Here is a 144,179-nt window from a genome sequence, read left to right as displayed (position 1 = left end):
AAATTAATTGGTGACCATGTTATTTATCTGGTCTTATATGTGGATGATATGTTGCTGGTTGGAAATGAGAAATAAATTATCCTTGATTTGAAGACCCAATTGTCATCCAAATTCGACATGAAAGATCTTGGTGCTGCAAACTATATTTTGGGCATGGAAATTAAAAGAGATCGGGAAAAGAGGAAGCTTTGGTTAAACCAGAGGAAGTATGTTGATACAATACTACAGAGGTTTAATATGTATGATAGTAAACCGGTGAAGGTTCCTATTCATGTAAGTGTGAAGTTATCTGTTGAATAATGTCCCAAGACACAAGAAGAGGAAGAGGACATGTCCTGTGTTCCATATGCAAGTGCAGTCGGAAGCCTGATGTATGCGATGGTATGTACTAGACCAGACATTGCACATGCAGTGGGAGTATTGAGCAGGTTTATGTCAAAACAAGAGAAGTAGCACTGGACAGCAGTGAAGCGAGTTTTCAGGTATTTGCATGGCACTAGTGATTATGGTTTGTGCTACCAAGGAAGGCCAGGATTGGACAGAGTGTTGGATATTCATGGCTTTGTTGATGCAGACTGGGCTGGAGATCTGGATCAGAGAATATCTACAAGTGGGTATGTGTTTAACCTATTTGGAGGTGTAGTTAGTTAGATTAGTAAGAAACAATTTATAGTGGCACTATCAACTACAGAGGTAGAAGGACAAAGTTTTTGGGTTAACTCTCTCTCTCTCTCTCTTGCATGAACATAAGGCTATGGTTTTGCAGCTACAAGGTTAAAATTATCAAGTTGCAAAAAGAAGGTCAAAATTGGTGGAAGAAAGGACTTTTAGGTCACCTACTAGTTGTAGAAACCCAAGCGAAGGAGAAATGAATCCTTGGAAGCCTTAATTTACCTCACACATGTGGAAGAAAAAATTGTTGTAATGGCCGAAAATTCCAAACCTGTAGTGGAGGTCGGAATTTTGTATTTGGGGGTCAAAATTATGCAACTGGAAGAGATTTGATTGGGTTTAACTTGGATAGAAGAAGCACATCATCAAGAAGGTTTGGCTTGGTCTTGGAAGGGTATTGGTCTTGATCTATAGGTCTTGGAATTCTTCATTTGAAGAATCTATAAGAAGAGAAGATATTTGTGGGTTTTCCTCTCAAAAGGAGAGGTTTTGGTCTTGGCTTGCATCCTACATCCTGTGTTCTTGTGTACTATTGATCTTCATGTTTTTTATAATTGTTTGATGGTAAGAAAAACATAAAAATAATTGAAGAAGTTATTAATCAATAAAAAGTAAAAGTGCATCACAAGAAATTATCAAGTATAAGAGAAATCATCCTAATTATAGCCCTATTGATTTCTCAACAACTCACACACAAATAAGTTGAGCTCTATCACTACTAGTCTTGATGGTCTATGGGGGAAGCGATAGAATATTGGATTGGTGTAATAGGAAGGGTAATCCTCCCCATGCTCGACTATCTGTAGATTCAAACCCAAAACCATAAGTCCCAAAATCTCTATTAACTTCCTGATATTGCACAAATACACAAGGTTGCATAGTGGCAACGGGGGAGAGAGAGAGAGAGAGAATGATTTATCATAATAGAATTTGGATAGTCCTTGTCAACACAACCCAATAATTCATTCAATTTATAGCGAGCTATATAGCCTTCAGATCATGAATCTAATAGTAACCTACACAATTGAACCATCCATTTCAATCATTGACAGTTATTAGCCATAGTAACTAATTGAATATGCATAAATACATAGTTGATCAATGGTTCATGAGTTGTTTTTCATCAACTCAATCTCATTATTTTTTCATTCCATAGCATACTAAATAGCTTTAGGTCATATTCATGATAGGGGACTTCATAATGCAAGCATTCATTAAACCAAAAACATATGATATATTTTATAAATCTTGAGCATAACAGTGAGTCCCAGGTAGTCTTTCATGAGCATACATGACCATGCATTATTCTTAAGTGAAATAAGTAATATCATAGCCCATATTCCAATATACATGAGTAGTTATACTTATATGTGTAAGTTTAAATAGTTGGAAACTGAAGGTGAGACTTCAACCCTCCACCCAACCTTAGGCCAGCTACATTGTAATATTTCTTGCAATTAACCACCCTCGAGTTGGATCGAAAATATGAGGGGGTGTTTATTCAAGGAAACCAAACCAAAGGATTGGTCACACATTCAAGAGATGGAGTCCATTGTCTAGGTGACCTATCAACTATCCCTCAATCTAGGAGGTTGAATCTAATGGTATTCTCATTGTCTACTTGATCTTAGACACCACACAATTCAATTTCTAATTTAACTCCAGCACCTCCTTACTCTTTCCATACAAAGCTTCTCCCATCCCTTTCCTCTGCACCTCTACGATGTTGGGTTGTGTTATATTCTTTCCACGACTAGCTCCCCTAGTGAACCGGTGGGTTGGAAGGGGGGCGGAGCCCCCCCTTCGTTGCACTGATTACACAGCGGGGGGGTCACAAGGGGGGCGGCATCCCCCCCTGTATAGGGGGTTTGAGGGGGGAAATTAGTCCACCTCTATGAGGTTCGGGGCAACGTCTTGAGGAAAAAGAAATTGGACCCTATATTAGGTGGGCGGACCTACCTATGGTTTTGTGCATGGTTTTCGCACATGGTTTTGGGAGCGATGTTTTTTGGTCCATGGTATTGGATGCTTCGACATGTATATAAATGTATTATAACATTGAAATGAACATAATGAAAAATCAAGCTGGTAGTCCAGGTTTTGGGATCCAGGGGAAAATCTATGTGTATATGTGTTTTATGTGTTATGCTCTCGCATTGTTTATTTTATGTTCTTAGAATTCGTATGCAGGTAATTTTTGTATGGGGTTAAAACTTTCATTTGGTATCAGAGTTATTTTGGCTTCAAGGGGACACCTTTGTTGCTGAGGCGTTTCACTCGAGCCTATGGTAGACCCTGTTCAATGGGAGATCTACGAGATCGATTCTAGTAGTGAAAGAAGATGGCAAGCAGTGGAAAGATAGAGATCGATAAATTTAATGGTCAAAGTTTTGAGTTGTGGAAACTCAATATGGAGGATCTGTTGGTGGATAAATATCATTGGATCGCGGTAGATCCGGGTACTAAACAAACGGGAGTGTCCGATGAAGAATGGAAGAAGTTGGATCAGAAGGCAAAGAGCACAATACGATTGTGTGTCTTAGATTCAGTATTTTTGAATGTATCAGGGGAATCTACGGTGAAGGCTTTGTGGGACAAGTTAGGGACTTTGTACCAATCTAAGTCTCTGGTGAATAAATTGTTCCTATGGAAAAATTTGTATAACCTGAGGATGAAAGATGGAGACTCGGTGACAGAGCATCTGAATGCATTTAATACTGTGGTAAGTCAGTTATTATTTGTTGATATTAAAATTTCAGATGAAGATAAGTGCATCAGTTTGTTGTGTTCTCTACCAGATTTGTGGGATATTCTGGTTATTGCAATAGGTAGCAATGCAACTGCCTTACAGTTTGATGAAATAGTCTCATCCTTACTAACGGAGGAGATGAGATGGAAAAAAATGGAGAGCCAGAATGGTGATGCCTTGTTTGTATGAGGACAGTCCCAGAACAAAAACAAAAATAAGTCTTCGAGTGGGAGATCTAAATCTCCAGGAAAACATGTAAAGGTGTGTTGGAAATGCGGAAAGGAAAGGCACTTCAAAAGGGACTGTAAATCTAAAGCTCCTAACAAAGGAAAGCCGGATCTGATGATGCTCCTTCTGCAGAGGTGAAAACCACCTCAGATGAAGGTGGGGATGTGTACTTGGCTTCTTCAAGTACACATGTAGATCATGAGGCATGGTTGATTGACTCAGGTGCATCCTTTCACTTCACTCCCCATAGAGAGTGCTTTTGCGAGTATGAGAAATATGATGGTGGTGATGTCTTCTTGGGGGATGACAGGAAGGTTAGAATTGTTGGTTACGGAAAATTTAAGTTGAAGTTGCAAGGTGGAAGGATTAGAACACTTCCAGGTGTTCTACATATTCCTACATTGGCCAGAAATCTAATTTATGAAAGTAAGCTTGATGATGCAAGTGTAAAAACAGTGTTCGAGAAGGATGACTGCAATATGGTTTGGGGAGCACTGGTATTGATGTGGGGAGTTCCGATTGGAACTATGTACAAGTTGCAAGGTAGCACTTTTGTTGATGGATGCAACAATTTTGTGGTTCCTGAAAGTGGAGAAGAAAATCTAGTGGTCTCTGGAGAAAATACCATGCTATGGCATCAAAGGCTTGGAAATATTGGAGATAAGGGCCTTTGAATACTTCATGGTAAAGGTATGGTAGAAGGTATGACTAATAGCTTTATGGATTTTGATTTATGTGAAAATTGTGTATATGGGAAGCAGAATCAGGTGAGTTTCCCCTCTGGTGGTAAGAGGGCGAAACAGATATTAGAGCTTGTGCACAGTGATGTGTTTGGACCTGTGAAGGTTCCATCACTAGGTAAGTCTATGTACTATGTATCGTTTATAGATGACTTCTCAAGGAATACATGGATATATTTCCTTAAAAAGAAATCTGAAGTCTTTGACAGGTTTAAAGAATTTAAGGCTCTGGTGGAAAACTAGACAGAGAAGAAGATAAAGGTGCTGAGGATAGATAATGGTGGAGAGTTTTGCAAGAAGGAATTTGAAGAATTATGTAAGAAGCGTGGTATAGCATGGTAGAAGACTAATCCATACACACCTGAGCAAAATGGATTTGCAAAAAGAATGAACAAGATGTAGATGGAAAGGGCAAGAAGCATGCTCAGTGGTGTCGGGTTAGAACAGGAATTATGGGCAGAGGTGGTGGAGACTACATGTTACCTGGTCAACAGATCACCTTCACCAGTGTTGTAGGATAAGACTCCACAAGAGGTATGGACTGGTAAGAAACCCTCTCTTTCACATCTGAGGGTATTTGGATGTGATGCATATGTACATGTTCCAAAGGAGAAAAGAACAAAGTTGGATAGTAAATCTGAAAAGTGCTTCTTTATTGGATATAAGGATGGTTTAAAGGGTTATAAACTTTGGAACCCTGTAACAAGGAAGGTTGTGTACAGCCGAGATGTGGTGTTCAGAGAGGTGAAAGATGTTATTAAACATGAAGTCTAACCAAAGGAACATGAGAGGATAGAGTTTGAGCTAAAGGTGGAAGAATCAGACTCTACAATAGAAGAGGAATCAGAAGATGAAGAGCCACAAACTCTGGTTGTGAGAATATCAGTTCAAGAAACAAGGCAGCCAGAAAGGTATAGTCCATCTTCTTTCTGTTGAAATTTTGCTTTATCTATTATTGATGATGATCCCAGAACTGTGAAGGAAGCAGTAGATTCATAGGATGGAAAACTCTGGAAAGAGGCCATGGTTGATGAAATGGCATCTTTGCACAAAAATGAGGCTTGCGATCTCATGGAGTTGTCGGCTGGAAGGAAACCCATTGACAGAAAATGGGTGTTCAAGAAGAAGACAAATGCAGAAGGAAGGTGGAGAAATACAAAGCTCGGTTGGTAGCAAAAGGTTATTCCCAGGTGTCGGGAATTGATTTTGGTGATATTTTTTCTCCTGTTGCCAATGTAGCTTCTATTAGATTACTTTTATCTGTTGCTGCTGCTTTTGATTTTGAGGTAGAACAGATGGATGTGAAGACAACATTTCTTCATGGGGATCTGGAAGAGGAGATCTACATGAAGCAACCTGAAGGCTTTGCGGTGAAGGGTAAGAAAGAACTGATATGCAAGTTAAAAAAGTCTCTGTATGGGTTAAAACAGTCACGAAGGATGTGGTATCAAAAACTTGATACATTTATACGAGGACTTGGCTTCACAAGAAGCAAAGCAGATCACTATGTGTATTTTAAATTAATTGGTGACCATGTTATTTATCTGGTCTTATATGTGGATGATATGTTGGTGGTTGGAAATGAGAAAGAAATTATCCTGGATTTGAAGACCCAATTGTCATCCAAATTCGACATGAAATATCTTGGTGTTGTAAAGTATATTTTGGGCATGGAAATTAAAAGAGATCTGGAAAAGAGGAAGCTTTGGTTAAACCCGAGGAAGTATGTCGAGACAATACTACAGAGGTTTAATATGTAGGATAGTAAACTGGTGAAGGTTCCTATTCATTTAAGTGTGAAGTTATCTGTTGAACAATGTCCCAAGACACAAGAAGAGGAAGAGGACATGTCCTGTGTTCCATATGCAAGTGCAGTCGGAAGCCTGATGTATATGATTGTATGTACTAGACCAGACATTGCACATGCAGTGGGAGTATTGAGCAGGTTTATGTCAAAACCAGGGAAGGAGCACTGGACAGCAGTGAAACGAGTTTTCAGGTATTTGCATGGCACTAGTGATTATGGTTTGTGCTACCAAGGAAGACCAGGATTGGACAGAGTGTGGGATATTCATGGCTTTGTTGATGCAGACTGGGCTGGAGATCTGGATCAGAGAAGATATACAAGTGGGTATGTGTTTAACCTATTTGGAGGTGTAGTTAGTTAGATGAGTAAGAAACAATTTGTAGTGGCACTATCAACTACAGAAGCAAAATACATGGTAGCCACTCATGCAAGAAAGGAAGCAGTTTGGTTGCAGAGATTGTGTTCAAGCATGGGGTTAGTACAAGGAGCTATAAGAATAGACTGTGATAGCCAAAGTGAAATTTTCTTGGCAAAGAACCATGCTTACCATTCAAAGACAAAGCACATTGATGTTCAGTATGACTTTGTGAGGGATATGATAGAAGACAAAAAGGTGTTGCTGGTAAAGGTGGACACTTTGAAGAATACTACAGATGCATTGACAAAATCTATGAGCTCTGAGAAGTTTTCTTGGTGTAGAGAAACAATGGGCGTTGTAGGGCCGGATAAATGACTAAGTTCTCATGTGGCCCCCTTTGGAAAGAAAACAACAAGTGGGAGAATGTTGGGTTATGTTATATTCTTTCCACAACTAACTCCCCTAGTGAACGGGGGGGTTAGAGGGGGGCTGGAGCCCCCCTTCATTGCATTGATTGCGCGGGGGGGGGGGGGTGGGTGCGCCGGTCACAGGGGGGGCAGCAACCCCCCCTCTACAGGGGATTTGAGGGGGGAAGTTAGCCCCCCTATACGCAATCCTGGGCAGCGGCCCAAGGAGAAAAAATTTGGACCCTATATTAGGTGGGTGGACCTACCTATGGCTTTGTGCATGGTTTTCGCACATCGTTTTGGGCACGATGGTTTTCGGTCCATAGTATTGGGTGCTTTGGCATGTATATATATGTATTGTAACATTGAAAGGAGCATAATGAAAAATCAAGCTAGTAGTCCCGGTTTTGGGATCCAAGGGAAAACCTCTGTGTATAAGTGTTTTATGTGTTATGCTCTCAGATTGTTTATTTTATGTTCTTAGAATTCGTATGCAGGTAATTTATGTACGGGGTTAAAACCTACATACGACCACTTTGAATCTCCATAGACTACCTAGGAAAGTTGTTTTTCATCCCCCTTGCATCAACACAAAAAATTTTCCTCCCTCATTAATGGCTCGACACCCCTTTTTCTATCATTACTACTATCCTTGTGTTTTTAAAATATGTCACGCTTCCCCTTTTGTGATGTTGCATAATTCAACAAAATATAGGTTTTCCCCTTGTCCACTCACATTTTTTTTTCTATGTTACGTGATGGCTCCACCTGTTATGCCATCTCCACTATATTGAGGATGAGGATTCCATCCTCACTTCTCCACTCTCCCACTTCTCAACGTTCCCTCTTCAATGGTTTTCAATGTTGGTTAGTCACTAGTAAGGACGAATTTAAGAAAATCAAATGCATTTAGGTATGGGCCTTCTCACGACACCCAACATACATGAAACAAGTGTTACCATAGGTAGCCAATAGGAACATGACATGAAACCCCCTCAGAAAATTGGATTTGTGTGTCCCTTTGTTCATGCCAGCCAATTTATATTTAAATTGCATTATCTTTACAACATAATGTCTCAACCAGCCATGGCATCCATGTTGGCATTACATAGTCACAATTTTAACACTCAAAAATAGGCATAAAGTGAGGCATGCTACAAACATCCACAAGGATTATTTTATTTGTGGCTCAAACGGTGGCAACTTTAAACCATGAGTTTATTAATTCATTCAAAAAAATAAAGAAAGAATGTATCCAAAATTATTTTAAACAATGCTCAAAACCATGTGTGTGTGTGTGTGTGTTACTCTTCATCCAAAATATTAATATTTCAAAACGGACCGCTCTACACATTCTATAAAGAACCATATTTTTTCCATGTGACTTGAACTATGGCCACTCTACATTATGGGTTTGTCAACAAATAATTTTTCCTCCCAGAATCTTCATCAAACAATAACCCTCAAGCTAAATAACTCAAAAGAAGGGAGGTTTGAGACAAGAATATTTAATCTGGTCTATTGGTAGTAACCCTTCTTAAACCAATAATAAAACCAATGAAATAGAATTTGACTGTAGGGAAGAGATATTCATGGAATACGTAAGAATGGAGAGTGAAACAGTGAAAACCACAACGACCAAAAAACCATTCTTTACTAATGTTCTTTGATAACCAAAACCATAGAGAGAGCAAAGAATAGAGTTTGAAATCATACGTTATTTGAGGCCATTTTAATCTTTAACAATATAGTGAGTAAATACAATCGATTGAAGTCAATATTATCCTTTTGTAACTGTGTAGACAAAATTTTATACCTTTAAGTGGTTGAGTGTCTGAAGCCAAGAACAGTTCCAAAAACCAAAGCTGATCTAACTATCGACCAATAATTTACAAAATGAACTACAAACTTGGGCTTGTGGGGATAACCACTTCCTAAGGCTAGCCCACTACAAAGCTAGCGCATAAAGAAACATTCCAATCTCATTAATGCATGGGAAATGTAGTGGTCATGTCAAACCCCAAACATTAAATTTGAATCATTGATTTGAAACACAACGAATGTCAACCATTGTATAAAAAAAATGTTAGTCATCTCAAATTTCAATATGATAAATGCATAAAAGGTGGCAAGAAATAGTCTCATATTCTTCTTCACTTTCAAATACCATAGCATATTAATGCAAAAATCATATAACATGTCAATGATAAAACTTCATGTATGTCAACCAAAAATGTGTGTCGTATATACCATATCTTGTTTACATTCTATGTTGTATGCATGTTAAAAATTAAACCATGGTTATGATATCATATAAACAAAAAAAAAATCATGCTTGTTAAAAATTAAACCATGGTTATAATCATAAGTGCCCAGATATATAAACCCCCTTATAAACCAATATGATATTGTACGACTAAAAAGGAAAAATTGAACCATGGTTATAATTATAAGTACCAAGATATATAAACCAGTATGATTTTATATGACCCCAAAAACAATTGAACCATGGTTATTATCATAAGTGCCAAGATATATAAACCCCCTTTCATATATTTTTTCCTTAACCAATTCGATTTGATGCCATATATAAACCAATATGGTAATGTATGACAAAAATATGAAACTAATATTCACCTATATAACTATAGGTGAAGATGGACATCAATCAAGTATTCATCTTCATTTCTTTGTTTGATGCTTTACTATAAATGGACACATAATATCAAAACTCAATCATGAATAGTAACATATAAGTAAAGGGCAAGTAACCATAACTTGACTAAACTTTAGCCCCCTTATAAACCAATATGATATTGCATGACAAAAACAAATTGAACCGCGGTTATAATCATAAGTGCCCAGAAATATAAACCTCATTTTTATATATATTTTTTCTTAACAATTTCATTTAATACCATATATAAACCAATATGATAATGTATGACAAAAATACAAAACTAATAATAATGTATATGAACTATGGGTGAAGATGGATATCAATCAAATATTCATTCTTGTTTCTTCGTTTGACACCTTACTATAAATATACACATAATACCAAAACTCAATCATGAATAGTGACATATAAGTGAGAGGGGAGCAATCATAACATGACTAATATTGAGTTGGTTTTCTTTTCTAGAGGACCCCACCTACTTACGTTAATTATTACATTTACACAATTATAATGGAATCAATTTGCAATACTTTGGAAGATAAAATAAAAATCACAAAGGTGTAGTGTCAACAGGTTTTAAACCAATCATTTAGTCCAACAAAATATACTCTCTTCTACAAGGGCGAAGTATCAAGGGATTGTCAATGTTTATCAAGAAATTTTTTTGGACTCGACAAATGCTCACAAATTTGAATCAAGGGATTGTCAATGTTTATCAATAAAAAATTTTGGACTCGACAAATGCTCACAAAATTTGAATTTTCCTAGGTTCAACCTACAACTGTAGGTGCAATAGTGAAAAGGCCACCCACATTGCATGTAAACTGATTAAGCATCAATTCACCATACACCTTGAGATCTATATGCATTTTATAGAAGATCTCACTAATGAACTTTCAACTTTATCATTAGAAATTAGGCAATGGATATTTTCTCCAAGCTCCTTCATCTCCCATCCTTACTTTCAATTAAGGGGACATTGGTTTATAATTAAGTTCACGTGATTTAATTATATACACAATGAAAAACGTTGTAATTATTCATAAACATGGGACATATCAAGATCAAGTTTATATCAATTTATAGTTATTAGTGCACATTTAATGAATAATTATACACAATGAAAAACGTTGTAATTATTCATAAACATGGGACATATCAACATAAGTTTATATTAATTTATCATTGTATAGATGGATCACAAGTTTCAATGAGTGTAATTGGGAGAATCTTTATCTGTCATGACAATGAGTTGAATAATGGAATAATGAATTAATAAATGGATTTTATTCAATTTATTATATCGTAATTTTGTTTTTATCATATGAAAATTATATTAAAAAAATAATAATGATGATTCATATTAATAATTATAATATTTCATAATTTTATGTTTAAATTTAATTAATAAACGTATAATTAGAAATAAAGATATTTTCATATAGAGATGTGATATATATATTAAAAAATAATAAAAACTAATGAAAATAATAAGTCTATTCAATTCAATTTATTATATTGTAATTTTGTTTTAATTAAAAAAAAAAATACTTATGAAACCCCAAAGTTTAGTATAGTTGGTCCAGTTATTATTGTTAAAGCACCTCTACTATTGAGAAGTCACTAGTGGTCAAATACTAGAAACAATTTCTTTATTAAAAATTAAGATCCATTTCACTATATAACCATAATGATGATTCATATGTAGAAATTCCCACTGTAGATCAACAGATTGTGCAATATACTAAAGCAAAATACAAGATCTACTTCTACAACAAACTTTGTGGAAGCTTAATCAAATATGAGCAAGATCAATGAAAACACATATAACTGAGAATGAGAAATCAATCACACATAACACAGAAGAAATAACTCGGGGAAAGCCTCAGCCTAAAACCCCAATCTTTGTATTATCATACAAGTGGAAATATGTTCAAGTTACAAAAAGAATCAGCTCTCAAGCTATCCTGCTCTCTCTGCAATCAAACAATACAGCTCACAAACTGAGTAGACAAGAGATATGCCTTTCCTCAGCCCTCCAAGCCTCTTATTTCCTTGCGCAGTTTTTCTTGGGGTCCAGTGATGCCACATGTGTGAATTGGTCTCATCACACTCACAAAAATTGAAGAAGTAACTGCGCAATATCTAAGGAAAGAATTCCTTTGGCATGCAAGAGAAATTCACAATGGAATATTCCTGCAACTGATAGTACACTATCCCTCCATCTGATCTCAACTGGGTCTCTGTCTGAACTGACATGCATGAGTTATTTATGAGAGAATATTCAATTATCTGAAGTGCAGCAGTTACATGCATGCATGCATTAACTAACTGAACTCACAATTAATTCAACAAACTATTTGAATTAATCTAACTGGACTTGACTCAGTTAACTGAGCTAACTAATTACAACTCATCCTTATCTCTTTAACTGATGGATAAATTCCTCAATCAATGGAGAAACTGTTGCATGTCCCCACATAGACTTCATGTTTGATTTTCTACAACTAATTAACTCATGGTGAATAAATAATTATTTTACAAATAGTTGCTAAGATCAAATTCGAATTTTCACTTCTCTATTTTAGTTCAGGGACTAACTAAAATAGGAATGTATCTCGAAATACTATTTATAGCAGTACTAAATTTAGCACTTCTATATTTAACATTTCTTGTTGTTATTTTCAACACTCCCTCTCAACAAGAAAGGGATTATCAGTAACCCCAATCTTGTCTCTGCGGAAATCAAACTTTCATTTTGACAATGCCTTCGTCAAAATATCTGCATCATGTTCCTCGATCGAAACATACAACAACAACATGATCCTCTTGACCACACAGTCTCGAAGATGATGATACCAAATATCAATGTGCTTGGACTTGTCATGAAAAAACTGGATTCTCGGAGAGTTTGATACAACTCTAATTATCGCAGTAGATCATAGTTGGATCCATCCTCTAACCAAACAATCCCACTAGAATCTTCCGCATCCAAATGGCCTCACATGTAGCCTGACTAGCATCCATGTATTCAGCCTCTGCTGAGCTAAGTGCAACTGATCTCTGTTTCCTGTTGTACCAGGAAACTGCAGTTGAACCAAGGTTGAAGATTCCTCCAAAAGTGCTCTTCCGGTCTGATGGACTCCCTACCCAATCCGCATCTGTGAAGCCCTGAAGCTTCACTCCCTCTGTCTGTCTGTACCACAATCCGAACTGAGATGTGCCTCTGAGGTATCTCAACACATGCTTCGTTGCCTTCCAAAACAGCTTGGTAGGCTAAACCATAGCTTGACTCAGCTGGTTCACCACAAAGCATAAGTTTGGTCGTGTGTTCACTAGATACATAAGTGAACCCACTAGCTGCTGATAAACAATAGCAGCTACTACCTCACCTGAAGTAGCATCCTCCTTCCTCCAGTTCCCAGCTAGAGGAGTCTACATGGGCTTGCACTTCTCCATGTGAAAGCGCCTGAGTATCTCATTGGCATACTTGCCTTGAGACACAAATACTTCACCATATTTCTGCCACACCTCCATGCCTAGAAAGTAGTGCATAAGACCCATGTCTTTCATTTCGAACTCTCTTGCAAGGTCCTCCTTGCAAGACTGTATCAGCTGATCATCACCTGTCAAAATCAGATCATCGACATAAAGAAAAATGATCAATGGTTTACCTTCTACCATGATGTGGTAAAGGTTCGCATCTGCTTCACTCTTGGTGAATCCCAACCCGGTGAAATAGTTTTCGATCCTGGTGTACCAAGCACGGGGTTCTTGCTTCAACCCATACAAATCCCTCTTGAGTTGGCACACATGTGACTCACGATTGAAGGTCTCAAAACCCTCTGGCTGCTCAATATACACCTCCTCCTCAATCTTCGCATTGAGGAATTTTGTCTTCACATCCATCTAATGGATCTTCCAACCCATATGAGCTGATAGTGCCAACATCGATCTGATAGATGAGTACCTTGCTACAGGAGCAAAGGTCTCATCGTAGTCGACCCCCTCAACCTGTGAGAAACCTCAGGCAACAAACCTTGCCTTATGTTTCTCAACACTATCATTAGCTGCCTGCTTTACCTTGTAAAGCCATCTGGAACTCACCACTGACTTACCCTAAGGTCTTGGGACAACATCCCACACACTGTTCTGAATGACAGAGTCGTACTCCTCTACCATTGCATCAACCTAGACTAGTTGCTTCACTGCCTCCTCGAATGAAGAAGGTTCGGTATCTACACACTCCCCAACCAAGGACATGTACCCAGTGTACCGCTCAAGCGACCTCCTCTGTCTGCGCTGAGAAGATGGTTGTCCCACATTCTCCCGCACATCCAGCATCAACCTGTCAGCTTCCCTTGAGCATTTTCGCCCATCTCTGGAAGTCTCAACATGAGTGGATGTCTCCACTCCCGGATCCTCTGCATGTGGCTGCTCCGCATCAATCTGAGGCTCCTCCTCCTTAAGAACTGAAATTTCCTCCTCTGCATGCAACTTGAGCTCCCTCTCATCACATGGCTTTCTGCTTATCGAACTTCAAATCCTTGCTTACCACTGTCCTCTGACTAGTAGGCAGGTACACCCGATAATTGTGGGGTGTATCCGTGTACCCCACAAGTATTCCCAACTCAGTTGTTGGATCCAGCTTCTTCCAGGAATCTTTGGTCACATGACAGTAAACTGATGATCCAAAGATTCGGAAGTGACTCACATCTGGTCGCTTCCTGGAAAAAGCCTCCATAGGTGTCTTCATTCCCAATATACGGTGCAGGCTTCTGTTCTGCAAGTATACTGTTGTATTGCATGCCTCAACCCACAAATGCAGTGGTAGGCTTTGGTCATGCAACATCGCTCGAGTTGCTCCCACAATCGATCTGTTCTTCCTTTTGACCACCCCATTCTGCTATGGGTTATGGGGTGTCGTCAATTCTCATTTAATTCCTTCTACAGCACAGAAGTCTTTAAACTATTGGGAGACATACTCTCCACCATTGTCGCTACGCAAGGCTTTTATTTTCTTTCCAGATTCTTTCTCTGCCAAGGCTTTAAACTCACAAAACCTCAAGAAGGTCTAATCCTTATTTTGCATAAAGTAGATCCAACATATACTGTTAAACACACATGGACAGCAAGAGAGATATGAAAGATAATCAGGAGAGTACGATTTTTATTAACAATTGATTTACATTTATAGTACAATATCTGACCGTTGGGTTCCACATCCCAAGGTCTCTTGGACTACTTAATCTATTCATCTTCCACACTAACCCATTAAGATTAGGTGTCCAACATTCCCCCCCTTAATCTGAAGGGATATGTATGAGTCCAAGAAGAGAGTTGTAATACAAAATGTGCAAATATGCATGGCAGCACTAGGCTGAATGTGCTCTATGAAATGTTGGTATAAAGGGCGGTGGTTTAAGGATGACCACCAACACTGGAACACTTAGTGCAGTTCCCGGAACTCTTCCAAAACTGGCAAGAAACTGAAGTTTTCTGCTAGAGGAAGTGATCCTATTCTTTTAAAGAGGGAAACCTTCAACCATAAAAGGGAGGTCTCACCCCGCATAAAAGGTAAAACTTCAACCTGAAAAGGGAAGTCTCAACCTGTGATGGTTAAGGATGACCAACAACTCTGGAATGCTTAATGCAATTCCTGGAGCTCTTCCAAAACTGGCAAGGAGCTAGAGTCTTCTGCTAGAGGAAGTGTTCTCAATTGTGTTCCTGGAATTCTTCCAAAACTGGCAAGAAGCTGAAGTCTTCTGCTAGAGGAAGTGTCCCAGATTTCCAACTGAAGGCATGTTCACGGGCATCTTTGTCTCTGGCTACAACTCTGAAACTGGTGTGGCAGGTTGTGGCTCAGGCTCGCTTGATGTGACTTTGAAGCTTGTAGATGACCATCATTCCCCCCCCCTGTCAGATACAAGGTGAAATGATGGAGGAAACTCAACTGCAAGACTGTTCAATATTCTGGAACAAGTTCTGACATGTATTTGGAATATCTTCTTGGTTGTTGATGCCCATTGCCAAGAAGCGATCCATCCAAGATGAATCTTTGTTCTTGTAGGACGTTTGTTTCTGAAGCATCTGTGTGAAGAATGGTTGGTTTTATGACAGTGCTCACATGGATGAAGATCAAAACAGTGATCTTTCAGATGGCCAACTCGGTCACAGTGTTGGCATTTCACGATCTGTTGTTGTTGTTGTTGTTTTTGTTGCTGTGGAAGAGGGGCAGAGTCTGGAACAGCTGAAGCTGAACTGTCAGGAAGAGCAGGTGAACTGTCATGAATGAATCCAGCACTCTGAAACTGAATGGGCTTGGTGTAGTCTGGAATATGAAAGGACAAGTCCTTGTCATATCCAAGACCAGTTCTGTGCTTGTTGTGGACAAGTTGTTCCCAAGGTCTGATGATGGGCTTGGGAAGTGCAGACTGAGTTTCTGCATCTGCATGTACAATTGTTGCTTTGTTGGGTACTGGATCTGAATGAACTTGAACAATATTGACTTGCTGTTTATGGGAGTCGGCTTCATTGTTCTGAATAGAAATAGGTTCAGAATGATGTCTATTTTGATGTAGCTCTTCTTGTTGTAGCTGTGATTCAAGCTGCAAAAAATAAATCTTTTCCTGTGCATTTTGTAGACATGTCTGAATTTCTGAGAGAAAATCCTTGCTGATTTTCACTGTATTATCCATAGTAGAGAGTATTAGATTTTCCACTAACTCTAATATTGCACCAATTGGAGCCATTTTTAACCTCAAAAAATAGTAAAACAATGAGGAAAAGATGGACACCAATTGCTTCTTTTATATAAACTTATGGCAACAACTTCAAATCAATCAGCTTGCAATAGATTCAACACACAAAGAATGGTGATATCCAGAAAACAGACTCCTTATTCAAAAATGAATTTTCTTCAATTCACCTGAGAATTTAACTTCCAACAAAGCTACAAGCAATTTAGGCCTCAAAAAGATATTTTCCTGTACCAGCCTTGAATGCAAGGGAACTTGTCCTGGCAACAACTTCAATCTAGTTCAATAACAATCTCTGATATGAACAACCTTTGAGAAAATACACCAATTCGATCTACAAAGGATAGTCTTGGCTTGAAACAATTTCCATTGAACTCCTAAATAATGCCAAATTGACCAACACTTCTTCAGATATATCCAAGTCAGGAGACAAACGAACTGCTGAAGATTCACACACCTTCCAAGAATTGAAGGGCAGAGGAGACAAAGGTAAGGGCAAACTGGATTCTTCTGCGGCAAGATCTAACCAGGGGGGTTTACCGTCCAATCTTCGTTTTTCACATCAAAATTTCCGCTGCGGCCACGTTCGTTGTTCGATTCTAGCGCAAAATTCGAATTCTTCTGCAGATTAACCCCGGAACAAGACTTTATTTGTCAGAATAGCCAAATATAATTGTGATTCGTCCCAATTTGGACAATTTTAGTGTTTTTTTTTTATCACTCTGGCTCGGAAATCGATTATCCGTCCGAAATAATACCGAATTTCTGGAAAGAAGCGGTCGCATATGGTCTTTGGAAAAGAGAAAGTGTTTGGATATCATGCAGTAAGGCCTCGTATTTCTGTGTTCTATGATCAACGGTACTTGAAAATTGCTCTTCACCTCCACAGAAGCAATGGAAAACCTGGTCTTAGATCAACCCCCGCAGACATATATATCGAATAGCGATTACAGGAGCGTAATGTCATCTTATGCTGAAACACATTCATTAACTCCTTCAGAAGACCCCTTGCAGTCGTCCTTTAAAGATTCACACCATAAGAGCTTCAAAGATGACTTCCCAGATGATTCTTTTGTGGAGCCTCCTTCATATGCAGATGTTGTGTTTACTCCCTTTGGGGAAGAATCCATTGTTGGAAATGGTAACGGCACGGTAAGGGAGACGGGGAACTCATTTTCGTCGCAATCGGTCTCATCAAGTTCAGAATATTTGAATATTGCAGTAGTCCAACCTCAGAAGGAGCAAGAAATTGCAAACTCTCTTGTTCCAGGGGGAAACTCATATGTGACATATCTTATTGTTACTCATACAAACATTCCTGAGTTTGGCGGTTCAGAGTTCGGTGTGAGGCGAAGATTTCGAGATGTGGTAACTTTGGCTGATAGGCTTGCAGAATCTTATCGGGGATTCTTTATTCCTCCCCGCCCGGACAAAAGTGTTGTTGAAAGCCAGGTTATGCATAAACAGGAGTTCATTGAGCAGTGAAGAATAACACTGGAGAAATATCTTGGTTAGCAGAAGCGATTCTTTCGATGGCAGGGTCTGCAACCCTCATACAAAAGAATTTTTTTTTTTATATTCAAGATCCACATGAACGACCCTACCTTGATGACTTCACAAACGAATGTGCAATTCCAGCGGATAGTTCCAGTTATGCGACTCAGAATCTGAGAAATAACCGTCACTCTGCTCACTAACAGGTTATAATGAGGTGCAGAGACGGGTGACAGATCCGAATATGAGGGAGAACGCCCATTTTTTTTTAATATTTCGGGAGGATGGGCAGAGATGCAGGACTCGCATTCATACCAAAACACATTCAACGCTATTCAATGCATCAATGCATCAGCCTTCAACGCACCAACAAAGGGCAGAGGAATATGGCAGAGAATGCATGAGTTACTGGGTAAAAAATGTTAAACGCATACCAATTCACTGAAAAAACGCAGAGGACAGAGGGACAGCACTCAGTGGATTAGTTAAGAAAGACAGAGGACAGCGCTGGCAGAGGCAGGTTATCTCAGGTCTGAGGGGAATAAGGCAGAGTCAAAGGTCAGGTAACGCAGAACTGACACATATATAGAGACCACAAAACAAGTGGCTCAAATTGGAGCAGGACCAGCAATCGCCCGCTCTGATACCATGTTAAACACACATGGACAGCAAGAGAGATATGAAAGATAATCATGAGAGTACGATTTTTATTAACAATTGATTTACATTTATAGTACAATATATGACCGTTGGGTTCCACATCCCAAGGTCTCTTAGACTACTTATTCTATTCAGCTTCCACACTAACCCATTAAGATTAGGTGTCCAACATATACGAGAAAAAACATCAATAAAAATAACATAGTACCTTTGTTTAGCTGTGGAGGCTGTAGAGAAAGGTCCACAAAAATCTGAGTGAACTCGCTTCAGGATTGTTCCAACTCTACTATCTCGATCCGGAAAGGAATATTTCGCATACTTACCCAAGGTACAACCTTTGCATGTATTCGTCTACTCCAATTTTCCCTTGGGTAGTCCGATAGAAATCTGTTGCATGATTTTCAGGGCTCCATGGTGCAAGTGGCCCAGTCTTCTATGCCATAGCTCGCCAACATCTTGGCTCTGCACCATCTCAGATTTGGAACTCAATGCAGCACAGTGGTCTACCTCCAGCTTGTAGAGATTCTTTACTCGAATCCCAATTCGCTTGGTCTTTCCAGTGCCAATATGCCTCAGGAATACCTTTCCTTTACTAAAGACTACTTCATAGCATTTATCTTTTAGCATAGCAATAGACACAAGATTCTTCTTCAAACCTAGTACATACTTTACATCAGTCAGGGTGAGGGGAGCTCCATGCTCCCTCTAAAACAAAACCGTACTTTCACCTAAAACACAGTACTTTCCATCATCGCCCATCTTGATCCGCTTCTAGAGATCCTTCTCCTCCAAGGTACTGAAAAGATTCTTGTCACCTAACATGTGGAATGAAGCTCCACTGTCCAGGTACCACACACATCCCACCATGGATGAAACCATGCATGCGATAAGCGAGAAATCCAACTCAAACTGTGAGGCCAGTGCCTCACCATCAGATCCCTTCGAGGATCCCTTCTTGGATTTCTTCTGTGGACAATTCGTAGCATAATGGCCCACTTCATGGCAATGAAAGCATCGCACTTTTGATTTGTCAAACTTCTTCCCACCATGGGAAGAACTAGATTTGGGATGGGACACCTTCCCTTTCCCTTTCCTCGCCTTACTTGCTAAGGCTAGATTTTCCTCATCATCTTGCTTCGATGAGGATCCATCTCTGGTGCTTCTTCTTATCTCCTCCTGCATCAGATCCGACCAAAGTTGTTCCCAATCTGGCAGTTTTTCTCTTCCATTAACTGAGTCTTGGTAGCTATGCCAGCTCTTAGGAAGATCGAGGAGTGCAAGACTCACCATGTCATCATCAGCGGTCGTGATCCCTACACTTCCAAGCTCATCCCTGCAGGTGGTGAGCTTGTTCAGATATGTAGAGATCATGTCGCCCTTTTCACACTTGATTTTGCAAAGCTTGTCTTTCAACACCAGCTTCCTTTGATCGTTGATGTTCTGATATAGATCTTTCAATGTTTTCCACATTGAAAATGGTGTCTCCTTCCCATGGAGGCTCGAGACAATGTGGTCTCGAACTCCCTCCAGGAGGATTCTCCTTGCGCTAGCCACACACTTCTTCCATTCCGCCACTTCAGTAGCATCAGTCGGCTTGGGGACTTCTTGATCAATGAATTCCTTTAGACCGGTATCCTCTAATATTACTTCCATGCGATCCTTCCAGGCTATATAATTCGAGCTGCCATCAAGGGCATACTCGAGTCTTAAACGTTGAACGCCATTGGTGAAATTGAGATGTAATAAGAACTCAATTTCTATATTCAGGAACTTGAAACTTCGAACTTCTCCATTCTTGTATACTATTCTTCGCTTTGATCACCTTTGCTCTGATACCATGTAGAAATTCCCACTGTAGATCAACAGATTATGCAATATACTAAAGCAAAATACAAGATCTACCTCTACAACAAACTTTGCAAAAGCTTAATCGAATATGAGCAAGATCAATGAGAACACATATAATTGAGAATGAGAAATCAATCACACATAACACAGAAAAGATAACACGGGGAAAGCCTCAGCCTAAAACCCCAATCTCTATTTTATCATACAAGTGGAAATATGTTCAAGTTACAAAAAGAATCAACTCTCAAGCTATCCTACTCTCTCTGCGATCAAACAATACAGCTCACAGACTGAGTAGACAAGAGATATGCCTTTCCTCATCCCTCCAAGCCTCTTATTTCCTTGTGCAGTTTTTCTTTGGGTCTAGTGATGCCACATGTGTGAATTGGCCTCATCACACTCACAAAAACTGAAGAAGTAACTACGCAATCTCTAAGGAAAGAATTCCTTCTGCATGCAAGAGATATTCACAATGGAATATTCCTGCAACTAATAGTACATTGTCCCTCCATCTGATCTCAACTGGGTCTCTGTCTGAACTAACATGCATGAGTTATTTATGAGAGAATATTCAGTTATCTGAAGTGCAGCAGTTACATGCATGCATGCATTAACTAACTGAACTCACAATTAATTCAACAAACTGTTTGAATTAATCTAACTGGACTTGACTCAGTTAACTGAGCCAACTAATTACAACTCATCCTTATCTCTTTAATTGATGGATAAATTCCTCAAGCAATGGAAGAACTGTTGCATGTCCCCACATAGACTTCATGTTTGATTTTCTACAACTAATTAACTCATGGTGAATTAATTAATTATTTTACAAACCGCTGCTAAGATAAACTTCAAATTTTTACTTCTCTATTTTAGTTCAAGGACTAACTAAAATAGAAAGGTATCCCGAAATGCTATTTATATTAGTAATAAATTTAGCACTTCTATATTTAGCATTTCTTGTTGCTATTTTCAACATCATATTCATAACTGTGATATTTTATAACTTTATATTTAATAAAAAGTAAAAGTAATAAAATTAATTCCATTCAATTTAATTTATTATATTTTAATTTTGTTTTTATTAATAAAATTAGAGCAATTTCTTTAGGGGAAAAAATAAGATCCATTTTACCATATAAATTACAATAGTGATAATCCATATTCATAACCATGATATGTCATAACTTCATATTTAAATTTAATTAATAAACAAATAAATTAAGATAAATTATTCATATTCATAACCTTGATATTTCATAAGTTTGTGTTTAAATTTAATTAATAAAAAAATATATTATTTAATATAATTTATAAAAATAATAAGTCCATTAAATTTATTTTCTTATAATATAATTTTATTTTTATGTTTGGAAGAAAATTTATTTTACAATATAAATTACAATAATCATGATTAGTGTTCCTCATATTTCATTTCATATTTAAATTAAATTAATAAACATATAAAATAAAATTAATTAATTACAAATAGATAATTAAATTGAATTAATAAAAATAATAAATCCATTCAATCCAATTTAATATCTCATAATTTACTCTTTTAATAAAATTATAAACAATTTCTTTTTAAGATCCATTTTTCTATATAAATTATAATAATGATAGTTCATATCCATAACCCTGATATTTTAGAATTTCGTATTTAAATTTAATTAATAAAGGTATAAAATAAAATAAATTATAAACATGTAATTTAATTTAATTAGTAAAGGTATAAATTAAAATAAATTATAAACATATAATTTAATTTAATTAGTAAAAAGTAATGATAAATCTATTAAATTCAATTTATTCTATGTAATTTTGGTTTTATTAATAAAATTGGAAACTATTTTTTGGGGAAAAAATTGAAGATCCCTTTTACTATATAAACTACAATAATGATTATTCTCCCTAATGGGGTGTCTTTAATGTTCTACATCAGTGTCAGTGAAAATGATGAGCATGTGAGAGCAAATAGTGGCAAAGGGGAATGTGCCTACGAAGATTTGTGTCCACGTCAACATTTGTCTAGATGCTACCCACACATAGCGGTTATACCGTCTATACGTTCAACCACACCCCATTTTTTCAAATCACTTTAAATATGGGCATGTGGTGGGAGAAGGGCCTTTGTCTGACATTCTCCTGGTTCATAGTTGGTAGCTCTTGAAACTAATCATGGATGCATTGCGTGTGAGTTTGGTGTTTAATGTGGGTATTGACATGTTTGTCAGCACGCACACTTGTCCCTCCTTCGCTTTTGATTTTTCAGGCAGTCTCTTCTACCTTTTTGGTCCTCATGGCATAAGCTCTCCTGATAAACATAGGAGCTCATCCCAGGGTGGCAGATTTTCTACAATGTCATCAAGTATGTAGACCTTTTCCTACCCATACTCCATTATGGCTCCCCATTGTTAGTGCTCTGCGAACTAGGTGAATGTTCGTTGTTATATTTGCATCCTTGTGCTCTAGTGTTCATATTCATTTTGTTGTTTCTTGTGTCACTAGAGGAAATTTCAGCCTAAAAGTGCCCATAAAATTTTCACATATAAAATATGTAAACCATTCAAAATCCTTTAAATTTAAAAAGAGGTACATATAAATATTTTAAAGGGAAAATAAAATTTAAAAAAAAAAAAAAACCCTATTTTTTTAATTGTATTTTTTGCTTATCTTCCTATAGCTTTACTCAAATCTCAATTGTAGACACTCGTTGGATGCAGAATTAAATTCCACTCAACACGCTTTTTTAATGTATCTTCATTTTTTATCAATGTGGGTCTTCTCAGAAGTATGCATAATGGGTACTCGTTGGATGTGGAATTTAATTCCACATCCAATGAGTGTCTACACTTGAAATTTGAGTAAACCTATAAGGAGATAAGCAAAATATATATATATATATATATAGATATTTTCCTTCCTTTCCCTCCAAAATTTATAACTCTTATTCTATTATTTTCCTATTACCTTATTATTTTTCCTTAGGATGTCACTTTTAGGTTGAAATTTCCTCTAATGATCATTTGGGTTTGGTAGTCTAGATGACTTTTGCAGGTGCCCATGTTTTTCGTCCTATTTTTACATGACATAGAGACATACCCTTCATTCAAGCTAGTTGTGTTACCTTCAGCGCTCTCCCAAATTGTTGAATTCGCAAGTGCCTCATTCAATTGTCTGGTCCTTCTATGTGGTGTCTGGTACTCGGGCACATTTTCTATTTGGTTTTGAACAAATAATGGGTCTAATTTACCTAACGGTGCCTTGCACAATTTCTATATTCCTTCCCTACCCACAGCATCAGTGTCTACAGGAGGAATACCTACAATAATATCTAAGGTCACTCACCCTTTTCGTGGTTGACAACACCTTTCTAACGTGGCCTATTCAGTCGAACTCCAATCCTTATCTACCCATATTTTCACCTCACCATTGTTATAAACCACAAGTTCCATTGCGGGTCACACCAATTGTGTCTGGTCATACCCTAGTTTGGTTAGGTCTAGTTACTATAAGTGTTTTCATAGCTCCCAAGTTGTGTCAAGCTAGTCGTCAAGGTGGTGTGGCATGAGCATCCACTTCTCGATGACGGCGTTTGTTTGGTTGGAACTCTGTAGCATATCATTTTGACTCTGTTCCGCCTAAAGTAAGGAACAAGATCCTTCAACTAGAAGCAAGGGAATTTGGTGACATGCCATATTTCTCTGATACTAAAATCAGTGGCAACACCTTCAGGTGGACTCCTAATCTTGGAAAATTTCGCAAACGAAGATTTCACTTTCTCCATTCATTGGATCTGCGCCGTCAACTCGAAACCTTGCTCCACATGGTCATAAGGGACAAGTAGGTTGACCACTACCAGTTATTTGAAGCACAAGAGGAGATCAAATGGATCCTTCATGACATTAGATACAATTTGGATGACATTGTAGCCAGATTAACATGGGTGGAACGCTTTGTGGTCTCTAATTCCAACTCTAGCTTCAACTCGCAGCCTCACACACTAGTTTTTATCAATGCACCAGCAGAGGATTTCTACCAAGGCAACTCCAATGCTTGTTCTCCAGTCATTATATTAGACTAATAGTCTATTGTGCCACTCAGTTACTCATTTTTGTATATGCTATGTTTAGTTCCCTATGTTCTATGGCGAAACATGTCTCGCAATGTTATATGTGAACACTATTTTGTTAGAAATCCCACCAGGCATCAATGCAAGTAATTGTCAATCGGCTACATAGTTAGACAGTTTCTATGTATTTTCTGATGTCTTTCTTGGCTAAAACTGGGATATGACAGGAGTAATAGTTGTCCAGTCTAGTTGTTTATGGGATCCCATGGAGTTTTGGGCAATTAAAAGTTATTGATATAACATAAGTCCTTTCGTAATATAAATATCTTTATATAGCTTACAAAAAAAATACAATAATGATTATTCATATTCATAACCATGATATTTCAAAACTTCATATTTAAATTTAATTAATAAACATAGAAATTAAAATAAATTATAAACATAATTTAATTTAATTAATAAAATGTAAAAGGTAATAAAAGTAATCATAAAAATAAAAAGTCATTTTAATTCATGCCTGCGTGTCGTGACTAAGGTGCAAAAAGGGGGGGAGTGTGTTGTCACCAACCCACTAGCCCACGAGACAGCGGGACATGGAAACACCCCCTCAAAGAACATTAAGAAATGTATAACAAGATAATTGTCATTGTAAGGCACCACAAAATGGGTCTATTCTGCATTCATTGCTACAGTTGGTCACCCATGATAACCAGCACTTCAGGAGATATACCAATGCAAGTAATGGGTGACAATACCATTCTCACGCATAGGTCATCCCACTGCAATCCCATCAATTCCTTTGCATTCAATGATGAGCCATCTATGGATGCCTCATTGGGATTCTACATGCTACGTGAGCTTTTATTCAGTAAATTTAGAGACAAAGCTCCTTATATTAGGGTGGTCTCCAAAATTCCTTTCCTTATCAAGACCTCCCTTGTGCTTCAATGGTAGCAGCCAGACAATGATGTTATTATCCATGCCAAGCATACTAGATTTTTTCATTATACCACTTTGTGCCCAACTTAGAGTCTCGGACGAAAAAGAAGGCACAACCTTCTTGTTTCCTCTTCACAGACCAAGGAAGGTCACATCCTGCATGGCATATTAATCTAACTTGACTTCACTCCATGATTCAATTTCATCATGTTTCAATGCAACAAGAGATTTTTGTTGGCAGAGCAGAAACGCCCTCCCGATGTGCCCCCTCTGAAGCCAAGCGATCAACATAATTTTCAGTATGTGTGGTTTTTTTAAGTTTATAGTCTAAACAATAACCTTTTGTTCAGTTTTATTCATTTCATTGCATATTGTTGTGCTCGCACTCATGTTCAATTCCTAGGGGACTTAGTCAGTCATTCAAGGCGCAGTCTAGCCACAGTCACTCTAGCTAGCCCTGGGTTGACACCTCTCCCTCTCTCGTTTCACTCGCTCAAATCCATGCCTAGGAAACAAGCAAGGGTTAGATACAGTGCTACTTACTATCACAAGCCAACACGCTCCAAATCCCAAACTTGGGTTGAGAGTTCGGCAACACGCTACAAGGAATTGAACCCCCAACCAATACAAGAAGAGATCGACCATGTTGAGTGTGAGCTCTATAGCTAGAGGCACACTCTCACAAAAACTAAGGCTCTTGTTGAGGTAGTCAATTGGGTAACTGATGTTGGACATATAGGGGGTAGACAAAATTAGTACATGTATACAATGAATATCTATTGGGATAGCAAATTCCTCTCGAGCAGATTCTTGGTAGAATACAATGAGATCAGGAACAATAATGAACCCATACAGGGGAGGATAGTTTTAGATAGAGGAGGAATGACAGGTCATTCCTCCTCTATCAAGAACAATGTTATTTTGTCTCTAAATCAGATGCAATGTTTCCTAAAGGGGGTGGACCATAGGCTCACAAGAATTGAATGACAATTGGGACCTCCCCTTGATCCCAGTTGCTCTCCTGGTAGCAACAAGGATCCCACACATGTCGAGGCCATGGACTCCAAAAAATAGATATGCATGTGCAACTACTTTTTACTTTTCATTTTCATTTATGTTCTCTTGTCTTAGCACCAAGATGAAGAAAGATTGCAATGGCCATCTAGACTATCCAAATATTTTGTATTTTATAGTCAAACTTTCTTCTACCTTTTGCAATTTTCAAACAATTAAGGTTATGTCTAAGGTCTGGTTTCCCTACTAGTAGGCCAATACAAACTTCTTATGTCTAGGATTTAAATATCTTATATCAAGCTATACAAATATTTACTTCACAAAAAAAGAATAAGTACATTCAATTCAATTTATTATTGTAATTTTATATTTATTAATAAATTTAGAAACAATTTTTTTGGGAAATAAAATTAAGATCCAGTTTACCATATAAAATACAAAAATGATTATTCATATTCACAACCCTAATATTTCAGAACTTCATATTTAAATTTAATTAATAAACATATAACTAAATTTAAATAATAAACATATATATTATTTTATCATAGCCCCAAGGGTTAGCTCAATTGGTTGAGTTCCTGCCGTTAAAGCACCTTTGATATTGAAAGGTCAGAGGTTTAATTCTCTCAACACTTTGGGGTCAGGGTCTATGGTTAAGCCAACAAGAAGTGATCCCTTCGAATGGATCTGTCTACTACAAATATTTAGTGCATGTAACAGTCACTGATCTTCGAGATCTGTGAACCACATAGAATATATATATATATATATATATATATATATATATATATATATATATATATATATATATATAATTTAGTCAATCGGGGTTATCTCGGGTGGTTGAGAAGAATGGTTATTATCTTCCCCACCTAGGCTCAAATCCTCACTAGTGACATGATGAGTTATAATGTCTTAATGAATATTGTTGTAATGGCTTCGAGCCTTGTGAACCCTTAAGTGAGTATAATTGTGGGTTGGCCTAGTACCAACAACCTCACTCTAGCCCTAGGGCTTAGAGTGAGGCAGATTTCTCTTCTATGAAATATATATATATATAAGAGAGGAGAGTAAGAGGGAGCAGGCCTCTAGATCCATTTGATTCAAATTATTATATTGTAATTTGTTTTTATTGATAAAATTAACAACAATTTTTTGGCGAAAAAATTAATATCCATTTTACCATATAAATTACAATAATGATGATGCATATTCATAACTATGATATTTTAATAATTCATATTTAATAAAGTAATAACAAAAATAATATGTCTATCCAATTCAATTCATTATATTGTAAGTTTTTTATTAATAAATTACAAATAACTTTCAAGGAAAAAAAACATATCCATTTTACTTTATGAATTACAATAATAATGAATCATATTCATATATAAATTACAATAATGATTAATCATATTCATAACCATAAACATAACCATGATATTACATAACTTATATTTAAATTTAATTAATATACATAAAAACTTAATACTTGTAATAAACTCCTTTTCATATATATATATATATATATATATATATATATATATATATATATAATTAAAAAAAAATATATTAATTGTGCATTCTACAACCCATTTTGAAATAGATTTGTAATTCATTTGCCATTCAATTTGGATTCGACACATGTTTCTTTTAAAATTAAAATTAAATATCATTAAATAATAAAACAATGTCAACTATAATACTAAAAATTCAAAACATTATTGATATTAAAGCCGTGTGACATGTGATTTTAATATATATACAACACACACACAAAATCACTCTATTTTAATGTATAGGTTTAGTAATATAATTTTAGGCTGCATAACATAAGTTGTTTCCAGGATAGCGAATTCCGGACGGGAGAAGGCACGCGAGGGTTTGGGTTAGGGTTTCAGGATCCCTCTGCAGTTTACTGAGACCGCGTCGGACCTCCTTTCACCCGCACATCTGCCGTTTACCATCAACCGCCTGTCGCCTCCCCATCGTTTTCGAGCTGGTTGACCTTTTGGGAGAATGAAGGGTTTTTGTGCTGCATCTCTCGGTTGACAACCCGCAAACGGTTTCACTTACCTGCCCAGCTCGGTCCGTTTCCTGAGAACTGTCATTCTCTCCTGTTTTTTCTACTATCTGAGGTGTCCGCCGTTCCAAGAAGCAGCTGGCGTCATGGAGGACCTCGAAGCTGTTGATTACTCTGAAGACCCACTGGAGGGGGTATCCATCTGGCGCTCCTCCTTCTCCACATCAGAAGGTATGTATAGTTCTGGCCTCACCAAGAACTACACTTCATATACTCTTGGGGAACAGTCGCGGTCATATCCTGTGGTCCTCCCAGATGTACCTCCTACCTGGCCTTCGCTTTCTACCCCCCCCACTCTCTGGCAACCCTTGGTTTCGTTTCCGGCTGTTTGAACCCTAACCCTAGACTAGATACCTCGGTGTCTGGTACCATTTCCCGGCCGTTTTTACCCCCTTTGTTGCCCATTGTCTCGACCGGTTTTACCAAGTCTCACGACCCTCCATCAGGCAGCTTCACCATTGTTCCTCCGCTCACAGGTTCCCCCCCTATTACTGGGGGCAACGCTAACCCATCCTCCTCGTACCCTAACCCTACCCCCCCGGTTGCTACTGCCCCTCCCCCGGGCCGGCCACATAACCTACCTCCCCCACTGGGCCCTAAAAGAAGTACAGGTGTTTCAAATCAAAGGCGGACGACATCTTTCTCAAGCTAGAGGATGACATACAGTGGGGTGAGACAATGGAATTTTCAGATAGGGTACTGGTTGGGCGCATCAGAGGTTGGAACTACTCGACAGCACGTTTGAAGACCTGGGCAACTGATGTTTGGGGTCAACATCTGGTGGACATCCCCTTCGTGCAAACTTTCGTGAGGGGATGGTTCGCGTTGAGTTCGCTCGTGCTGATCATACCAATTGGGTCTTGTCCTCTCACTGGCATTTTGAACATGCCCCGGTGCTCCTTAAGCGTTGGACTCCCTTATTTGACCCCGAGACAGAGCAGATTGGCATTGGGCCTGTTTGGGTTCGACTCCCAGCCCTACCACTACATTACTGGTCAGAAGATATCTTCAGGCAGATTGGCAATGTGATTGGCTCCTACATGGACTATGATAAATCCTACCAGCACACAGGCATGATGGCTTACGCTCGGATTCTTATCAATCTGAATACCAGGGGAGGACTACAAGATTTCATCACCATTCAATGGAGGGACATGGCTCGCAAACAGATAATTGACTATGAAGGTATCCCGTATCGTTGCCGTAGATGTCACAAAGTGGGACATCTATACAGGGATTGTCCACTCCTCTGGAAAAGCAGGGAAAATGTTCAGGAAGGGGAGTCCGAGCATCCCTTGGACCATCCCCCTCGGCAGAATACGGAGAAGAGTCAAGAGGAGCACGCAAAAGTCGCTGGAGAACCCCAAGGTCCACCTGATAATGCCGAAGCTGCAAAAGAAAGCTCAGTTTCTCTCCCACCTTCGCCAACTCCAGTACACTCAGCGACTGAATAGGAGGACATCGCGACGACGAGTATGTTGTTTTCATCCCCCTCTCCCTTGCCTCCTGTATCTTGCATATCTGATGGCATTGCATCTCATCACATCATTTGCGCGTCTTCTCTATCGGCACTTTTGACCTCTGTGGTTTTGCATAGATCCCAGGGTCACACCCCTCCATCCTGCCTCATTTGCTCCCTCTCGCTCCCTTCTCCCGCTACATCCCCTTGCCTGCCATCACTGATATCATCCTCTCTCGCATCTCTCCCCATCCCCTCCCCCCCTGTATCTCCTCGGTACTCTCTTCAATCCCGATCGAAGGATAGAGGGTTTGATGCCATTGGTCTGGACTCTGAAGCCGCCCTTGTCACTCATAAGAATTCTCGCGGCCGACCCTCTCGCATCACTAAAGCTAGACACACTGTTGACGAAGAAGTCGCCCTTGGGCGACATCAAAACATTTTCAGGGCCCTTAGAGCGAAGAATGGCCCCCTCTTTCACCCTTCATGAAGATCATATCCTTTAACTACAGAGGGTTTGCTAATTTGGCCAAAAAACTAGCACTCAGGAGACTACTCATCTCGTCACAGTCGGACATTATATTTCTTCAAGAAACCCTCTGTTCAGCGGAACCTCTAATCCATACTCTCAACTCCTGGCTGCCCAATTGGACCTTTCATGCATTGGATGTGTCCGGGAGATCAGGAGGTTCAGCTATTGGGATAAATAACAAAGCAATGGAGATCAGGAATATTTGGGGAGGCAGAGGCTTCATTGGGTTGGACATTTTTGCACACTCCATTGAGATGGACATTCGCATCATCAATGTCTATGGCCCTTGTGCAGACAGGGCTAACTATTGGAGATCCTTACTTGAATCTGACCTTCTACAGGCAGATAACATTATTCTTGGAGGCGACTTAAACTTTTCAATGGGTTTTTGTGAATCTTGGGGACACTCGGCGCAGGTAGACTCCTTATCAGACACTATTTCCAATCTACTCGAGGAACATCAGTGGGTGGACATTCCTTCAGCCAGGTTACAGTATACTTGGACAAACAACCGCAGTGGAGATCAAAGCTTGGCCAGAAGACTTGACAGGTTCCTCATCAAGGAGTTTCTACTCAACAGACTTCCCTGCATTCGTCAATGGGTTGGAACTGGTGGCATATCTGACCATCGACCAATTTTCTTGGAAATGGCCGACATAAATCATAAGATCAGGAGCCCCTTCAAATTTAATTCCTCTTGGTTAAAGGACCCATCATACATACAGTTGGTATCTAACTATTGGCAGACCAACCCTATTATGGAAGGTGAGGGTCATACTGAAGGCTTCATTAGGAAATTATCTGAACTTAAGAGGATCTCTAAAATCTGGGCACATCAAAAGCGTATCCGTGATGACAATACTCTGAGGGAGGCTGAAAGGGTCATCGCTTCGCATGAGGACACATCAAATGGCACCTTCCCCACTCCTGAGAGCAAAGAACATTACTCCTCCCTCATCATGAAGCGCTCACATATTCTGAAGGAAAGAGAAGAAAGTTGGAGGCTTAGGAGCAGGGCAATATGGCTCACCGAGGGAGATGATAACACGAAGTTTTATCATAAATTTGCCAATGGGCGCAAAACCATTAATACCATTTGGGAATTGCGGGATGAGCGGGGACAGACAGTTTCATCTCAGAAGAATCTGGCCAGGCTAGCAACAGAGCACTTTAGAGGTATATACAAAGCCCCTAGAGATGTAAACATCATGGAGATCATGCGGGTGGCTGAACATTTTCCCAGGTTTGTACTACAAGAAGACTCGGAAGATCTACTGAAGGAAGTAACCATGGAAGAACTGGAGGCAACTATAAAATGGTTTAAAAAAGATAAAAGCCCAGGTCCAGATGGGTGGACCATTGAGTTTTACATTGCTTTTTTTGAAATCCTGGGGAATGACCTTCTCAAGATCGTGGAGAACTGCAGAAGGAGTGGCAGAATATCCTCAGCCATCAAATCCACATTCATAGCACTTATCCCTAAATCGAACAATCCTGTCTCTTTCAATGATTTCCGCCCCATATCCCTCTGTAATTGCCTATACAAGATCATTGCTAAGATCATAGCCAATCGTCTGAAGCCTATTCTTTCTCGTCATATATCTCCAGAGCAATTTGCCTTCCTTCATCACAGACAGATTCATGAAGCTATTGCTACAGCACAAGAACTCATGCATACAATGCAGCTCAAAAATCAAAAAGGAATGATTCTAAAGGTGGATCTATCCAAGGCGTTCGATAGAACAAACTGGCTCTACATCAGACTACTGTTGACTCATCTTGGCTTTCCCTATGAATATATCAAATGGATAATGAGCTGTATAACTGATGTATCTTACAGTGTGCTTCTCAATGGCGAAGCTACATCCTTTTTCAATTCGGAGAGAGGCCTCAGACAGGGATGCCCTCTCTCGCCCTTGCTATTCTTACTTATTATGGAAGGATTAAGTAGGACTATTACATCTGCTCGAGATAGAAATCAGCTGACAGGCATTAAAATCGCTGAAAATTTTTATCTCACTCATCTATTATTTGTTGATGATATTCTGATATTCTTAAATGGCAGTATCGGGGACACCACGACCCTTCAGAACTTATTCATTCTTTTTCAACAAGCCACAGGGATGGTGATAAATGACAGTAAATCCACGATTACTACTGTCGGTTGCACACAACATGAGATCACATACGCAACACAGCGCTTCCCGTTCACCTCTTTGAACTTGGCAGAAGGTATAAAATACCTGGGATTTAGACTAAAGCCTCTCGGTTACAGGATTGCGGACTGGACTTGGCTCATTGCGAAAGTGGAAAAAAGACTACAGGTATGGTATCATAAATATCTCTCTCGGGCAGGCAGATTGATTCTCATTAAAGCAGTAATTGAAGCCACTCCAGTCTACTGGATGACCTTGGCCTGGATACCTAAAGGTATTTTGAGTAGATTACAAAGTATATGCTGTAGATTTCTATGGAAGGGACACCAACCGGGGAAGCTATTTGCCTGGGTTAAATGGGACACCATTGCAAAACCCAAAAGTTGGGGAGGGTGGGGCATCAAGAGGCTTGATCTATTTTCCAGAGCATTAGCGGCCAAGCTCGGTTGGCAACTCCTCACCACTAACAGTCTCTGGTCCCGAGTTGCTCAAGTGAAATACATCAGGCCAATGAATCTAATGGACTGGTTCCGTCAGCAGCATGAATCAAGACATAACATATCTAATATCTGGAAAGCGGTTATCGGCTCACTTCCACTTCTGTGTGAAGGCATTACATGGCGTATCAAGGAAGGCAATGCTGTTCGAATCGGTTTGGACCCGTGGGTAGGCTGTGGCAATGCCCATAGACTATCTGCAGGCCTATTAAGATACCTACACAGCAGAGGAGTAACACACATCAAGCACATCGGTGACAACGACAATTCTTCCTTTCTTCAGCAGGCATGGGTATCAGCATGAGATTTGGAGATACCAGTCCAGTGGCAGCATGAATGGCAGGATTACACAGATGCCCTTACCCAGGCACATATCAGACTCACTGATGGACCGGATGAGATAATCTGGGCCTTTGCAAAACATGGAGTATACACCCCGAGGCAAGGTTATATAAGGCTTATGGAATCTTACAAGCCACAGGACATCCTTCCAACCTGGAAAACACTCTGGAAGCTCAAGGCAGCTCCTCGCACACACTTATTGATGTGGAACATCCTCTTCGACAAGATCCCTACCGGGACCAACCTAATGAAGAGATCATTTTATGGTCCCTTCTGGTGCCACTTGTGCCGCAAGGAAGAAGAAAGTACAGAGCATCTTTTTCTAAATGCACTACAGCTAAGGAATTTTGGCAATCCATCATCACTCACTATCCCACCTTAAAAAACTGGCAGGGGCACAATCTCATGGATGCATGGAACATTTGGTGTCAAAATCACTCAGGAAAATACATTAATATGCCACTGCTTGTATGTTGGGCATTATGGATAGCGCGTAACCAGACCATCTTCAACCTAAAGACCCCCCATTGGCCTGTCATATTACACCACACGATCGCTGATTTTGACTTGCTACCAGATGTGGAAACCAGTGCCCTGCCCCGCACCATCAGACCTGAAATCATAGACAAATCTAAGCCCTGGGCATATTTTGATGGCTCTGCTCAGGAAGCAGGCTGTGGGGGTGGAGCCATCCTTTACCTCAATGAAACGCATTGCTACAAGATCCAAATTAACTTAGGCAAAGGCACCAATAACTTTGCTGAACTGTGCACAGCAAAACATATTATACACTTTGCATTGCAAAAACAGTGCAGACACCTGCAACTTTATGGAGATTCTAAAATCGTTTGCAACTGGTTGAATGATGCATCACATTGATATGCATTTTCATTGAGGCATATATTAGATGAAGCTAAAAGACTGATTACATCATTTGACTCCTTTGTCTATCGACACATTTACAGGGAACAAAACATAGAAGCAGATCAACTATCCAAAGAGGCAACGCACAGACAAGGAAATGACTGGTTGATACAGGAGGAGATAGACGGAACTTTCTACCAGCATTATCATAGACCTTTTGATGATCCTATAGAAAATGGGCTATAAGGCCCACATATAAACAGTACAGCTTTTGTATTATCGTAATATATATCCAATACTTGGACATGAGTAACAACTCTTTTTTTTGGTAACGTACAGTTTTTTTGTTGCTCTCTGCATAGAGCAGGACTTAATTTTTGATCTACTTTTTCAGTTACATCTAGTACAGACTTTGTGGACTCCCTGCGTGGAGATATTACGGACAATCCTTACGATCTATAGATTGTGAACTCGTCGGGCTTCTTAGCCTCCATATGAATATGCACTTGGCATCTACAAAATGTAATTTCTTTATATCAATAGAAATTATGACTTTTTTCCATGGGAAAAAATATAATTTTATATAAAGAGATAAAGTAATTGAAAGTTTTGAAAAAAAAAATGTAATTTTCGCTTATGATCATATATAATTCTTTTATTTTTAAATTTATTTTAATACCAGCATTAAATGAAATATTTGAATATACATATTAAAAATACATATTTCAATATCAATTTTTTATATATATTTATATATAATAATTAATAGTTAAAATTTTCAATTTATTAATAAGAGAGATGAATTATTAATTCAATTTTTAATAGCTAGGAAGCACATGTTTAAAAAATATTCAATGTACTACATAAATAAAATATTTCAATATAAGCATTAAGTAAAATAATTCAATATTAATTTTATAGATAGATAAAACAAACAAAATATGTATATAAGGGAGAAGGGAGACATGTATTTAAAAATATGAACAATGTAGATCAAAAATGAAATATTTCAATACTTATGTTGAATTAAATATTTCATTGTCAAATATGTATAACTTATATAAAGCAATTAAAAATAATAATAATAATGTCTTATAGTTAAAACATTTATTAATGTTGCTCAAAATGAAATAGATGTGTAGTTTGACATCTTTTAGATCCATCACATAGAAATTTAAATTTAAATTGTCAACGTGTCGAAACACCAAATGTGGTTCATCTATTCAGGGCATAGAAATTTAAAATTTAAATTGTCGACATTTTGAACCATTCTATTAGTCCTGAATAGATGAACCACATTGGTTGGTTTGAAACGTCGACAATTTAAATTTCTATGTGATGGATCCAAAAGATGTATCTCAAATTAACTCTACTCACATAAGCCTCCATACAGAGATGTGTAATTTATTCCCATGCTCAACATGGAGTTGATACATGGTACATACACACACATACATAGAACCAACATAAATCCATCTAAACGCGGGATCAAATCTATCGAGTTGCAAATCTTCCTTCAAGTTTTGTGCTATAAAATAGGTTTGCATTTTGAAAGACTTGATCCATATCCATTCAAAAAAAAAATCATATTGAAATTTTGATCCATCTTGGAACTTAGTAAACACAAATTTAAGATGAATCTTTATTAATTTACATTCCTTGAGTTTTACATTCAAAAAAGGAATTTCATATTGAAAATTTTGATCCATCTTGAAACTTAGTAAACACAAATTTAAGATGAACCTTTATTAATTTACACTATCATCAATTATATAACAAATACAAGATTATAAATACAAGATAAAAAATAACATTATAATGACTTTGACTTTGTAGGATTATAACATAATTATAAAATATATAATTTTTTCCCTATTTCTATTATTTAAACGTTTATATAAATACAAAACAAGATATATAAACTTTTTCTCACTTCCATTATTTAAATGTTTAAGTAAATACACACATACACACTTTGTTGTAACATTAATACTTTTAATTTTCCTATCAAGATTATTTTTACTATTCAAATATATCTAAATATGTTGTGAACATTCACTTTATTATGATGATATTTTTTACATCTTGGTGTGGTGTTGGTGATATTTCAACACACTCGCATGAGAATAAATTTTAAATTTCAATTAAGCTGAAATTTCCAATTTTCTAAGATTTCTATTTTTGTGTTATATTAACCCATTACAACATGTTACTAAATTTGAATAAACACATTTATTTGGGAATTTGAACTCTTACCAAATATTTCCATCGTGTCTTGCTTTTATGATATTAATCTAAACATAGATAAAGAGAATGGCACACTTACATGTTGAAAGGCCAATAATATAATATATAAAACAGAGAACTCAAAAAGGATTAAATTTAGAGAACAATGAATGATAACTAATGGCACTAAGTCATGTTTCCAACGCCATCTTACCACCACTAAGTTAAAGGAGCAATTTTCCACCCAACCATAGAAATCAACCATGGATTCCACCCACAGCTCAAATCATGATACCACCAAGGCAAAGGAATCACCTATGGAACTCTTAAAATCACTCAACCCAAAGCCATTACTCTCAAGACAAGCCAAATTCCTATTACAAAGCTCTCGTCCTCTTCCAACACTTGACCAACAATGGAAAACTCTCCCATTGACCTACACAACACAAGGAAGACACACTCCTATATTCTATAGTCCCTCAAATTGCTCTTCCCTTCCACTGCACTTCAGTTTGCACAAAGAAAATCCACTTTGGCGTTTGCTTTTGAGTAAAATCCTAGAGTAGAAAACATTTGACCTCTAATAATCAATGAGCAGGAATAATAGGGTTGCAAGTCTAATGATATTGCCTCGGCTCCTCGCCACCCATCCCATTTGCCTCCACACTTCAACAAATCCCCCAACTTCTATGGGCTCTTACCAATGACAAGGGCATAAAACACTTATGTTATTTACAACCATAACAATGATCAAAACAACCTCAAAAACAAGGAGAAACATCTCCATCACATAGGAGCATGTCTCATCTCCATGCCCCATTAATGGTAACACAATTTCCCAATATGGTAAAATCCTCATAGAATGCAAGGGAAATTTTTAGGGGAGAAATTTTGCTAATTGGCTAATTTTTGGACATTTCCCGAAAAAAATTATTGTCTATTTGGTCATAAAAACTACTTTTTATGTAGATATGATTAAATTGGTATATTTGCCAAACTTTTACAAATTTTAATAGTAAATTACATAATTTTTAATTGAATAATTGCCTACATTCTATATGTATGATATTTCAAACTAGAATAGTCCCCTAGAAAGATAAATAAACATAATATTTGAATCCTTAAAAAATACCCTGCAACACATGGAAAAGACGATGGAAAGCATTTTGTTGCATGAGAGCAACCTCTCATCCTGAGGATTAGATATATAGGACACTTGCACTTAGACCACACCCACAAGTCCAAGGTTGATGGGAAGAATAAGAAAACATGGGGAAGAAGAGGTAGCGTATAAATATGTATAAATTATATAAAGAAATTAAAAATAATAATAATAATGTCTTATAGTTAAAACATTTATTAATGTTGCTCAAAATGAAATAGATGTGTAGTTTGACATCTTTTAGATTCATCACATAGAAATTTAAATTTAAATTGTCAACGTGTCGAAACACCAAATGTGGTTCATCTATTCAGGGCATAGAAATTTAAAATTTAAATTGTTGACATTTTGAACCAACCAATGTGGTTCATCTATTCGTCCTGAATAGATGAACCACATTGGTTGGTTTGAAACGTCGACAATTTAAATTTCTATGTGATGGATCCAAAAGATGTATCTCAAATTAACTCTACTCACATAAGCCTCCATACATAGATGTGTAATTTATTCCCATGCTCAACATGGAGTTGATACATGGTACATACACACACACACATAGAACCAACATAAATCCATCTAAACGCGGGATCAAATCTATCGAGTTGCAAATCTTCCTTCAAGTTTTGTGCTATAAAATAGGTTTGCATTTTGAAAGATTTGATCCATATCCATTCAAAAAAAAAATCATATTGAAATTTTGATCCATCTTGGAACTTAGTAAACACAAATTTAAGATGAATCTTTATTAATTTACATTCCTTGAGTTTTACATTCAAAAAAGGAATTTCATATTGAAAATTTTGATCCATCTTGAAACTTAGTAAACACAAATTTAAGATGAACCTTTATTAATTTACACTATCATCAATTATATAACAAATACAAGATTATAAATACAAGATAAAAAATAACATTATAATGACTTTGACTTTGTAGGATTATAACATAATTATAAAATATATAATTTTTTCCCTATTTCTATTATTTAAACGTTTATATAAATACAAAACAAGATATATAAACTTTTTCTCACTTCCATTATTTAAATGTTTAAGTAAATACACACATACACACTTTGTTATAACATTAATACTTTTAATTTTCCTATCAAGATTATTTTTACTATTCAAATATATCTAAATATGTTGTGAACATTCACTTTATTATGATGATATTTTTTACATCTTGGTGTGGTGTTGGTGATATTTCAACACACTCGCATGAGAATAAATTTTAAATTTCAATTAAGCTGAAATTTCCAATTTTCTGAGATTTCTATTTTTGTGTTATATTAACCCATTACAACATGTTACTAAATTTGAATAAACACATTTATTTGGGAATTTGAACTCTTACCAAATATTTCCATCGTGTCTTGCTTTTATGATATTAATCTAACATAGATAAAGAGAATGGCACACTTACATGTTGAAAGGCCAATAATATAATATATAAAACAAGAGAACTCAAAAAGGATTAAATTTAGAGAACAATGAATGATAACTAATGGCACTAAGTCATGTTTCCAACGCCATCTTACCACCACTAAGTTAAAGGAGCAATTTTCCACCCAACCATAGAAATCAACCATGGATTCCACCCACAACTCAAATCATGATACCACCAAGGCAAAGGAATCACCTATGGAACTCTTAAAATCACTCAACCCAAAGCCATTACTCTCAAGACAAGCCAAATTCCTATTACAAAGCTCTCGTCCTCTTCCAACACTTGACCAACAATGGAAAACTCTCCCATTGACCTACACAACACAAGGAAGACACACTCCTATATTCTATAGTCCCTCAAATTGCTCTTCCCTTCCACTGCACTTCAGTTTGCACAAAGAAAATCCACTTTGGCGTTTGCTTTTGAGTAAAATCCTAGAGTAGAAAACATTTGACCTCTAATAATCAATGAGCAGGAATAATAGGGTTGCAAGTCTAATGATATTGCCTCGGCTCCTCGCCACCCATCCCATTTGCCTCCACACTTCAACAAATCCCCCAACTTCTATGGGCTCTTACCAATGACAAGGGCATAAAACACTTATGTTATTTACAACCATAACAATGATCAAAACAACCTCAAAAACAAGGAGAAACATCTCCATCACATAGGAGCATGTCTCATCTCCATGCCCCATGAATGGTAACACAATTTCCCAATATGGTAAAATCCTCATAGAATGCAAGGGAAATTTTTAGGGGAGAAATTTTGCTAATTGGCTAATTTTTGGACATTTCCCGAAAAAAATTATTGTCTATTTGGTCATAAAAACTACTTTTTATGTAGATATGATTAAATTGGTATATTTGCCAAACTTTTACAAATTTTAATAGTAAATTACATAATTTTTAATTGAATAATTGCCTACATTCTATATGTATGATATTTCAAACTAGAATAGTCCCCTAGAAAGATAAATAAACATAATATTTGAATCCTTAAAAAATACCCTGCAACACATGGAAAAGACGATGGAAAGCATTTTGTTGCATGAGAGCAACCTCTCATCCTGAGGATTAGATATATAGGACACTTGCACTTAGACCACACCCACAAGTCCAAGGTTGATGGGAAGAATAAGAAAACATGGGGAAGAAGAGGTAGCGTATAAATATGTATAAATTATATAAAGAAATTAAAAATAATAATAATAATGTCTTATAGTTAAAACATTTATTAATGTTGCTCAAAATGAAATAGATGTGTAGTTTGACATCTTTTAGATTCATCACATAGAAATTTAAATTTAAATTGTCAACGTGTCGAAACACCAAATGTGGTTCATCTATTCAGGGCATAGAAATTTAAAATTTAAATTGTTGACATTTTGAACCAACCAATGTGGTTCATCTATTCGTCCTGAATAGATGAACCACATTGGTTGGTTTGAAACGTCGACAATTTAAATTTCTATGTGATGGATCCAAAAGATGTATCTCAAATTAACTCTACTCACATAAGCCTCCATACATAGATGTGTAATTTATTCCCATGCTCAACATGGAGTTGATACATGGTACATACACACACACACATAGAACCAACATAAATCCATCTAAACGCGGGATCAAATCTATCGAGTTGCAAATCTTCCTTCAAGTTTTGTGCTATAAAATAGGTTTGCATTTTGAAAGATTTGATCCATATCCATTCAAAAAAAAAATCATATTGAAATTTTGATCCATCTTGGAACTTAGTAAACACAAATTTAAGATGAATCTTTATTAATTTACATTCCTTGAGTTTTACATTCAAAAAAGGAATTTCATATTGAAAATTTTGATCCATCTTGAAACTTAGTAAACACAAATTTAAGATGAACCTTTATTAATTTACACTATCATCAATTATATAACAAATACAAGATTATAAATACAAGATAAAAAATAACATTATAATGACTTTGACTTTGTAGGATTATAACATAATTATAAAATATATAATTTTTTCCCTATTTCTATTATTTAAACGTTTATATAAATACAAAACAAGATATATAAACTTTTTCTCACTTCCATTATTTAAATGTTTAAGTAAATACACACATACACACTTTGTTATAACATTAATACTTTTAATTTTCCTATCAAGATTATTTTTACTATTCAAATATATCTAAATATGTTGTGAACATTCACTTTATTATGATGATATTTTTTACATCTTGGTGTGGTGTTGGTGATATTTCAACACACTCGCATGAGAATAAATTTTAAATTTCAATTAAGCTGAAATTTCCAATTTTCTGAGATTTCTATTTTTGTGTTATATTAACCCATTACAACATGTTACTAAATTTGAATAAACACATTTATTTGGGAATTTGAACTCTTACCAAATATTTCCATCGTGTCTTGCTTTTATGATATTAATCTAACATAGATAAAGAGAATGGCACACTTACATGTTGAAAGGCCAATAATATAATATATAAAACAAGAGAACTCAAAAAGGATTAAATTTAGAGAACAATGAATGATAACTAATGGCACTAAGTCATGTTTCCAACGCCATCTTACCACCACTAAGTTAAAGGAGCAATTTTCCACCCAACCATAGAAATCAACCATGGATTCCACCCACAACTCAAATCATGATACCACCAAGGCAAAGGAATCACCTATGGAACTCTTAAAATCACTCAACCCAAAGCCATTACTCTCAAGACAAGCCAAATTCCTATTACAAAGCTCTCGTCCTCTTCCAACACTTGACCAACAATGGAAAACTCTCCCATTGACCTACACAACACAAGGAAGACACACTCCTATATTCTATAGTCCCTCAAATTGCTCTTCCCTTCCACTGCACTTCAGTTTGCACAAAGAAAATCCACTTTGGCGTTTGCTTTTGAGTAAAATCCTAGAGTAGAAAACATTTGACCTCTAATAATCAATGAGCAGGAATAATAGGGTTGCAAGTCTAATGATATTGCCTCGGCTCCTCGCCACCCATCCCATTTGCCTCCACACTTCAACAAATCCCCCAACTTCTATGGGCTCTTACCAATGACAAGGGCATAAAACACTTATGTTATTTACAACCATAACAATGATCAAAACAACCTCAAAAACAAGGAGAAACATCTCCATCACATAGGAGCATGTCTCATCTCCATGCCCCATGAATGGTAACACAATTTCCCAATATGGTAAAATCCTCATAGAATGCAAGGGAAATTTTTAGGGGAGAAATTTTGCTAATTGGCTAATTTTTGGACATTTCCCGAAAAAAATTATTGTCTATTTGGTCATAAAAACTACTTTTTATGTAGATATGATTAAATTGGTATATTTGCCAAACTTTTACAAATTTTAATAGTAAATTACATAATTTTTAATTGAATAATTGCCTACATTCTATATGTATGATATTTCAAACTAGAATAGTCCCCTAGAAAGATAAATAAACATAATATTTGAATCCTTAAAAAATACCCTGCAACACATGGAAAAGACGATGGAAAGCATTTTGTTGCATGAGAGCAACCTCTCATCCTGAGGATTAGATATATAGGACACTTGCACTTAGACCACACCCACAAGTCCAAGGTTGATGGGAAGAATAAGAAAACATGGGGAAGAAGAGGTAGCGTATAAATATGTATAAATTATATAAAGAAATTAAAAATAATAATAATAATGTCTTATAGTTAAAACATTTATTAATGTTGCTCAAAATGAAATAGATGTGTAGTTCGACATCTTTTAGATTCATCACATAGAAATTTAAATTTAAATTGTCAACGTGTCGAAACACCAAATGTGGTTCATCTATTCAGGGCATAGAAATTTAAAATTTAAATTGTTGACATTTTGAACCAACCAATGTGGTTCATCTATTCGTCCTGAATAGATGAACCACATTGGTTGGTTTGAAACGTCGACAATTTAAATTTCTATGTGATGGATCCAAAAGATGTATCTCAAATTAACTCTACTCACATAAGCCTCCATACATAGATGTGTAATTTATTCCCATGCTCAACATGGAGTTGATACATGGTACATACACACACACACATAGAACCAACATAAATCCATCTAAACGCGGGATCAAATCTATCGAGTTGCAAATCTTCCTTCAAGTTTTGTGCTATAAAATAGGTTTGCATTTTGAAAGATTTGATCCATATCCATTCAAAAAAAAAATCATATTGAAATTTTGATCCATCTTGGAACTTAGTAAACACAAATTTAAGATGAATCTTTATTAATTTACATTCCTTGAGTTTTACATTCAAAAAAGGAATTTCATATTGAAAATTTTGATCCATCTTGAAACTTAGTAAACACAAATTTAAGATGAACCTTTATTAATTTACACTATCATCAATTATATAACAAATACAAGATTATAAATACAAGATAAAAAATAACATTATAATGACTTTGACTTTGTAGGATTATAACATAATTATAAAATATATAATTTTTTCCCTATTTCTATTATTTAAACGTTTATATAAATACAAAACAAGATATATAAACTTTTTCTCACTTCCATTATTTAAATGTTTAAGTAAATACACACATACACACTTTGTTATAACATTAATACTTTTAATTTTCCTATCAAGATTATTTTTACTATTCAAATATATCTAAATATGTTGTGAACATTCACTTTATTATGATGATATTTTTTACATCTTGGTGTGGTGTTGGTGATATTTCAACACACTCGCATGAGAATAAATTTTAAATTTCAATTAAGCTGAAATTTCCAATTTTCTGAGATTTCTATTTTTGTGTTATATTAACCCATTACAACATGTTACTAAATTTGAATAAACACATTTATTTGGGAATTTGAACTCTTACCAAATATTTCCATCGTGTCTTGCTTTTATGATATTAATCTAACATAGATAAAGAGAATGGCACACTTACATGTTGAAAGGCCAATAATATAATATATAAAACAAGAGAACTCAAAAAGGATTAAATTTAGAGAACAATGAATGATAACTAATGGCACTAAGTCATGTTTCCAACGCCATCTTACCACCACTAAGTTAAAGGAGCAATTTTCCACCCAACCATAGAAATCAACCATGGATTCCACCCACAACTCAAATCATGATACCACCAAGGCAAAGGAATCACCTATGGAACTCTTAAAATCACTCAACCCAAAGCCATTACTCTCAAGACAAGCCAAATTCCTATTACAAAGCTCTCGTCCTCTTCCAACACTTGACCAACAATGGAAAACTCTCCCATTGACCTACACAACACAAGGAAGACACACTCCTATATTCTATAGTCCCTCAAATTGCTCTTCCCTTCCACTGCACTTCAGTTTGCACAAAGAAAATCCACTTTGGCGTTTGCTTTTGAGTAAAATCCTAGAGTAGAAAACATTTGACCTCTAATAATCAATGAGCAGGAATAATAGGGTTGCAAGTCTAATGATATTGCCTCGGCTCCTCGCCACCCATCCCATTTGCCTCCACACTTCAACAAATCCCCCAACTTCTATGGGCTCTTACCAATGACAAGGGCATAAAACACTTATGTTATTTACAACCATAACAATGATCAAAACAACCTCAAAAACAAGGAGAAACATCTCCATCACATAGGAGCATGTCTCATCTCCATGCCCCATGAATGGTAACACAATTTCCCAATATGGTAAAATCCGCATAGAATGCAAGGGAAATTTTTAGGGGAGAAATTTTGCTAATTGGCTAATTTTTGGACATTTCCCGAAAAAAATTGTCTATTTGGTCATAAAAACTACTTTTTACGTAGATATGATTAAATTGGTATATTTGCCAAAATTTTACCAATTTTAATAGTAAATTACATAATTTTTAATTGAATAATTGCCTACATTCTATATGTATGATATTTCAAACTAGAATAGTCCCCTAGAAAGATAAATAAACATAATATTTGAATCCTTAAAAAATACCCTGCAACACATGGAAAAGACGATGGAAAGCATTTTGTTGCATGAGAGCAACCTCTCATCCTGAGGATTAGATATATAGGACACTTGCACTTAGACCACACCCACAAGTCCAAGGTTGATGGGAAGAATAAGAAAACATGGGGAAGAAGAGGTAGCGTCAAAGGGTAATAACTGTTAAATAAGCCAGCAATGCCCTTTCCTTTTCCACTTACTTTATTATGGTACCATGGTTCTTGTTGCTTCCTCAAGCAACCATTTTGGTGGATATTATATTATTGTGCTTTTTTTTCATGTTTCTACATAACTATGAGCCTCTCATGGGAAACATACCCACAACATTCTAAACCTCCCCCCAACTTGGACATATGTGCATTCAGTAGTCAGGCCAATGGCATTGAGTTAGGAATATTTACAATGCATCATGGGGTCAATACAACTCGGCCTTCATGGCTTGATTCCCGTTCCATAAACCACAACATATAAATAATAAATGATTTATTATATTCTAATTTAGCGGTCAAAACTGGGGTATTACACTGTAAAAATACAAACAGGCACACTGGGGAAGGGAGGTATTAACAGTCGCAAGCAAAAATATATCCTGAATTTCTAGCATGCCCCTGGAACGAGCCTCCAATGATAGGGCTGAATTACTACCCTTGAACTTTTACCTCAAACTCCATTTTACTCTAGAAAGATCAAAACAAAGAAGAAATCCATGCTCACCAGCAATCCACTAAGGGGAAGATGACTCATGGTGCTAATGATTGGGGATTTCATTGAGGAAACGAAGTATCTTGCTTCCAATATGATCAAATAGCATTGATTCATGAAGGATAAGCCGAAAAAAGTTGGCTCACCCTAAATCAGCAAGTGGTTTTGGTATGGTTTTTAGAACAAAACAACTCCAAACTAAACAGATATGGACGAGTGAAAAAAAAAAAAAAAATATTAAAATACGCATGGGAACAAAAGAAATTTAGTTAAACTGCGATTGAACATCGTGTGATCAAGTTGGAGGTGAGAATTTCAGCAATACCATTTTGCAGCCATACAATCTCATCGTTTAGACCAGTCACGGGAGGAGAGAAACCAAATGTGAATCATACTTGATGGAAGGATTTCAATCTGATGGGCATATTAGTGCATCATGAGAAGTAAAAGCTCGAAAAGTATGGATGATATAAATGGGGGGATCTTTTAACCCGCGATTGTTATGTAATCGAATCTCTGGTAGAACAATGGCACGGTTTAGATTTGGAAATGGAAATTGAGAACCAAGGCATATTATGAAAAAGCATATTATGAAAAATGAGGTACATGTTTGCTCATGCTATGGAAGTGGAAAATGACATCCACAAATTCTGGGGTGGTTCTGGGGAAAATATTACAAAGCCCTATATGTGGGCATCGTAGACTTTCTGAGGAGCATATTAGGGATGAGAGATCTCAAGGTGGCCCTGAACTTAGAGGGAAGGGATGACTCACTCAACATGAAGGTAGTTATCACAAAAGTGAAAGGAGTTGCAGATCATATACAGACAGGTAGAGGAAATGTATGCTACTATTACCAGGGGGCAGAAGAGCATTAAACAGGAGCAGATGGGGCTAAAGTATGAATTCGATGGATTCACCCAGTCAATAATTCAAGGATAAAGATTTCCTAATAATGTCAATAATCCGAGATAAAGATTTCCAGATAATCCTCCCCTTAACAGTTTTCAATTTATATCTGTTTTAGATTGGTACTCTTCACCATCGTAGAATTTTGTATTTGTCATGGAGTTGAGTAATGAAAATTACTTCATACTTGATTCCTTTTCAGGACAATATGTAATATTTTTTAAATGTGTTTTAGTAGAAAAAGATGATTAAAAATGGCTGGTTAACTATGACTAAAATTTTATACATTATTGGAGTGACGAGTCATGTAAAACATATTTTCTAACCAAAAAGGGAAAACAATAAAAAGCATGCACACTAAACCTCTCTACTGACAAAGTCACTGAACAAGAAAGGAAAACAATGACAAGATTATTATGCAGACAACCATGCCAGTAAACACAAAATCATTATTGCTTTACACTTAGATTTACCATTGATTCAAGGCAGTTGATTTAGTTAGAAGTGCATTCACAAATACATGCTTACAAGATGCATTATTAATAGATAAAAAATCCCTCGATACTTTTAACCCCAGGTCAAGGACGAGACATTAAAAACAATGAATTCTTAGACTAATTTCCAAAACAGCAACACTAGAGAATACAAATGCACTAATGCACAAGCTACCAACATGAAGCTGGTCATCATAATTCAATGGACTACTTTCAATTTACACTACATATGTTTACATAAAACTGCCTCAGCTGATGCCTCCGAAGTAGCGCTCTAAACTATCAGAACCCAACACATTAGAAGCAATGTATCCCGACCCAACAGGCGAAATATGAAGTTGATAGCGAATAAATCTCTGCAAACAAATAAGGAAACAGTATAAAGAAAAAGGAACTTAGATTTAAAATTTGGAAGAACTTCCGAAAATACAAATAAACAAGATCGAAATACAAATCAACTTACAGCTAACTGAGAAATTATCTCAGCACTAGTGTCGATATGCCAATCTGGTTCCAGCTGCCGCACAAAGGATGCTCTCCCAGTCTCTGTACTGCAAAAGAGAACCTGCATAATGATTCATGAACCAGATTGTCAGATGTGCAAGCAAAAGAAAAATACAGGTATAGCAGAATATTATACTAATATGTTTTTTTCAATCCTGCCATTAGTTACACATTCACATCTATCATTATCGATATCAATGTAATTATGATCTGGAAATCTTTCAGTGAGCTTAAAGATTACTATATCATCATCCATTTGGCAATTTCTTATAAACCACGAGAAATCAATCCCACACTAGACCTCCTCTCTTAAATTGCTAATTTTTTAGCCACATATGAAAACTTAACCACCCGGCCAAAATCTTCCCTCTCAGTGGTCTGTTTGTCTGTTGCCATTAAGCCTCTTTATTTTTTAATTTAGATGTCTAAATTACAACCTTTGGGGATGAAAGTCATCCAGAGCTTCTCCTCGTAACTCCTAATACATCAGTTCTAACTTCTAATTGTTTTAAAATGTACTAGTAATAGGTGAGAAGAAACCAGATCATTCATATTCAACCCTCACCATGCAAATCTAATCCCTTAATACGAATGCACCAGATAAAACCTTGCCAAAGAGATGAACAATAGATATCGTTTTCAGATTTATGCCATAAATATAATTCTTGCATAGTTTGGTACTAGTCATTACTTTAAACCCACACTATTTCTTATATTGTAAAGAGGAGATTCATCACACGCACTAGGTTTTAATATGAGATATTATTTGGTCTCTTTAATAACATGTTTGGCTATCTTCCCATTTCAAAATATTGGGCTTTACCTTCAAGTCATGATAATACAGCATAAAATTCTGTGAAAACGAGGAAGCACCACCAAGTCAAGTTCTTGCAGCTATAGAAAGGCTTCTTCCTATAAAGATTTGGAATAGCAATGAACTGCTATCTTGATTTTTATGTACATATATTGCAACATGCCAAACTTCACTGTATAAGTCTAGTTCTGATCTGCTCAGCTCTTCTCAGAGATCTAGGATGAGAAAGTATAGAACCATGACAAGAATGCACATGATCTCATGATTACAATAATATTTGTTACAAGACCAAATGAAATTAGCATGCCTAAAGCAAAGAATGGATTCTTTACATAAAGCAAAAGGTCAAATTTAGACTCGCAAAAAATTGAAACATATAAACAAATAAGCCTAGTTATTACTCCCATGGCAGATGCAACATCCATTTTTACAGTGAACAAATCCTCCAGAGTAGCCAAGTTATAGGCATACTTGTAGGTGGCATTGATACCTGCCACCTACAAGTACTTAAAGCTTATACCATAGTTACCAGGATCCCGAGTCAAACTTGCAATTCGCCAATTTTGATTCGGATCAGACCCTAAAAAAAAATTTCAGTATCTTCACAAGTCAAACTCAGTTGGAGTAAGTTTGACTTGGTCAACAAATTTTACTCACATTAAATGCAACTCAAACTGGGTATAATCGTGTTAGACTCACTGTAGAGTGCTTCCCAATTTACTCTTGATCTCAATTCAAACTCTTGGCCCTTTTGCCCCACTGAGTTTTGCTAATTCCAAGTCTGGTGACTTTGGTTTATGCATACAGCTTTTCTTAACAACCACTTCACATCCTTCTAAGCAATGTTGATAATATCGGTATCAGCAAAATATCGGTGAGGGTCCAGAAAACATCTTATCGGCAATATTGGCAAAATATCGGCAAATATCAGCAAGCATAAAAAATCAATTTTTTCAGATTTTTAAACATAGCCGATATTTTCAAAATATGGCAATATTTTGCTGATATTTTCAAAATATTGCGATATTTTGCCGATATTTTGAAAATATCGCAATATTTTCAAAATGGAAAATATCGTGACATTTACTCGGCGATATATCGTTTTGCCGAAAATATCGCCGATATTATCAAAACTGCTTCTAAGAATATAAAAGGAGCCTTAAATTATATTATTATTCAACTTCAAACTAATTCATTCTTCTATGATAATATAATTGTTTGTTAAGTCTATCATTAAATCATTATTCCCTTAATGTTTACTGAAGTTAAATAAATAACTAAATCCTTCTAACATTCTAACGTTAAGAAAATGGGTCAACTTCAATAAAAGGAAAATTATGTAAGGAATAGGATATACCTAGGAACACGAGGAATCCTTATCATTTTTCTCCTTTGTCTAGGTCTTCATAAAACAAATGTTATTGGGGTTTGTCGACCCTAGTTAATTGCACTATAACTAGGAGTCAACCACCAGCCCACACCATCAGGCTGGATGACCCAGACACAGAGAGTAGACCAATCAAGTTACCATCATAGTCATTCGCAGACTCGTGCAGTGATTTTTCTTAGTACAGGACCCGAGACACAACACAGGAGATTTTTTCAGTTTGGAGGAGATCAAGCAGCTGCATGGCATAGGCATTGATACGAGCATCTTCATCACTTTAGGATTCCAGTGATATACTTGCATGCAACATGCGAGCACTTTCAGTTTCAATTGAGTTTTCACACATGCATTGTGTTGCATGGTGATTCTGACACCATATTCGGATTCCTCTCGGAATCCTGGATCCAATGGTGGTCTTGCAGGCAATATGCATGGACTTTCTATTTTTAGCAGTTTCCAATATGGCTCCATATGGCTCGCATGTGACATGTAACAAGTTCCAATAGTTTTGAGACACATGCATGAGTCTGAAATAATGCATGCATATTCTGACAACACCAGTGGACTCCAGTGTTATTGGAATCAAATCTAATCCGGTGGAACCAGCCGGTCCAACCAGTTTGGGGACCAAACCGGCCCGGTTCGAGGTTTGGAACCAGAAATGGCCAGTTCGGTACCGAACTGGCCTTTTTTCACCAAACCGGCCAGTTTTGTACCGAACAAGCCGGTTCCATACAATTCCACCAAAGATGTTCCAAACACAATTTTTTTAAGAAAAAACAAGAATTTGTGAGTAGGAAAACCTAATATTCAAGACTATGGCCATGTTATTTCTATCCAATTCATGGTAATGTTAAATTCTTGAAGTAACATTTTACTTAAATTTTTAACATTACCATGAAATGACTCAGGATGTTTGAGTGTGGTTCCGACCTCATTGGATTTCATATGGAGAAAACAGAATTTTAGATTTCACTCAAAATCCAGCAAACTTAACAGTGTTCAAAATTTCAGAATTGGGGGAATTGCAAAGTTTCCATCGTATTTTTTCATGTGCGAGGGTATGGAACTAGTATTTAATCAAGAGCACCAAACCCTCTATGTACCTTGTTGTTAGTGGCATTAGTTGTCGAAGTCCTCTATCATGGCCCTACTAAAAATGTACCCATCAGTCAAACAAAATCTTGACTTGACATGCTACGTTTTTCTATCTTATTTTAATGCTTAGAGGGAGATATTGATGACAAAGATCCCAATATAGGCAATGATTTTGATGATAGGTAGGTATTTGTTGTAGCATGATTTTTTTGGATGTTAGAGGCCATCTAGAGCTTGTTTGTTGATGTATTTTCAGTTCAGAGATGGATTGCAATCGATGCTATTTTGGTCATGTGCACCCTTACATGCTATATAAATGAGAACTTTTGCTTATTTGCTCAATCACTAGATCCGTGGGTCTGGGTAGTTGGATTCGTGGATCCCTGGATCAGATATGGATTCGGATCCGGATCCGCCAGGATCCGCTCAGTTCACTTTAAGAGTAGCTTTTGAAGAGTCCCATTAAAAAATGTGTGTCAGAACATTTCAAATATTATTGAAAATTCCATTGTTGAATCCCACGATTATTTAGTGGCTTGTGTGGACATTTGAAATATTATTGAAAAATCGATTGCTGAATCCCACGATTATTTGGTGGCCGGCCAGGTCTGACATTACCTTATTATGCTGCCAATTTTAAATTGCCAGCTCTCATGCGTTTAGTCTTGGATGGTTTATAATAAATTCCTATTAAATTAATAAATCCAATTCACTTTATAATCCAATCTAAATAGTTTGTGTCCCTTTAATTTAATTTATGTTTATAATTTTATAATAGTTGTTGTTATGTTTTACATTAATTGTAAACTAATTAATTTGGATGAATACTTAATGTTTAAATCTTATAAATAATATATTAATTTAAATTTATTAATAAAATATATTAATTGTTTTATATAAGTATTACATTTTACAAATACATATAAATTTTTTTTTTCCAAGGAAAAAAGCGAACTTTTTTATAAGGAGTAAAAAAGTTACAAGCAGATGAGTTAACATTCTGAAATGGTCTGCCTAATAAAAGGCCATCCTCCTCTAATGAGGGTCATCAGTACCCCTATACCGTGCTGCTCAAAAAAGAGCACTTGCTCTCGGCCTATACAGCTGTACCCAGAAGGAAAAACATGATCAGAAGTCCGAAATCCAGCTGGGCCTCCTTTCAAGAGGAAAACGACCCAGCTGATCCCATACCGATACAAATACATATAAATTATAAAATATAAAAATTATAATTTTTATTTTTAAAAATATAAAAAATATATTTAAATTATTTGTACTTATCGTTTCCTTGGCATATCCAGATCCTTGCTTTTCAAAACACTGGTGGATCTGTATCTGGATCCGAATCCATATCCATATCCAGATCTGGATCCTGGTAACTTGGCTTATTTGTGCAAAATTGGTTTGTATCCATATGGATGCACATGAATATATATGTTTTTCTTAAAATTTGAATATTTTATGTGTTTTTAGTCTACCGGTTTTTGGGTCTAGTTTTTTCTACTGGTTCCCAGTTCAGAGGGTTTTCTAGTTCAGTTCTAATAACATTGGTGGAATCCCCATGAAATTCTAAGTCCAATGAGTATAATGTTGTATACATGCATGACAGTTCGAGATTGCATGCATGAGTGACACAAGGCACCACGCATGTGTGACATATGGCAGTCCACATGGTTGACACATGGCACAATGAGAGGCTTCCAAATGGCACCTCATGCATAAGAAATGGATGCATAAAACAAAAATTAAAATAAAAAAGAGAGCACCCACTTTAACTCAACTAAACTCCCACATGCATGGCACCCACTCCACCTCACTCCACATGCATGTCACTCCCAATCCACTTCACTCAACTCTCTCATGCACCTCACTCGCCTCCTAACTCCCTCTCCGAACCACATCTCACTCACTCTACCGTCTATTCGCTCCACTTAACTCAACCATCATGCATGAAGAAGGGGGCGCTCCCTTCGGCTCCAAAAAACTATAAATAAGAGCTCTCTCTTCCCCATTCATCATCAGAAATTCTTTGGCATTATTCTATCATTCTACATTCTTCTTGTCTCTGCTATTGTATGAAAAGATGATCTCCGTTACCAGTTTGTAATTGGCTACCATGGCTGACTAGCCTTTTGGAAAGTTATGACTAAAGATTGGATTTGCTCTCGGCCTACTACGCTCCCCTATCTTGTTGGTAACATTGTGTTGAATTTCGAGCATCGTAGAGACTAAATGTTTGCCTTGAATTTCTCTTTCATTCAAACACATCACATTTAATATTTGAATGTCTTTCGAACTTCTACTCACAAAATCAAAATTTCAATCAAACTAGGATCTTAGTTTTCGTGTTAGTTTTCTTTCGGCTTAGAACTTTGCAGTTCCAAGTGTAAATGACTTTATTTTCGCAAATAAAAAATGAAAATGCTAACTGTTGTAGCTAGTTTTCTTTTGATTTTTGGGAATAAAATACTTTGCTGCAGCATTGTTTCACACCAGGTTAAAGGTGAGAGAAGCAAAGTCGATTTTTCCAACCATCTCTGAGGACAGTTACAGCCATATTCGTGTACATTTCATCCCTCTAGAACATCTAATTGCAGCCCTATTTGAACTTCCACCAAGTGTTCAAATTTGTTCCTTCTATAGCTCTTTTAGAGAAAAATAGAAGTTCTGATTTTAAGGCTTTATTTGCAGCTATATTCCCACTGTTTTCTGACCCCTCTTATCACCTGTCTATCAGTCCCAGAACTGTTTGTTTCTGCAGATAGGAAAATCTGTGCTGACTGTGCAATTTTCAGAGTACTAAATGTCACTTACAGCAGAATATAAGACATTGTACCAGCTGCATTAAATCTGTGTTTCATCCAAGCCTACATGCTTGCTGATCCTACTTCTGAATAGGGAATCCTCCCTTGACTTCTAAGAGTCTAAATAGATAAGGGGCTTATCAAGTGACCATTGGAGGAGCCTCTTATATGTTTCACGTTTATCATACTTTATTTTCCGAACTCGTTTTTGCAGGGTGCAGGAAAGCGTGATAACAAGGTCACACTGTCTTCATAAAATAAATGTTATTGAGGTCACACTGGAACATTGGATGCTAATAAGTTGAGCATATATTTGAACCAAAAGCCGTCAACACAAAATCAAAATCTGAGATGTTTCCTCTTTTTTTTAATGTATGCTTCTACTTTTATAATAAGAAAACATTATGTATAAAACATACTACAAAAAAAAGGAAAATTTAGGCTAATCATCCTTAATAAAGACTTACATCAAACCAAATCAACCAAGGCCATTCAACAGTCCAAGTCATGACGACCAAAAATCAAGGCCCTCAAGGGCAAACCAGAACAATAAAGTGACGATAAAAAAAAATGGGCAACTCATCATTTTTCCTTCCAAATGCCACCCAACATCTTTGCGATGCTCATCTATAATCAGGGCCCATCATGCTTCTGCATCTACTTCCAGGTCACTTTAGCCTTTTGTCACTTTCCAAAAAAAAGAGAAGAAGATGCCTTATGGTTCCCCCTTCCACAAAAAGCATAGAGGAGATGGAAAACACACAGGTGGGCCAAGCTTCAACTGATGTACAAGCCACCATGGATTACAGACCAAGTGAAAGAATACTTTCTTCTGCTCCAGGAGGGCTTCCCAGACAGTTCTGCCACTAAATGCAACGAGTTGTTGTCAAGTTATATTTGCAAAACCTTTATTGCCTCGCCTTCAATAAAACCTTGGCATTGGCCTCCTTGCAAATTTATTTCATGGCCATACTAAATTCAAGATCGATTCACTTCTAACTTGTTTACGTACAGTGCTAATGGCAGATCAAAACAACTTGTCAACGGCAATACTAAAGACTGGCTTAAATATTAGCAATATGTGGATTCCCATTCTTAATAACCAAGGTGATACACCAATTGTTGTATAATGAGCAATCACTAGAACTTGCTTGGTTTACTTGTGGATCCCTCTCTGACTCTTGTTTGGTTAAGTTGAAGCTATGGTCCTTCATTTTTCAGTTTGCATTGTCACCTTCCTTACCTTTATTTTAGTTCTTCAAGTCCTTTTTATTTACACACTTTCCTTCTCTTGGTTTTTGTTGATATCCTTTTCCCCTCTATTTTTCCCCTTGGTACACCAAAAGTCCTTTCCTTAATCTAGTTTCATAAGTGGAATGTATACATCTTTTGCAATATCCTCAATGTTAAGTTGCAAACACCTTACAATTTCTCCATGTTCAGTTGGTTTCATGCTAGTTTGTAAAGTCGTTGTAATAACTTCATAATTTCAATGAAATGTACTTATTCCAAGGTTAAGACTGTGGGTACAAGATGTCATTTTTTTTTGCAATGCTACAAGGATGAATTAACTCATATAAACACATATATAACATATTATTTAATGCTTCAAGGCCCAAGGGTTAGCTCAACCAGTTGAACCATCTACCTAAGGCAGCATGTCAACAGGGAAGCCATAGGTCACAAATTTAAATCTAAACAAGTCCATCAGGGTTACCAATGGCTATTGTGGTTAGTGATTGAAAACCCTCCATCCAAATACTTCCAAGAAGAGAAGAGAATTGCACAAGGTCTTCCCAATTGACATATATACATACATATATATATATATATATATATATATATAACTTTCAGGGTCACTTTGAAAGTGTTTACACCATGCTTGGGAGTGTTTCATGTGATGTGGGGTGCATTGTGTATAGATGACCCTTGGTTGTGTCGTGATGGACACACACATTGGAGCTGTCTTGCTCATTGATTGCTAGACCATGTATGGATGCTTGTGTGCCATTCTTCCTTAGAGCACTAAAGACCTAGACAGAATGATGGCATTCTTCATAATGCGCACATGGAGTGTGGATGGCTTGCTTTGGAAGGGAGTTGAGAATTCTAAAAAGGGCATTGAACCTTAGATGGCATGGGCACACTTGGTTGCTTGCATGGATTTGAGAAGAGTTGGGTTGAAGAGTGGTAATTTAGGTGGGTTGGACCTGAAGGAGCACATGGCTTAGAAGGAGCACTGGAACTTGGAGCTTTGGAGGCTTATGGAGGTGGAGCATTGGACACATCTCATCGAGCATTCAAGCTTATGGAGATGGAGCATTGGACACATCTCATCGAGCATTCATGCCTTAAAGCTTGACATGTGCCACCTAAAGGCTTCACATGTCACCTATCTTCATGTATTTAGGTTGCTTGTAGTGGATAAGGTCCACTTTGTATTGTTGGCCTCCCTCATCTCTCATATAAAGAGAGGAAGGAGGGACTCTTTTCATTCAATTCATTCATCATACACTAGTATTAGATATGTGAGGAGTCTATCACACTAGTTTTTCACTCTCTCAATCACACTACTCTCTTTCTCTCATACTCTTCATTGTAGTCTCTCTGTCTTGGAGCATTAGGGTTCTTGGAGGAAATTTTAAGGTTAGGGTTTTAACCTAAGGAGGCAATCTTGTTGGGTGATAAACCCTAGATAAGCAAAGATATAATTTTACTTTGTAGTTGTCATTATGGAAATTTGAAGTCTAAAAGGGCCAAATCAGGAAAATAATAAAATAATAGAATAATAAAAGGGCTATGAATTTTCAAAGGGAGAGAGAGAAAACTATTTTTTCATCATATTTTTGACTTATATCCTTAAAGGTTTACTCAAATTTCAAGTGTAGACATTTTATGGATGTGAAATTAAATTAAGCATCCAATGAGTGCCTACACTTGAAATTTGAGTAAATCTATAATTATATAAGTCAAAATATGATTTAAAAAAGTAATTTTCTTCCTTCCCCTCCCAAAATATTTACCCTCCTATTGGTTCTTTTAAAGTTGATTTAGATAATACACTTTATTTTAAGCCCATTTTGTATGGTTTACCTCAAAATTCCCCTAATGTGTGAGAGAAGAAGAGTGGGGTTTTGTGGCATTTGGAAACCCCAGTGCTACTTGTTATGCTTGTTGAGGAAGAGACATCTTGCACGTGCCAAGGAGGACTTGTCAGTGTTGATGCTAGCTTGTTGAGAATCTTTCGTGGAGTGACCAGATTTGATTAGAAGTGATTACTAGCTAGGAGTTGATGGCTACGGTGTTCATGGTTCCCAGAGCTCAGGATTTGACAGATTATATATATATAGGTTTCTAGCTGTCCAGCTAATGTGTACTTGCAGATTGGATTTTTAATTTATGTTATCCTCGTGATTGAGTAGATTCCAGTACTTCTTGTTCATGGTGTTCAGACATATCATAGCTGATTTGACATGACACATCACTGAATTAGTTAAGTGATTTAACACATCTTGATGATAAATGAACAGATTTGCAGTTGTTATAATGTGTTACACTAAGACATTTCAGATCTGTTATATGCCTAGAAATATGTGCCCTAAGGGCTGTAGCATTGTGATAAGATCTGTTATATGCCTAGAAATCTGTGCCCTAAGGGTTGTAGCACTGTGGTATTGAAGTACACTTGGATGATATTTATTCTCTTGGGCTGCCAGGTGAAATTGGATTAAGGAAGTCAAATATTACTACTGTAATTTACTATTTCAGATTGGCCCTAAGGCTGAAAGATAACATGGATTAGATCCGCAAAATCTCAATATTGAGGTGAAATTTTTTAATTTGCACTAATTTTCCTACATCAGAAATTCCACACTTATAGCCCTAAGAATTAGGTCCATCATTTCAACCATCCACCCAAGACATTTTACTGAGGTCACAGTTTCAAATTCAGTCTAGACCCTTGGGGCACCTTGGGGTTACCAACCACTATTGTGGTTGGCAGTTGAGCTGCCCTCATAGTGGTTGGCGGTTGAGCTGCCCTCACCTAGGTAAAGAGGGGCCAATAGCATGAGGATTTTCCTGTAAAAAAAAATATAAATATCACTACTATATATCGAACTTAAATTCTATAACTACAATATAACTAAGTTATACCTAGCCTAGGGCATTAGCTCAATTAGTTGTCACGAATATTTTGGGGCATTTGGCTAGTTGTCTACCAGCACATGACTGGATCGAATCCCCCTAGATTAAGTCCACCAGTCTACAATGAAAGATTTACTAGAAATGCCATCCATGAATGTGGGGAAGCATCCCTTGGGTTCTTCGCAAGGATGCCCTTGGTAAAATAAATATAACATAAGTTACCCGGACTAACATATAATTTTCACAAATGACTAACAACTAAAACAAGTATAATAACAGACCTTACTAGTGGTGGCAAGTGAAAAGGGGGCCATTTATAATCCCAAAGGAAGCAAAGTTTCTTATGGATGGGGTATAGGCATAGCAAAATCATCGGGGTATAATGAGGCAAAATCACTAGCACTCTTTCAAGGCCTTCACTTACTAACTCTAAGAATCACTAGGGAGGTCACAATGGTGGGGGGACTCCTCTTTCATCATAAATGCACTAGGAAGTACCAAAGGCATCTCCTCCCCAAACATTGCCAAAATCATGATCAAGCCGCCAAAATCCTCTTTCAGAGATTTATGCACATCCATTTCTTCCAAATTGTCAAAACCAAGAATTCAAAGGCTAAGAAAATAGCAAACATAGGCACCTCATTAGAGGAAGGGAAGCTTCTCACACAAGAAATGGAGGAGGCTAGAGCAATCACCCAATTATGACCAATATTCCTTCCTTGCAACTTAAAAGCCCCAAGGCTAGGTCTATCTAAATCAAAAAAATATCAAAAGGGGTTTCCCTTCTCCCTCCATTACCACATCAAAGGAATTTCAATGGGATAGAGATATAACTTGATAGAATCATGGGTGCAATCATCACATATAGCCACAACATAATCGCATTTATCATTAATGGATTTGTAATCATGGCTAAGGCTATCCTTTTATCATTTATTAACATTTATTTTAACACTAAGGAGTCTTTAAGGTCGACCTAGCCAAGTTTATACATAAAGGCCCATGAACCCCTCTTGGTGGGTAGTGCCCAACTTAAGTCGTGTACAAATACACCTAACTCTTATTTACACATCATCATCTTGTGAACTTCTTTATCTCCCTTAAAAGTGTTTTATGCCTAATGGCATCTATATCTTTGGCATTATCATGTGATTGGCATTTCTTTTTTTATGAGCACTTATGCATCTCTTGTGTGGCACATTTGTGCTTGGGACTCTCTCTCTCACACACGCACGCACTAGAGTTATCTCTCTCTTATACACGTGTGACTACATTATTGTAGAATTTGGGTTTGTCTTTGGTTCTAAACGATTCTCTTGCTTTTGCTTGTAAATATCAACATGGTATTCAAATGTGTGTGAACATTACACCCTCAATTCTAAAGCTAATCTGAAAACTATTGGCAAACTTTCTTGGATCATCTCCTTTTTGGGTTTTTCCAAGGGTTTCTAGAAGTAAAGCTAATGCCTCTCTTCTAAAGCCCTCTCTAAAGCTAATGCCTCTCTTCTAGGGTTTCTCTGGGTATTCCTTGATGAAATTTGGTAGCATCAAGAGGTACTCTCATGTACCCTTGGTGTTGGGTATGTGAGAGGAAAGCACTCATAGAAGTGATTTTATGAGTGTATGGGCTAAGTGATGGGGCTTTGCACCCTTAAACCCATGGTATTCTAATGACCCATGCTATAGACCCATGGCATTGCACCTTTGAAAAGGTATAAATTAGAAGCTAATGGAGAGGTTTGAGATCAACCATGGAGAGGAGAATAATGGACATTTCTTCTTAATTGGAGAATTGATTTCTCAGGGAAACTGCAGCTAGGTCGAGGGCTGGCAAGTGGCCAATTGAGTGATATACACAAAATGTTGCAAACAAGGAAGGTCGCAGAGCCTTTGTACGAGGGTTTAGGGCCCAAAGGAAAGGGTCAGGTCTACACAACAACAAGGACAGGATTGTGAGCCTAGTTCTAGCAGATGACAGAGAAAAGGGGGCATGTAGGTGCATCTGCAGGTAAGCAGCAAGGGTTGGACCTATGGCAAGAACAACCCATAGAAAAAACAAAAGGAAGAGTTGAGGGTTGTTGTTTGGAGGCTTGGCTGCAGCAAAAAAGGAAGGTCGCGGCCCTGTTGAATGTTTATCCACAGCCAAAAAAGTGCAAACCAAGGGGCCTATGTGAGGGTCGTGGGCTACAAGAAACATAGTAATCAAAACCGAAACCGGTTACCAAATCGGTCTACCTATCAAACCGATTTTTGAACCAGAACCAAAACACCGAACTGGTCAAATCTCAATGAACTGGTCTTTAAAAAAATGCATGAAATAATTTATTTTTAATGAAAAAAAAAATAAGATTTAAAACCATGATTCCAAACCAATAGAGACAAAATATGCAAAATTTGCTCATCTATATACCATGTAAAGGTGAATATATCAAAATGGCACTGAGTGCAATACATATCAGCAACAAAATACATAATCATTGAGGCTCTAAATGGCCTCTAGATTCCAAAAACAATGATACAAGCTATGGGGACAATGTCCTACCACAAGTCTACATATCAATGATCAACATGATCACTTCTCATCATGCTCAAACACATCACCACTACTAGTCATGGGATCATCACTATGAGCTACATAAACATCATTTGGCTCAGAGTCTGAAGACTCCTCAAACTCCCCTGCAACCTCAATATTAGTAGTAGTAGCAAAACTAGACATCAAAACTACAAATCATTGATCAACATGATCACTCATGAAATTCATCATTGATTCAATACTACTAGAAGTGGGATCATCAACAAGAGCTACATAAACATCATCTAGCTCAATGTCTTCAGACTTGGATTGCTCAACCTCATAATATGGTAGAAATTGAAAAGGTTTAATATGCCTAACCAATGAATTTGGTTTCAGTGAGCAGTTCATCTCCTCAACCTTATAATATGGTAGAAAAATCTTAGCATGCCTAACCAATTATTTTCCTTTGAGTGAAAGGTACATTTTTGTTAAGGCCATGGTAGAGGAGTTCAACAATCAATACGACTTGGCACCAACACCAACAAAGTTCAACAATCAATGCCACCAACATCAAGGTACATAAAGAGCTTCATACTCTTGATCAAATGCCAATCTCATACCCTCACGCATGACAGAATCAAATGGAAACAATGCAATCCCCCAAATCCTGAAATGCTAAAAACCATTAACTCTGTTGGATTTTGAGTGAGATCTAAAATTCTAATTTCTCCATATGAAATCCAATGAGGTTGAAACCACTCTCAAACATTCGGAGTCATTTCATGGTAATGTTGAAACAACTCCTAGTTTCCCTCAAAACCGCTCACGTACGCCAAAAACCATTTACCATGGGGTTCGCAGCCGAGCTAATAATGAACCAACCCATTTATGAGGGAGGCAACCTATTTATGTGGAACCGGCCAGTTTATGGAAAAATCGGTCGTTTCCTTCATAAATCGATCGGTTTGTGGTTGGTTTGAAGGAAACCCTAGTAATCCAAGACAGCTAAATAGGTTTAATGATTGGTTTAACCATGCCAATTAATGAACCTGCTGGTTTGACCAATTACCAATTCAACCTAATCGGTTTTGAATACTATGATAGGAAGTAGTCACAGCAGGACAAACATGTAAAGAGGGAATATGGCAGGTGAACAGAGTGTTTGAGGGATGGGAAGCCCTAAGTTGCTACCACAAGGTGGCTGTGTGGACAATCCATTGAAGGAGAAGTCAGACTAAGTGATTTTGGGCAATTGAGGGTTGAAAGAACTTAGCCTCAACCCAGGAAAACACAAGTGTGTTTGTTCTTATATTTTTGGTATTGTAGAGGGATTGTAAAGGGCCACTTTCCCTAGTAGGGAACCCTTGTATTTCTTGTTAAAGGAATAAAGAGAAATCAATTTTAGGCATTAAATTATGTATACTATGCATGATCTAATTGTTGGTGCGTTTTCTGTTGTGTAAAAGTTTTGAAGTTCGGCATTTTAGTGTGTTTATGGTTTTTGTTTTGTGAAACTACCAAAACATATACTAGAACTAGGGTGCATGGAATTCTAACATCCCTAAGGTCTTTTCAATCTTCTTCAAGGTGAAAGCTAAGGTTACCTATGGGTTTTACCCTTTGGTCCTATAAAGGAGAATTGTTAAAGACTTATTTCATAAGAGGGTTATTCTCGTTGTTGCTAAGCCTAACGGATTCAAAGTGGATGTTTTCCTAATTGAATAGGTAAATCTATCATACCTTGGCAGATCAAATGACTACCCTTCCTCAAGGAAAATATTTATGGATCTATTTGGTGAAAGGGGCCCTATTGCCAATGACAACAGTTATGACCTCATATGCTTGAGGAAGGACAAAGATCTTAGGCTCATCATCTATATGTCAAGCCAAATCTAATCCATCATACCAAGACAACAAAGGGGCAAATGAAATATGGGACACCTTCAAGAATCTCTTTGGAAAAAATAAATGTCACTCAAGTCAACTAATTAGAAACCAAATTCTGAAATCTCAAGATGGGTGACTTCAACATTGTTGAGGAGTACATTGTAAGGTTTGAAAACCTAAAGGATGAAATCATAACATTAGGAGGACAACTAGAATTAGATTCAAATATGCAAGCATTTTTTTGAATAATCTATCTTCAACATTCAAGACTTTTTCTATTATATTTTATAGTACCCCTTGATTTGTCCAAGGTGCTACAACCCCTCTTGAGGAGGTTTTAACTTTTCTCTAACCTTACCCAACCCTAAAGAATATAAGATCAAGCCCATTGAAAGGCTATCTCGATCCCTTCTAAATTAAATATGATTAGGGTAAAAGGAAACGCTCAAAATCCTCTATGAAGGGACTCATATGCAACTATTTGTCATAAGGAAGGTCATCTCTTCAAGGCGTGCCTTGCTTGTCATTGGAGAATCAAAGAGCTTGCAAGATTAAAATAGGTGTCAGGAAGCTTTTTGGCAAAAAAGTTGGGTCTTCTCATAATGCACATCTAGAAAATGCACACTACATATTAGTACTCCTCTTTTCAGCAAGTGTGGATTGTTGATTCTATAACTAACTAACATATGATCAAACATAAACATATCGTTGGAAATTCAGCCTTATGTGTTGTAGGTTGTGGTGATTTTATCATTGATACAGCGATGTTTAGAAATATTCTTCATGTTCAAAGTGTTGGACCAAACCTTCTTACTATCTACCACATTACACACACCAATAAAAAGGTGGAATTATAGCTAGATCAATGTGTTGTAAAGGACATGAGTGATGGTTTCAAGGTGGTTGCCTCAAGATATTGTGACAAATTTGATTATATGTGCACACTAGGGAAGACTCCTTCCTCAAAGAGAAACAGCTCTATTGCCATGGTATCCAATGTCAATGACACCAACATGCTATGGCATCGACGTCTCAATCCCATGATTGGGGTACATTGCACTTAATAGTTTATCGGAACCTCATCAAAACCTACACACTAGCCATCATTAGACCCTCTTCCATACATTATTAGGGGCACATATGACCACTTTTCATTTACTACTAGGCATTTCCTATCATTTGGCACATTTTCTATTTTAAGGTTTTCCATTTTTAGCATGTCTATTTTTAGCAGGGGTGCCACTGAGGATGACATGAGGCATTGACTAGGCATTGTTTGGAGGATGACATGGATAATTCCACTCAATGAATTTTCCAGCTCCTCGAAAATCGGGCTAGTAGTGTTGGAATGCATGTTGCTCTCACAGGCTTGACCCCCTTTCTCATGTGGTCCACCTCATTTAATAAACTCCCTAGTCACTTTAACGCTTTGTACCTTGTACCTTTTTCTCCACATAAAATTAACTTAAAAATAGAAAGTGACTTTAATATTAAAACGTACTTTAGTACATTTTCTCATAAAGTCACCTTAAGACATAAAGTGACATTAACATAAAGTAATTAGTATATGTACCACATAAAGTGACTTTTTCACCATGACTTTAATATAACTCATAACACGTGCCAAAAAGGTAATTGAAGTGTCTTCCTAGGTAAAAAGGCTAGAGTCTATATATTGTATTCATGTTCAACAATAACATATCATCAATTTGAATTGTCTCCTTGGTTCATTAGTTGATTTCTCAACAACTTTATTCTCTCTTCTTTCTTGTTTTGCAAATAGCTAGTATCAGATCATAAGTGAGAGTTTCTGAAAAATATTGACATCTCATTGCAAATTTGACAAGATTAGAACAGCCCAAAAAGAATGAACCATCTCACAGTGATCCTCACTCCTTTAAATTATTTTGACTGAAAGCCAAAGATCCTTCTATTGTTGTGCAATAAGGGACTTTATAGGATTACAATGGGTACTGAAATTGAACCTACATCAGCCATTGAGAAATTGGAATACTTCAACAAGATGGATGAAGCCTATGGAATTCTTTGTTTGTTCATCTCCCCTAATTTACTCTTTCATGTTGAGTCATGCTTTATTGAGAAATCAAGGGCAGCTAGATTAGGGTGATTTCTCTTACTTTGATAATTTCTTGTGATGTTCTTTTACTTAACTTGATGTACTTGTAATTAGCTTCTTCTTTCACTTGATTATTATTATGTTCTTATCATCAAACCGCTACCAAACTATGAAGAATAATGAGACAAGAGGACACAAAATATAGGCTGCTAGCCATGGCAAAAACCTCTCCAATTGAGAGGAAAACACACATGAATTCTTCTCTTCTTATAGAATCTCCAAATGACGAATTTCAAGACCTGAGACCCTTGACAAAGACCCCTCCAAGACCAAGTCAACCTTTCCTCGGATGAACTTTCTTCTTCAAAGTCAACCCAAGTCAGCCTACTTCAGAGTTGCTTCAATTTCAGAACTTCGAATTTGCAATTCCTTGATTGCAATTTTGGCCGAACTACAGAAACCCTAGCTCGCACGTGTGGGTAGAATATGGTGAAATAGGTTTCCTTTCTCCTTCACTTGAGGCTCTCCTTTCTCCTTAGTAACTCGACCTTCAATCCTAAACCTTATGACATTAAACTTCAACTTCTGCAATTCAGTCTTTGCTGCAATAAATGTTGCCCTAATTCCTTTGCACGTGTGCAGATTTTAGCCCTAAAATAGTCCTCAAAACTTCTATTTTCCTTTTCCTTTTGTTCTCCTTTCCTTCGTTGCTTATTAGTCTTCTTTTCACCTTCTTGTCCTTGTGATCGAACTTGCTTAAGTGACTTCTTCAAATGAAGTCGAGTTCCATTCTACATATAGGCTTTCATGAGGTTTGAACAACCATAATGAGGCCAACTTGTCTCCTTGCAAGCTGACTTGCCCTTGGAGGGACTTTATGACTCAAATTTGACTTACATAAATTCTTTTAACTTGATACAAAATGCCCAATAGGGTCTTTTACATGTTACAATGACTCTTTGACTTCTTTGACTCTATGACAAAGCCCTAAAAGCACACAATGGGTGCTTGACCTATAAATAAAATGACCTAGAGCATGGAACCCATGCTTAGATAATAATAATAAATTTTATTTTTCTATTTTACATCAAATACAAAAATCAAGATTACATAAGACATTATGAAGACCATACCTAGTTACATTTTCCAACACTCCCTCTAAACTAGGGAGATATTCATAATACATACACGGTACATGGACATTCTCATACAGAAGAATTCTCGTAAGAAGAGTTGAATTGGTAAGCCATCTCATAAGCTATCTTTTCAACTTATATTTGTGCATCTCATCATATCAACCAGCATTGTCATATAGCAAGGCCTTGACTAACAGCTCTATCTCTCCACTAGATTAGAGCACAATGTTGGGGAGACAAATGATTTATAGACACCTTCATCATTGTCTCTCAAGGCACATACCCCATCCGGATGTTCACAAGGTATGTCCTTCTAGGACCATTCCTGTCTTGGATTACCACATCCTCAAGGAATTTCCTCTTCGACTACTCTTACCTATTGGATGCCCTACCTCATCCTCAAAGAGTATCGGTATCATTCTCATATGCTTACCCAATCCTCCATTCTTTCTTCATAATGAAGACAAGAATGATGTGTCTATCTCTCCCTCTCAACTAGGGAGGATATACTCATTCCTATAAAAGGAATATACCCAAGCTCCCTCTTAACTAGGGACTTGCCCAAGTTCCCTCTTAACTAGGGACTTGTTTACAACAGCAACTATTTGCTCTTTGGTGGAGATCATGGTACTATCAGTTGCTTGTAGAGCTCCTCCTTTTTGCATCATCATGTCATGGATGAACTTCAACGTCTTCATCATGGAGCCATCATCTTTCATAACTTCTTCATAGGGCATCAGCCATCTTCTCCATCACTTTCCTTCAACGAAACATAGTGTTGAACCAATAGTCATGTCATCCTTTTCTTCATCGGAAAGTGATCTTCTAGTCATCATCTGGCTATCCAAGCTACCTCTTCCAAGTCATGTTTCTTTCAGGATCTTCCATCCAATCTTACTAGTTGTAGATGAAATTCTACAACCCTTTTTCGGTAACCTTGTTTCAATCCAACCAGATGCTTTCTTTCAAAAATCAAAAAAGAACATCAAATCAACATTACCTTTTTATGATGGCCCTTTGTCATAACATCTGCTTCTTGCAACATCAACATCCTTTTGCATACTGTATGAATCCATCTCCAAGACATTTATTATCAAGGTTCTCCTTTTCCAGCATACATATCAACATCTTCATACCTTCTCCATGGAAATGTCATACTTAATCCTTCTAAATGTTCACAAATGTTGATTACTTATCTTACATGACTAGAGATACATCTTTCACAAATTCTTCTTTCATATTCTTCACATATTGCTTCCTCGAGATCCTCTACACATAGTTCGTTCATCATAGGAACCATGGTTGCCAACCACCTCATTTTCTTTATGAGGTCATATAATGTTGATTTCATCTTGTCAATATGTAGAAGAGTTCAAGGCACATTGTATTCATACCTTCATGTATCATTCATAAGGAAGAGTCCCTTCTTCTTCAATCATGCTCATGAGATAGAGCATTCAACCATTCTATCTACAAGTATATGATGACGTGACTTTATCCATCTATCAATGTTAACAAATATATGCATACCTTTTCCTTCATGTGTTCATCTAGGCTTCCTTCAGCAGCTTCCTTTCCTTGCTTGAAGATGAAATGCTTCAACCAATTTCTCATGCTGCACTTCTTTGTCACCATACCTTCATCCTTCTAACCAGTAGATTCCATACTAGGTAGACTTATCTATGAGACATTTGCTTCTTCTAAGTAGAGGTGAACCTTTTAACAAAGATTCCAATGGCGGATCTTAATGATCCTCATTCAACAAATGCTTCTTTCTAATGATGATGAGGTGTGACAAAATTTTATCTTCTTATCTTGCTAGATGACTTGCTTCAATCATTCAAACTGCTACTTCGATTATCCTTCTATGCTTCTAATGATGATGCCATGAGACATTATCTATGAGAAATTTGTTTCTTCTAAGTAGAGGTGAACCTTTTAACAAAGATTCCAATGGAGGATCTCAATGATCCTCATTCAGCGAATGCTTCTTTCTAATGATGATGAGGTGTGACAAAATTTTATCTTCTCATCTTGCTAGATGACTTGCTTCAATAATTCAAACTGCTACTTCGATTATCCTTCTATGCTTCTAATGATGTTGCCATGAGTTGCTTCCTTTTTATCATGATGACTGCTTCAACCATATAAATTTTTATTTCTAATCTCCTTTCATGCTTCTAATATGATGCCATCTCAATTACTCCTACAATACATCCTATCATAAATGTGAAGCTTTCCATCATGATTGTTATCTTCTACAAACTAAAAAGAACTAAGTATATGGTGTTATCTCGGTCATAGTAAAGGTATTTCACGTCTTCCTTCTTTGACTTCTTTTCAGGTTCTTTTACTTCTTCGGTGACATCAGCGTCATTTCGTTCATTTTTCTTCTTGTTGTCCTTATTGAGTTTAGGACAATTCCTTTTGAAATGCCCATATTCATTACATTCATAGCATTGAATCTTAGACATGTCAATTTTAATTTGAATTTTTTTTCGAGACTTTCCTTTCTTCCTTGCCATAGTTGTATATTCTTGAGTTTGTTCACTTGATCCAACATCATTCTTTGCCTTTAATCCGGTTTCTTCAATTTTGCATAACGACCATAGATCATTGAATGGGATAGTTTCCTTCTTTCCTTAGATACTAGATACAAAGTCGCCCCATTCATCTGGTAGTGCATTGAGCACAATGGTGGTCATTTGTCGATCAGACATTATTTCTCCTAGCTCTTGTAGTTGATCTCTTATTTGAGATACCCTCAAAGGAATGAGGCTACCCCTTCTTCTTTTAATACCTTCATCTTGTATAGTTCGGTTCGTAACGATATAATTGCTCCTACAGTACTTACAGAGAACAATTCCACCAATTTTTCATAGATCTCTTTTGATGTCTTCAACTTTGCTACATAGGGAATGAGGGAATCCTTGATTGACTCAATAAGGATTCTTTGAGCTCTTACTTCTCATTTCATATACTTTGATAGTGCTTGAGATTTCCCTTGAGGAGCATTGGTGATTGAGCCCGTGACATATTCACTAAATTCATTTTCTAAGAGGAACAAATCTATTCTCTTCTTCCATGCAAGGTAATTCGATGTCCCAACAAGTTTGTTATTCTCCTTCCAGAAAGAAGTCATTGTAGATTGTGACATAAAATATAGAATACTTACTTGTCAAGTGAAGGTGTGTAAAGTTTTGTAGATGTTCTATGCTAAGAGCAATTTCACTTTTCTCACAACAATCATACAAGTAGATAAGCAAAATGCAGATAGAACATATAAGCAGATCTTACAGAAGACAAATCAGAAACAAGAAAAATGTATGTGTTTGTTTCGGCGGTCAACAGGATGCTTCAACCAGCAAAGTCTCCTTTGGTCAGCCAGCCCAGCATGTGTCACAACAACCCTCCAACCAGTAGATGAGTCAACCCAAGTCAGTTCTACAAAAGTCAACGCTGTCCTGAAAAGTCAACGCAGGGGCAGCAAGCTAAAAGTCAACGCAGCAGCAAAACGGTCAACCCTTTGACCTCGATTTTTGTGCCAGGTAGTATGGCCTTCAAAAATCGAACCTCCCACAAGTTTTCAGCTTGTTTGGACCAAGCGTTGACCAAAGTCAACGCTGGTCAAACTTCTGCGAAACCCTAGCAGCAGAAAAATCTTCTTCGTCCTTCCCACGTGTGGCTGAAATTCGTCCTCCAGGTAGCTCGTACTTTTTAGGATGAGAGAGGAAGATGTGAGTTGTTTTTGTGATCAAATTCTCTCCAACTTTTCCTGTATATATATATCCATCAATGAGGGTGTGTGACACATCTGTTGGGCATGTGAGCCTACATTACAAAACTGGCTGACCTTTGCACATATAATTTATTAAGAATAATAAATTCAAAATATAAGTTCTGCTCATCGGATTAAGACTATTTTTATATGGATTTTACACCTCTCAGAAAGAGGAATCCAACAAAAATATTAGCCTCTTAATCTGAGCATCAGAACATGGAGTTTGGACCTAGTTGTCCAAATTTAACACTCCCTCTCAACTAGGGAGAACTCCATCTATTAGTGCAATTAACATCGTGAGTCATCCCGCCGAAACCTGCTTTGTTGGCTTCTTTATTTCAGAACAGAAGTGGGTCAGTCACAAAGACATCATTCCCCGACTGACATAATCAGTCCAAAGGTCCCAGACCTCACAAATCTTGATCCCAGATCAAGTGGTTGGACCATGCCATCCTAGATAGAGAGTACGGCAATCTCTGATGCGTCCATCAGTCTTTGCTAATAGTCTCTAGCTTTTCCACACCTCATTGGCCAAATGAGAGGTACTTCCCATGAGCCCTGAACTCAATGGGTAAGATGCATACGAGGCACAGATTAAATGAGTGGCGAACCAGCTCAATAATCACAAGGGTGGGGCAGAAGCATTATGAGTGCTTATAGCTCCGAGAAGCTATCCCCAAAGCCCCCCAGAGCTCCCAGAGCTCATTGTCCAACAGGACCCACATCATAGGGTCTTTCCACGACACCAAGACTCTCACGGAAGGTTAGGAACTTGACCTTCCCCAGGGGCTTAGTGAGAATATCCGCGACCTGCTCATCAGTTCCTATATGATCGAGCCTTACGGCGCCTCGCTGTACCATATCCCGGATAAAGTGGTACCTGATATCAATATGCTTGGATCGGTCGTGGAACACAGGATTCTCAGTCATACGAATCCCACTCTGATTATCACAGAGTATTACAGTGGTATCTAGCACATGTTGGAACAGCTCACTAAAGAGCTTCCTCAACCAAACTGCTTCACAACAGGCCATACTAGCAGCAATGTATTCGGCCTCCGCGGTGCTCAAAGCCACCGACTTCTGCTTCCTGCTCATCCATGAGATCGAAGCAGAACCAAGATTGAAACAGCATCCAGATGTGCTCTTACGATCCACCACACTGCCAGCCCAATCGGCATCAGTATATCCCCGGAGTATCACACTCCCGGCAGTGTATCTCAGCCCATGGTTTATCGTGCCCCGAAGATATCTCAAAAGATTCTTGGCACCAACCCAGTGAAAATGATGAGGCTCAACCATCTGTTGACTCAAAGTATTCACTGCAAAACATATGTCCGGACGGGTGTTCACTAAGAACATCAAAGCTCCTATGAGTTGACGATACTCAGTAGGATTGGCCAAGATAGGCCCTGCAGCGCTGCCACTCAACTTCTTAAAGTTGAGTTCCATTGGTGTCGACACGGACTTACAGTCCACCATCCCAAATCTTTCCAGAAGCTTCACAATATACTTTCCTTGAGAAAGGAAAATCTCTCCAGGTCTCTGCCAGACCTCCAGGCCTAGGAAATAGTGCATCAGTCCTAGGTCTTTCATCTCGAACTCAGCAGCAAGCTCCCTCTTACATTGATGAATGAGAGGGTCATCACCTGTCAGGAAGAGGTCGTCCACATACAGCACTAGAATGAGAGGCTTTCCTTCCTCAACCTTAAAGTAAAGGTTTGGATCAGCATTGCTTCGAGTGAAGCCCAGCTTCATCAAGTAACTATCCATCCTCTCATACCAAGCTCTGGGTGCTTGCTTTAACCCATAGAGGGCTTTCTTCAACCTGCAAACATAAGTGTCTCGATCTTGAACTTCAAATCCCAGAGGTTGTTCTACATACACCTCTTCCTTTATTGCACCATGCAGAAAAGCAGTCTTGACATCCATCTGATGAAGACTCCATCCTTGCGTAGCAGCAAGGGCTATGATGGATCGAATGGTGGTATATCGAGCCACAGGTGCAAATATATCGTCATAGTCAATTCCTTCCTTTTGAGAGAAGCCACGGGCAACAAATCTTGCCTTAAACTTTTCAGCACTCCCATCAGATCCATGTTTAATCTTGTAGAGCCATTTAGCGGTGACAACAGATTTGTCCTTCGGTCTCGGGACCACATCCCAGACATCATTCTTCATAATAGCCTCATATTCTTCATGCATAGCATCCTTCCAGACTTGATGCTTGATGGCTTCTTCAAAAGATCCAGGTTCAGATTGTATATTAGTACTCATGGCAGCTAGATACCCTTGGTATCTACACGGCTTCTTGCTTTCTCGGAATGTTCCCCTTGGGGCAGCATGACCCTCAGCATCTTCGAGGGTGTCCCTGAGCCATGATGGCCTCTTTCCTAGAGAAGGGGAAGGATCAATAGGGTCCATTGGCTCTTCAACATCAGGCATAGTCTCATCCTGGGGTTCTTCCAGATTTCCAGGTCTTTCTTCATGGTTTTCTTCAGATCTAGGAAGATCTACTACTTTCTTCAGGGAAGCATCTTCGTCAAAAGTGACATCATGGCTTATCTCTACTTCCCTTTGACCAGGTACATAGACTCTATATGCCTTAGAAGTCTCACTGTAGCCCACAAACATTCCTTTCTTCCCAGTAGCGTCCAGCTTACTTCTCTTTTCTTTCGGCACATGAAAATAGACAGGACATCCAAAAATTCTAAAATGTGAGACATCAGGTTTCTTACCAGAGAAAACCTCTTCGGGAGTTTTGGAGTCCAAAGCGGAATGAGGGCATCGGTTTTGAATGTACACAGCAGTATTTGCAGCTTCTCCCCACATAAACTTTGGAAGACCCTGGTCACATAGCATGGCACGGGCAGCTTCCACAATAGCCCTATTCTTGCGTTCAGCAACACCATTCTGCTCAGGAGTATATGCAGTGGTAGTCTCCCTCTTAATGCCAGCTTCTCTGCAAAAGTCTTTGAACTCATTTGACTCATATTCAGTGCCATTGTCAGTCCTCAAAATCTTGATCTTCTTTCCGGTCATATTTTCCACCAAGGCTTTGAAGGTACGGAACCACATGAAAGCCTCATCCTTCTTCTTCAAGAAGTATATCCAGGTTTTGCGAGAGAAGTCATCAGTAAATGTCATATAGTAAGAACATTCCCCCAGGGATGTTACAGGCAACATACCGGAAAGATCAGAATGGACCAGTTGCAATATCTCAGATGTCTTTGTGACACTTGAGGGGAAAGGTCCCCTTGTATGTTTTCCTTCAGCACAGCCCTTACATACACCTTTATGATTATTTCCAAAATCAGGCATCCCTGTCACCACCTTCCTTGCTTCTGGAAGAGCCTTGTAATGAAGGTGTCCAAATCTTCGGTGCCATAGTTCGGTTTGACGGATAGTATCACAAGTCATAGCTCCCAACGGACTCCCTCCAACCTGGTAGAGTGTACCAACTCTAAAACCAATTGAGATAGCTTCCTTGAAGCTCTTCTTCCACATGAGTACCTTTCCATCAGAGAAAGTTACATTGAATCCTTTGTCTTCCATGGCAGATACAGACACAAGGTTCTTCTTCAATTTGGGTACATAGAGTACATCTTGTAGATGGATGACTTGTCCTTGAGACAAGTGGAGGGTCACAGTCCCGGTCCCTTTCACAGGATAAGTGGCATTATCCCCAAGGGTAATTTCTAGATTAGTATCCCTTTCAACCATGTCAGAAAGTGCTTCCTTGAATCCGGTGATGTGTCTTGAGGCACCACTATCGATTAGCCAGACATCCATAGTGTCGAGCGGAGATGCAGCTGAGAGAGCAGATATTAGAATATACTCATTTCTTTTATCAACAACATTAGACTCCTCATACCTGGTATTTCTGGTCCTTTTAGAAGGTGGATGGTTTCCTTCAAAGTGAGCCTTCCTCTTTCCTTTGGATTTGTCATTTCTTTGATTCCCATTCCTTCGGTTGTTGTTGTTGTCGTCACTATCGGGAGAATTCTTCTGGAAGGGGCATTCTCTAGCATAGTGTCCAGTCCTATGGCAGGTGAAACATTTACCCTTCTTCTTTTGAGTCTTAGTCCTTCCTTTGTCCTTGGAACCACCAGAGTTCTTCTTTCGGGAATGAGCAACATAGGCAGCATTTCTTTCATTATCAAATTCCTTCATCCTTGTTTCTTCTTGCATACATCTAGACAGAAGCTCATCAAAGTTAGGGATGGTATTATTGTTGAGAATGGTAGTTGTGAATACTTGCCATTCATATGGAAGTCCTCCAAGTGCGGTGAGAACCATCTCACGATCAGCTATTGTCTCCCCAATAGCTAGCAGATTGTTCCTGGTTTCGGTCAACTTCATAAAGAAAGTTTGAATAGACTCGTCTCGGCCCTTCTTCATATTCTTCAACTTGTTCTTGAGGAATAGCACTTGGTTCACATTGTTTACTCGGAACATAAGTATCAGTTTGTCATACATCTCCTTGGATGTGCCTAGTTCAGATATGTAGGCAACCAGACTCTTATTTATGGATTCCCTGATCAGCAGTTTTGCTCTAATTTCTCCCTTCTTATACTTGTGTTTAACAGCAGCAGAGGCATTTGATGGAGGTTCTTGAATCTTCCCTGTCACATGATCTAGGAGATCATGATCTTCTAATTTGAGATCTAATAACATCTTCCAGGCATGGAAGTCATCACTTCCAGTCAGCTTGTCATTCTCCCTGAATTCAAGCTTAGAGGAATCCATTTCCTTCGATGATGATTGCTATAGATAGAGTTTGTCTTCACCTCAGCTCTGATACCATGTAAAGTTTTGTAGATGTTCTATGCTAAGAGCAATTTCACTTTTCTCACAGCAATCATACAAGTAGATAAGCAAAATGCAGATAGAACATATAAGCAGATCTTACAGAAGACAAATCAGAAACAAGAAAAATGTATGTGTTTGTTTCGGCGGTCAACAGGATGCTTCAACCAGCAAAGTCTCCTTTGGTCAGCCAGCCCAGCATGTGTCACAACAACCCTCCAACCAATAGATGAGTCAACCCAAGTCAGTTCTACAAAAGTCAACGCTGTCCTGAAAAGTCAACGCAGGGGCAGCAAGCTAAAAGTCAACGCAGCAGCAAAACGATCAACCCTTTGACCTCGATTTTTGTGACAGGTAGTATGGCCTTCAAAAATCGAACCTCCCACAAGTTTTCAGCTTGTTTGGACCAAGCGTTGACCAAAGTCAACGTTGGTCAAACTTCTGCGAAACCCTAGCAGCAGAAAAATCTTCTTCGTCCTTCCCACGTGTGGCTGAAATTCGTCCTCCAGGTAGCTCGTACTTTTTAGGATGAGAGAGGAAGATGTGAGTTGTTTTTGTGATCAAATTCTCTCCAACTTTTCCTGTATATATATATCCATCAATGAGGGTGTGTGACACATCTGTTGGGCATGTGAGCCTACATTACAAAACTGGCTGACCTTTGCACATATAATTTATTAAGAATAATAAATTCAAAATATAAGTTCTGCTCATCGGATTAAGACTATTTTTATATGGATTTTACACCTCTCAGAAAGAGGAATCCAACAAAAATATTAGCCTCTTAATCTGAGCATCAGAACATGGAGTTTGGACCTAGTTGTCCAAATTTAACAAGGTGCTTCTTTGATGATGATGTCTTCCACTAATTGCCTTTTTGATGATGTTGACTTCCACTACTCCTTTGACAATTGAAGATGCCTCCTTGATGATGATTGCTTGATGATCTTCTTCAAGGATGTTTGAGATGTGATCTTTTCTTCCAAGAGAAGGAGATTGTCTTGGTTCCTTTGATGATGGAGTGTTCTTCTTGCTACCTTTGGATGGAGTGTAGAATGTGAAGGCTTCCAAGAATACTTCAAGTGTGTAGAGTCTTTTGAGTGGAGGTGGGGTCCTTAAGGTCTTCTTTCTTCTTTCAAGAGTTCCTTCCTTCAAGATGATGTGTAGACTAGTCTTCCTTGATGCTCTTTAGTTCTCCTTGATGACTTGATTTTCTTGATGCTCTTCTTATGTTGCAAAATTTCTCATGTATATAGCAAGGGTGCGTCTAACCAAAATATCGTCGAGTGCAATCAATCTCTCAATTGAAATAGATCAATAGAGAGGCTCTAAATGGCCTCTGAAATCCAAAGAAAATAATGCTACAACAAATAGCTACGTAACATCAAAATCATTGCCTATATTGGGATCCTCCTCATCAAGATAACCCACTAAGCATTAAAATAAGATAGAAAAAGCTTAACATCCTAATCAATGATTTTGCTCGAGTGAAGTGTACATTTTTACTAGGGTCATGAAGGAGGAGCTCAACAATCAATATCACCAACATCGAGGTACATAAAGGGCTTGGTGATATTGATTAAATGTTAGTTCCATACCCAAGTATTGAAGTCGTTTCCCCCCAAGTTCCACCAGCTCAAGATATGCAGGTACAGGAGGCAGCACAAAGTTCAAACAACTCAAGCAAAGAGTGTAGATTCCAGGAAAAGGAACAACAAGGAGGGCGCACTGGTGCATGCTGAAGGGACGAAGGGAGAACATTCAAGCCTTCGGGGTGCGCTCATGCGCTCAAGGAGGGCGCAGATCTTCGTGACGAAGGAGTGTGCTCTTGACGAGAACTTGTCTTTTTTAGTCACAGTTCCCTGATTTAGTCGGGGCTTCAGCGTCCACAAGTGCGCTCTCTCATAGAATGGCTCAAGGACAAGTCTAGCAGCAAGATTGCGTGATAGGAATGCGAAGAGGAAAGCTCCACAAGTTTTTATTAGTGTTGTCACAATCATGATTAGAATGTGAAGAGTTACAAAATATGCAAAGTCACAGCCTGCAACAGCAAATTAACACTTGTAGAAGCAAGAAGGAACTGAAATGCCAGTAAATAAACTGAAAAGAAAATAAACGCAAACAAGAAAAGCAAGATCGACAACAAAAACATCAAAGGAAACCAATAAAATCGACATGAAAAACTTACTTGGAATGGAGATCGACGATGAGTTTCCTGATCCAAAGATGGGCGCCCAACCCAGATGAGAATGATTATGAGAATGAATGATTAACTGGGTTGATTTAAAAGCGATTACATGCAAATCCATTTCATGCATGCTTGCCACTTGTCGATGAGTGAATAAGTTAGTTAAGAGAAGTGAAGTGGGCTCCTATTTTCTAGGAGTGCGCCCACATGCAACAAGGAAGCGCATGCATGAGTTCTAGAAGGGCACATGTCTTCGTGCCGAAGGAATGCACTCAAGGAGGGCGCAGTTCTTCAGCCCAAAGGAGTGTGCTCAACACAAGAGCAAGTCTTCGTCATCTTGAAGTGTGTTTTTGCCTTAAAGGTGTTTTTTCTTGCTTTTGTTTGCTTTTGTGTGCTTTTGTTTGCTTTTGTGTGGCGAATAAGGCTAGTTTCTAAGTCAAGAAAAGTTATGACTTCACCTAACCATGGGCAAGATAACACAAGCGCTTCTAAAGGTTAGGTGACAACACTTAGGAAACATTGACTTAGGAGGATGTGACACTTAGAGAAAACATAAGAATAACAAATCAACAACGTGACGACACTAAGGGGTTTGAAACGATAGTTCATGGAGGCTCCAAAATTGAGTTAGAAAAAATTTTGGAGGGTCGTTGACGCAGCGGCAACACTTGGCGAAACACTGGGAGAACCCCAGCTTCTCTGATATGTTTCATTTATGCACAAATTCTCAATTCTCCATGAAGTATCAATTCAACTGTAGTGACTGTCTTTCCCACTATGGGGTTTTTCCAAGGTCACTGTTGACCAAAAATCACCGTGTAAAAGTGCGTTAAATTCTTTGTTTGCTTGTCATTAATTTCTCTTATCAACTGAAAATATAAATGTAGTCCTAAATGTTTCAAAAGAATTAGTGTTAAATGTCTATATATCAACTAACTCTTTGGGGTTGTGGGCATTAAACTCCATGCTAAAACCTTGAAATTGGGAGGGCTACAGACTTTAACGATGGGAACTCGACCAATTGAGCTAACCTTTGGGACAACCTAGTCAAACTCATACATGTAAGCTCCTATGACTTATGGGCTTCTATACAACTTTTCATTTTCCATATATGACCTTTTACATTCCAAATGAAGCTTTTCACATTCCACATGTGTCTCTTGGACTTCATTACATACAATTTATTACAAAAGACAAATTACATATGAGACAATGGCTATATGAGACAAAACTACTAATAGGACAAAATGTTATCAAATTGACAAGTCATTTGCTTCCTCATGGAGCTCATTGGTGATATATGTGTGCCATGCTCTAAACTCCGTAGAGATGACTTTCATTCGAACAAGCAAGTCTACTACATATCGCATCTTCACCTCTAGTGCTTCTGTCAATATGGTCTTAGAGTTTGATTGTACATTATTCCATAGCCATGAGAGTTTCATGTGAGCTTTGACTGGTGCAATGGCATATTGTAGAATAATGTCTTTGGTGATCTCCAAGCCTTCTTATTCTGATGCTTGCTTGATATGTTCTATGTATTGCCTGATTTCTTGAAAGATGATTTCCCTGCCTCTTATTTCTTCAAGTGATCCTACTAAAGGCATCCCATGTTTCTGTGCTAGAGACTCGAAACCATTGTGCAGTCGACTATAAGCGGCAATAGTGTTAGTCGCATGTTCTCCAAGACATTGATAATTCTGATGGAGTCTCAATTGTACTCGGTCCATTTCATCGGCAATCCTGTCCTTCCTAACCAACTATTGCGAAACATTAGGATATTTGGCAACCCATTCCTGAGGTTGATCAACCGCTCTGCTTGCCACTTTCAGGAACTTCAAGACTTCTTGTGCTTTCTTCTGAATACCAACAATAAGAGCTACCACTTGTTGTAAAAGTATCATTTCGTCACATAATCGTGCCATGGTATCCTCCATTGGCCCCAGTTCCTCCTACATGGTTGACTGCCATTCTGCTGTATTGAAGTTGTGTGAAGATAACCGTTGATTTTCTGCAGCAAAGTGTTCCGCCTATTGCTTTACTGCAGCTAACTCTTTCGTTAATCGTGCATTCTCATTCAATAAATATTATGAGTTGTCCTGCACTGTTGTAGCAAACACAACATTTGCCGCCATGATTGCCCTAGGATTCCTTCTAGTAGTGGCAGTTATCACCTTTTCTGTAGATACTGAAAACTAAGTTCTAAGGATGATTTGTGAAGTATCTTCGCCTCTGCTACATGATCCTCTTCTTGAGTTAATCAAATGTGACATTGTACACATCCATGACTCTGTCTTCAGGTGGAGGTGTGATTCCCATTTCATCAAATGGGAGATGACCACCCGTAAGAGGAGGTTCTTCTAGAGAACATGGTTCATCATCTATGGGTTGGATGGTATCATCTTCCTCCAATTCTTCCTCTATCTCCTGAGTCAATTGTTCTTCCTCCAGTCTTTGTGTTGTTTCTTCCTCTTGTGACTGCCTTTGTTTCTCCTCTTCTATTCTCCTTCTTTCCTCTTCTTCTTCTTGTTGCTTCCTGAGCAACTCATCTTGCTTCCTCTTCTCCTCTTCTTCTAATTCTCTCCTTTCCTGTTCAGCTTGAATAGCTCCTGTGTTCAAAGGATCGACCTTCCATTTCCTGCTGCTTTCTCCTGTCAAATCATGCTTGATCCTTTTCCTAGGAGCTACACTCTTTGCTTGAGGAGTTGTTTGTGTTGCCTCTTGTACCTGCATATCTTGAGCTAGTGGAACTTGGGGGGAACTGGGTTCAATACCTAGATGTCTCTTTCTAACTGCATTATACCAGCTCTTCACCTTCTCATCTTCTGCGGTAGACATTGATGAATATCCCCAATTGAAACCAATCCTTTCACAATGCTACTTGCACACTCTCCTAGGATCATATCCATGAAAGTCTTTAACTGCAAAGTGCAAGCGGTCCAACTCTTGTATTTTTGCATTTGTCACCTTGTGGCTTTTTAGTTCATACAATCCAATCCTTAAGGGAAGGTGGGCCAAGGGGCTTTCTTCCTTCTGTGAAGAACTCCTGACAACCCTTTGTCCAACTGATATGCTACTTCTTGCAAGACCACCTTATTAGTCACATATCGCAGCATGAGATGAGGGGAAATCTGACATCCAAAGCATCTAATATATGTACCCTCGAGTGCTACAAACCAATCTGCGATATCATGTAGTGACTCCTTCACCTGATCGGTCATGCAAGGAGGATCAATCTCATATATCATATGGAATATGACTACGAAGAAATGCTCTGCCAACCTATCATATGCACCTCTAAAACTTGATTCTAACAACACCCTGCAGTGGAAGTAGACTGGAAACTTATTCTGCGGGGTCCAATTCCAATACATTCCTGAGAATGCATATCGCGCACAGATCCCATCCAATAGAAATGCAAACATGTAGAATTCCAGTGCCTGGTTCGTCCTCAAAGATGCTTTTGCTTGCCCCACATGACGCTACAATTCAAATGACAATATATCTACCCAATTGAAGACTTTACCATAGATAACCACCATAATGAGCATATATATCCAGTTCTCCTCAAATGCCTTTGCGTTTTTTCGCCCATGCAGCCGATAACACATAGCAATGAGATGTTGATATACATCCCTAAGAATCCTGGTCATGTAAACTGCATATGGGCAGGTGACAGAACTTTGCAGAGGCTCGACACCAAGATTTACCGATGTCACTTGTGTAGAGACCTGCCCGTCTAGTGTAAAAGTTGTTATTGGAATATTTTGTGGGCCTTTGCATCTTATAGTAAGTCTTCATGTCTTCTCCATAATAGGTGGCAAGTTGAACACCTCTTTCGCTACGAAGCACAAGATGAGAATCATCCATGTGTGTAAGAATCCACTCAATCACTTCTACACAAGGGATGACTGGGAATCTGCATGCGATACTTTGGACCGCTTGATATTGATGTATACTTCCAGATGTTCCAAGTTCTCAGTGAATTGTTTCTGCATGAACATGCTTTGATGTCATTCCATGTGACCTCAGTAGACTTGTCTATGAAGCATTGTGTATCTGCATAGATGGGAATGGTAGGCTTTGTAACTTCAATTGCTTCCTCAGTGCTTGCCTCTAAAGCTTCTTTGGAGGCCACTTGACATGTAGCGAGAGGCATGGTTCCAACAGATGATGAAAGAGTAACAATACTTGTAGCTCGAACACCTATTTGTGGAAGCACACTCATGGTGACAACGATTAGCTTTATTTATTACAAGGAATAGCTTAGCAAATCATATTCAAAGAGCCATAAAATGTAACTGAGAATGTAAGCCTATCAATGACGACACATAACTACTTGCATGGGCAAGAAATCTGCATGCAAACAAGGAGGGCACACTTCCAAAGAACGAAAGAAGTTCAAGGGTCATTCAAGGCTTTGAATTGTGCTCATGCGCTCAAGCAAAGAGAGAGAAAACATCAATGGCGCAGGGCACACTGACGAAGCACGAAGGAGGTTCATTCAGGCCTTCAAGGTGTGCTCAAGGAGATATGAGGGCACAAGAGCGCACTCCAAAGAGACAAAGGAGTGAAGCTTCAGGACTTCATGCCTTCAAGGTGCGCTCATGCGCTCAAGAGGACAAGGAAGGCGCATTGGCGCATGCTAAAGGGACGAAGGGAGAACATTCAAACCTTCGGGGTACGCTCATGCACTCAAGGAGAGCGTAGTTCTTTGTGACAAAGGAGTGCCCTCTGGAGGAGAACTTGTCTTTTCTGGGCGCATTTTTCTGCGTTAGTCGAGGCTTCAGCTTCCAGAAGTGCGCTCTATCAAATAATGGCTCAAGGACAAGTCGAGTAGCAATATTGCATGATAGAAATGCGGAGAGGAAAGATCTATAAGTTTTTATGGGTGTTGTCGCAATCATGATTAAAATGTGAAGAGTTACGGAATATGTGGAGTCACAGATTGCAACAACAAATTAACACTTGTAGAAGCAAGAAAGAACTAAAACGCCAGTAAATAAAGTAAAAAGAAAAGAAATGCCAGCAAGAAAAGCAAGATCGACAGCAAAAACATGAAAGGAAACCAATAGAATCGACATGCAAAACTTACTTGGAATGAAGATCGACGAAGAGTTTCTTGATCCAAAGATGTGCACCCAACCCAGATGAGAATGATTATGAGAATGAACGATTAACTAGGTTGTTTTAAAAGAGATTATATACAAATCCATTTCATGCATGCTCGACACTTGACGACGAATGAATGAGTTAGTTAAGAGAAGCGAAGTGGGCTTCTATTTTCTAAGAGTATGCCCGCATGTAACAAGGAAGCGCATGCACTAGTTCTAGGAAGGCGCATGTCTTCGTGCCGAAGGAATACGCTCAAGGAGGGTACACTTGCTAAGCATGACGCAATGCGCTCAATGAGGGCACGGTTCTTCAACTCGAAGGAGTGCGCTCAACACAAGAGCAAGTCTTCGTCATCTTGAAGTGTGTTTTTGCCTTAAATGTGCTTTTTCTTGCTTTTGTGTGCTTTTGTGCGGCGAATAAGGCTAGTTTCTAAGTCAAGAAAAGCTATGACTTCGCCTAACCATGGGCAAGATAACACAAGTGCTTCTAAAGGTTAGGTGACGACACTTAGGAAACATTAACTTAGGAGGATGCAACACTTAGAAAAAACATAAGAATAACAAATCAAACAATGTGACAACACTAAGGGGTTTGAAATGATAGTTCATGTAGGCTCCAAAATTGACTTAGGCAAAATTTTGGAGGGTCATTGTCGCAGCGACAACACTTGGCAACACACTAGGAGAACCCCAACTTCTCTGATATGGTTTCATTTATGCATGAAGAGTCTCAATTCTCCAAGAAGTATTGATTCAATCAATGAGTTACCTTAGCTCCCCATTCTACCTGGTTAGAGATGTAGTCTTCCTGGTTCCACTGCTCGGCATAGCACAGCATAAAGCAAGCCAAATCATTTTGATGATAATAAGGGTAATATAGAACCACGGATAAAAAAAACTAATCAGAGTATGAGTTTTCATCTTTGGCGTTGCTCTGCGACCAACAGGCCTAGACAATAACCCAGCGGAGTCACTTCAAGAACACAAACATTCGTTCGCTGCCAAAGAACATGGATAGTACCTCGATGAAATCGCTTGCTTCACCTCCCTACGCAAGAATCCTTTCTCTTCTTTCACCTTTATTTTTTTCATAGAAATGTGCTTAGGCACTTATTATTTTTTAAATGAGGTGGAAGAGGGATCTCGACTTATTGAGAGCAGAAGAGGTTGCTCCTTCAAAGACAACTTTATAAACCTCTGATAGTTAGCCCACTTAATATTTTCCCCTCATCTTTCTCCATTCTAAATAGAGGCGAGAAAACACTATTAACAAACAAAACCGAGAACAGGAATGAGAATCCTAAATAGATACAAGCATCATGATTTGTTGATGGTTTCTCGACTGAAGGATCGTATTTTCCATCCGAAAATCATTGACTTTAAGGATGTAAACCAAATCAAAGAAGAGGGTAACAAACAAGCCAAGGGTTGTATGTTACCACAACTTACCTTTCGCAAAAGATTAGCCGCATCATCATGAAGCTCGAAACCATCTTTATTCAGGGACTAATGAAACTAATTAAAAAAAAACGAGGAAAGAAAAAGCAAAACAAGAATGCAATGCATTTAACTAAATGCAACCTATCCTATCCTAAACAAAACAGTACAGGGTCGAGTCACGTGAAATGGAACTTCCAATGCAGCCATAGAAGCTAATCCCGACTTTTGAGTCAAAAGATGCGAGCGTGTAAGACTAGATTGAAGTACAGTGCAATGAAGAGGTTAAACAGCCAAAACGTTCGCACTGACAAGTAAAAACAAAAAGTGCAAGCACAACGGTGTGACACTCTTGACTGCTTTACCAAACAAAAGACTCCACAACAACAGCAACTACCAGGTTCACGACCATACAAGACTCGATTAACCACACGAAGGTACAGGCCATGAGACATAGGTCCTGACCTAAGTTACATGATACGGGGAAACGGGTACGAGTTTACAAAACAGATACGAGTACGAAACATGACCCCCTCAAATTTTGGAAACAGGGAAACGCGATATATATATGTGTGCGTGTGTGTGTTAGGACATTTAAGAAATTTTATGTGCAATCATAAAGCATAAATGATACATTATTACATTATGATTAAATTGTCCAATGTCAATGCATAAACTGTAAATGTCTAAATTCACATCACATTTACTCATGAATGATCACATAATGCAAGCAGCGATATCCAAAAAAAGCCTTCATAAATGAGGTTTATTATAAATATATATCCAAAATCACTGTTTATTATATCTATGAGGCTGCAAGCTATGTCACAAGGTTCGGTGAACTTCAACCTTGAGGTTCAAATTTTGGTGAGCCTTAAAAAAAATTTGAGGTTCGCCGAACCGCATAGTCGTTGACCTAGTCCATAGATCAAAACTCATTACCTCATGTCATAAGTCAAGCTTGTAATCTATCCTTGCAATTTCTATGTTTGTGATAGCATTTTTTATTTTTATTGATGTTGATATCTTTCCATTTTATCTGATATTTCATTTTAAACTGACGAACCTAATGGTGAACCTCATCAAAAAATTCGAACACAAACCGAACCTAATCATTGTCAAACCCAAACTTGAACCCGAACCATGTAACTAAGTTGCAAGTACAATAAAGACTATAAGGTTGCAAGTACTATAAAGACTAGAGACTAATAGTCTTCAATCCTCATCCTCATCATCATAATCCTCGTCAAAAATAGATGCAAAATCATGCTCAACAGTGAAAATTTGGAAGCCCAAATTTCTACTGCAACAACTAATTAAGCTTCTTCTATTTGTTAAATTACTGAACAAATTATTTACTGTATCCTACAGCAAATACCGAAACTAATACACTACAGCCTTCACCAATTAAATTATATGTGGAAACAAGAAACTGAGCAAGAAAGAAATACACAACATATGACACCATTATTTTTGGACAAATGTCCCTGGAAAAACCCATTGCGGGAAAATCAGTGCAGCAACTGTCGGTTTGTATTATTAAGCAATAGTTTTCTAAATACAATCTTTGGATGCCTTGTTGAATATCCAATACAGAGAATCTGACTGGCAAAAGATTAGTGAGAAATACCTCACACTATCACTGGCGATCCAACACTGATCCAGCCACTGAATGGCTAGCCCCTAGAAGCCTCTACACAGTTTTTGCGCAATCACTGTGTTGTTCTGCGTCACTCCTTCTGGCTGATCGTTTTGCTTTTGGAACTTCGACTTTTGCCCTCCCAATCTCACACCCCAGCTTCTGGCTTCAGAACTCGACTTCTCAAGCAAAATATGGATCTCCTCTCAAGCTCTGCGTTGCTTCTGTGTCAACCTACACTGCCCAGCGTAGCCTCTGCACTACCTCTTCTGGATCTCTCTCTGCCTCCTCTTCAATGTATTCGTGAATAAGGAAATTCTCCAACCAGAACTATCCCTACCCCTCACTGCAAGAAATCTCCTCGATTGATTCTCTAGAAACTGTTGTGCTGCCCTCTCTAAGAAATTCGATCTCTTGATCTCTCTCTGATGTGTTTTTGAAATGCCCATAAAGCCTCCTCTTATAATCTTCTCGTTGAGAACCAACAACCCATATTAGATTCTAATCAATGGCTCAGATCATTTTGGCTTGATCAACTACTGCACAAATGTTGAATCTATCCTACTACTGACTCTGCCACTGCCAACACTGCATTTGTACTACAACCGTCATAATTTTTGCATCTATGTTGTTGTTGGCACTGCATCTCCACTACAACCTTCTCCAACTGTTGTTGCTACTGCATCAGCAACGGAAAATCAACCAAAATTACAAAACGGGTGTTCAGCGTGTTGCATCTGTTGTTGGAGTTCTGACTGCTACGAGTCTGAGTTGCTGCTGACTCTGCACTGTGCCCACTGCACTGCTGCCAACTCTGCTCTGCGCTGCTCAATCTCTGGCGCTCCTAGCCACTGCAATTGTCATTCCAACATTCCTCTGCGTCAACTAATCTTGGTCCATCCTGCTAGCAAGGTATTGATCCAAGAGGTGGACTCTTCAAGGATCCTTCCCATCTGTACTTCTTGCGAACTACAGTTCTAGATCACCCCACCTCTCCCCTGGAGGTGTCTAGGAAACCATGGCAAACTCCTCCTAGATCTTTGCAGATGCAACCTTTGTATCATGCTTCTCGTCCTTATCCTTCTTCTTCAGAGGACATTGTGTAGCGTAGTGACCAAATTCACCACACCATAAGCACTTGATCTTTGAAACATCTTTCTTCTTCTTCCGTTGCTCCTGCTGCCCTTGAGATGCAAGGGTTGCATTCTCTTCCTCCTTCTTTGGCTTCGTCCCACTATTGCTGCTACTACTATCAAATTTGCACTTGACTAAGTCTTTCCTCATCTCTTCCTGCTGAAGAGCAGCCCACATCCCTTCCCAATCTGGTAATCTTTCTCTGCCCAGGATGCTCTGGACAAATACTTTCCATTCCTCTGAGACTGAATTTGGAGCCAGCCTCAACATCTTGGTAGGATGAGGTGTTGACCCCACAACTGCCAACGAGTCTCAGATTTCCTGAATCTTTGTTAGGAACGGATCAATGCGTTCCCCCTTCTGCATCTGCGTGGATCTCATCTTCTGCTCCAACTACATCTTCCGTTGTTCGGAAGATCCTTCGTATAGCGTGGCCAATGCTTCCCACATTTGTCGGGCAATATCCTTGCTGGCAATGTGACACACTACGTGATCTCTCACTTCGTCGAGGATCAATCATTTGGCCTCTGCCACTTCAACCTTGTACTTCTTAAGAGGATCTGGATTCGCGGGTACAGCTACCACACTTTCAACATAGGTTTTGAGACCCTTGCCTTCCAGATCACATAGTTGGACGCACCCTCCAACCGATTCTGATCTCGCAACCCTCTAGCTGCCATCTCTGCCAACGAAATGTCGAATTGCCTCCTCTCTCCTTTGCGCTGCTGCTGGGCTGGCCACCGCACTCCCTGCTGGAGTTAGTAGATCTCTTGCTCCCTGTTGTTGCTCAGCAAATGAGAATTAGAACTTCTTGGCTAGAACTCCTTTGAGGAAGAATTCCCTCAATAATGACTCTCTTCTTCCTTCTGACGTTTTTTCTGCCCTAGCAAATGCTACAAAAACGGTGTCACACCACTAACCTCCTCTGCGCTAAAGCTTTTGCGCTGCTCCCTCTGACACTGGTAAACTTCGATCTGGAAGTCTTACCTCTCTATCGACTCACTCAAAGAGAGACCTTCCTCGAAAATTTTGCCCTCCTAGCCTGGACTGCGCCATCCCTCTGGGGATTCTATTTGCTGCCTACGCAGCACTTTGACCCTCCTTCTCTTTAGCGTTAGGCTCTTTCGGCTCTACTCTTTTGCTTCACCTGCAGCTCTGATACCATGTGAAAATTTGGAAGCCCAAATTTCTACTGTAGCAACTGATTAAGCTTCTTCTATTTGTTAAATTACTAAACAAATTGTTTATTGTATCCTACAACAAATACCGAAACTAATACACTGCAGCCTTCCCCAGAAAAACCCAATGCGGGAAAACCAATGCAACACCTAAGGGTTTGTATTATTAAGCAGTAGTTTTCTTAATACAATCTTTGGATGCCTTATTGGCTATCCAATACAGAGAATCTTACTGGCAGAAGATTAGTGAGAAATACCTCACACTATCACTAGTGGTCCAAGATTGATCCATCCACTGAATGGCTAGCCCCTAGCAGCCTCTACGCAGTTTCTGCGCAATCACTACGTTGTTTTGCGTCACTACTTCTAGGGTCTGCGTTACTCCTCCTGGTTGATCGTTTGCTTCTAGAACTTCGACTTTTGCACTCCTAGTCTCACACCCCAGCTTCTGGCTTCAAACCTCGACTTCTTTAGCAAAATACAAATCTCCTCTCAAGCTCTGCGTTGCTTCTGCGTCGGCTTATGCTGCCCAGTGTAGCCTCTGCGCTGCCTCTTCCAAATCTCTCTCTGCCTCCTCTACAATGTATTCTCAGATCAATAAATTCTCCAATCGGAACTATCCCTACCCCTCACTGCAAGAAATCTCCTCGATCGATTCTCTAGCAACTGTTGCGCTACCCTCTCTGAGAAATTCGATCTCTTGATCTCTCTCTGATGTGTTTTCCAAATGGCCATCAAGCCTCCTCTTATAATCTTCTTGTTGAGAACCAACGACGCAGATTAGATTCTAATCGGCTCGGATCATTTTGGCTTGGTCTTCTTCTAGAAGTTTCACCCTTAATTTGATTAATACCCTTTAATTATTTTAATTTCCTAAGTTTAGACTTAGGCAACCATTAAAATTAATTAATTATTTTAATAAAATTGTCTCCGAGTGGATTTCTCAAAACATTTTCTGGGTATTCTAGAATACATGTGTTCAAGCCTCCCTGCAAAATTTGAGGCTTGGAGCACATCCGATGCTACCGGAAATCAACATTTTCTCCTTGCTAAAATCGCCCCTTTCCAAGTGAAACAACTTGCTCAATTTGTGTGATGAGCGAATGAGGCGAGAGTCTTTTTATAACTTGCAAGAGCCGTCTAGAAACATCCACAAAATATATTTCAGCAAACATGGTTGTACGACCTTGAAACGCATTTCAGGTTGTATTATGCCACGTTTGAGCCTCGTGAAACATGCCAGTATGACTTGAAACGTGCTTCTAGGTCGTACCATGCGCATTTCCGTTTCACTTTTTGCCCGAAACGGCCTCTTGCCTAGCGTTTCCCACAACATAAGTCCCGACTGATAAGACTCTTCAAGGGAGTCTACAATAGGATCATGGAAACAACCTTTAGGAAAACTTTGACAAGAAAGATTGATCAAAAACAAATTCATATCATAGGCAGATCAACAGGTTGACCATAATTTGTATTGTTGTGCGAGTTAAACTTTTCAATGGATGATGCGAAAGGAATGTCAGATCGAAGGTTTTGACAATCATTAAGACCATTCTCTGTTTCCACATCACAAATTAAAGATTTGCATGAGGTGGGATGTAGCAATTGAAGTTCAAAAGTCAAATTAAACTTTCTACCTTGAGGGTTAAAAAAATTAAATGAAGAAAATGAGAATCCCCTAAGAGAGAGTCAACATCCCACGAGATGACATTTTACGACAAGATTTTGTGAGAAAATCTTAAACTGACGAAAATCACAAATATTGTCTGGGTGACAAGAACCTGACATAACCATTAGTGTAGGTTGAAGTGTCCTATTCACCTGACTTAACTTTGAACTCTAAAAAGATTGAAGATCAACCTGAGAAAACAAGGTCAATTGCTTGTCTAAACAAGAGTCGTCATTCAAATCATGAGATTCATAAGAGAATTGAGGTTGATCAAATAGATTTTCAAGATTATGACAAAAATCCTCAATAACATGTATGTCATCTTCTTGATCAAAAGGGGATATACTTGAAAGGAAATCTTCAATAATCACATCGGACTCGATTTGAAACTTTTGCAAATCTGAATCTTCTTGCGGGAACAAAGATTCATCCATGAGACTTGAACAATCATCACCATACAATTCAGAAAAAAGGAAATGATCAAGGTCATGGTTGTCCAAGGATTCAACTTGATTAACGGGTTGAGAGTCGACAAGAGAAATATCAAGATTTGAAGATGATTGATTGATAGGATCAGATGAATCATCATCAAGGGAAAGATGTGAAAGAAAAATTAATTCTTCATCAACAAATTGAACTTCTGATTTACTAATTAGTTTGGGTTCAAAGCACGGAACATCAAAAGGAGGGGGACACGGAATAAAAGGAACATCAGATGCGTCTTTAGGATGTTGAAGTTCCTTTTGAACAAGAGAACATGAAGAAGCTAATTCAAAAGATTTTCTTGAAATCTTGACTAAGAAACGAAACTTTTCATCCAAAAATTGCAGCCCACATCCTCATCCGGGAATTCATAACAAAGTTGAAAGAATCAGTGAGCAAACTGTTCAACAGATTCATTAGATTCCATCCTAATTTGATTGATTTCATTAGGAATATCTTGATATTTATACTTGTCGAAAACACGACAAAGCTCATTAACCAATTGCTTAAAAGAAGAAATAGAAGTAGTGGGTAAAGAATAACACCATTGCTTTGCACGACCATCCAATGTAAGGGTAAACAACCTTGCAAGGATTTCTTCAAAATAAAAACCACTTGAAAAACAAAATTGAACAAACTCAATTATGTAATCAAGGACGGTTGTTGTACCCTTGCCATCGAATTTCAAATGCGACAAGTTATGTAAAAATTCCACGGGGATTGAAAGATCTAAAGCTTCGGAAAAACACCTCGGGATTATGATCTAGGATGAAGCCATTAAAGGTAAGAGATTCAAACAGACTTCACAGGCTCAGTTTGTCATCTGGCCCTCCTTTTAGCACCAAAATGTTGACGGTGTTGGATGCTACCAACATGTAAGGGGATCTCCCTAGTGTGAGGTCCCAATATATATATAATTTAAATTTAGTTATATCATTATATGTTTATTAATTAAATTTAAATATGAAGTTCTAAAAACATTTGTATTACTTGATATTAGATATTTAAATCCTCGACATAAGAAGTATGTGTTGGCCTACTAGTAGGTAAACCAGATCATACACAGAAATTTAATCGTTCAAAAATTGCAAAAGGTAGAAGAAAGTTTTTGACTATCTGAATAGTCTAGATGGCCACTAGGGCATTTCTTCAGAGTGGTGCAAAGACAAGAGAAAATAAAGGTAAATGAAAATTAAAAAGGTAGTTGTACATGCATATCTATTTTTTGGAGTGCATGACCTCGACATGTATGGGCTCCTTGTTGCTACCAAGAGAGTAGCTAGGATTGGGGGAGGTCCCAATTGTCATTCAATTTTTGCGAGCCTATGGTCCATTCCCTTTAGGAAACGTTGCATCGGATTCAGAGACAAAACAACATCGTTCTATCATTGCAATCTACTAAGACTCTTCCCAAGAGGAATTTGATATGCCAATAAACATTCACTATATACATGTAATGATTTTGTCTACCCCATATATGGCCAACATCAGGGACCCATTCAACTACCTCAACAAGCACGTCAGTGTCTATGAGATTCTGCCTCTCGCTTATCCTAAGTGATCTCTTCTTGTATCAATTGGGGGGTCAATTCCTTGTAATGTGTTGCTGAACTTTCAGCCCGAGTTTGGGCTTTCGAGCAGGCTCACTCCTGATAGTAAGTAGCATTGTGTCTAATCTTGGCATGTGTCTGGGCATGGCTTTGAGAGAGTGATACAAGAGAGGTAGAGATGTCACCCCAGGGCTAGCTAGAGTGGTTGTGGTCATAGTATGCCTTGAATTGTTGACTAAGTCCCCTACGAATTGAATAGGAGTGTGAGTAGATCCAATCTGTAAAGCAAGGATTCATACTAAACCAAAGAATAATGATTATTCATATTCATAACCATGATATTTCAAAACTTCATATTTCAATTTAATTAATAAACATAGAAATTAAAATAAATTATAAACCTATAATTAAATTTAATTAATAAAAAGTAAAAGGTAGTAAAAGTAATAATAAAAATAATGGGTTACCCGATGGGGGTGTATGATCCCGAGGATGAGCATGTAGAACCGCTGATGCGTGGGCTATGACAGGTGGCATACAACAGAAGGAAGGGAAGGTAGAGGATCTGCCCTCCCGCGTTGTGTATTTGGTTGTGGTAATCGTCATTACGCGTGCGTGAGATATGGTAGCGTGGGGAAGTCAGTGGAATACCGGAAACTTAATGCAGAAGGTGGCAAGAGACCCAGGTTATTATGTGCTTGCAAACGAAGAGATAGAAGGTTCAGTGATGATTGCCTTCCTTCCGTGGGTGAACGCTAGGCTATTGGAGGACGCAGAGTGGAGGAGGAGGCCGAGGTATTGAAAATTCCGAGGGGTGTGGCGTCTATGGGCCCCTAGTTTGTCGCTTGTTGGAGGTAAGTCTGTCTAGCTCGCGCTCCTTGTTCCTTTTCGCTGGTCTTGGTCTGTTCATCGAGCAAGAAGGCTAGGCACCCGCTCTTTTCGCTCTGGATTCAATGGTTTTCAATCTCCTCAATCTAGGCAATCTTTTGGGTGGTGTCTAGTCTGTGTACCGTTGTTGTGGTGTTTTGGGTTAGTTTCTGTCTGGGTTGACTCTTGTCTTACGGGGGTCCATTCTGGGTTGGATTTTGAGTCTTATTGCCTGGGTTCGACCAACGTAGTTGATTGTTGCAAGTGTGTCCTAGCTCAGGTTGAGTGCAGAGCGGTTCTCTTCCGGGAGCTGGGTGGTCTAGGTGTTTTTGGGGTTCCTCTGTCCTTGGTTGGGGTTCAGCGAGGTTCGAGCTGAGGTAGTGGTGCTTGGTAGTGTGTTTGGAATTTGGGTATTATCGTCCTAAGGGGGCGGCCAGGGCTCGAGGCTTTATCGTGTCTCAGGTCTTGGGTGCGCTCTATTACTTCTGTGTTTAGTCAAATTTGGTGTTGGGTTTTGGCCCTGGAGAAGTCCGTTATGTCTGTGGCTTCCTCCACCGCCAATTCATTCGAGTTTGGTATGCTTCTATTTAGTGGCTATTTAAAGGTTGGTTTTCTTCTGGGTTGGAGTGCACGTTGTGCACTCATCCCTTCGGCAGGAGTGCTTGGTGGACTGGTTAGGTGTTTTTTAGCTGGGCTCTGTAGGTGCACAATGCAGCCAGCCCCGAGATGTACGAGGGCTAAGATGCCCTTTCAGAAATCGCCACCAAAGCAAGGAAGGGTGCGAAGAGGGCAGGCTTCATGCATAGGTGGGCGTGGCGGAGCAAGCTCCTCGCAAGGTGGTCGTGGGAGAGGTGGTTGCAAGCGACCAAGGGTTGCCTGTAGTTGTGGTAGCAGTACTTAGAGGCATGGTAGTCATCGTGATCATGATGGCATGGCTGGACATGGGATAGCTAGCCCTCCTAGTCATTCCACGGCTCAGCGGAATTTGGTTCAATTTCTGCAAGATCTTTTGGAGGCACAGGATAGGACCCGCAAGGTGGAGCATGGTGTTGTGATGGGGATGCTTAATCAACTGCACTATTTTCAATGTCACGTTCGTGAAAGAGTAGTGGTGGTTTGGCGAGGGAAAAATCTTCTCGTTGAAAAGGTAGACAAGCTGGAAACCTAGCTAGATCACTTCGAGCAGCAAGTTAGATGTTCGTATCGCCCTCCTCCCCCTCCAACGACCTAGCTAGACAATCCAGCTTTCGTTCCTTCATATGATTAAGCATGGTGACATGTGTTTTGTTTATTTTGGTTGTATTCTGGTGCTTTTGGCCTTTCAGGCTCTGGACTACTCCCTTTAGTCTCTTTTTTATTGTATGTAATGCCCAGCTAGCATTGGTCAACAAACCTAGTCGGGGTGAGACCAGTTGCTTTTTGTTATCTACGTACTCCTTTTTTTATTAATGAATAGATCATCAACTTACAAAAAAAATGAGTCCTTTTCATTCTTCCCGGATGTGGTGATTAAGGTGGAAAAAGGGGGGAGCGTGTTGTCACCGCCCCACTACCCCACAAACCAAAAAGACATGGCAACACCCCCTCAGAGAACATTAAGAGATGCACAACAAGATAATGGGCCTACGTTGCATTCAATGCTACAGCCAGCCACCCATGTGAACTAGCACTTCGGGAGATATAACAATGCAAGTAATGGGTGACAACACCATTCTCACGCATAAGCCATCCCACTACAATCTCGGCAATTCCTTCACATTTAATGACAACCATTGATGGATGCCTCATTGGGATTCTACATGCTACTTGAGCTTTTATTCAATAAATTTGGAGATGAAACTCCTTATCTTGAGGTGTTCTCAACAATTCGTTTCCTTACCATGACCTCCCTCGTGCTTTAAGGGTTGCAACCAAAAGTTGATGTCATTATCTATGTTGGGCATACTAGGATTTTTCATTATCCCACTTCATGGCCAACTCTAAGTCATGGACAGAAAAGCAAGCACAGCCTTGTCGTTTCCTCTTCCTAGAACGAGGAAGGAGCTAGCCTGCATGGCACGTTAATATTTTTGTGCTTCACTCCAGGATTGAATTTTGTCATGTTTCAATGCAATAAGCTATTTGAGTTGGTGGAGCAATGACGCCCTGCTGACGTGGCCCCTTCGAAGCCAAGCGATCAACAAGTTTTTGTATGTGTGATTTTTTGAAGTTTACAATTTAAACAATAACCTTTGGGTGAATCCGTGAAGATGGGTTACACTTTCGTGCCAAATGTGGCAATGAAATTTCAAAATTTTACTCTTTTATTGAATTGAAGCCCTCAAAATTCATATAAGCTTTGTGAATTTTGATTTGGAGTAAAAAGAAAATTTGTGGAGAATTATGTTGTTGTCCTAATGATATTTTTTTTTAAATAGTAGTGTCATATAATCTATCAAATTTCCATTAAATCAAAAGCTTGTCCTTGCAATTTTTCGCACATCTTAACAGTTATGCAACTGTTCATGCGAAATAAATTAGTCTAATATATATATATATATATAAGCATGATCTACACATAAAGCACTAACTAATCAATGCATATTGAAACTTTAGTTTTTTATGCAAAATTATATTTCTTATTATTTTTCGAAGTTGGTGAATTAATATTTGAATTGCATTTTTCAAACACGTGTTTGTACATGATTGTTTTCTACTATTTAAATAAATTCAAAAGCCAAGAGTACCCCTTTGAAGAGGGCGTGTAAATGAAGTGAATGCAATTTTTTGAAATTTTTTCGTTTTGTATATTTCATGTTATTGATTTTTCATTCAGCCCCTTCATAATTGTCCAAAAAAAAAAAAAAATCTATATATATATATATATATATATATATATATATAAGCATGATCTACACATAGAGCACTAATCAATGCATATTGAAACTTTAGTTTTTTATGCAAAATTATATTTCTTATTATTTTTTGAAATTGGTGAATAAATATTTGAATTGCATTTGTCAAACACGTGTTTGTACATGATTGTTTTCTACTATTTAAATAAATTCAAAAGTCAAGAGTACCCCTTTGAAGAGGGCTTGTAAATGAAGTGAATGCAATTTTTTGAAATTTTTTCGTTTTGTATATTTCATGTTATTGATTTTTCATTCAGCCCCTTCATAATTGTCCAAAAAAAATTCAAGCATAAGGTTTTAAAAAATTACATGAAAAATATCATAAGAATTTGAAAACGTCAATCATGTATTCCATTGGATAGAGGAGTCCTTCACGAATCCAATGTGATGAACTCCGCCACCTAAGGACAAATATTGCCTTAAGTTCGCCATGCTACAAGATGGTGTTGCAGAGAAACCTATAGAAGGGGAGCTAAAACTCAATTTTTTAAGCCATCGACACCTCGATCGAGCACTTAAAAAGCTCAATCAAGAGCTTTATGTAAAATTTGAAACAGTTTGTTCGAGGATTTAATAAACCCTCAAACCATCGATCGAACTATTGGCGGGTTAAGAAAAACAATGTCTTGATCAAGGAATGTAGCTCGACTGAGAGAATGTATTCATTGAGCCATTGTTTTACATATTATATATATAATTTAGTCAATTGGGGTTATCTCAATTGGTTGAGTGGAATGGTTGTTATCTTCCCCACCTAGGTTTAAATTGTCGCTAGTGACATGATGAGCTATAATGTCTTGATGAATATTGTTGTTATGGCTTTGATTCTTGTGAACTCTTAAGTGAGTACCTTTGGGCATTAAACTCCATGCTAAAACCTTGAAACTAGGAGGGCTACAGAGTTCCAAAAATTTCTACACTCTCACTACTTGGAAAAGTAGCCTTGGCATTCTTGCCAAGTGCATAGCCTTTGCACACATGTTGCTGCTCAATACTGAAATCTGGGAGATCAATGACAATCTCCCTCAAAATCAACAGTGCCCTATAATGCAAGTGTCCCATCCTCATTTGCCATAACTCACACACTTTGTCATTGTCATGTACCGAAGCCAAGTGTCTAGTATGTTAAGCTTTTATGTAGGAAACAAAGATCAAGTAAGCCCTCTATTGTATCATTGTGGCCACGTTAATAAAATACAATGTTTCATAATCTCTCCACTATTTTGTTTCACTTGTATATGCATGCACTATAAAATCTACGATGGTTTGTAGAGAAGTTTTGGGAATAGTTGCATTTCATAATTACATATCTACATTTCAAAACATGCATGGGTTCATCTTCAGGATAAATGATTTGACCCTAAAAATGAACCTAGGTGTGGTTTGAAACATCAATAAGAATAATCAAAAGGCAGTTATTCCCAAACTTCTCTACCAAACCATTCTTACTAAAAAAGTCGAAAATCACAAAAACTAACATGGTAACAAAGCAAGACAGTCGATATTGGATCCAAAGTTCCTAGATGTCCAGGAGGAGAAAATTCAAAGATGACTTGTGAGGTTATACAAAACAAAATATTTGGACTAAAAAATATGTAAAGTTTGCAAAATTTAATTTTAGTAATTCCAAGGTTTTCAAGATGGCATGGCAGTAAAAAAGAATAATGCAACATGACAAGAATCATGAATATCAAATTCTTGTAAATGATTGGTTGATGCTTTGACTCTATCCTACACCAGTGGAGATGGTTCAAGAAGTTTGTAAAAGATTGTGTGATCGTGCATGTAGACACTGCTTCTGAGACATCAACATGAATAAAACTCAAAATTTACACAATGTTGTACAAAAAAAATGATCAAGTATATTGGATGCCATACACAGTGGACGGATTTTGCTACTAAACATGACAGAATGAAAAGAAATGTCCAAAAACTAGGAATTTTATAAGCTCCTTAGTTGCTTATCAATTGACAGATCCTAGAAGCTCCTCATTCATTGTTTACCAATTGACAAATCCTAGAAGGTCCTCATTCATTGTTACATGGTTGGAAGATCCTAAAAGCTCCTCATTCATTGTTATTAAAGCAATAAACAAGAAAAACACAACTCCTGGTGAAAATCAATTGCCAAGAAGAATAGGGAAACCTAATGTTTGCAGACATGTGATCAAGCACCTGCCATCTAGACATTAAGTGGAGAAACTTGTGCACAGTGATCAAAGATATCTACAAAGTGCCCAATTCTAAGCATAGTTTTAAAAACCAGAACCAGTGACTGGATCGATCCACCTAATAAATGGAGACTAGTCAGATCTCAATGAACCGATTTTAAAAAAAAATACATTAAATAATTAATTTTTAATGAAAAAAACTATTTTTAAGATTTAAAACCATGAATCCAAGCCAATAGAGACAAAAAATGCACAGTTTGCTCATCTATATACCTTGCAAAGGTGAATATATCAAAATGGCACTGAGTGCAATAGATATCATCGACAAAATATATAAGCAATGAGGCTCTAAATGGCCTATAAAGTCCAAAAACAATGCTTCAAGCTATGAGGCCATTGGCCTACTACAAGTCTACACATGATCAATCATAAATTCATCACCACTACTAGACACAGAATCATCATCAGGAGCTACATAGACATCATCTGGTTCAGAGTTTGAGGATGCCTCAGCCTCATCTGCAACCTCAGTAGCAACACTATCACCAATAACAATAGAAGTGGACCTAATGGAAGCACGAGTCGATCGAGTTGCACGACTAGTGCCTTCCATTGGTTGTTTGTCTTTTCTTGATGCAGCTACTAATCCTAGTTTTGATGGCGCTACCAAATCTGCTTCATCCCCCCCCAATGCCATGTCAATATCAAAATCAGCATCAAACACAGGATCTTCAGTCTCCTCCACGCATTATGATGTTGGATCCATATCATCCGACACAATGGGATCTAGAACAAGTGTTTTGTTCATCATTTGGTTCTGCCTTAGTCGAAGGTTGTATTGCACGAAGACCAGATCATTTAACCGTTTTTGTTCCAAACGGTTTCTCTTTTTTGTGTGTATGCACTCAAAAACAGACCAATTGCACTCACAACCTGAAGCACTGCAAGTTCGGCTAAGGACTCTAATTTCTAACTTTTGCAATTGAGGACATTGGCCGCCAAATGACTCCCACCAATGTGCTGCAAAGAAAAAGACATTAATTAGTAACTTAGTTCATTTCATTACTTCTTTACAATTTACAAGTATTTATAGATAATTTGAATTGTAAATTTGTAAACAATTTAACTTGAAAAGAAAAGAAAAAAAAATGGAATTGATTACCTTGTTGATCCACATCTCTTGCGATCTTTGCCAAGTTTTTGCCAAAGGTACCAGCTGCCATACTGAAAAGAGTAAGTTGTTTATGTATTTCCAACTAGTCTGCATGGATGGGGACCATGTCCTCCACGCAATCAATCAATACATCTCTGACCTCCCCAACCTGCAGATCTCCTAGTCGAGCTTTATAATGATACTTTGGGTCCAAAAAATACCCAGCGGCATGAATAAGACGATGTAGTTGATTGTTCCATCTGTTATCAATGATCTCCCATATACTGCCATATTTAGCTAACCAATCCTTTTAAGTTGCCTGTATTTACGTCTTTGCCTAATCCATAGCCTCGTAAATGTAACCCATGGCCAATTTTTCCCCATCCACCATCCTTAGCACCTTAACAAGGGGCTCAGTAATTTTCACAAGCTCTGCAGACCTTTTCCAAAAATAATTGTCAAAAACTTTATTTTTGGTGTCTTTGCCATCTTGTCTACGAGCCCACCGAGATTCAATCCAATCATTAGAAGAAAACATTTTCTGCAGGTTTTTTTGTTGAGAATTGAGACATTGCAACATGAGGAAGTGAGTTGCAAATCTCGTAATTGCAGGCCTAACAAGCTCTTTGCCCCCAGTGTTTTTCCTCATTAGGCTCAATACCCATGAGTGGTTGTAGATGTATTTTGTAATGCACTTGGCATGCTCTACAATGTTTTTTACCCACTCCACTTTGCCTATGTCCTCAAGCATGAGGTCTATGCAATGTGCAGCACATGGAGTCCAAAATATGGTCTTATATTTGGACTCAAGCATCTTTCCAACAAGAACATAGTTTGAGGCATTATTTGTGATGACTTGCACAACATTCTGCTCCCCACTTCCTGAATAATCTCATCCAAAAGCTCAAATAGAAGGGTTGCATCCTTCACCTTATCAGATGCATCAACTAATCTCAAAAACATGGTTCCTTGAGGGCAAGAAACAAGGAAATTAATGATAGTGCGGTTCTTTCCATCGGTCCATCCATCTGACATGATGGAACAACCTGTTTTGAGCCATGACTCTCTATACTCAACCAAATACTCATCAGTGGAAGAAATCTCCTTTTGCAAAAAATCTCCTCTCAAGTCATGCATAGTAGGGACTTTGAAGCCCTTTCCTGTAGCTATAACAGAGTCCCACATAGCTTGGTAATAAGGTGAGCGAGCAACATTAAATGGGATATCTACATCATACCACCATCTAGCAATGTATTGATAAGAAGTTTCTTTCCATTGTTTTTTCCAATGTTCATCCAAAGTGGGTTGACGAATTGGCTGGGAGGAAGTGGGATAAGCAGAGGTAGTGATGGAAGAGGATGAGAAATAACTGTGGATGTTTGTTCTCTTTGTTCCTTTAGATTGTTGGCCAAGAGTAGGAGGAACATAGTGAAAGGGGTCATTGGTGGAAAGGATAGAAGAGGAATCTTGAATCTCATAATCATCATACCCACTCTCTTTCATGGCTTGTAATAATTCCCTCTTCCTTGAAATTTCTTCTTGGGTGGCCTTCTCCCTAGCCTTATTCCCCTCAAACTTTTCAAACTTGGCAAGGTATTCTGCCCTAATAGGACCTAACACTTCATTTGGTGCTTCACATGGCTTTACTTGGCCTCTTATCCCAGCCAAGTGTTGTTTCAATCTAAGAATACCCCCACCTCCAATAGATTTATTGCAAAATTTGCATATCATTTTTCCATCAAAATGAGCCCATACAGTGTCCTTAGCTTTTGGAGCCATGTTGGCTTGAAATAATTAAACTTTGCAAACAACTCTACCATTTAAAAAAAATTGCAGCTAAGAAGAATGGAAAACCTAAGATAAATTTAGGAAAAAAAATGCACATGTAGCCTACAAAATTTGATAGCATAGAACTAGAGATTTGATAGCATAGAACACATAAAAAAATTTAATACATGGACAACAGTGAAATGAGGAATTTTTCAAGTGAAAATCCTTACCTGGAAATGCAAACTAGCTTCCTTAGCCTCCTCTTGAAGATGCCAACTCTACTAACAGCTCCAAACTATCTCCAAAATAGCTCGAACTCCAAGCCTCCAATATGACTACTCCAACAAAACCTCAACACTCTCCAAGCTCCCAATCAAACTCACAAAAACTCCAAATGAGATGTGTGAGGCAAATGAGGGGAGTGAGCTCCTTTTAAAGGCTTGGAGAGGGTGTTTTTGGAGGGAAACAACCCATACTTTCCCTCCAAAACACCCAGGAAGATTCTTAAATGACGTCGTGTGGGTCCATCGCGGCCTTGGCAATGAACCGGCCAGTTTAGGATGGAACCGGCTAGTTTGACCATAAACCGGCTGGTTTCGTCCTAAACTGGCCGGTTTAGGCCAGTTTTTGTGGTTTTTTTTGGTGAAATAGGCCCATAAACCAGGTTTTTTGACCACTTTGACCATAAACCGGCCAGTTTCGTCCTAAACTGGCCGGCCAGTTTCATCCTTTGTGGTTTTTTTGGTGAAATGGGCCCATAAACCGGGTTTTTTGTCCAGTTTGACCTGGTCGCCCAATGAACCGACCAGTTTGACAGGTTTCCGGTTCAAGCTAGGCAGTTTTTAAAACTATAATTCTAGGTGACCATTTTGAAGTTTTTAATTTCTTAAAAAAAAGTCAACAAAGGTATTAAAAGTAAAATAACAATGGTTGAATGAATAATAAATATTTTGGACATGAAGAATTTGGCATAAACGTTTGGAAATTCCAAACTTGGGCATAGAGAAATTCAAATTTCTCCTAGAAATTGGATAACTGGAAATGGCCATATGCATATGGCGTTTCTAAACAATTTATGTGTTATATATTTTTAAGGTCTCTGGACTGTATGAAATTTGGTCACAAGTGTTGAAATATATTTTTCTAGTCAGTAATCATGGTATCGGGCCTATGGTCATCTCAATAGATGTAAATAGCAAAACCAAACAATAATATTGTACCCCATAAGATAGGAAAAATAAAGTAGTTTCCCTTGATAAAAAATATTTGCAAAGATATAAATCACCAACCTTAAAGGTGTGAAAAAATAGAGAAACTGGTTAACACTAGAGAAAATAAACTAAAGATGTGTAGTGCATCTAGGTTGCTCTTCTAGAGAAACAGCCACCATCATGGTTAGTTATCCAAATGACTCATTGGATGGTACCTATCCCACATGTCAACATCAAATCAAGTTTTGGATGAATGGTCTGAGGACTTATTGTCTTGGAAGACTAGCACTTAAAAGATAGCTTCTTTACCAGGCTTGTTAGAAGAAGGAACATTTGAGGGTGTTGGAAATGTAACTAGGTTTGGTCTTCATAATTATCATTGTACTTGTATTAATATGTATTTCATGTAATCGACTCCCTCTGGCACTGATTGCATTCCTAAACAACAGGGGAATTTACTCAATTGCACACATTGTGGATCAGCAAAATTCGACTATATTCCTACAAGCTTGGAAATCCGCAGATACTCTTGGCATACCAGATCAGTGGATACAGGATTGGGGGAACTATATTAATTCCTTAACTGAATCGCATGTTCGCATTATTGATGGCGACAATGATCTTATATGGGGCCTTGCAGCTCATGGAGACTACTCACCTAAAGAGGGATATCCCATTATTCATGCGGCACATAAACCCCCTGTTCTGGAGAGAGTTGGTGGAAAACGATCTGGGAGCTCAAGGCACCACCCCGAACGCGGCTCTTCATGTGGAACGTCATAATGAACAAGACTCCAACATGCATTAATCTAATGAAAAGATCATTCTTGGGTCCTTCTTGGTGTGTCATTTGCCAACAAGAGGAGGAATCGAATGATCACCTATTCCTGTTCTTCTCAACCACCCGACACATCTGGGAGCAAGTCCTTTCCTCGCTGAACATGTCACAGCGTTGGGATGGTCACAACATCAAGGAGGCCTGGAACAGTTGGTGGACAACTTCCCCCAACATGAAGAATCACAACCTCCCACTGATTATCTGCTGGCATATCTGGTTAAGTCGGAACAAAATCATTTTTAACAATCTGCATATTTGGTGGCCATTGATTATCACTAGGATCTGCAACAATTTCACTGAAATCCCTAAGGATGAACAATCTACTCCTACTCGCTCTATCACTCCCGAAGTTATTGACCATGACCATCTATGGGCTTATTTTGACAGCTCTCCCCAAGACCAGGGGTGTGGGAGAGGTATCCTGCTACACCTATCTGACAGTCACTCTTTCCGAATCCGCATGGGGCTAGGTGTTGGCACTAATAACTTTGCTGAACTCATCACTCTTCGCCATTTATTATACTTTGCATTGTATCAAAACTGTAGACACATTCAGATCTTTGGGGATTCTAAGATTGTCATCAATTGGTTCAATTGCACATCTGCTTGTCATGTACATTCTCTCAGGAACATTTTGGATGATGCATTGCATTTAAAATCACAATTTGAACAGATTACATGTCTCCACATTTACAGGGAGCACAACCAGGTTGCGGATCAGCTTTCAAAGGAGGCAGCGCATCAACCTAGGGGTGAATGGCTGATCCAGGAACAGAGGGAGGAAGAGATCTTCCAATTTTATCACAGGCCATATATAGACCGGATACAACAGAGGGTCGACATGCCCTAATTACATAGTTTTTATGATCCTTAAAATATCTTAAAAATTTTGCAAAGTAATTTTGAAATTTTGTATAAATATTTACTGAACTTTGAAGGTATACCCTTAGTGGGTACTTATGTACAGACCTATATATCTTGATGGCTACGGTCACACATACAGCATATGCCACCAGCATCTACAGCATGTAATTTTCCATTTATAATAGAAAATTACGATTTTTCCTAGGAAAAAAAAAACATGTATTTCATGTAAAAGCAAAAAGAAAAAAAATTATATCATTATTATTTTTATTAGTCAAAGCATGTTCTTCATGTCTATAGGGTTTATTGAGTCAAAATAAAATTTATTATGAGCTAAAGAAATATATTTGAGTCGAAGTCCCGTTTGGACTTCTTGTAAGAAAAGGAAAAAGAATTTTTATTGAGTCAAAAAGTCAATTTGTCCTCCACAGACCAAGTCGGCCTAAAGAGGCACCTATTCGACCTCCTGGACACGTATAAATAGAAGGCTATTCGACCTCATTTGATCACTCAACTAATCACTCGATTCCTATGCAAGAAGAAGGAAAACCAGTGAAGTCAAAGGGGAGAGGAGGAGGTCAAAGGAGAGAAAAAATGATTGAGCTATGTTGTAGCAGCAACTTGTAGCAGTTATTGTGACAATGACCCACATTCAAATCTTAGAGGGGCATACCCCTGCCTTGCATGGTGTTTGCCGGATGTGGCTATTGATTATGTTGAATATTTATGATGTAGCCTTCAGGCAGATTATTGTATAGCATTGGAATGGTACCAGTGAACCTTATTCTTCACTTAAGTATGTGAGGGTGGGTTGAGCTTAATTCTAGGTTAACTATCCATAAAAAGATGAGTTGCTGTTATAAAAAAAATGTTAGTGGTTTGTAACATGTGAACAATATAACAATAAATGAAATTTTCAGAGTTAGGGGGTCAAAACACCATAACTCCTTAAGGATGCTATAAATATGTAACATGGGATCATGTACATGGGAGACTGGTAAATTGAGCACCTATATTTGGGAAAACCATCTCAGGATAGCCCTCTTATATTATCGTGGAAGCATTAATAAAAAATTTGGATGTAATATGAGTAGATATGCGCAAATATAGAAATAAATAATGTATATATTAAAAAAATCGTTTTAAAATATATCATAATGATTCTAAATCAGATTCCATAGAAAAAGAAAGGTAGTTGTCAAAGTAATCGTACAAATCCTACAAAACTAGTTTCAGGAAAAAATGCAGTATCCAAAAAGGTTTCAAGTATTCAAGTTGATAGCAATCAGAAAAGCCAATACCATATTCAAATACAAGTTTATCAAGAAGGCACCTGAAAAAGGTTATAAAATAGATTTTAAAAGCTTGAAAAAAATTAAAAATGACAACCATGAATCCAATGTAAAATCTGATCACAGAACTTGAGATGGTCCAGATATTGAAGATGAAAGAACACATCAGCAAAGACTCTTGCTATTCTGTTAACTTCAAAACACCAAACCAAGATTCTGTGGCAAATAACATTTAAAAGCATGAGTTGCAACCCTCTTTCTACAGTACCTTGTTTCTATTCATGCCACCAACTGTAAATACTCCAACAGCATCCAACGCTGAAATAACCTTTTCCTGTACACATTCATCATTTTAACAAAAAATTATTCAATGCATTATGCATCCATTATAAAACATAGCAAATTTACAAGAAACTGTCAAATTTCAAGATAAAATTATAAAAGCATATATAAAACAAGCATGCTTTCATATAGCATGCTGTCCTGAAAGATGATATTCTCGTAATTCTGCTAAAGATTCCCAAAATACAATTTCAAGGATATCAGTATTCATATCTGTTAATTTTAGGCAACAATGGTATGTTCTATGCTTTAGAGCAATTTTACTTCAATTTCTTTACTAGCCCAGTGTCAATATTCAGATTAGCAATCACATCAACATGATAGTAAAATGCAGATAGAACATAAACATAAACAGTAGAAGACAAGCCAAGACAAGAGGACACAAGATGTGGCACCAGCGAGAGACAAACCCCAATGTAGATAAACCGTTAATCAAATCTTATTTTAGTCTTCAATAGTTCAGCAGAGAGAGATAATACAATTTACAAATCTGATCATTTATAACAGCAGCAAAAGAGCCCTAACCAAAAAAGTCAATGCCCTCATGAGTTAGACTTCAGTTAGGATGAGTTATTTCTAGTTTACTGGAATAATCATCAAGCTAGCATGCGTAGAGTTCGAGCTTCAGTTAAGTGGAGTCTTCATCAATTTGACTACAGAACGAGGTGGCAGTTAGCAATTCAGTTAAAGCGAGTTAATATTCAGTCTTGATTGAAGGAAGAGCAAGTTAGATCTCTAGTGTTGATTGGAGAGAGCATGAGTTAACAACTCTAGTGATGATTGGAAGGAGAGCGAGTAACACTCTCAATTAACTCGCTATCAGAGCTCGAGTTCTAAATTAAGTTGGGCCTCCTTGCATGGATCGAAGTTCACCTATAAAGAGAGGACGAAGGCACAAGTAAATTACAATTGTTTTGTGCACAAAGGTTTGTGACAAGACAGAGCTCACAAGTTTGTGAGAGAGCCTTGATTATGGAGCGAAGGAATTGTGTCCTAAGAAATAGGAGCCACAAGTGCGCTAGGATTTAGGCGCTGGTTGTGCGCAGGAGAGAGGAGTTGGGGTCCTAATGTTAATTTATGGTATGTTCTATGCTTAGAGCAGTTTACTTCAATTTCTTCTTTAATCTTCAATAGTTCAGCAGAGAGAAATAGTACAATTGTACAGATCTGAAATTTTATGACAGCAGTAATAGAAGCCCTAACCAGCACTTGCAAAGTAGATCAAATGGTCCACAAATGACCTTGAGTCAACCTTAGTCAACTCAGCCTTCAACAGCAATGAAGGACAGCCCAAAACAGCCCAAAAGAAATGGTCAAAACAGGTCAACGTCTTGGCAGCCCTGCGGTCAGCCCTAACCAGTCAGCGCTGGTCACTTCGTGAGTCAAATCAGGTCCACGGATGGCAGATCAGAATTGCGGCTTGCTTGAGGGAGACTCCCCACACTAGGCCGTAGTCAAAATGCCTCCCTCGCTGGTCAACGCAGTCCTCCCTTGCTTGCTGCACCCAGGTCAACGAAAGTCAACGCAGAACAGACCTGCGTCCTCCTCCTTGTTGCGTCTTCCTTGCTTCCTTGCTGCGTCCTTCTTCTCCCACGTGAGAGCTGCTCCTTGTTAACCCAATCAAGGAGAGAGAGAGAGAAGAAGATAAGATGAGATGAGATGATGGAATAATGCCTCCACCTATCTTGTATTTATATGAGACGTTGAACAAGTGTGCCACACATTTAGCTGCTGGCCGACCTTGACAATTTGTCAAGTAATTACAAATAAATTCATATCTCCATAAATACTTGTCGGAATTGGATGATCGTTAGATCAATTCTACACCTCTCGACGAGAGGAATCCAAGAAAAATACCAGCTGCCATAAATAAGATGACCCACATGGAGTGAGGCCCTAGTTGCCAATTTTAACACCTAAAGAATAGGAGGTTGAGGTGTGCTAAGAAATAGGGCACAAGCGCGCTAGAAAATAGGACCTGAAGTGCGCTAGGAAATAGTGAATTTGCGCAAGAGAATAGGGCCACCAAGTGCACAAAGAAGGAGCAGAATTGAGCAAGGAAGCAGGGTTTGCAGTGCAAGTCAAGGAGGCAATAGAGGATTGGTTGAGAGCTAGAGGGCCGAAATCAAGCAGTGATCAACGCAGGCTGAGGTCAACTATATAAGCTGAGATTTGTGATAGAAGTGGAACGCTTTCTCAAGAGAGACAGATTGTTTTCTAATAGATTCAATTGTTCCAAGAACAATCAATAATATAGCCGCATCAAGCAAGCAGGTTTTCCCTGTTGGGTTTCCTGAGAAAAATAAGTGTGTCAATTTGTGTGATGTGTTTTTATCTCTATGTTTTTATTCCGCTGCTTATGAATTGGTAAGAGACTATGTATCTTGGTGAAAGTAAACTAGATTTCAGTTTTCAGTTATTCATCTAAGTAGTTGCAAAGTTTCATGGAAATTTAACATAGTGTCATAGAAGAGATCAGTATAAAGACCAGCACCAAGTTGACCAATTAGTGAAGAGCGCAGATCAATCAAGAAGGCAAGCGCTAGAGTTTGAAGAGTAGAGCAAAGAAATTCTTTGGACAACAGTATGGTATTCCTAGGACTAAGGTCAGATCACAGTTTAGAAGGCGCCTAGAACTTTTGTGCATGGAAGGAGAGGATATCAGTGGTGTTGGAAGACAATGGGGTGTTAGAGTTTGCGAATCAGCAAATAATGCCACCTATCGGTGCCCAACAGTTGGCCCAACATAACAAGAATGACACCAAGGTGAGGAGGATCAATCTTGAGGGGATCAAAGACCATATTATTCTCCATCTCCATGAGAAGAAGACAGCATATGAGATGTTTAAAGCTATCTTAGATTTGTATCAAGGTTGCAGTGATGCCAGGAAGCTTTCTCTCAAAGAGAAGCTAAGAAGCATCTGGAGGAGCAAATGAGAGCCCATCATCACATATCTTTCAAAGTTCACTCAAGTTCGGGATGAGCTAGGTGGTGTAGGCAAGACAGTAGCAGAAAAAGACCTTGTGAGTCTTGTGCTTCAAGGACTCCATAAGTCTTGGTATAGTTTCCAAGAGGCAGTAAGTGGCAAAGAGAATATTCCTAGTTGGGAAAGGTTATGGAGTGATTGTGTTCAAGCAGGAATCTGGAGAGGAACGAGAGCTAGTAGAGAAGCTCCAGCAAAGGACAAGGAGAACTTTGCCCTAACAAGCAAAGGTAGCAGAGCCAAAGGCATGAGGGGCCAAGGAGAGGTCGAGCCTAGTCACAAGGGCGAGAAGAAAAATAAGGCTCTGAGCAAGATCAATTGCTCCCATTGCCATGAGTTCGAACACTATGCCACTAATTCACCATTAGTTGACACGCTTCAATCTGGACATATAGTGATACCTTGACGTCTCCTATCATAGCAATTCAATTCGATTTACTACCACCTGCACCATTGAACTTCCCCATCAAAGCAAATCCCAGCCACCTCACCACACCAATGCATCCCAGCAACAGATCCATTTCTTAAACCAACAATTGATAAGTGTCCTAATCGGAAGGAGTCCAGTAAGGATCGTGTAGTTGCATCAGCGGAGGTAGATGTGTTTTCTACCCAGTTCAAGAAAAATTTCTCATTCATAGCTTGCATAGCAAGCTCCGTAGACAATAGAGTATGGTATATTGATTCAGGAGCATCCTTCCACATGATCAAGAATAAGAAGTATTTCAACCACGTGAAGGAGAAGGACATGCAGTTTCAAATTGGGGTAGGAGATGATGGCATGTATTCAACTAGAGGAATTGGTACTGTCAGTTTTCAAAGGGAATCATGTAATCCTCTCCATCTAAGAGATGTCCTCTATGTTCCAGGCCTAAAGCAGAACCTTGTTTTAGTACCTACCCTTGAGGACAAGGGTTATGATGTCATCTCAACAAAGTTAAGGCTTACCTCCAGCACTTAGCTTTTGGAAGTAAGAAGCAGATAGGTGTGAGGATGAAGAATCTCTACAAATTCTAGGTAGAGAGAAGCGCGGCTTTGAGCAGCAAGGCAGGAAATGCACAAAGTCGAGAAGCGATGGTTGAGGAGAGTAGAGCTATGAGGGAGTCCTTAGAGCAAGAGAAGGTTAGAGTACCTGAGAAGAAGCTACTCCAAAAGGAGCCTCAACCAGTATCTCAGTTTGAGTCTCGGCTAGTTGGTAGTTGGACCAACCAGCAGGATGATGAGCAGCAAAGCCCAAGGCAAGTGGAGGCAGCCACTTAGTCGATGACCCCCAATATAGGGAGAGTTCGAGCCAAGTGGGCAGAAAAGTTGTTTAGGGAGAACCAAAAGAGAGTTGGAACTCCCAATACAACCTTCAACCAGAGTAAGCAGCCATAGAGATACACGAGGTACATGGCACTTATGACTACAGTGATAGACTCACGAGTCACAGAGCATGGTTGGAAAGAACAGGTCTTCGAATTAGATTTTGCAGCAGGAAACAAGGAAGTCTTCTAGTTCAGAGGGAGCAGCCGCAGCAGCAGATAATGTGGTAGTGTTGGAGACAAATCCAAGTGGAAGAGGTTCTTCCAGAAGTACCTTCCTCACTAAGGAGTGCTGAAAATGTAGCAAGCAAGGTCCTCTAGCTTGTGCCTTAGCTAGTGAAGACCTCGAGTTGTCCTCATGAGTTAGACTTCAGGATGAGTTATTTCCAATTTACTAGAATAATCATCAAGTTAACATGCATAGAGTTGGTGCTTCAATTAAGTGGAGTCTTCATCATTTTGACTACAAAACGAGGTGGCAGTTAGTCTTCAGTCTTGATTGAAGGAAGAGCGAGTTAGATCTCCAGTGTTGATTGGAGAGATAATGAGTTAACAACTCTAGTGATGATTGGAAGGAGAGTGAGTAATACTCTCAACTCACTATTAGAGCTCGAGTTCTAGACTAAGGTGGGCCTCCTACCTATAAAGAGGGGATGAAGGCACAAGTAAATTACAATTGTCTTGTGCACAAAGGTTTGTGACAAGACAAAGCTCACAAATTTGTAAGAGAGCTTTGATTGTGAAGCGCAAGAATTGTGTCCTAAGAAATAGGAGCCACAAGTGTGCTAAGATTTAGGAGTTGGTTGTGCGCAGGAGAGAGGAGTTGGGGTCCTAAAGAATAGGAGGCTGAAGTGCGCTAAGAAATAGGGCACAAGTGCGCTAGAAAATAGGACCTGAAGTGCACTAGGAAATAGGGAATTTGCACAAGAGAATAGGGATGCCAAGTGCGCAAGGAAGGAGGAGCAGAATTGAGCAAGGAAGCAGGGTTTGCAGAGCAAGTCAAGGAGGCAACAGAGGATTGGTTGCGAGCTAGAGGGCTGAGATCAAGCAATGATCAAGGCAAGCCGAGATCAACTATATCAGCTGAGATTTGTGAGAGAAGTAGAACGCTTTCTCAAGAGAGACAGATTGCTTTGTAATAGATTCAATTGCTCCAAGAACAATCAATAAAATAGCCACATCAAGCAAGCAGGTTTTCCCTGTTGGGTTTCCTGAGAAAAATAAGTGTGTCAATTTGTGTGATGTGTTTTTATCTCTGTGTTTTTATTCCACTGCTTATGAATTGTTAAGAGACTTTGTATCTTGGTGAAAGTAAACTAGATTTCAGTTTTCAGTTATTCATCTAAGTAGTTGCAGAGTTTCATGGAAATTTAACATGTTATAACAAAACCCTCAGCAGATCAAAACCTATAACTATGACAAATCCAATTCAACATGGGAAGCTCAAAGCTCTTCTTTCACACACAATGTAACCTCATTCTGCTTTTGATCCACCACACCTTAGAAATATCCAAGTAAAATAGAGCACATAACATTATATTTCACATCTAAGCATATGATACAAATGCAGGAACTTGTTCCTATACATTCAGCCTGTAATGGCAACACTTACTATATACATTTCAAGTCTATCATACAACATGCAATATCTGATTCTTAGGGATTCTTAAGGAGGCTATCAAACGACATCCGACATTTAGTCCCAAATAACATTTTTCACAGAAGATAAATTTGCTTCTAAGATGTCACCTTCATTCATATCCAAGTGAACATGCAACACTGAAGATAGCATTGTAATCTGACCTAAACATATATTCAACAGGTCATGTATCAAGTGAGGAACAACAACACAAAGTAAATTATCAAGGTCATCAAGATTTTTCCTAATGCACACAAGTATAACCACCATAGCCACCAACAAAACTGTCTCATGTAACCAATCTCATATATGCGACCTACAGTGGAAACACTGAATATTGAGTTCTACCAAGGCTATCCAACCAACTTCTGGTTCCTAAAACATCATAGCATATTTGTGCATTAATCAAGAAATCTTGGCATGATTTATGGGATCACAAACCTTAATTAAAACCCCAAGAAGCAGAAAATATTTAATCATAGGAATGTTAGAATAATGCAAACTTGCAACACACTCATACAAGAAACTAATATCCAATGTAAAATTTATATACTTGTGCACATCCGGAAACTATGGAGCATAACCACCTGTAGGTAATTTCACCCAGAATCTAAAGCCATGTCAACCTTTTTAAGGATTTTTTGTTGCCTTTCAAACCTGTCCTCTATGGTGCAAAAAGAGTGCTACAAAGGAAAATTTGGCGGCCTATCTACTATAGTTGCCTATTTTTGCACAATACTAGATATTTAAGGACAAATTAGTGACCTAATTATCACAGTTGTCTCTAACTGCACACTAAATCAATGTTAAATCCTGAACCTAGCACCCAGCAATTAATTCCTAGCAGATTTATCACAAGATCTACTGAATAAAACCACAACTATGTTCTTAACACAATTATTCAGCAGAATCACAATTGCTCAACCAATCTCAATCACATGTGACACACACAAATTCTGTCCAATCAACAGTTCTTCATTAACTTTATAATCTGAAGTACTTGCCCAAGCTACAGACACCAATAATCAAAGTTCTGTTTGATCAACCTTTGTCTTTTAAAAGCAATGCACTGTGATCCATTCCAATGCAATCCAAACTACAGTGAATGTAAATCTCTTTTGCTATATTTACTACTTCTGCCGACTGTCCTTAAAAAGTACTTTTCAGATTATAGTCATATAGTTATTGTTATTTCTGGTGTAGGATAAATTAGTTTCATTGTAGTTCCAGGTTGATTGGTATGCATAGAAGTGTTTGAGTGAGTTTTTGCATGATTGCTGCTGGCTACTTGACAAGTTTTAGGATTACATTTTCTGTATAATGGATACATTTTTCCAGATATACAGCAGAAAACCATGTCAATAGCCATCCAGAAATGCATGATTATCCACAGGACTGTAGCATCTAAGTAGCTTAAAAAATAGGACAGTATTCACATTATAGGAACAGGGTCTCTGTGTACCAATGTTCAGAATCCATAATAATTGATTCACTTTCTGTTGATAGGTTATAACATAGATAAATGGATTGCTAGGACTGACAAAACCTTCCTTGCAATAAGGTGGCCAGGCACAACTTTTTGCCCTTTAAGCTCTAACATTACCCAACTACATGGAACTGGATATCTCAAGTTGATTGTCATTCCTGGAATTTGACACCCTTTCTGAAAAGAACCATGCATTCTGAATCTCTGTAATGACAAATTACAAAACTATACATATTAAATCCCCCAATATACCCAGCAGACTATCCAACCTGTAGCACGGATTTGTAAATGCATGTACTAGTCCTATAGAGTAATAAAAACTGGGAGATGATCATCAAGCTGCTTGAGAGATGGGGCTTGACAATAATGTAAAAAGGGCACTTATCAGTATTTCACATATTACAAGAGAGCTAGGACATATTCCCGCATCCTTTTGTGTTTGGGAGTATTTGAGGAAACATCTTATGAATATCTAAATGCCCTGGGTAGGGTTTAATCAAGGACACTGTACAAGACTTGCATATCAGAATAATTAAAAATACACTAAAGATTATCTGTTCTCAGACAAGTCCAACTAGTGAAAATAATAAAGCTCAGCACAGAAGACTAGTCATAGCTTTAACTCTGGAAAAGAAAGAGAATATGTCCATACCTCACTATCATCATCAAGAACCCTTGCAATTAGATAGAGATCACAGCCTTTTGCAATCTCCAACAGAACATCCACAACCGTGGGCCTCACAACAGCATGCTCCTGTCATTATGCAAAAATTATTAGTGTGACTATATCTCAAAAAGATGTGGCCCCATAAATGGGGATATAAAGTTAAAGTGTATCTACCAGCAGCTCTTCTGGAGTAGACTCCTCAAGTACCACGCCAAGCAACTGGCATGTAATCTGCATATAGTCAAAATCACACAAAATAATCAGACAAATACATATTTCTGATAAATTCAAATCACAGATTGTTTTTATAAAGAGATCTTTATCTTGTTTCTTACAACTCATCCATCCAAGAGAACTGCAAATGCAAATTAAGTTATTTATTTGTTTTTTAGAAATGGAAAAAGGTCATCTAGAACACTCCAAAATTGTCATTGAGCCCATATTCAAAAACATATTTGGCTACAATGAACAAAATCATAACAAACTAGGTAGAAAAGAAGACTAAACAATAATATCAAAAAGTTGCAAACATGAAATGGGAAACATTTTCTATTTTTAAACATGTGAGAATAACAACAGAAGCTTTTTTTGTCAACAGGGTCTTGGTTCTATGGTTAAGGGCATCTACATCATCTCTACAACCTTGCTCAAGGAAATCTGATATTGTTCTATGCTCTAAATGCACAAGCTAGAATCCACTAGCATGAGGGCATGGGGATCAGCCACCAAACATTCTTTGTGAACTTGATGTTTGACTCTCAGATTCAAGCCTCCCCCACACTGTCACATACTTCAACAAGGGCATTGACTTCTCTTTGGGTTTATGTCTCTCCAGAGTCCATGCTATGTGTTGCCTACTTCTAGTTCTTCCTCATCATCATTCGTATTTAGATGTCACAACACAGCCATCATAATCAAAAATCAAACCAAACAGATAAACCATAATGACATACCCAAAATGCTTGCTGAATCTTGAGAATTACTTGCCGTGTGCAATAGAATGGTGGAGAAAGTGAAATAGGAAAGAGTAGAAGAAATATACTAGTTTACAAAAACACGTGGAAAAAAAAATTAAAACAAACAAAATCGGGCATTAGAGCCTACCACTTCATCCCTCCAACGGTGGTTGAATGTAACTATGGCAACCTTCAATCTCCCTTCCAAGTTCTCATAAATGGCAGCCTTCAATCTCTCTTCTAAGCTCTCACAAATCTATTTGTCAACAACTGGCAAACAACCCACTCAAAACCCTAGCAAAGATGAGAGAAATGAGTGAATTGAGAAATAGAAAGAGAGCAACTGAAGTGAGTGAGTGTTTTAAGCTTTTGGAACCCCGTCTTGGTTACCAAAAGCAAAAAAAAAGTCTAATTTGGCCCTCTCACAAGAGCACTCAAGGAGTGTTTTTTAAGCTCCCAAAAGCATCCTAGGAGCATTCCCTGAATGGGGCAACAAATCGGTTTTTTTCTTTAATTTTTGAAGGGACCACACTCCCAAACAACGCTCCCTCTGGGAGCCTGCTTCGAGAGCAAAGCATTTGGGAGTGTGGGGGGGAAGGTGCTCCCTTATAGTGCAATTCTAACCCTTCTTTACACCTTGTTGTTTGTCTTGTCTTAAAGACCAAATAGCTTGTTCTACAATACATTAGTAGTTCCAACCTAAATAAAGGTTTTCACCTAAGTTGCACTAAACATGGAAACGTCTAGAAGTTTCTGAAATAGGTATGGCTAGAAATGTGACCCCCTCAAAAGGGAAACATCCGGCGAAACATCATATAGTTAATAACACATTAACTTGCAAGGAAAAAAAGAATGAGACACATGAATGACATTTTAAAAGGAAAACCAAGTATATATTAACTCTCATAGATGATCACATGATGCAAAATCCAAAATTATCCTTTATAGATGAGACCATAGTAGTACATACATCCAAGACTCCAGGGTGTTTCAAATTTCCAGTACCAATACACTAGATTAAAGGGTGTTTCCTACAACATAGGTTTTCACCCACCTAGGAGGCTTCTAGTAAAGGTTTTTCATTTCAAGCACAAGAATTTGAAGTTGATTGAGATAGCATGGAACAGTTGTGAAGAAAATAAACCCTAGGATCTCTTCCCAATCAATTGCACACCGTAGAATTTGGGTTTATCAATCTAATGCTTCTTATGTTCATTGTTACATTGAGTTTATGCTTCTAATGCCTAATTAGTTTATTTGCTGCTCCAATTAACTTAACTAAACATACAAACCCCAATTTACCAGCTGTAGGTACAACAAACAAGATTAAACCCTGAAATAAGTTAGTGACCTACCCTTATCCTTCCTCTACTATCTTATCCCTTCTGCTAGTTTTCTCATGTTTTCATCAATATTTGGGTGATAATTCCAACCCTTCCAAGCATACTTAGTTGGGTTTTCCTCCTTGTGGCAGTGCGGTACCTTACTATGGCTACTATGTTACAGGTTTGAGGTTGCTTCTGTACACATATGTCAACATACCAAAAAATGGTAAAGGAAGAAAGCAAAAACATGCAGAAATATGCAAAGGCACTAATCCAAGACTTAAAACCAATATTTCAAACATTGTGTCAGTGAATATATCACCAAGGGTCCGGAACGGAACTTATAAGCAACATTGGGGAAAATATTTGTCACAATTTTTAAAATATATATTAAATTTTTCATTTTTTTATACACTTAAAGCAATGCCCCTCCCTTTAGTCCTTTTCCCTCTTCAAACAGGCAAAATAGTCCAAAATTCTGCTAGCTCAACCAATATTTTCCAATTTCTCGCAGTATTTTGGACAATATCGCAATATATTCAAAATTTGAAAAAAAAACCACAATGTTTGACGATAATATCACCCAGCTAAGAGAATTGCAATATATTGGGATGTTGGTGAAATATCACCAAGATTTCAACGCCCTATGTACATAGACTACACATTTTTTATAGGTTTGGATGGAAATACTTGAAACAGTGTTTACTTGGTGAGAAACATGCCAATATTTCCACTGTTTCCAGGGTGTATTGTCCCCATTTCCACACCATAAACACTATCAGGTACAGACACACCAGGGTGGCTGGGGACAAGTTTCCAGTTACATGGCAACTCAACTTAATGAGGTACAACAGGTTTTACTGTTATCTAACTAGAGTAACCATGCTATACAAACTAGCATATCATACTTGCGCCAGTTAATTAAATTATAACATCCTATTCCATTCTGAATAAAAACCCGCCATGATGCATGGTTGTAAGCTTTTAGTCAGCATTTTATGGGCCAAATTTGAAGGAATTGCAGTTTCATTGATTGGCATAAAATTGATATAAAAATATGACAAATTTGAAATTACAATAGGATTGTACATTCAAATATTGCATTAGGAACGGATCAATTTTAGATGGATTATTGTAGTTTACATCAAAATCCTAGATTTGGTTGATGTAATATCCCTTATCAGGAATACACCCCAAACACAAGCAAACTCCAACCAGAGATGGACTGGGAGGGCATTTACTAGATATGTCGCCTCTAAAAAGAGGACGAGATCCGGAGGCTACCTGGCCCTTTCCAGACTCTGTCTAAGAGTATAATAAAAACACACAAGTGGTATAATAGCCGAGAATGCTCAAAGAGATACAAATAACAATGATACGATATATATCAAATAAACCATAAGCAGATGCACAAGAAATGCAGAGAGAATGCTAAGCCATTTTATTATACTGAGCAATAAAATGAGTACAGGAGGTGATCAGGAAGATGGCACCTCTACTTGCACTAGGCAAGTGAAGAAATACACTCAGAATAGCAAGGAATGGCCCCTCTCTGATCTGCGTCCAAGCTGCTGGGAAACTGTTGTGCTGCTGCTGCTGCTAGAAATCAAACGAGGATTTGGGGCTGCTCCCCTCCTCAGAAAAAGTTGAAACTCTGGAATCGGACTCTACTCGAGAAACCCAGAAAACTCTCGTGGAATGGCCGACCCCCGAAAATCACCCCCTTGGGGTTCTGCGCAGTTCCTCACTGCTTTGCGCTGCCACTGAATGAGATACTCCAGAAACCTGCCTGAAACCCCTGCCAAAACTCCCCAATATGCAAGGGTTGATCCCCTGCTCTACCTCTCAGCACAAAACCTCCTGCAAATCCTCAACCCAGACTCCTGCCAGAAAGAACTGCGTCCTCCTCTCAGTGTTGCGCAGTCCTCCAAAACGTTGCCACTACTGCTGCAAAAAGGCTGATGAAACTACTGCTGAAATGCCAATGGGAATACCTTGCCCGAGCAGGCACTCGAAGTCCCCCGGGGCTAAGGGTGAGATCTCCGAACGGAGACACTCAATGCACTAAACAGTGTTGCAAACTAGCTAAACAGCCAACATGCTCTAAGTCGAAATGACTATCACAAATGCTCATCACAGAATGATCAAAATGAGGGGGCTCCTCTCTCATTTATAGCCTTTGCCTCTCTCAATCCCAAGGCTCACCTCCTCCTGCGTGATTCCCCTCTTGCCACGTGTGTCTTCCCTCCTGCGCAGTCCCTCCATGTGTCTATGTGGGCTCCATTTCTGCGTCCCCCTTTGGCCCCCTTGGCTCTTTAAGTCACAACATTGTGCTACTAGGAAGTGACTTTTTATTCTCAAAGTGAGTTATGTCCCCCTTCCTCACTTTTTTATTTACAAATAACTATAGAAGGCAAAATCTGGGCAAAATCGAATATTCCAATTAGCCATGGCTAATTAGGAATATTACAGTCTCCCCCGGCAAAATGTTGCTTGTCCGCAAGCAACTGAAGTGATGGATGTTGTAAGATCTTCTCACTCTCACAAGTGGCATCCTCATCCGGCAAATTCTTCCACCTCACCAAGAATTCCCGAACCGTCCTGCTCCGCAGCTGCCTCTCCCTGGTATCAATGATAGCCTCCGGCTGCAATACCAAATGCCCCTCATCATCCATGGGTGGTAGCTCATCTGTCACCGTCACCTGCTGCCCCAATGCCTTTTTCATGCATGATACATGAAAAATGTTATGAATCTTGCTACCTTGGGGCAGCTCCAACTCATATGCAACCTGTCCAATCCTGCATATCACCCTGTATGGCCCATAAAAGCGGGGCTTGAGTTTCTCAGCCCCCTTCTACTTCAGTGAGGACTGTCGGTATGGCTGTAATCGTAGGTAGACCATGTCCCCTACCTCGAACTGTCTCTCCACCCGACCCCTGTCGGCATACAGCTTCTGCTGATTCTGCACTATAGCCATGTTGTCCTTGAGAGCTCGGAAGATATCCTAAATCTCTTGGATCCAAATCTTGGCTCTAGGAGCCCTGCTCTCACCAAACATCACGTCAACAAAAGATAAAGGATGATACCCATACAAGGCATAGAATGGTGACATACCAATGGACATGTGATGTGAAGTATTGTAGCAGTACTCCCACAGATGCAGCGACTTCAGCCATGCTCGCTGCTGCCCGCTGACAGAGTTACGCAAGTAGCCCTCCAACCACTTGTTAACTATCTATGTCTGCCCATCCGTCTATGGGTGATAACTGGTACTCGGTGTCAATTCCGTCCCCACCAACCGGAAAAGCTCCTGCCAAAACCCGCCCATGAAACGGCTGTCCCTATCACTGACGATGATTTTAGGAAGACCATGCAGCCTGAAGATCTCCCTGAAGAACAGCTCGACCACCTGTGCTGTTGTATAGTGTGCGGATATGGCAAAAAAATGTGCGTACTTTGTCAGTCGATCAACAACAACAAAGATACAATCCTTGCCCTGTACCATGGGCAATCCTGTGATGAAGTCCATCGAAATACTCTCCCATTTCCCCTCCAGAATGGGAAGAGGCTGCAATAATCCCGCGGGATGGCTCATCTCCCCCTTGTTCCTCTGGCAAACATCACACTCCCTGATATGCTAGAGTACGTCCTCCTTGAGGCCCTTCTATGAGAACCTCTCTCTAATGGCCCTGTAGGTTTTGGTACACCCCTGATGGCCTGCCAATGGTGAGTCATGTGATGCCTGGAGTATCTTCTTCTTGAGCTGAGACCCCTCAGTCAAGAAGATCCGGTCCCTGTAATAGATGATCTCATCGATCACCCTGTACCTGTCATCTGTCACCTGCCCGTCCAAAATCTCACATGCAAACCTGTCCTTCGAGTACTCTACTAAGAGTCGAGCCCTCCAGTCTGTATGCAAGCTCATAAGATACAACGTGGCTGGTCTACGAGAAAGGGCATCTACTACCACGTTGTTCTTACCCTTGACATACTCAATGTCAAAGTCATATGCTTGGATCTTACTGATCCACTTCTGCTGCCTCTCCTGTAGCTGCTTCTGCTCCAAAAAGAACTTGAGGCTATTATGATTAGTCCTCACCCTGAACCTGTTACCCACCAAATACTGTCGGTACTTAGCCAATGCATGCATGATGGCCAGCATCTCCTTGTCGTATATAGAATACAACCTCTCGTGCAGAAGGAGCTTTCGGCTCTCAAAGGCTATAGGGTGACCTCCCTGCATCAATACTGCGCCAATCCCCTCTCCTGACGCATCACACTCCAAAACAAATGGCTACGTAAAATCTGGCAATGCAAGCACTAGGTAGCTGCTCATAACCTCCTTGAGCCTGTCAAAGGCTCGTTGCGCTGTGTCCGACCAACTGAATGCCCCCTTCCTCGTCAAATCTGTCAGGGGTGCAGCAAGCTGTGAGAAACCTTTGACGAACTTCCAATAGTAAGTACAAATGCCAATGAATCCTCGAAGTTCCGTCACATTTCTCAGCTCCGGCCATTCTCTGATGGCCCTGATCTTCTCCCCGTGGACTCTCACTCCGTCCACCCCTATGATGTGTCCCAGATATAACATCTCCGTCAACCCAAACTCAGACTTGGAGAGTTTGGCATAGAACTGCTGCTCCTGTAAGATATGCAATACTGTCTCAATGTGCTGGAGATGCTCCTCCCAAGTCCTGCTGTAAATGAGAATATCATCGAAGAATACCAACACAAACTTCCTCAAGTGACTACGCAAGATGTAATTCATGCACGACTGAAATGTTGTTGGTGCGTTGGTTAGCCCAAAAGGCATCACCAAGAACTCGAAGTGTCCATAGTGACACCTGAAGGCAATCTTGGGAATGTCCTGCTCCCTCACGCGAATCTAATGGTACCCCGATCTCAAATCAATCTTTGAGAAGAAACGTGCTTCGTCCATCAACTCATCGATCCTGGGTAAAGGGTATCTGTTCTTCAGGGTCTTCTTGTTCAGGGCCCTGTAGTCAATGCACATCCTCAACATACCGTCCTTCTTCTTCACCAACACCACAGAAGAAGCAAAAGGACTCGTGCTCAGTCGAATGTGCCCAAGAGCCAGCAACTCCTAGATAGGCCTCTCAATCTCATCCCGCTAGGCCTTGGGGTGCCTATAGGGAGTGGTGATCACTGCCTGTATGCCCTGCTCTAGCTCGATGGTGTGCTCAAACCCCCGATCCGGTGGCTGCCCTGGTGGAATCTCCCCAAACACTATGGCATACCGATCAAGGATAGACGATATCTCTGGATGCAACATCTGCCCTGTAGTCCCTGCCTTTGATGCACGCAGCTCCACTGCCCACTCTATGTCTCCCTTTCGGAAGACTGCCTCCATCCGATGAGCCGAAACAGTCTGAGGCGGATATGTGTGTTGTCCCCTATCTTCTCATGCCTCCCTGTCTTTTCATCATCGTACTCCATCTCTAGGGTCTTCCAATCTGTCGTGACCTTCCCTAGAGTGGTAAGCCACTGAACACCCAATATCATGTTGGTGTCCAAAATATTGACCACAAAAAAGTGGTCAGTCAAAGTGTAGGTGCCCATCGTCACTAAAAGCTCTGGAACATAACGAGCACACGTCATGGTTTGATCTCCTGGGACCAAGACTGAAAACCCATCGAAGCTTTCTGTCTGTATACCTCTCTGCTCAACCATCTGTGCATCGATGAAGTTGTGGGTCGCCCCACTGTCGACCAAAACTGATACCCGCTGGCCACACACTGTCCCTCGTACGCGTAGCATCAGATACTTGGGAACTCCTCGCAATGCTGCAAGGGCCCCTCCGGTGGGTGTAAATGATGCACCTCTTGCTGCTGCTGGTGGAGGTGGTAAAGGTCCCTGCACGCCATGGCTATCTCCTGCCTTCCCATCATCCTCGTCATCCTCTTCTCCACTGCTCTCAGAGAAGACCTCAATAAAATGTGCTTTGCCAGCAGCACATCTATGTCCCGGTGCCCACGGCTCCTGACATGTGAAGCACAACCACTTCTTCTTCAGCTCCCTCCTGGCATCATCATCAAGTTGTACTCGTCCTGGATTCCCCTTTGGAGGTGGAATCCTCACATCCTTCCCCTTAGACTAGAAAGTCTGTCTCTGGGGGTAAGGTGTCCGGGTCCTGGGTAAGACATCCTGTAAGTCCCGGGTCCTGCTGATAGCGTCCTGGAGTGTGGTTGGTCTAGTGGATCGGACTAGACCCCGAAGTGGCTCTGCTAACCCCTCAACATACATATAGACCCTCCGTGTCGTGGATAGGTCTGGCACCATCACGGAGACCCTCAAGAAATCTGCAATGTAGGTCTCTGGGCTCCCTGTCTGTTTGAGCCTCGTCAGCTCAACAAAATGCTGCTTTGGATCCCTCCGATCAAATCGCTCCATCAATCTCCTGGTAAACTCAGCATATGTCGTCACTATAGAGTGCCCAAGTGTAACCATCCCATGAAACCACCAATCCTGGGCCTCACCATCCAAATGCAATGTTGCCACCTTGATGGCCTCTGTCTCCGACATCTGGTTAAGCTGGAAATAAATGTCCAGCTTCTCCACCCAAGACTTTGCCGAACTGTTTGATGAACCATCAAACGTAGGCAAGTGGAATCTACTCACTGCACAGTGGATGTCACCATCATGATAATGCCGGTACCCTCTGTGAAGGTCGCGGGGTCTACTATCCCGTTGGAGCTGAACAAAATCTCTGAATGAGAGGGCTTCCCTAAACTCCTGCCCATAGGCCTGGTACTCTGAAAAATAATCACCCATATGTCCAGGCTCTGCCTCCTGCTGGGCTACGGCCCCCGTGTCTACTCCTAAAAAAGTGGGCATGGTAGAGCGTGTAGGGGCATGTGAGGCCACCTGCTGCGCAGTATCACGCTGCTCTGGCAAATGGTGGGATGCGCCTGATCCCTCACCAACCTGGAAAACCCGTGGGCTCTCACGCTGTCTGACCTCTACTGCCTTGAATCTCTGCCCCATCACTTATATCTACCTCGACAGATCCTGCACCGATTTGAGGAGCATATCCGCAAATCTCTTCCCGTCATCATCCGCCATTGGAGCCTCCTGCTCTGCGTCGTCCACAGGCTCCTCCTGTTCTGCATCCACCACTAGAACACAGTCTCCCTCTCCGTAGGTATTCTCCAACCTACGCCCAGTGTCTCTGTATCTCTAACCTCTGCAACAGATATAAGGTTTTTCCCCCGGCGTCATAGATTGCTAGCTCCACAGGCTGAGCCAGATCTATGCTCTGATACCACTGTAATATCCCTTATCAGGAATACACCCCAAACACAAGCAAACTCCAACCAGAGATGGACTAGGAGGGCATTTACCAGATATGTCGCCTCTAAAAAGAGGACAAGATCCGGAGGCTACCTGGCCCTTTCCAGACTCTGTCTAAGAGTATAATAAAAACACAAAAGTGGTATAATAGCCGAGAATGCTCAAAGAGATACAAATAACAATGATACGATATATATCAAATAAACCATAAGCGGATGCACAAGAAATGCAGAGAGAATGCTAAGCCATTTTATTATACTAAGCAATAAAATGAGTACAGGAGATGATCAGGAAGATGGCACCTCTACTTGCACTAGGCAAGTGAAGAAATACACTCAGAATAGCGAGGAATGGCCCCTCTCTGATCTGTGTCCACGCTACTGGGAAACTACTGTGCTGCTGCTGCTACTGCTAGAAATCAAACGAGGATTTGGGGCTGCTCCCCTCCTTAGAAAAAGCTGAAACTCTGGAATCGAACTCTACTCGAGAAACCCACAAAGCTCTCATGGAATCGCCAACCCCCGAAAATCACCCCCTTGGGGTTCTGCGCAGTTCCTCACTGCTCTGCGCTGCCACTGAATGAGATACTCCAGAAACCTGCCTGAAACCCCTACCAAAACTCCCCAATATGCAAGGGTTGATCCCCTGCTCTACCTCTCAGCACAAAACCTCCTGCAAATCCTCAACCTAGACTCCTGCCAGAAAGAACTGCGTCCTCCTCTCAGTGTTGCGCAGTCCTCCAAAACGCTGCCACTACTGCTGCAAAAAGGCTGATGAAACTATTGCTGAAATGCCAATGGGAATACCTTGCCCGAGCAGGCACTCGAAGTCCCCCGGGGCTAAGGGTGAGATCTCCGAACGGAGACACTCAATGCACTAAACAATGTTGCAAACTAGTTAAACAGCCAGCGTGCTCTAAGTCGAAATGACTATCACAAATGCTCATCACAGAATGATCAAAATGAGGGGGCTCCTCTCTCACTTATAGCGTTTGCCTCTCTTAATCCCAAGGCTCACCTCCTCCTGTGTGATTCCCCTCTTGCCACGTGTGTCTTCCCTCCTACGCAGTCACTCCATGTGTCTGCGTGGGCTCCATTTCTGCGCCCCCCTTTGGCCCCCTTGGCTCCCCTTTAAGTAATAACATTGTGCTACTAGGAAATGACTTTTTATTCTAAAAGTGAGTTATGTCCCCCTTCCTCACTTTTTTATTTACAAATAACTATAGAAGGCAAAATCTGGGCAAAATCGAATATTCCAATTAGCCATAGCTAATTAGGAATATTACAGCTGATTAAGTACAGTTTATCAACTAAAATATAATTGGCAACATATTTTAGCAATGTATAGGGTAAACAAAATATGGACGATGGCAGGTGCATGGTTGATAGATGTTCCAATAGATTAAATTAAAAAGAAAGATTATTCCAAGAGGGATTATATAAACATTCGACATGTATTAAAAAAATGGGCATTTACATATCATATAGCACTTTAGATCACTGCATGTAGAGGGTTTGATTACTAAAAGCTTTTGATTATGGTTTATTTAACTTTCAACACCTGGATTTCTTGATTAAGCTATGTAAGCTGCTTTACAAAGTTAGTGGTTCATTCCAATAATAATGTTGTGCACTCTCCTCTAAGAGTCTAAACATCAAAAGATGTATTTCAGATTCATCTTCAATACTGATAAGTTAAAAGCTAATACAATTCAGATTCACCTAGTGGCTAGTGCCAGAGCTGGACATCAGCGTCCATAAATTCATCTGTAGAAGCATAAAGCATACCATTTATTGATGGTAAACATTATAGATTTATCTGGCAAATGATCTAAAAGTTTATCAAGGTTCATCAAAAATTCAAAATCAATGATTATATTAGGTATGCATGCACGTCTGAAGGTACTAAACAGTCATCATCCGCTACCATTTGGTGGAGATTGTGGCCTCATTTCATTGGTGAGATTGCACCACGGTTAGCCTGGTCAGTGAGCTCAAGTGATTGAGTGCTGTGAATTACAAGCAGAAGATCCCAGGGTCAAGTCCCCAGGCTGGCTGCCTCTGTGGATATTAAGGGCCTTACTCAATGTCCCCGCTGGGTTAGAATCGTTAGATTGCCAAAACTGCAACCAGCCAGTTTATCCCTCGATACCATCCTCAGAATGAGGGGATGTGCCACATACATTTCCCAGGGATGTGCATTTTATCAGAAAAACAAAACCAAAGAAAAAACAGAAAGAGAGATTGCACTGTGGTTACCTTTTTACCAATGCCATTGAAGACCAAAGTTTCAAATTCAATTACCAAAAATAAACCAGACCTATCTTTAAGCTTGAGTTATGAAATAAAACTACTAGATAGAAATGAAAATGGGAACACTACCTTTCGACCACCATTCAGTTGCTGCTTCACAACTTGTGCCAAACTTAGCTGCAGAGAATTATTCAAAATGGAACTCAAGTAAGCATGCCATCCAATATCATGTGTCGAATTTCAATGTTTACTTGGCTGAAACCAGAAGAAAGGAAATCAACCTGCATCGTACTAAATTCCTGGGGTGAAACTGCTGTTTCGTTCAAACTTGAACTAGGCTGGAAAACAGTAGAAGACAAGACTGTATCTCCAGTTGATTGGGAGTTGTCATCAGAGTTTGCTGTTGGTGAATTTCTTCGTTTTTCTAGTCTTCTGTGCTGTCCTCCAGGAGATTTCAAGTACTTCCATGTAAAAACTATTGCAAGAGCAAATCCTGCAAGGGCTCCAATCGAGCCAGCATTCTGGAAATCGCAATAAATTCAGAACAAGGTCAGCCTCCACATGTTAATGAATTTGAAAGACTGACAAAAAGATGAATATTGAAGTCAGCCTTCCAAAGATCAATTTCAGATAAACCAATTTCGGTACTCCACATAACTGTGTTGTGAGTTACTAAATTTATACTAGGTTGTTAATAATATCATTCATCTTACAAGGCTGCAAAGAATCAACATATGTATCAATCTCCATGTCTCCAAAGAGAATTAGATAAAATGAATATCTTCATAGATTAGTTAATAAAATTAACAAGCAATTTGCCTAGGAGGCAACACTAAACCAGATAAGATGAGATAATTTTATGAACATCCGACAAAGGACCAAAAAAGTAGGTCAGTGGGACTAAAAGAGACATCCAGTGTAAGTACAAAGTGGGGGTGCAAAAGCAAACCTAGATCAATACTAAAAGCAGAGAAAGGTAAAGAACTAAGTGTCTAGCTAAAAGCTAAACGTTCTAGCTAAGAAAAGAATAAAAAATAGTGCAGGTACAAGAGAGAAGTGAGATAGGATACAGAGGACAGGCTAATTTCATCAAATAATCCTGCATTGAGCATTTACACTCCAAAAATTGGTTATAAGGCATAATGTCAAGTCCGTGGTTTGGAAAATACTGAATGGTGGAGGAAATCTGTCTGGAAATTCAAGTTTCCTTTAAAAGCTTGAATTTTTATGTGAATGGCACCAAATAACAAAGTATTAACTTTGGACATGTCACAAAAGGAGTTGGCAAGGACCAGGTAGATGCCCTTTATGCAAGGAAAGTAAGGAGTTCAATCATAATTAAATTGTGTCTTCTTCTTATACTATTCAAGTGTAGAAAGGATTGGAGACAATCACAAGTTTTAAAGGTATATGGGGTGGTCCTTCAATTGAGAAATCTTAAGATTGTGGTGCGGAAGAAATAGGGAAGTAAAGAATGCCAAGGCTGTTAATTTTGAGTTAACAATGGTATGTTCTATGCTTAGCACAATTACTTCAATGTACTTTAGCAGCCCAATGACATTTTCCAATTTAGTTTCCAATAGCAATCACTTTAACCATTAATCACATTGACAATAAAAGTAGATAGAGCATGAAACAAAATGCCGAAGACAAGCCGAGACAAGAGAACACCCGATTTGGCAAATGCCGGGGAAAAACCCCAAGATGGGGAAAACCTTTTTATCAATTCTTCTTATTTTTATATCAAATGTTCAGCAGAGAAAGAGAGTACAATAAATTCAAAATTGACTTGCCAAATGATAGTCAAAACAGCCCTGTCAAATCTGTAAATTTTCTGCAGCAGTCAACAGCCCTAACCAGAAAGTCAACGCTGGTCAAAACAGCAGCAAATCATCCACAATGCAGCTCGGTCATACCCAGTCAAACTCGGCCTCCTTAGATGGTCAAAGTCAGCCCAAAACGGTCATGAAAACAGCAGTCAAACTTGGTCAAATCCTGCGGTCAACTCTGTGGTCAGCCCTGGTCAAAGTGCTCAGAATACCTCAGTTTTTGTGCCAATAGATGCAGCTCTCCAAAACCAAAATTTTGACCCAAAAATCGCAGTCAAACTTGGTCAAATACCCCTTGGTCAACACTGGTCAAACCCTGCAACAGTCATGTAATTTGTCCTCTTTTCCAGCCACACGTGCAAGAAGAATTCAGCTGCCCAATAGCTGTACGAACCAATCAGATTACGAGAGAGAAGAATGTGTAAGAGATGATGACAAATGAGGTGAGAGGTCACTTGTATTTATACAAGTCGTTGAGGGTGAAGTGACACATCCATTGGGCTACATGAGCCTACATGATGATGTGGCCAACCTGAACAATTTGCACATGTGTGGGCTTAAATTCAAAAACACACTTCTGCTTGTCCAAATTAGATGACCTTTATATCAATTTTGGTTCTCTCGAAAAGAGGAAATTAATGCAATCATAATCTCCATTAAAAGAGCTGTCGCAAGGTGGAATTTGGCCCTAGTTGCCTATTTTAACTTGGATTTTAACACAAAAAGCTTGAATTTTTATGTGAATGGCACTAAATAACAATGTATTAACTTCGGATATATGTCAAAAAAGGCGTTGGCAAGGACCACGTAGATGCCCTTTATGCAAAGAAAGTAAAGAGTTCAATCATCATTAAATTGTGTCTTCTTCTTATACTATTCAAGTGTAGAAAGGATTGGAGACAATCACAGGTTTTAAAGGTATATGGGGTGGGGTCCTTCAATCGAGAAATTTTAATATTGTGATGCGGAAGAAATAGGGAAGTAAAGAATGTCAAGGCTCTGCCACTTATTAATGCCTGGGGTGTGTGGCTTGTGGGAAATGCAAGTCTGTCTGAAGATAAGTATGTTTCAGCAGTGCAGTGTGCCACTCAAGCATAAATATGTTAAATAGTCTTGACTCTCCAGCAATCAAGAAAATCAGAGGCAAATTAGCACCGATGTGATTGATAGATCAGGGGATTGGATCTCTTTTTATGGTGCCTCTCAGAATGACATTGATTCATAGGTTAATGGAGCAGTTGGTATTATATATATAAGGGAATCACATATCATCAAGCTTAAAGCTGGGCTTGGCAGGGGGTCAAATAACTTTTCAGAACTAATGGCCCTGAACCAATACTCGTGCTAGCTGCTGAGAAAGGTACTACAAAAATTCAAATCTGTGGAGACTCACTTGTGATAATTACATAGATGCAGGAGGGCATATGTGCATTTGAGAATGTTATGCTGAGACCCATCTATGAGGAGATACAAAGATGTAATAACAATATTTCTTTTCATTATTATTACAGGGAGAGAAAAAAAGAGGCTGACATAATGTCCAAGGGAGGATTATTGCTGGATCCTGGAAAATGGCATGTCTTGGAGTAAGTGAACGAACTTTCCACTAAATATGTTCACCCTTCTTTTTACTAGCTACTTTATTAAGGATTTAATAATATGGATATTGGGGACTGATAAAATATGTTTTTTTGGAAATATGGGAGTCTTTATTTTTGCATTGTAATGATTATACAGGACAGACTTAGGTCTGATATGTCCCTTTCAATGTATAACAGTTGAGGGAATTACTGTTGTTATCTTTGGATACCATTGGGAAAGTACAGTCATAGAAATCTGTTAAAGCTCATAAACTTCAAATCATCAGCAAAAAGAGGAGGAGATCTTAACATGTGGTGTAGAAGACAACAATCCCTATCCTTAACATGCTCTCAGAAAAAAGACTTCAATGTATCTATGCAAAACCCAAAGAGGATCAACAAGAGGGGGCACCGCTACTTAGGGTTCCCGCATTTTTCACTGCGTGGTTTAGTTAGGTTAAAAATTAAACATCGGTTCGTAACTTACTTCTCATTGCTCAGGCCTGCAGCTCATACACCGAGAAGGTAATAGAGGCATGGTTTCAGTTTCAATTTACTCTGTGTAATAGTGTTGTAGTGTAATAGAGGCGTAGTGTGCAGTGTACTCCAATGTAGCTTCAACGTGTGCTCTATCAGAGATTTCAGTGGGAAACCATTATCATATCATTTCAGCCAGTGTTCCACGGGGTCGCGCCCCCCCACTCGGGGGTCGAGTTTCCTAGCTCCCTCGCGCTCCAGGGACTTGGGGGCGAGAGGGGGACGTTTCCCCACGCTCCCAAAAAACAGGGTACGCGAGGAAACTTGAAAGGGGTCATTTCCTCCATTTTTGGGGTCGTTTCCTCCAATTGGGGCCGTTTCCTAGGCGAAAGGGGTATTAAGGGGTCCCAAGGGGTCGTTTCCCTAGAAAAAATTCGCATATTTTTTTATGAAACAAAAAAAAAATCGTAATTTTTAATACTTGCTGACCGACCAAGAAGGGTTTACATTATATTTATTTCACATTTCATTTTCTGTTTGCTCCTTCGTTGAACTGAACACTGCCGCCATCGCCAAGCAGCCTTCTGTCTACTCCTTCGTTGAACGGAATGCTGCAACTGAGGTATGAGACTTGATTTTTATATTATTCAATATTCAATGTTCATAGTTGGAAGTGGAACATCAATATGGTTTAAAGTTTAAAGTTTAAAACTTTAAACATTTATAATTTTATAATTTATTTTCATTGTCCATTGTTAGTAAGTTAGTAGACTAGTAGCTACACTGTATAGTTACAAAATTACATGTACGATGTATGATTATAATTTATATGATAACGATATCAATGATCATGCTTTTTGTTTTAAATTTGTTTCAGTTATATGGTTCCTCGATTTATATTTTATATTTATAAGTTTTTAAGACCCCGACGTCCCCTCACATTTCCTAAAAATTGGTGGGGAGCTTTTGCATAGGCCGCTCCTGCGTATCCCCGCTCCCTCGTCTCCTCGTCCCCGAAACTTGGTGGAACATTGATTTCAGCAGCGATCAAGATATTTGAGTTACTACTTTTTTACTGATTAGTATGCAGTATTTTATAAACTTTTAGAAGTAGACATTTCAGGTTCTATGTAGTCACTGGTTAGAATTCAGGACTTAGTACTTTGGATCATGTTTTGACTCATAACATATATGAGATACTTATTCATTCATGATATTTTGGACATCTATTGATATTATGCATTGTTTGGACATGGCTTTATTGAATATCAATGGAAAATGTTCTTTTAATTCAATATATGTGTATATCTTTATTTATTGAATTCAACGATTTTTTCCCGATTTTTCCCTGATCTGATTAAAACTCTTCGCTCTTTTGCCTCGCCGATTTATTGCCGATACCGAGTCTGGTAACATTGCTATGAATGCACACAATGCCCAAGTCAATTTCCTAAAGATAAGGGCATCCTTGAATCTGTCAAGAAGCAATACACGTAAATTATTGGTACAAGTGTTGAAGTCCCCCACAAGAATGACCACGCCAAGAGTCAAGTAATGAAAAATATCTACATATAAGTCAAGGGAAGGGCCCTAACAAACTCACTGTGAAGTGTAAAGTGCAAAGACGCTTGTGGGGAAGTAACAAACAATGATGTCGATGTCAAGGCAAGGAGCACTCTCTCGAACTGAACTTTGTCCGATAAGAGCAATGTTTTAAAACTCCGACTCCGACTCGGTATCGACTCGGCCAGCTCGATTTCAATGACTCGGTCATTGTAAAAAATACATTAAATATTTATTTTTTATAAAAACACATAATTTTAAAGATTTTCATTCATGTTTCCAAACACACAGCATTAGAATATAAATAGAAGACAACATATGATCAAAGTAGGCTCATGAATATATCCATTATATCAAAATGGCACCCAGTGCACTGTCCAATACATACACGATGATGATATAGAGATCAAAACAAAAACAGATAACCAAGGAGGCTATAAATGGCCTCTACAACAAAAGTCTATGACCAGTACTACTGGCTACTGCTAGAGTTGCCAACATCATCTGGCTCAGTGTTACTTGGGAGCGGGAGCGAAAGTGGGGAGCGAGAGCGAAAACGGGAGCGGGAGTGACATTTTCAAAAGATCCTGGTTTGGGAGCGAATCCCAGAGGAATTCGACAACCAATGTCACTAACATCAAGGTACATGGAGGGATTGGTGCTTTTGATTAAATACGAGTTCCATACCCTAACACATGACAAAATTCAATGGAAACATTGCAATCCTCCAATCCTGAAAAACTGATAAGTCTGCTGGATTTTGAATGAAATCTAAAATTCTACTTTCTCCATATGAAATCCAATGAGGCCGGAACCACTCTCAAACATCCAGAGTCATTTCATGGTAATGTCACTTTTACTTTAAGAATTTAACATTACCATGAAATTTGAATAGCATATCAATACTAGGAGAGGGGAATGGACCCCAAATAGCATTTAACTAATTTAGAAAACACCTTGGAGTCCCCAACACTCAGCTAACAGTTAGAAATTTTTAAAAAAATATGAAAAATCACATTTTTTTTTTGGGTTATAGGCCGCATTCATTGACTCGGCCGAGTTATTGCAGAACCGGCCGGGTTGACCGAGTCATGACTGACTCGGCCGAGTCATGCAATAACTCAGCTGAGTCAGTCATGACTCGGCCTCCCGTTTCGTTTTTTCTGCCGGGTCACAAAAAATCCCACCGACTCGGATCAACTCGGCCGTTTCGGATTCGATTCAGCCGTTTTTTAAAACATTGTAAAGAGAAATCCATAGGATAAGCCGAGGGACTTCTAACCGAGGGGGTGATCATGGGACTATAATCAAGTTTTGTACATTGCTTACATATCCATGCCCATCAAAATATGTTGCTAAAGAGATCAATGGGATATTTGAACTATTGTTGTAGAAGAGGATCTATTGTGTAACAAACCCTTCCACCACTTTGTCTAAACCAGCCCTATGGAAGGTGTTACTTTCATTTAACCTAAATTCCAAGGTCTCATTAGGAAAATGGAGTTACAAAATTCCTCCATCCTCAACTTTCTCAAACTAATACCGCCATTACAACCAGCTCATCGAGAGCTTTTCGGAGATATAAATTTTTATTGCGATCCGAGTTGTGGATCAAAGTTATGGCCATTTGAACTCGGCCCTTTTCAAACTTTGACATGTCAGAGTGACTACCACATGGCGCTCACAGGGTGGCCCACGTGGCTTATCTTGTCAACACAAGAATCCCGTGAGGCAGACCACGTCATCCCAAGCCCTCCCACATCATCACGCCCTGCCAACTATTATGCCACCATGGCATATGCCACATCATCCACGCTTGGACCCACCAGACCAACCCCTTAGTTTGCTTTGCGCCCTTTTTATATTATAAGTGATCTCACCCCTCAATGTATTTTCCCCGGCCCACCACGCATTAGACATTACAAACAAGTTGAGGAAAGACAAACTTTTCCACATCAATCGACGAGTGGGATTCCCGTCACTCAGTACCATCAACCTCACGCTCTCCTCAACGGTACATGGGTTCCCCAAGGTCCGAGGCGGAATTCCTTTGTTGTTATATGTCAGGGATATCCTTGTCTCCCTTGGTTGTTAATCTCGACCCTTTTCCTTGTGCACACTACATGCCACACCATGGTTCATGACTTTGAGGTACTGATATGACATCTCGACGTCTCTCACCCCACATGCATTTTGTATGGGAGCCTACCCTGCTGGCCGCGGCGAGAGGGACATTGTCCCGTCGATTAACGGGCTTCGTTCCCTCTCTCGGCTCCATTCCTCAAGGCGGCTATCCCTCCTAAACTTACATACATATATGTTATATATATAGTAATAGGGACACCCTTGACACTTAGTCAAATATGGGCTATCTCTCCCGAACTTTACCATTGTTAATAGAGTACTCGACCCAGCTCTCAAGGACTGAGATTTAAGACTTTGCAACCTCCCTGTCCAAGTCCTCCGCGCGTTGGTATAGCCACTCTCGACGATAAGTGAACCACACACACACACTAAGTGTGTATATATATATATATATATGAACATATAAAGGCATAATTTCTTTGTATTTAACTCATAAACGCAGGCCATTCACAACAAAAGCCACTCATAGAACACAAACCATCCATTACAAATTTAACTAGTGACAACAAATATTACGCATCTCTCTCACACAACAGCAATGAACAAGCATCCATAAACACAAAACATACATCCTTCATCATAATACACAAGAATAGGTATTCCTCAGCAAAATACACAATAATAGTCTTTCCTCATCATTGGCCATACAATTCCAACAAGAGCAATAGGCATTTACATTCCATTGGTATGCACAGTGACACAATTAAGTAACTTATCTTATGAAGTAGATGGTTGGCGACTGAGAGTGGGACTACAACTCTCCACCTAACCATAAGCTGACTGCACAGCTATGCTTTCTTGCAGCGAACCACCCTCGAGTCAAATTCTAAGTCTGAGGAGGTAGCTTGCTCAAGAGTTCTCAACCATTCACTCACGTACGATGAACAGAGCCCATTTCTCAGGTATTCTCAACAGCTCCCAACCATTACACCACGATGGCTTTTTTAGTCCAGCAACCAAACAACATAGGGGTTCAAGCAAGGCACAAAGTATTAGAAATAGAAAGAGAGAGAAAATTAGACACAACAAAAATCACTAATATTTTTATTGATCACAAAGGTTACATATATATAGGATACAAATTACTGACTTCGACAAATCTAGATCCTAAGAAAGTGGATCTATAACTGGGACATGACACAACAACAACTCATACACACGGGAAACAACCACATCTAGAATAACACCTCGAAATACTCATTGACAACTTGTAATACACATGGAACACATGACATGGAAGCATTATTTCCAACACCCTCCCTTAATGCTTACATGGAAAAGCACATTACAACAACAAGGATAATCTATGTCTGACTGGTCTTCATTAGCACTCACATCCACTCTGGAATCTCGCAAACACCGCTCTTTCACCACCACATCTTCGAGCTATCACTTGACCTCCATTTAAAACGTAACCGCCTCTGACCATTGTTGATGAACATTGCAAGATCAACAATATTGACACCTCGGCTCGTCGGGGCTTCCACGATAAGAGTCGTCAAGTAATGAACCATCCTATGGACCAACCACCATCTGTCAAATATTTCGCTTTCAGCTATCCGTCAATGACTGAGATGGGGGTCTAGATACTAAATGTGTTCAAAAGTTGATCAAACAACTTGACCTTACTAACACACAAGAATTGATGTTTCGGACACCAGGGCTTCCAGTTTAAGAACCACCAACCCTTTTTATAACCAGAATTGAAACATTTCACAACTACAAACTCAATAATCATCAAACTATCAGTTGTCATTCAGGCATAGACAAGTCACCACGTCCCTCCTTAGCACAGGTCAAAAGTTGTTCATCTGGTTCAATCTTTATCTTGGAACTTTCTCGTCTTCACAAAACAACATTTGTTAGAGTGGTCAATTCCAACAAACTTACACTCACATATTGAGCTAACCAGACTCAATATGTTTAAAATGCAAACTCCAAAATTTGAGATCGGAACAAGATTGCAACATAAACATCTGACGCAAAGATCTCTTCCCCGCAGAAGTGAAAAATTGAGATCTGCCTCCAATTTTAACACTTTTGACATTTATCGTTGGCCACTTGAAACCCCTCTGCCCTAGATCTCAAATCCATATCCGTGCAGCAACATGTAATGTTCGTGGGCATTGTTTTGCACATTTATAATATGATAGAAAATAAGCACAAACAAAAATTTAGAGATAGCAAGATAACGGAAGGATCTGACTATTCTTAAAGAAGCTGCAAACAAACAAACAAATCTCCACCCACATGATCACAAATAATTTCACACACTAAAAATAAACTCTCACACATCTATACTAATATGTACAGAAATAATAACACTCAGAATCCCTCACATAGGGAGTCAAGCCCGTACCAGCTCTGGTACCATATTAGAAATAGAACGAGAGAGAAAAATTACACACAACAAAAATCACTCTAATATTGTTATTGATCACAAAGGTTACATATATATAGGATACAAATTACTAACTTCGACAAATCTAGATCCTAAGAAAGTGGATCTGTAACTGGGACATGTCACAACAACAACTCATACACACGGGAAACAACCACATCTAGAATAACACCTCGGAATACTCATTGACAACTTGTAAACACATGGAAGCATTACTTCCAACACAGAGAGTCTCGATTCAGTCTTCGAGAGAGATATGTATAAATAAAACGGAGTTTTTTCAGCGGCATTACCTCTGTAAGAATAAGAGCACACTTGCCAACAACTTCTCAACAGTGCTCACACTTGTGTTCTTAGCCCCCAATACTACATTAAGCGTTATTGGCCCACTAGCTCTAGGGTGCCTCAAACTCTTAGTAAGCTCTCAACAAGCATAGTCTTCATTGGTTTTGTCAGCCCGGGGAACATGTCCACGGCCCTGGTGATTCTTAGCCAACAAGCCCCCATGATTTTCTCAATATGTTTATCACTAGAGCATCCCTACTCCACTTAACTCTCTTCTAGCATTTAAACACACGGGCATGCTTAGGCCTTAACAAAAAATACACGGGCACAACTACTGGCCCTTTTGATCACAAGGAATACTCGCGCATCTCTACAAGCCTCCCTTATCACAGGCGATCAAACTAGGTTGCGCAAACATTGGAGATACGCATACAAGAGACAAAAACCAGTCCTCCATTCTCTTGTTGTTTAGTGCATACTCTCCCCTCCTTTACACATAATGCCCCCTCTATTCTCCTACCTCCTCTTTTGCCCGTCTGACTCCCCTTGTGTGTTGACCCTGTCAATGCTGCCTACGATGCTATCGTGCGGACTCATCCTCTGATCAAGAGGATGTTTCTTCCATTAACTACCTGTAGTAGGGCCATCTCCTCCAACAGGGATTTAGGTGGTAATTTAAATGCAAGACATGGTTTACAAGCATCTCCTCTTCCTACAAACCTCTAAGCCCGTGTCCCATCTCAACCAGTCATCATTTTTTTTTATTCACATTAATTTACATCAGTTTTACACTTCACAATAATATTTACATGAGAGTTAACAAAAAGGGCTGTCACATATTGTGCTAGGTCTAGGGGTAAAATAACAAAGGTGAGATGCTTAAAGAAGCAAGCAAGGTGAGAGGGAAGGAGGGTGGCAGGATCACAAGGCAATCAAGGAAGGAAGGAAGGAAGAGACAGGAAGGTCAAAGAGGGATATGAAAAGATATGCCCAACAGTAAAATTCATAACTGGATATATTTTGCAAGCTATTATTGGTAGCACTATAAATGCATAGGAAAGGCCCCAAAGTCTTTGCCAAGGACATCTTCCCCGGTCCCAAAGTTCGGAATTGGACTATTACTCTCATGCTGTGAAATGTTTCCCAGCATCCCCAAGAATAGTGTAAAAGTTAATGGCATCTTCAAATTAATACAAAATAGCTTGAATTGATGTACAGGTCATCAAAGAAAGAGAAAAGGCCCTTTTCAAGACAACGAACAAGAAGGAAAAACCTCTCATATCAATCCTAGAGGTAGTCCTCCTCCCACTTGGTCGTCTTACTTAAAAACTTCCAGAATGCACTAAATAAAATGTTCTGACCAAATTTTAGGAAGATTAAGCCCTAAGCTCTTGTGTCCAACAATAATTTTTACTTCTATTGCAGGCTCCTGGACTAATCTGTTTTACTTGTCTTTTAATGCTAAATGAAATGTAAAATAGAGGCTCAAGCATCCAGCACTCTAGCGTTTGGTTCTGAGATAGACCAGGCCACTCATCAAGAATTTTTATACTGATGGAAGTTAATTCTTTATTACTAAATACAAGTGATCATTATCAATCTAGTGATCTATCCATGTATGTATCTATACATGTGCGTGGTTTGGACTGTACATAAATTAAATACATACATGCATGCACATAGACACATTATTATAGTATTATACGTCTTCGGCAAAAAGATGGAATGCAGCATCCCAAAAGAAACAGTATATAGAGACCATGAAAATGGCCAGTCTATTTGAAATTTTGAACAAGGTGACAGAACCATCATTGCAGATAAGTCAGGCAGGATGACCTCATGCACCTTCAGATTAGAACCACAAATGGTGTCCAACCTTTGGATGATGGCCATAGGTTCCCGGCATCTAGGATCTCTGATGATTCCTCTGGAGACTTTCTCAAATCCTCATATATTGAAACAACAAAATCCCTACTGTGCATCCATATTACACAACTCATATTTCCCAGCTGGCATTTTAAAAAAACTATGCCAGCTAGTTAACTATACCAGGTGGCTATTTAAAAATTCTAGCTTTTGCCAGTTTTCCCCAATTTTTATTTCAGACGCTTGCCAAGTTGTTGTCACACAGGCCAGAAGAAGTGAACTGATGATCTTGGTCTAAAAATGCCCCAAGCAGACATGATTCATTAAATAAATTATAAAACAAATATTACACAGCTTCAAACTTTAAAACTTGAGCAGTATGGTAATATGGTCAACTTGAATTAGATAGGGCATACACAGCTTAGAGCAGGATCATGATGATCTTCATTAAAAAAAAAGAGAGAACATCCCTATCCATGTCTGAAATTTGAATATCAAATAGCCTACTATTTTGCCAGGAAAAAAGATAAAATTCCATCAAAGTCAAAAGCCATTAACACCAGCTCCAATGATGCCATGACTCTTCAGCCATTTTCAGCGATAATGCCATAATTCAAAAAGAGAGTAGCATGTCAGTCATGGTTTCCAGCAGAATTTGTTTAGTTGACTGCTCATGTTAAGTTATAGCCGATGAACAAATTTCGGATAATGGTTGGGGATGACAGCTGAAAGGGATGGACCAAACTGTCCAAACATAGCCAAAGAAACACTAAATACTCCGGTACAGGCGAGGAGCACAGCTCCAGAGTATACCAATGGTAATAAACCACAGAGCAACCCCAAGGAACTTAGAAAATAACTCTAAGTGACCCCAAAAGGTAGCAATATGAAATAATCGTAACATCATCTGCGTAAAATGAGTGTAATTGTCTTCTGTGTAATATCCCAGTTCCTGGCCATATGTTAGGTTAGGCACACACCACCTAATTCCAATCTCTTGCCGAGGGCAACATGGATGGACCTGAGGATTATGCTCTAAATAGTTTACGATTTCAAATTTCAAAAGTGCCCCAAATAACATGGATGGACCTGAGGATTAATCAAGGTCTAAATAGTTTACGATTTCAAATTTCAAAAGTGCACCAAATAAAATTAACCAACCCAGTAGCCCCCCATTGTCCAGTCTGCATCGATAGCATCAAACAGCCAGAGAGTAAGGATATAAAATATTGCAAAACTACAACGAACCCATTAAATCCAGTTCTAAAGTAAGATTACCCACGGGGATTTTACTTCTGATAAGCATCAATCAAGGTTCACAGGCTCGACCCAAATGTGCAGATCTGTAGAATAATACAGAAAAGTGGTCGGATATGGATGACAATATGCATACCTTGTGATTAATCAAGAGGGCGATGATATTCGACATCTTGGCACTCACATGGGTGCCGAATCTGCGTATTATCTCGACGAGAGCCTCCCTCAGGGAATCACCCATCACCCCAAAAGGTAGATCCCACCCTCGATCTCAATCCCGTTAGTTTTCACAATTCCCTTCTCAATTTGCGCCTCTTTGCACTTTGGTATCAGACTATATGTTCCTTTGACCCCTTTTCTTTTCTTTTGGTTACTTTCGGACATAAAAAATGTAGATCAGCATAGGATTTCCTATTTGGCTTTGACCTTCACGAAGAAATGTTTTATATTTGTTATTTATACACATTTTCAATAGCTTGTGGCGCATCAAATTATCGTCATGTTAAGGTGGGCCTGCAACTGCCAACCATTTGTATCATATATGGGCTGGCTCGTTTGTAAAGGTATAATTCTCTTGTGAGGGTATAATTCTCTGTCATGGAGGAGTGAGCACTAAGTAATAAAGTCGGTTTCCGGGATAACCACCCGCATCGGAAATTATTTGTGTGTTTAATAAAACAAAATGTCACAAGGAAATTATGAACTGCACCCTAGGAATAAAGTAAGCTAAAACGGGGTCTAAATTTTTTATTCATAATAAAATAATGAGAGTGGCGGTGATTCAATAGTTATATGTAGAGGTTTGGTCCCCACAAATCTCGTTGTTTTTACTAGATATGATTATATACTAGGTGTTTTTTCAATTGAAAAAATATATAACTTATATTGATATTAAATATTGGAAATTTTTTATTTTTGTTAATATAAAAAAATGTTGTTCTAAAAAATAATTTTTATTAATATAAAAAAGATGTCATATAAATCTATTTTCATGATTACGTTATTTTTTAAGTTTTTAGTAATACCAAAAAAAATTGTGTAAATATATAAAGTTATTATTATAATTAAACTAAAAAATTGTTGTTATGTCCACAGTTTTAGTCACAACAAGACAAAGCAATAAGTTATTGTTTTAAAATAGAAATGTCATCATGCCATGTGCAACTTCTCGTGATCATAATGCAATAGAGCAATCCACCACATGGCTACTCACTAACAAAAGCCAACCCTCACACTCCAAGGTCATGTTGGTACAGTTGAAGTTGTCATTCTGTGGGATATTGTAGGGTAGGACCTACAACGAATGCTTAAGTTCATTATGAGAAAATCTAGAAGGCCTCGGTCGAGCATGCAAGGAGTTATGCCTACATTGGTAATGAAGTTGTGGTTCTTAAGGCATACAATAGTTGAGGCCGACACATATCACAGTGATCTCACCATTAGTTATATATTCCTTGTTCTATGGTTCATAAGCTTTTTGCTACCAGTCTTTAGGGGGTTATTTAGTTGGTCTATTTGCACCTTGGTGGTTGTAGAGGATAATTGGTAGCACTTGTATGGGTGATCGACAAATGAAGGGGAAAGAAGTCAAAACGAGACCCCTCCACAGCTTTGGGCATATAGGGATGTAGTTTTGTTGCCATAGTGTATCACATCTCCACTTACTTGGAGCAACGACACTATGTTCAATAGCTCGAGAATCCCACTACGGTAACGTGGAAGATGATAGCAAAGGGCCAAATGAAAGGAAAAACAGCAAACTTTGTTAACGATCCAAAAACTTCAAGCATGTAGGACACAAAAATCCTTTACACTTGGGAATTATATTGGCATACAGAGGGTTTTGTTGCACAAACTTTCTCCTTGTAGGAAGAGGAGTTGCAATGCATTGTTAATAGGTTGGATGTTATTGAGCAACGCAACAAGTTCTTAAGAACCCTCATCTCCTAGTTACTGAAAAATGAAGGTGGAAAGGCTCAGGTTCGAGCACGAGGAATCTCTAAGGAGGCTCCCATCACCCTCTCTAACGAAGCGAAGCACCCTGTTGTGCCCTAACCTTCTGGTTCTCTTCTTGGTCTTGTAGTCTTTGTTGGTCTCCTTCTTAATTCTTTACAACAATCTTTAGTTTATTATGTTAATTGACATTGATAAATTTAAGGCTTGGTTTCCCCTTAGGGGTGGATCAAGTTTTGTTGCAATGATTGTTACATCATGGTTTCCCTCTCAGGGAAAGATCCTTAGCTTTATTTTTGTTAAAACCTTTGTCAAGGTCATGGGCCTGTTATAGAATTTTGTTATAGTTTCTTGTCATGGTCATGGACTTCTCGTTGATAGTTGCAACAATAGCCATCAATATTGAAATGGAATGTATGTATGAAGTCCCAATGAATAGAAAGGACACACTAACTTAGAAAGAAATTTAAAAAAAAAAATCATAATGTGAAGAGTTTAATCAATTTTGGCATAATACAAAGATGAGAAAAAAAAGGCAATTTTGTTGGTTGCATATTAGATCATAAGAATTGAAATAAATGAAACTTTTTTAAAATAGTAAAAGGGCTTATAGTGGGAGCCAGTAAAAGGTTTATAATGGAAGTCATTGTAGTGGCTCCCACTATAAACCCCTGTTAGAATCAATAACCTACAAGTTGGCACTAGCTAGGTGAAATATGACTTAACAGGGGTCGAAACATCTAAAGGCACACCCATAGGGTCCAACATTTGGGGACACCTACACTTCGAGCCTTATCTCAATGAGCCAAATAGACTCGATCATAATTAAATCTAAGTAGTGAGAGTGTAAGACCTACCTTCCAACCATTCCATTGTACATTGGGTTGTGGTTTGGTGGTTGAGATAGGGCATTGTCATGCTAAAGACTTGAGTTTATACCCTACTAGGCACAAAGCCTCACAAACTAACTTATGAATCAAGCATGATGGTGATAAGCTCTATTTCAAAATAAATTGTCAACATAGAGGAAAATGTTAGTAAGCCATAGTCATAGCCTTTATAGCGTTGTGGATTTTTCACTAATTTCTATTACCCCATTTCAATTTTGGGGATGTCCTTTGAATTTTTTTTGAAACTGTACTCATGACCATGAATGTTCTCTTGTAGTGGTTTTTAGTTGAGAATGTCCTTATCAATTTGCATTGTTTTAGCATCTCTTCTAAGTTCTTATTGTTGAGTCATGCGATGATATGAGCTTTATTGCCTGTGTTAATGATGTCTTTCTTTCAAGCCTAGAAGCATCTAAATTTTGTAATCTAATTGTTGTCATGCTTGGGTATTTTAAGCGCACTTGCATATGGTTCTTCTCTATATTCTTTGAGGCACTAATTTTTTCTTTTTTGTTCTTTTCTTGATGAATAAAACCTAAGTTTTGTCTAAGTATTGGAGTAATTAGGCTTTCCTTTGTCGATCAATCTAAACTCTTATTGTTTATGAGTCTTTATCTTTCTTTAATTGTGCAATCCCAAGGTTAAGGCATTTAAGTCTTTAACTTGGATGTAAACCCCAACAAATCAAACCTATTAGGGTATTCAAGCACCCTTCCCCAATACCTCAATGGCATGATAACTCAATTATTGAGCAACATTATTAGGTTGTCTCAAGCATGTACTCCCCATCCATCCTGAATAGCCAAATGCTCTAATAGATAATTGCCTTGATAAAATAACATTAGTAGAATATGCAATGTAAGCAAAAGAAGCACCAATTAGGGTTATTGCATGGCAATTGCATTGGCACTATAATAGAAATAAACATGGCTTTTAAATGTTGGCCTAATTGGGTCAACCCTATAATGTTGAAGTCATCACACCACTCGAAACTCAAACATTCCCCATGGACCAATATCGTGAGACATAATCTTAAAGTTCATGTAGAATGTAGAAATCCATGAAAATATGCAAGCAAGGCAAACAGGCTCTAGGACTACCTATCATTATGTGACACATGGTGGCACATGTGGTGTTTACCAATAGATGATGTGTGTCATGCCAAGCTAATAGTTTAATATTAAGAGACAAGTAAACAATTTTGTTAGGTGCATGAGCATACTAACTATAAGAAGACACATGTTAACTAAATAAAAAGGGTTGAAAAGGAGAATGAGAAGGGAATCATGTGATGGCACAATCACATGGATCCCATCGTTGCCACCCTAAGTGCACATGGTATTTCCACCCTTAGGGTAGCATGGAAGATAGTACCATGAATACAAATTTTAAAAGTGAAAATAGTCAATAAATAGCCATTACCAAACCCTAACAAATTCATTTACCAACAACTTCTAGTTAATTAATAGACCCATCATCATGCAAACAAAATTTTAAATTGGGTTGTTGACAGGATTTCAATGGTGTATAAAGAACATAACAAGTAACTAAAACAAAGGAGACCTAACTTGTACCATTCAAACTTATTGGTTGTGAGATTTCATTTTATTTATTTATTTATTTATTATCATTATTATTATTACCTCTCGTGCTTATATTGTTTTTCATTATAACTGTAACATCCCTGGTGAAAATTCTATGTAATAAAAGTAATAAAGGCAAAATAATAACCACTAATGATGGGACACTTATTCCAAGTTGAATGTTGGGCAAAATCCTAGTGATGGGGATCACTTGTGATTGTTTGTGGCAAAGGCAATGGCTAAGGCTTTGGAAAGGCAAAATGGCATTTTTGGCACATTTATTTATGAAAATAATGGAAATTAGGAGAAAAGGGAGGTGAAAGGTCACAAGTTGCATGAGAGGAGGAAAATGAAGGAAAATAATGGAAAATGAAGAAAATTGAGGCCTCATTCATAAAAAGGCTTCAGAGGATCAATTGGTAACCTTTTGTCAGTTCAGTGTTGGAGCTCTCTTATATTCTCTCTTTCTCTCATACTCTTGGAGACTTAGAGTTTTCTTGGAGCACTCTTGGTGGGTGTGGCGTACTTGGATTTTTGGAGCAAGAAGGCAAAGGAAGAGCAGGAAAGCACAAGAAGGCATTGGGATCAGAAGCTACATCATATTTGCTTGCAGGTATTGAGTTGCATGTATGTTTCCTTCACTATTTTTGGCATGCATGGCACATGCATGTGGTTTCTTAGTTGTGATATGTCATTGGCATGGAGGATTGCCTAGATTGACAGTGGATTGCCTAGCCTTGCCATTTCCTAGATAGCCATGGTGATTGTGGGTTTAATTTCATTGTTTATTTTTGGTTGGTTCTCATGTTTCCTTAGCTTGGGTTAAGTTACTAATTCCTGGAGTCTTGGTTGGACAAATGCTCTGGAGCCCTGTAACAGCTTGGGTTGAGTTATTAGTCTCGTAGCCTTGGTTGGACAAATGCTCTGGAGCCCTTGGTGGGTTGAGTTACTTATCTTGGAGCCTTTATTGGACAAACGCTCTAGAGCCCCACGATAGTCGTGGGTCGAGTTACTAGTACTGGAGCCTTGGTTGGAACAAACGCTCTAGAGCCCTAGATGGCTGGGATGGAGACAGATCACATGATGGTTTTAGTGATTTCCAACCGTGAGGTGGAATCACTATTTGATGGGTTGAGGCGGATGGCCTCTAGAAGGCTTGGATGAGTTTGATTGATGTGTTCTATGAGATCCCACATTCATGCTTGGAATATGGCATGGGGTTGAATGGCTGAAGAGAGATTTGGCTCAGCGATTTTATGGTCAGGTAGAACGTGGAAGTCCCATCCCAGGTTTGGATTTTGCATCATTAATGAAAGGTTATTTCTCCTTGTATTTCTATGAGCATTTTGATGGATTGTATGTGGTCTATATGGTTGTACTTTCACGAGTATTTATGTCTCTATTATGTTGGTTATGTATGTGTTTTATGACAACAATCATTTATGGCTTTCCTCATGTTTTTACTTGTAACTGAATTATCAATGTATCTATGACCTAATGGATGGAATGGCAGTTGATGTGTTGAGGCATCAATGATTCTTAGCGATTCTCAGCTAAGTATGAGACCCCTATGCTCATAATTGTTAATTACACCTGTAGATTACACATTTGCAATATGTTTGACGAAATTCCTGTCATGGATAGTAGGGGTCTAGTCAAGGTCTTGAACAAGTATTTGCTTTAGTACTATCATTTCCATGTTATCTATTGATATGAAGAGATGGTTCAATTTTTGGCAGTGACCTAGGCTCTAGGCTTGAAAAAGTGGCTCAAATCCCTGATTCGCTAACATAGCACTGGCAATTTTGGTCTCTGGTCGCTAGCAGGCAAGCCTGTGAGAGCGACTTTGTATTGTTGGTCGTACTCATGCCTATAGCATGGGAGCGACTGAGCCCTAAATTATCCAAAGCTTAGGGGGACCCCAAGGCAAGCTGTCTAAAGTATTGGATTCGTTCCTGAGGGTCTTGTAGCTGATGATTGATGTTTGTATGTTTCCATCAATTCCACTTCCTTAACGTTACTAGGAGGTTGAATCATATCATAGTGGCCTCTCGTCGCATGTTTACCCCGGCTAGGTGGTTGCTTGGGTAGATGTGGGAGGAGGGTGTTACAAAGTGGTATCAAAGCATGGTTCACCCCTCAGACTAGATGGGCTATGTATTGGTCATGCATGCATGTCAGTTGCATGTGTGTCTCTCACCCTTGCATTCCATGTGCTTGTTGCATTTGCATGATGTTGTTCATGGTTGTAGTGATGTCGTCATGTGAAATTTGAGGTGTTATTGTGGAATGCATCACTGTGAGTGTATGGTTGGTTACATGTTGATTTATGTTGCTTACTTGTATCATTGTAGTATGTTGGTTAC

The 144,179-nt window shown here is 38.8% G+C and overlaps 2 pseudogenes across 1 annotated transcript; one reads left to right on the top strand and one right to left on the bottom strand.

Moving 5' to 3' along the window:
• Positions 1-17,293: 17,293 nt before the first annotated feature.
• Positions 17,294-17,884, top strand: LOC149248877 (sorting nexin 2B pseudogene; annotated as a pseudogene).
• A 29,364-nt stretch (positions 17,885-47,248) lies between these two features.
• Positions 47,249-137,818, bottom strand: LOC149248876 (ubiquitin-conjugating enzyme E2 enzyme activator PEX22-like; annotated as a pseudogene). Its single transcript, XR_016266707.1, has 8 exons — positions 137,524-137,818; positions 124,266-124,505; positions 124,114-124,161; positions 112,317-112,373; positions 112,128-112,229; positions 103,989-104,054; positions 47,771-47,872; positions 47,249-47,663 (listed from the first exon to the last, which is right to left on the bottom strand). The product of XR_016266707.1 is annotated as a ubiquitin-conjugating enzyme E2 enzyme activator PEX22-like (transcript).
• Between the last annotated feature and the right edge of the window lie 6,361 nt (positions 137,819-144,179).

Source organism: Pinus tabuliformis, chromosome 7 (assembly GCF_031772625.1).
Source record: "Pinus tabuliformis cultivar Carrire ecotype Pingquan chromosome 7, CPIR1, whole genome shotgun sequence".
Lineage (NCBI taxonomy): Eukaryota > Viridiplantae > Streptophyta > Pinopsida > Pinales > Pinaceae > Pinus > Pinus tabuliformis.
The sequence above is the reverse complement of the archived record's forward strand: the minus strand, read 5'-3'. Positions and strand labels throughout refer to the sequence as shown.